This window comes from Lytechinus pictus, chromosome 5, assembly GCF_037042905.1.
Source record: "Lytechinus pictus isolate F3 Inbred chromosome 5, Lp3.0, whole genome shotgun sequence".
NCBI lineage: Eukaryota > Metazoa > Echinodermata > Echinoidea > Temnopleuroida > Toxopneustidae > Lytechinus > Lytechinus pictus.
In genome coordinates this window covers 30,617,505-30,761,683 of record NC_087249.1, presented here as the reverse complement: position 1 = coordinate 30,761,683, position 144,179 = coordinate 30,617,505, and the positions used below count along the sequence as shown (strand labels likewise).

Here is a 144,179-nt window from a genome sequence, read left to right as displayed (position 1 = left end):
GAAGACGATGACTGACCATCAGATGACCCTGCTGATGATCCTCCTGAAGACGATGACTGACCATCAGATGACCCCGCTGATGACCCTTCTGAGGACGATGACTGACCATCAGATGACCCTGCTGATGATCCTCCTGAAGACGATGACTGACCATCAGATGACCCCGCTGATGACCCTTCTGAGGACGATGACTGACCATCAGATGACCCTGCTGATGATCCTCCTGAAGACGATGACTGATCATTAGATGACCCTCCTGAAGATGATAACTGACCAGATGACCGCCTTGAGATTGAATGACCATAAGATGACCCTCCAGATGACCCTCCTGAAGATGACTGACCATTAGATGACCCTCCTGAAGATGATGACTGACCATAAGATGACGCTTCAGATGACGGATTATAATCCGATGATGATGACCCCCATCCATAATTTGCATATACTGACGAAAAGAACCAAGAGTAATCATAGTCCGAACCTTCCACCCCGCCATCAATATCGATGAGGGATTGGAACCTAGTACCTCCAATCTTCGACCGTCGCATCATGTTTTCATTACACAGGGTCACTGCAGGGAATGCCAGATTGGGCCGTCCAACGATGTCGATCTTCGTCGAGTACGGCCAGGTCAAGAAGTCCTGAAGGATGAGATTTCCCTGAATTAAGAAGATGACTGCAAAGATACAGAAAATGACAAACCAACAGAGTCGATAAATGAAGTTGGTTTTATTAACGATGTACTGAAGTCCATGGATGGTTGTTTCGTTACCGAAGTCGGTCAACGATTTTTTAAAAGTGTCTATCTCCTTGGGGTCCATCTTCTTTTCTTCAGTATTCCACATCATGAAGAGCTACCTAAGTTCAATATCCTGCAAAATTAAGGGAGTGAGAATATGAAAGTGGCAAAGGGAGAAAGAAAGAAGAAGGGCAGAGAAAGAGAGAGAGGGGGAGAGCGTGAATATGAGATAATGTTGGTTTACAGCTAACTTTTCATCGATCGAATACATAAACAATAAAAAAAACATTCGTTTTGAAGAACCATTCAAGTGAGTCCTGGAATATTCCCTATCATGATTAGGTATTAATTTAAATCGTGATCATTGTAATCAATATCCAATGAATACTTAGAGAGATATCACTAATGATGATGATAATTATTATTATTTTATTATTATGTTTTATTATTATTATCATTATCATAATCACTACAATTATCATCATCATCGCTATTATTATCATTTTAGTATTATTCAAATTGTATCTTTGATTATGATAACATTCAGAAGGGAAATTAAATACAATTACCTAAAATATCAGGTAGTATTGCAAACATTTTGTTTGGGTACATTGAATTATTTTTCTTTAAGTAGATGTCAAATAAATCAGATAAGTTATATTCATATATTTTTTTTGTAATCTAATGCAAATTTGAATAATAAACATTTTAAAAATATCCTTAAAATAGTTTTCAATATTAAAAAATGCCAGTTATAATGAGTGTTGTCTTGTCCCAAGTAGTAAATAAAAATAGAACGAAAAGTATATGTGATATACTTCTTATCCGGATTAACCTAATTTCAAATTGATACAGCTATCAACTTTGTAAAATAATCATGTCAGAAGCTTACATTATTAAAAGTTTATTTCAATATACAATTTAGTTCCGAATTACTAGTAAATGAATAAAGACTTTTAACTAAATCTTCATAACTATACATAATAATTAAATTTTGAAAGCATTAAAAAATAAACTCATATTTTGTTTATTGCTAGGGATAATAATTGCACAAGACACTGCAATACACTAGAAGTTTTATTTTTCGTTAAAATTTGATTCGTCCTCAGATGTAAAAAAAAGTATATACTCTATATATACTTTCCTATCACGTCTTATATTTTTTCAGCTACTATAACAATAGCATCAAAACGAATATACATGTAGTACAATTACGTCTATATTTTTCCAGATGGAAAAACTGTGGCAGGCCAAAACCTAAAATAAAGACAAAGTCTACGTTTATAATATTATGTTCATGGTAACTTACCCGAGTGTTCACCGGAAATAGCAACTTTCTCCAGAACAACCTATTCCGATTTTCATCAGAGTTTGGTAGAACGCCATTTTAATCGTGTGGTTCTCTTGGTAGATTTACTCGCTGTCGTCACACGAAATATACAAGAGGCGCCACTCTATTGGACGAAGACGTTATCGCTTTACATAAGATCTGTCTACCAGGCGGACGGTTCCTTTGTAAGGGGACTTAAAAAGTTTGATGCTCTTGTCACACCACTGAAACCACTTCTAGACTGATGAAAGCTATTATGTGCTGTCATGTCGCATATCACTGGTTTGTTTAGGGTCGGTGTGACTGTTGTTTAGAAATCAGGGCTATCCAGAGGACTGTATGGTAATTTCCCTCATCGATCTGTTCAGGCGAACAATAGGACTAATCCTGTAAAACCCGTATTCTCCCTTTCTAAAACTTTGAGCTTCTTTATAGATTTCATCGTCTATCCGTTTTACGGGAGTATCGGGCAAAAATCTCGTCTTTTGTTCGAAGACTTGTGTTTTTGCCCGTTTCACAAACAAAGCCTAAAAGAAAGTCTGGAGAATTCACAAACATCTATCAGAGATATCCTTTAATAGGGTATACGAATAAAACTTTAAAGGGAGAGATATTAGGTACTAAATCTCATCTTATTTGAATTCACTTTATAACTTCTTATGTGGATATGATAAAATCTGCAGTATTTCTCATCACTGTAACCTTTATCACTTAAATGATTTTTCAAGCTCAGTCAGGTAAAGTTTTCAATAGACAAGGGAGCGATCACGCGAGCGTATCAATCGAACGAAAAAAAAATATTTAAAGTGATACGCACTTCCTTATCTAGAAAAAATATACCAATGTCATACAATATGTAACATGACTACGAATATTCAGTAAATATGACAGTAATTAAAACTTCTGTAATGTATCTAACCGCCCTTTCACACGGTAAAAAAAATCGTAATTTGAATGATGATTCCAGTGAAAAATAAGGCTAATGGCGAATCTTTAGCACGTGTGAAACCAAACTAGAACATGATTAGAATCACGAACCATAATAACAGTCACGATTACAATCATAGCAATCATCATTACAATGATGATTCAAGATTCACGTGTGAATAGGCCCTAAGTAGATTAAAGTGCGACTCAAAGATGTTAATGGTTGTATTTGTTGTGAAGTTTTGTATCCCCTGAATATTAATCAAGTACTTTATGCTTTTCCCAGGATTTCGCCATTGAATGAGTGAGTGTTGGTGTTATGGTCTCGTGTTGATTGAAACTGGCTACTACTCTGGAATTCTGGAATGGAGTAGGCATGGTAGGGGGAAATTAGTATGTTCAAAAATCCAAGATGGCTTCCAAATACCTTATGGGATTACTGGACCATGTGCCCTGTGAATGCGGTACCAGTTAAACGTTTTATTATCCACAATGTCTTCTTTGAGATTTTACTTGAAACCAATGAACCATGAAAAGGAGACTTTGAAGGAAATGAAGAAATAGAATAGGGTCGCGATGTCAGCAACCATAGACCGAAAGCATTATTGCGTTACATGTAATGAGTGTTTTTATACCTCTTTCCCACTATCGTGCATCCGTTATATACGTACGATTGGTCTTTCGTAGCTGATCGGGATCTCTACATTCACGATTACCATGACTGACCTTAATATGATCTGGTAAGATCTGAAATGACACAGATGCTTGCTAAGTCTGCTACTTCTACTACTACTACTACTACTACTACTACTACTACTACTACTACTACTACTACTACTACTACTACTACTACTACTACTACTACTACTACTACTACTACTACTACTACTTCTACTACTACTACTACTACTACTACTACTACTACTACTACGACGACGACGAAGATGACGACTACTACTTTTACTACTACTACTACTTCTACTACTACTACTACTACTTCTACTACTACTACTTCTACTACTACTACTACTACTACTTCTACTACGACGAAGATGACGACTACTACTTTTACTACTACTACTTCTACTACTACTACTACTACTACTACTTCTACTACTATTTCTTCTTCTACTACTACTACTACTTCTTCTTCTTTTCCTACGAGGACTACTACTACTACTACTACTACTACTACTACTACTACTACTACTACTACTATACTACTTCTACTATTACTTCTACCACTATCATTATCGCTATCATTAATACTGAAGATGAAAGCTTACTGTTATTATTTCATAACAATAATAACATTATTAACAATACCCATATTAGTAATAATTCTGCAAGGTCCTGCGTCGGTTGTGGTAGTATAAAGCAAAATTCAAGGTGAATAAAACAACCGTAGAGAGAAAAATTAGATCAAATTTTCGCCCATAGGGCTTTATCAGGAAATTAATTATATATATATATATATATATATATATATATATATGCCGTTGTGAATGTTACAATATAGCAACTATAAGGACAACAGATGACGCTATTACAAATTTAGAGAATTGTTGATTAAGTTAGTTTTAATGCCACAATAAATTCTCGCTTCGTTGACATGGTAGAATGGAACAAACGTAGAGAGACAAAACAAAGTACGTTTTGATACGGAGGCCTATTCGTCTTTTAAAAATGCGTGTTTTGGTTTTCAAAGTACGATCACAAATAACAGAGGGACCCCACACTACTAAGAAAGTTGACTTCACGGACAATCCAATATTTGCTGACTCTGTCTAACATTAGCCCACATTCTGAACTCCCGTTGAATTCAAACTCTGGGTCCCGTAACACAAAGGTTAGTGATTAATCGTACGCTTGATTTTTACAATTGATTGTACATTGTAGCCAATGGAATCAATCGTAGAAAATTGTTCTTTGCTAAGCTTTGTGTTACGGGCCCCAGGTCTATAATTGTGGCTCAACCAGTCTATGGGTAGTCAAATATTACACACAATTCTCTATCATAAAAAATTATCAATTTGTACTTCACATTCAAACGACAGTCGGTGAATGATAAGTTAGATAAGTTTTAAATATTGAATTATGGAGAAGAGCACGATATATAGAAATATGAAATGTGAATTAAAATCTCACCTTAGGAAGGTGAGAATGTCAAAGGAATTTCTAAACTCTGTTCCCCGCCGCACAATCATGGTAAAATAGTAGGTAACATTGTTTTACAATATTCTAAATCAGTTTCATACGGAGAGAAGAATATTATTAAATTTTTCGAAGAGCGGATTCCTCAAGGTTTGGATTATTAAAAACAATCACAAGGAATAGTAGAAATAAACTCCTACATGTTTGTAGAATAAGGCAAGAAGGTAGACTTTCGTGGTATTGATCGTATACGACCCAGTGTGGCTATTAATATATATATCAATAGCCACACTTGGTTGCTAGAAATTAGAAAGACTTATTTTTTGTAGACCTATGGTCTCATAACCTGTTGATTTGGGATCGATGAGCAGGTTTAAAATGCCATCACCTAGTCCTTTGGAATAATATAACGCCATTGCGATGGTACACTGGTTCCTAACCCACAAACATTCATTACCTCTCGGGATTCACAAAGTAAATGACCGACTATTGTCAAAATTTGTATTTTCTGACAAAGATGGGCTTTCTAAGAACCGATATTGCATCGGCTCCATAGCAGTTGCTGAAATAAAAAATGTCTGCTCAGTTAGGCTTTCAGTCACGAAGACGATATGCAGAATATTTTCTCCTTACCGCTTCACATGAGTCGCAGAGTCTCTTAGTCTTCATAATCGGAAAAGGGTTGACTGCAGGCATGGAAGACATCGATTTCCACTCCCCGTACCCTGGTCGTATAAACTGGATCTCCTAAACTAAATTGTTAAATGTTGGTAAGAAGAGCAGAAACGACATATCAGATCTGTCTGGTTGCGGAACAGACGTTTGGTCGTTCCGATCTTGATCAGATGGACATGTCTTTGGAGACAACGATCTGTCAGGTTTTGAGTGGATGTACCTGATCGCGAAAGAAGAGCTTGGATAAACCGATTTTGCACATTCGAAGGAGGAGGAAGAGGACTTCAAAGACACTGATGAATGACATTCCGATGTAGAGACCCATTAGACCACCAACACTACCAAGGACACTCGGGATCTGAGAAGTAAGTAAATGTGAAATGAATGAATTTTATATTATAGCGCTTGGTACCCTAGATTTCAATCGATTTAAAGGGATCCTGGCATGCCTGCACCCATATGCACTTTCTCCACCTTTTTGGAACATTTCAGCAAGACTTCAAAGACTCAAATGCTAGGCATACTACATAGGCTTTCACATCATACCAGGTACCCATTTAACACCGGGGTGGAGAGTGGCAAAGTGTGGATTGATGCCTTGCCAAATGCTAGGCATACTACATAGGCTTTCACATCATACCGGGTACCCATTTAACACCGGGGTGGAGAGTGGCAAAGTGTGGATTGATGCCTTGCCAAAGGATGCTAGGCGGAATTCACATAATAGAAACACAATATCCGTTTTTATCAATAGGTCCTACTCCTTTTCACACCATGCCTTTATTGTCTCATGCTGGATTTATAACTGATTTTTTTTAAATTCAAAATAGGCCTAATTTGTTTCTAAATGTTTGAAAAAAAAGGTTCCAAGATTTTATAACCAAGCCACGGTCATGTAGTAAGGTAACGTGTCAATCATAAAAAAAAAAACTTGTTTGTTTCTATACTCACGGTATAAACAGGAACCATTTCAACGAACTCGTAGTTCAGGTCTTCATAGAATATCTTTATCCGTATTAGGTTCTTACTGTAAAGAAAGAGGTAAATGAAGATTTAACAGTCGTGTTATACATAGAATGGTTTCTGTTTCTGATTTATGTAAGAACTCGGAAGGACAGCTTTCTGCTGGTATAATACCAAGCTGGTATAACCAATTACATAGGAAACATTTTACGTCTAAGTTAATCAGGAAGAGATGCTTAGCATTGTAGACGACAGAAATTACTCTAGGGTCTTTTTATCAAAGTACAGACAATGGGCCTTATGCATAAAGACAAGCAATTGCTTATAAGCAAATGCTTTAAGCAAAAGCAAGAGCTGGTCAAGCAAAAGGGCAAGTTCAAGCAATTGCTTAAATTCGTATGCACAAGCTTTTGCTTGTGCTGAAACCTTTTGCTTGCACTGCCTAAGCAATTGCTTATGTGTTGGACAAAGGATCGTTACGGTTGTGCGAACATCGCACAGTAGGACAACGACGCTTCGTTCCCGACCTGGCAGAAGTATTTTTTCTTACGCAAATAGGGGGAAAACAGCGCAGAGCATCAGGGGGGTTTCTGTGTAGATCGATGGAAAAAAAATTGCCGTAAAAAGTCTAAAATAACAGGAATTTGATTAGATATGAAATCACAACATAACCTCTGGAATATGGAGCTTGAAACGGTATGAAAATTTAATCCTTAAACGAGAATGCCATGAGTAAGCAAGAGCTCAAGCTGGTCTGGAGGTGCTTGAAAAAACGCAAGCAATTGCTTATCAAGACAAGTAAAAGGTTTGTTTTATGCATACGGTTTTAAGCAATTGCTTGTGCTTGCTAGCAAAAGCATTTGCTTATGTTTATGCATACGGATTCAAGTAAAGGCTAGCACAAGCAATTGCTACTTTTTATGCATACGGCCCAATGATAGAGCGGGAACCTTGCGATTATGAGTCCAATGCTCTAACCACACGACCACACGACCCTAAATTATGGTCAAGTTAATAAAGACATCCCATTCGTAGATATTATGAGGAAGAGCTAAAAACGATTCATCTCCGCTTTGTGCTTCATATCAAATATAAAATGTTATCAATATCATGGATCGAGTAGTTGATGAGGTGAGGTAAAAATGGAGGTAAATGCGGGTTGATATTTTGGAAGGAACTGCCCTAGTATATATCACTTTGGGCTCAGCTCGTTATTACAGATTCCAGTATTTTCTAGTGATTCAGGCGTTCAGTATATTAGGATGAAGGTTGATAGTGGTAGCATATTTCGTATCCATGGATTTTTGATTAGCTAATAAAAATTTTCAAAAAATGAAAAATAAAAATATACTAGATATTATGAGTAACTAAGAGTTTCACAACCGATCACTGTTGCTAAATATTAGAATAATTATTGTATTAATTATTATCATCATTGTATTGTTCTGTGTTATTGTGTTCCTGGAAATGAAATGGTGTGAAATGAAAAAAAAAGAATAAAATGATTTTCCACGAACCTGCTTAGTACACTGCTTGATAATATTCGTACTGCGTTGCTATTTGAAGATGCGTTCAAACGACGAAGAAGATGCTCCTAAAAAGAAAGAAACAGTTGAAGTAAATTTGTGAATATAACAATAACTTCAAATAAAAATCTTTTTGAATATATCTATGAGTTAAGATAAAATCGACGAATTAAACTAGAAGTTTGTGACGTGGAAATTTTGAAAATTTGAATCACAAGTTTTTTTTATGATGTTCAGATTTTATTTTTATTTGGAACTTTAACACGTTTAAAGAGTCCATATAATGACGGAGAAAACAAAACAAATACTCTCCTCTAGCGCAGACTTAATTTTCTGATAGCATGTGTTGTATGTCTGTGACACGAATGATGATTTATAGTTTCAATTTGTGAACAGAAAATATCGTTTATAATGTTCCCCAAAAAGGGTTTATATTCGGTCAGTGACTTTATACATCTTTCTTAGATAATTATTTGAGCGCTGGATGTTGTAGTTCACCAAGTCCGGGCTCTAAATGTTTATTCTTAAACAGAAGGAAGGTGCCATAATCATCATCATGATTGGAAATAGAGTAAGAAATAATAAAGTTATGTTTTAAGACGGTGTCAAGTAAAGTTCGACTATCAAGCGTTACCCTTCAAATAGAAATGAAAGTATCTTTACCTCATATCGTTCTGAGGGCCACAGCAGAGAGGATGCACTCTTGATGTACTTGGTTTCCCTGTACACAGTAAAAAAATTATACAACGCTGTTTACTATATGAACCTTACAGTAATTGTTTAAACTGTTTAAACAACTGTTTAAATCTTATGCAACATAGTTTAATTGTCAGTATCTAATTGTCAATAAATTAAACATGATTGTTTAAACGGTTAAACAAATACTGTAAGGTTCATATAGTAAACAGCGTTGTATAAAATCTTAAACAGCATTTTACTGTGTAAGATCAATAAGGAGAGCAGAGAGGTGATGAGACAAAGGGGGATAAGGGAAGGGGGAGAGAGGGGATCGAAGAAAATAGAAAGGAAGGAAGAAAGGAAATCAAGGAAAGAAATGAGGAAAGAAAGGAGTGTAAGTGGGGTTAAGATAGAGAATGAAATTTACATGTATATAGTAAAAAAAAGAAGATGGAGCTATATCACATTTACATATACTTGAAATAATATTGATTGAAGTACAATCAGAGTCTGATCATTATGATTCTCAATATATAATCTTAAGTATAATTATATCGACATTTTTAAAGGTTTAATATGCTCTCACTGTCATTATCAATTATACATGTAAAAAGCCTTGTTTATTCACTTCACAGTGGCAACTGTATATGTTATGGGGTCGAGTTTGTAAAAGTCCTGTATATCAAATAAAGTGATTAAGACTGATATATTCTTGTTACAGTGAAATATTAATTTCCGATGCATGACATCTTTTATCATAAGGAAAACGTTCCCAATCTAAATCTTTTTTTTCTTAAAATATTTGGGATATATTCCCTATACCAATTTGGTGTGTTTGATTTTAACCCGAGCACCTTTTATTTTTAATAGATAAAGATGTTTGACTTAGATGTACCTTTAGAGGTTCTAAGGTTGAAGAGAACACCAATTTTACCAAACTCGTATTCTGTTTGCAAATTGTATGACCAGGAGGTGTACAACTTACTGACAGTCGACTGATCGAAGATTAGTGGTGATTCAATCGAAACCATTCTTCATCGTATCGATTATAACTACTACACCCAAATAGTTGAATCATTTTTCTAAGGACGCGCGATGTTTAACAATAAGATTGATTACTGCGCAATGTGACCGACATATTGATAAACCTCGCTATTGAAAGTACTCCATCTGAAATAAACACACGGCGCGTGATTTTACGTGCCAATTATCGCGTTTGTAATGTTGATTTTTTTTAATTTAATGTTTATAATGTATATTTGACGTTTTCATTTGTAAAGTATATTCACTTTTTTTTTTCAATTGGACTCTTCAGGAGACCATCCAATTGACCGAAGAGGTCCTATATCCAGACCATATACGCGGAGATACTGACTAAATGAAAATTGATTTTTCACAGTTAACCATATTCAGTATGGATATACATTCACATCTAGAAACCAACTCACGAATTATTGTTAAAAAATATATGAAATTCAAAGTTTTATTATCAAAATCAAATGTTCATATTCATTGTTCACACATGATTTATTTATTTTTTGTTTTATTCCTTTTTCAATATTTGGATACTTTAAGATGATTGAAGACTGACTTTAATTCATCATAAATAATATCTTTGAAACAAATTATATCGTATTACTGTATTAATTTCATTTTTGTGTGTGTAGTAAATTCATATTTGAGGAAAAACTTTTGCAAGTTTAGGTGTCATAAACACTTACGTGCACGGTGACGGACAGACACATGCTAAGTCATCGTCAAGGTACCTCTCTTCAACATACTGACGACACCATTCTAAAAAAAAAAATTAAGCAAAAATAGAAGGAACGATAGGAGAACAGATGAAATAGATGGAAAATGAAGAGATGGTGAAAAATGAAAATAAAAGTATTTTGAAATGTGATGAATATTATATAATACGCAGGCCTATATACATGCTTGAGAAATGAAACTTCGAAAATCGAAAAAAATGAAAATCGTCAATAATGACAAATTTGCAGGGAATTTGTTTGTTTAAATAAAAAAAAACACGTTTTAGTATACAGATTTTTCCGATAGCAAAACATAATTCGTCACGGGCATCCAGATTGAAGCACACAAAGAGGGGGGGGGGGCAGAGGCCTGCCATGCGTTGAAGTGGAAGCGTCATTTTCCTTGACGCAAGGACGGCGTATGGTATGACCAAAAATACCGATCTCAAAAGAACAGAGGAGTGTCATCAACACTTTTGTCCGACAAGTTATCAGGTCTGACAACATTCTGTGATTTTGATTGGCTGAGAATCACTGTCACTATGGTAACTGTCGGATGAAACGGGAATTGACGGATAAAACGTCCGACAAGTACTTTCATGAAACGCTCCTCAGGCAACAATACAACTATGATGTCGATGATGGTGTCAAGACAATCCTAATTGTATAATGATAAAATAAGCGAAAACTAGCGCAAGTAGCGCTAAGGGATTGACGCATCATTTTTCAAAAAAAAAATCAGGAAAAAATGATTCCATGGTCGCATTAGCTGAGTTTAGATATAATGATTACTTACGTTGCGTCGCATTGAGCACATCACATGGTATTTGATTGGTGTCGAAGAATTGGTTGTCGACGCATCCACAGAACTGATGCAGGTGACGCTGATAACACATCTTTTTACACGCTGACAATGAATAGGTGTAGTCGGAGGAGGTAAAGTTAGTTTCACCGCCGTCAAGAGTACAATTCGTGTAGTATCCACCAAGACGTTTGATGTATTCCTAAAATAGTGGGAAGATAATTTAAGTATTTATCAGAACCGTTTTAAAGTTTATCTCCTTGACTGTGAATATGGGGGCAGTGGCGGATAAAGGGGGGCACATCCGACACGTACCCCCCCCCCCACCTTGACAGCCATAATCACAATTTTTAATGGTAATATGCCGTTCTTACACAAGTGTGCCCCCCTTATTTTTATTTATATTTGAATGGGAATATGTCGTTCATACACAAGTGAAGACATTTTTTCTGTCAAATTTTACGTGGACGAAATGACCTTCATATTTTGGTGAAAACCTTTTTTTTTTCGCTTGTCAAATTTTCCTCTGGAAAATGTGACCCTTTTATAAAATCCTGCATGATCCGCTCCTGTATGGGTGTATGTGTAATCATGGTGAAGTTCACATGCAGTGTGAATCACAATTAGGGTTGCAGTTTTCAGTTTCCAATCAATTCGTCTGTTGCCTCGATCCCTATACAGTACACTCCACAGGAGTATACATTCTTGGAATAAAATAATCGGGTCAAAATACCAAGACAAGGTTTTCATGCACCAACAAAATATGGTTACAATAAATTATAAACGACAATGAGCATGGGTTTATGTCACAGTCACAACGAAACTGATTCCAGGCCGGTCAAACCTATCACATAATTTCAAATGGAATATCATTGTTCGGATTTGGAGTCGGTTTTGTTTTGTGCAACTGCAGTATAAGGATGGAGAAACGTAAAGGCCTGGTCCCACTGGCCCACTGATACAAAACGTATTCATAAAGGTCAGAACACAGCGGACGAAAAACATTTCGCAGATGGCTCCATCCGTTTTCATCCGCTCCAGAAATGGATAAAATTGGCGAAAAATGTGCTAAAACATAACGGAAAAAAAACGGACGTGGGTAGTACGTAGCGCGGATGTTAAACGATTGCTTATCGGAAACCTTGTTGATGAAAACGGATGGAAGTGGATGACAGCTCCGAATGGGGTTACCGGAGGTTTTGAATACTTTATTTACGAGATGCATACGCTTACATCTTTTCTATGTCCTTGCTACTAACGATGTACAGACGTTCCATGTACTTTATCTTTCCTCCCTCTTTCCGTTGTTCAGCTTCAGTTGATCTGAGTTACAGGGATGCCCAGAGGATGTAGAGAGGATATATACAGCGGACGTCTAACGGATGATAACGGACATGGAACGTTTGTTGCGGATTAAAGACCTGGTCCCACTGGCCGGCGGACACAAAACGTATTCATAACGGATACAGCGGACAAGTGAAATTTTGGGATGTATCCATCCATTTTCATCTGCACCAGACAATGGACAGAATGGGCGAACAATGAAATCACAGAGGACGGATGCTCTATGGATATAGAGCAGCCATTCTCAATTACTTTTTTTGAAGCGCCACATTTCTTGTTGAGAATCTGTAATGCTCCACTATCCCCCGCACTATCCATTATGCAAACCAGCAATGTATCAGCGGAGGGGGTCCAGAGGCCCCTGGTGGGGGTCGAGGGGGCAGAGCCCCCAGAAGTTTTTGAATATGAGGCTTTTAAATTGCCCAGAGGGGCTCTAATTAATATCCACAGAAGAAATACAAATGCCAACAAACTACACAATATGAATATTAAAAGAAAAATTACCAGTGACTTTTTCACAACATACCAATGATACCACTAGTTCAAACTGTTTTGCACCAGACCTATTGGCTGAAGAAAGTGGCGTAATGAGTAAAAAAAAATAAGGGGCAAGATATGGCAGCTGAAGCAAAAATATTGAATTTTTCAATACAAAAATCTATATTTTGACATAATATTAAGAAAATAATACAATATTCCACTCTTTCCCTTTCCTTTTCTCCTTTTTTTTTCTTGGCCGTGAAACACTTGGGGGGCCCCCAAATCCCCATCCCCATCTGTACGCCAGTGGCTGAAGTTACGTTCCCCGATTTTGCAAGGGCTGAAAATTAGGCGTTGCACTGCACTAACGCCCCAAACTGCCCCTCTCGATAGATCTCTCTCTCTACAACTCGTGTTAAGCAAGAGTGCATGCAGGCAATCACAGCAGGCAATACGTCTGACCATACATGTATTTCACTTTTACAACTTCGGATTTTAATCGGCTCCGGAAACAAAGTCATGGTTGTTATGTCCCAAAGTCATAATCTTTTATGATCAGGATGTACTTTGAATATCATATTATTTGATGTTTAACTCTTAACCAAAACGTATACTCTGGAAATGGAAAATTTCTCGCCGTTGAAAGAGAAATCATACAAACGGGGTTTTCAAATCACTTGTGTGGAACATTAACTTTGTACAGCATAGAATGAATAAAAAGGAGAACACCATCGACCCTCCATAATAGGGGTTATCGAGTGCTAAATTGGACAAAATTTGAGGAAATCAATTAGCAATTAAGTGTCAAGTAAAGAGTTTTTGTTTTCTCTTTGTATTAAGCACCAAATCCTTATTTCCAGGTTACTGGTAGATACATTTTTTCTCACCAATTTTTCCTTATTTTTACGTTCTTTTTTTTATACCTGCTCCCAAGCGCCACTCCGCAAGGCTCGGTGCGCCACAAGTGGCGCGCGCGCCACCATTTGAGAATCCCTGATATAGAGCATATGAAACACGTATGCAAAGAGTACACAACGGATACATAACGTTTTCCAACGGATGGCAAGATTCTTTTCCGTTTTACATTCTATCTGCATCCGTAAGTGTAGTGGGACCGGTTCTTTAAGTCACGGCTGATAAAAATTATAGCTCAGGTACTCTGGTGCCAAAGGACGGATAAGAAGGCCTTCCGCCTATAGATAAGTATTAATTTATTTATATACTTTTTGCTAACGGCTCAGTTTTTATTGGGGAAGAGGGTCATTCATTCTAGCACCTTTAGCTCCTTCCGCACGAATATTTTGGTTTAAATGAAAAACAATAAAATTTATCCAATACCTGACGAATACCGATTGATGTCTCTTGTCCAGTCGACAACTCCAGAGCGTCATCCTCCGGAAAAGGAAACACGTCAGGGTGGTGAATACTGACCTTTGCCCCCGTGTGGGGAGAAAGGATTCCCATGTACTCTGGTTGCTCGACGAAAAGCGTTAGATGTAAACCTACAGAAAGAAAGTGACATGGATATTAAATAATAGGGGAAATATTAAAGAAATAAATAACAAATACTTTGGAAAAGTAAATATGTAGAAAAAATGAAAGAATCGTGTTGAACATGTTAGATAGGCACAAATAAAAGAAAAATTGTAAATTGGAGTAAGAAGCAAAAAGGACATTAAATCAGAATATCACCATATTGCAACTCGGAAAATATTATATATGAAATACACTTGCACCCTGCAGGCAAAACAAATACAAAAAATACGACTCATGGGATTTAAATCATGATCGCACTTGTCTGTAGACCGGTGCTTAAAAGTAACTAGACTTTTCTCGAAAATCATCCATAGTGAAAATAGAGTAGTAGGTGTATTTGAGAAGAAAATGGCGGATGGATCAGACGATAAGTCACTTACCACTAAGTCCACCAGTTTTGCCCGTGGTTCTGGTCAGATTTGCAGGAGACAATGCCGAGTTGAATGTAAAACAATTACCGAAGTAACGATTCTGCCAAACGTAAAAATCCTGACTGAAATACAAAACAATCATGGACATACGATATTGATAATTTATGTATGTAAATTTGTATCACTGATAATGAAATAGGAAAAGACACATGTTATCAGCTGTCATAGTTTTCAATATGCCGGTGTTTGTGGGGTGTCATTTCTACATGATAATGTACAGTTAGACACTAACATATATACACGGCATAACAGTAATGAAATTCAAGATTTAAGAGAGATGATTTACTAGTTTTTGCACAAGCCTTTATTTTAAATGTAAGCCCAGTTGTTTGTGATATTTCTTTATTGCACTTCGTAGTGATCATTGACTGCTTTTGGAGACATGAGGTTCACTATACGACACATTTAGAATCGGAGTAAGATCGCCATCTTAATACTTATGTTCCTCAAGAAACTGGACAGTCGATGAGGGGTCATATTTACTTCATCTCTTACTCCGCCTCCTTCTTTTGTCAAGTTTGTCAAAATAGTAATTAAAATGTCGACATTATGTCGACGCATATTATCTCTAGATTCAAATGAGCTTACCTGATATTACACTGACGTCTATCGAAGGTACACTGCAGTACGAAATCTTCAAGCTGATGACCGTAATCACTTAACTCTGACTGTGACGGGTTGACAACGTCGACAAAGTCGCTATAGTCGTCTGCTCTCGATGCCCTATAAAACCCAAGCCAGTCATTCTCGTCGCTCACCGCGTCCCAGTTATCAGCGTAATACTGGAAATCGGAATCCGCGGAAGGATTATACCAAGAAAACGTATCATAGTTTATCGACTCGGGTGGACTTCGCTTCTTCCTATTCAAACTACTCTCTGATCCCTGGTAAGCGTTTACGAAGTCGGAGGAAAACCACCAGGAGTAGTCGTAGTCGGCTCCGCTGATTCCGCCATCGAGAGCGATCAGGCCTTCGAATCGCGTATCCACCAGTCTCGAACGCCTCATCATATTAGCATTGCACACGGTCACTGCCGGGAAGGTCAGGCTTGGTCTCCCGACGATGTCGATCTTCGTCGAGTACGGCCACGTAAGAAAATCGTTAATGATAGCGACGCCTTGGATGATGAACACGACGGAGAACCCGATGCAGATTAGCAACCAGCAAAGTCGGTAGGGGATGTTTTCTTTGTTGATGACGTACTGGATGCCGTGAATCGTCGTTTCGTTGCCAAAGTCAGTCAGGGATTTTCCCAGAGTGTCTTTTTCCCGGCCTTTCATCTTGTTGATCACTTGAAATTGAATCTGCAAAGTGGAGAAAGACATGATGCTAGAACTGTTTACTTGATCCAAACGTTATCAACAGCAATCTGAAAACTTTTAATATAATGATCCCACCTTGTTAGAGACTTCATGAAATTACCATCGGTTGGCATACCACAGGCCTAACATACATATAGTTTCTTTACAATGAGATATTGCAACAAATATCTTGCTGATTTGATCTTAGTATTGTACTTCACTCATAAACAACATTATACACGGTCATAAATGACTCGAATCATATTTATTAAACAAAAAATTTCGATACAGCTGTTACTTCTAGTTGTAAGTCTTCAGATAAAGAAGAATTAAAAATGCGTAATAATATACACTGTAAAAAAAATATTGGGTAAAATTTTCACCACCACGAGGGTTATTAAAACCAATTTGGGGCAGTATTTTACACGTACCCAATGCGGGAAGTTGTCCAGTAAGGTTAAAAAACAAGCAACAATTACTTTAGAATGGGCAAAATTTTCATCACACTGGATAAATAAAAATGCCCGAAAGAAATGTCTAATATTGGTTGGACACATAATTACCCTCATGGAGCACTTTTACCCAATATTTTTAGAGTGAAGAACAAAAATAGCGTCTTTTTCATAATCACAGAGTGCAATAATAAACATGACCCATTTACACATTGGTGTGAGATGAAAGTTTCTTGAACACCGATCGACACCCATTTTTGTATATAAATTTTATATTCATGATTTCATCATTTGTAGTTAACAAATTCAATGGGATGTGCGTTTTTCCCCGGATAAATCATATTTATTAAACCTTTTCCATATTAACAGAAGCAAAATAACACTGGGAAATTAAAAGTGCATACATTACCACCGAAAACAACGAAAAAAGATGCAACTTTGGATCTTCCATCTGAAAATTCTGGATGACACCGCGAAAAATGTTAATGTTGTATTGGTGATATACATGTATATTGCAATTAGTACTCGAATAATGCAAAGTAAACGTGACGTAATAGAAAAAAGAAAACGTTGTATACTCACCTTAAACTATATGAATATCCATCTTATATCCATTTTAAATCGAATAGCCCTTATGTCGATAACATCATCAAAAGAATTGGAATTATGTCCTTTTTTATACGAAAAAAAAAGAGGTTTGCTCGTCTAAACCAAGTTTCGGCCATTAAGTTTGTAATGTCCAAAAGCACTACGTCACCTATGTTTGCGGAACATATTCGGTCCAATGCCTTAACCATGTAAATAGTCCGACAGTGCTGTCATAACAGTTTCGAGAGGGGTTTTTCTAAGGTCTCAGTCCTATTGTTGGAGATTTACCGGTCCTCGACCAGCCCGTGATGTCTTTGTTACTTTTGTGTAGAAGATTGAATCCTTGAGGATGTGCAAAGCTAAGAAATCGATATTTTGTCATTCCGTCAGCATGTCTCACGTTGCAACCTGGCGTTCAATGTCATACCAGACGGTAATATCAGTGATCATGGGGATGAAGTCGTTCAACCGACGTTCAAAGTATTTGGGCACCTAAGGCGATGCCCCCAGCCCCCCCCCTCTCTCTCTCTCTCTCTCGCCCTTCACTTGTACAGTGAACAATTGCTTTCGACGACAACAGACATGACAAGCGGCAGCTACATTAACGACATCACTTCACCACCACCTTGTTCCTGTGCATGTATCTGATTCCCCCCTTTCCCTTTTTAACTAAACTCCCCATATTTCATGTTTAGATGTATAGGCCTACTTGCTTTTGGGACGAAATTTAGTCAGTTAATTAATGTTTCATTCTTTTGCACTTATGTTTTACTTGTTAGGTCATATTTTTAGTCTCCGGACCTTTTTTTATAAGGTTTGTCTTGTGAATAAAACTAAGCTGAAAACCAAACTGAAATGGATTGATTACATTACCTATTTTTTTTTTTTTTTTTTTGGGGGGGGAGTAAATATTATGAATATATTGATAAATGAATTTGCCTTGATGTAAAAAAAAATAAAATGTAACATATTATATATAATGAACTTTATAACGCATTGGTGTGGATTTCACAAAGCTTTATCGGAAAGCTTTATATGAAAAACTTAATTGCAAAATCATATTGACATGCAAAAAGCCACAACCCAATAAAATCGCGATAAGTAATACATGAAATAGAGGCTTGTATACTGATTCAAAATTAGCTATTGTGTTTCCAAAAAATGGAAATCAAATACTTCTTGTTGTATATTGCGAAACACTGGGAATATTTTAATTTGTGTCTTTGAAATGGATGTATTTTGGGTTTTGGTATTCCAACCTCTTTTCATGTGTGTGGGGGGCCCGTTTCATAAAGAGATACAACTATTCTAACTTTACCATTATGGATGACAACTACCATGGTCACAGCGCTCAATCGTCAATCACAATCAAGCTTTCCATAGTAATTAGAATAATAGCAGAGTTAACATAGTTGTATGTCTTTGTGAAACGGGCCCCTGATGTTCTGAATAATGTAGAAATGTCTGGAAGTTGATCAATTGTTGAAATGGACAGGAATATTTGCTTTACGGCTTATAATAGGGAAGAAGCGAAAAACACTAGAGAAAGTTCCAATCGTATTTTGCTTGTCTGCATAAAACAAACGTCTCTATGACAGGATACATATAAAGTGTCATGTCATTGGTGTAATCGATCATACATTGCTTTCAAAAGTTTATGATCATTGTTTTTTCAGGGTGTCATTGGGATAAAATGAAGGGTTTACAAGCATAAAATAATTAGGGAATCTATTTTTTTTCATATATACTGTATTTTTTAATTCTCCGATGTCAGTGTTACATTTCCTACGGCAACTAATAAAACAGAGCCGGTAATCATACACACATTTAGTATTTGTTTGATTTAGTTTTGTAAAAGAAATACGCAAGCAATTATTTTTTTTAAATCCTCTATCTCTTTTTTAAATGAATATATTACAAAAAACAGAAATTATGTAAGAATATATAATACAACATGTGTGTTTCAAGATACACCTATATAACTGTAACATCGTAACAAGTATTCACTGTAAAAATGATGTGCTAATTTAGCACTTACAGTGCAGTCACTATACAAGCACTGTAAGTGCTAAATTAGCACTTCATTTTTTACAGTGTTATAACGTGAATCCCCTAAAACATATTAGATTAAATTTGCTTCTTAAAAGTGTGTAAGAGTTCAGAGCATCCCAAATAGTAGATCTTGATTGGAACTTCGCATCTGTTACACATACTGAATATAAATAATACATTAAGTAAACTTGCTAAACTTTCCCTCTAATATGTTCCTCATACGGGTTGCACTATCCTCATATTGCTAGAATAACAATTAATATTAACACGTACAATTTTCCAGAAATACTTTTATAACCCAACCTCAGATATCAATCATGTTTTAATAGGCTGCACTCGATTGGGAAATAACAACTTTTCACAAGAGATCTTGGATACACGTAGCAGTAAGAAGATGACTTCGAATACACTGATGAACGACATCCCTGTAAAGAGCCCCATCAATCCTCCCCAGTTACCAAGGATGTTCGGGATCTAGAAGAAAAATGATAATAATGATAATATGGAGTTTCGCTCTGTGACGTATGAAGGACTCAATAATACAGTAAATGTATTGAAAAGGCCCGTCAAATGACAAAGAACAGCTGGGAGGTCTTTGTCGAAAATTGGTGAACCGAAACAGCAAGTTTCGTCCTACACTACACAAACACCGGTGTTGATTTAACACCAGCCCGGAATCTATATATGTCCACACCAGAGAAGTGTTAAATTACACCAGTTTGGTTTCGGTCTAACACCAGATAGGTGCTTCTACAACATCAATTAGTATTAAAAAGCATGGGTTTGATTCCAAACTGGTGTTGTTTCAATACTTCTCTGGTGTGAACATATATAGATTCCGGGCTGGTGTTAAATCAACACCGGTGTTTTTGCAGTGTAGGTTTCGGAGCTGACGAAAAATCGCAAATATGTCGTTTGTTCAGAGTCAAGGACTGATCTGCAGTTTTGATTCACCATTTTGTTTTTTCGATAAAGACTTCTTGGTTGTTCTTTGTGAAGGTAAGTGCATTTGACAATACATTTTTTTGTAATTGAATCCTCCGTACGTCGATGTGTGAAAACTCCTCAATGACGACGACGGCGACGTCGATGGTGATTACAATGATGATGATGATGATGACGAGTATGATAGTGATGGTGATGGCGGTGGTTGTGGTGATAGTATTAAAACAACATGGGTTTGATTCCAAACTGGTGTTGTTTCAATACTTCTCTGGTGTGGACATATATAGATTCCGGGCTGGTGTTAAATCAACACCGGTGTTTTTGCAGTGTAGGTTTCGGAGCTGACGAAAAATCGCAAATATGTCGTTTGTTCAGAGTCAAGGACTGATCTGCAGTTTTGATTCACCATTTTGTTTTTTTCGATAAAGACTTCTTGGTTGTTCTTTGTGAAGGTAAGTGCATTTGACAATACATTTTTTTTGTAATTGAATCCTCCGTACGTCGATGTGTGAAAACTCCTCAATGACGACGACGGCGACGGCGATGGTGATTACAAGAATGATGATGATGATGACGAGTATGATAGTGATGGTGATGGCGGTGGTTGTGGTGATCTAGACATTCCAAGACATTAGACCAGTCCAAAAGTCCTAAACTATTTTTTAATTTATTCATATTTTCTTGGGTTGCTTTGCGAGATCCTGCTGTGTATTGTGAGGTAACATGTTTGTGAAAAGAAATCTGTGAGAAAACCGGGAAGTGATCGCTTATGTCATGTATGTCTGACAATAATATTCCTGACGTGCATTGCCCTTCTAGATTAGTGAAAATGTTATCTATGAGTTAGCAGATGTGTTGGTTATTCTGGTTGGTTTATTGATTAGTGGGATGTAGGAGTGTGAGTACATGCAGTCTAAGAAATCCTGACAGAGCGAGCTTTCTTCTGCATTGAGCAGGTTTATGTTAAAATCCCCCATAATAAAACAGTCTTTATTTCTTAGAATGTTAGAGGACAAACACCTCCGCAAACATCATCATCACCATCATCATCATTATCACCATCATGCACAACCAGTGGCGTACCTAGGATTTTCCAGGATTTTCGTCAGGGGGGCAAAAAGGTCTTTCAAGCTCGTCAGGGGAGCAGGGATACATGCATGGGTGGTGGCTTTGCATGGGCGGTGGCTCGTCAGGGGGGGGGGGGGCAGACTGCCCCTCTGCCCCCCCCCCCGTAGGTACGATAGTGGCACAACCGCTATCATCGAACATCATCGCCACCAAGGACAATATGGTTTGTAAAGATGTAATAAAGTCAGCATGGGGACATCCCGGAGGGCGATAAACAGTACCAATAATAATATTTTTATTTTTCAGATGTGGTTATTTCTACAAAAAGACTTTCAAATGATGGATGCATTATATTCAGGTCATATAATGTCGTGGCATTTAAATTTATTTTAATATACATAGCTACGCCTCCACCAGTTTTATCTTTTCTATTGTTATTTAAGAATTGAAAGCCCTCCAGGTTATGAATTGGATGGGGTTCATTCCGCAACCAAGTTTCGCTCAATCCTATCACAGATAAATTTAGTTGAGTGTTTTCGATCATGTTTTGGAGTTGATCAAAATTTGTGTTGATGCTTCTGATATTGATATGAATAATGGAGAAGGTTTCATTGTTATGTGAGCAGCTTTGAAGAAATTGATTTAAAGTGAAATATTTGGATGTTGATGGTATTTTAAGAGTGTCGTTAGGGTCAATATGATAATGATATTCTGGTGTTTGTTGATTTAATCGATCAGTTGTATGTGTATCAAGTAGGTCATCATTCGCAAGAGGGCGGTCGTCAGACCTGTGCTGTAACAAGAAGGAATGGTTATTAATAGCTTCACCATGCTCTAAAGACTGGGATGAGAATGTGTTCATCCTAGCCATGGTGTAGGTTGAGAATCGAGTTGCTCCTTAGGTGTGAAAGTGGAAAAAACATGATACAAGACTCCCGTTGACCATGTTGACAGAGAAAGAAGGAAAATATTAGTCCAGGATAGAAGGGGTCGAACCTTGTTTTTTTATATATACAATGTTTTTTTATGGTTTCTTGTCAATTCGAGGGTGCTGATTCCGAATCTGAATGATGCCACTCGTGTAACCTTGAGCATTTTCTGCAAATTGGCAAAATCCAATATGGCCGCCAAAATATTCAAATTACCCATGAAAATCATAAAATTGTCCACATATTGGCTTTAAAGTACATGCAATTGTGCTGCCGGAGAGAAATAATATCTGAAAAAACGATTTTTGTCAAAATATTTATTTTCTTGATATCAAAATGGCCGCCATCATAGACCCCTGTACAATATGAATGTGGAAAATTAATTTACAAAATTGAGCACTGAAATGCAAGTAATTATGATCTTTGAGTGAAGCAATGTCTGTAAACATGATTGCTAACGATATATATCATTTGTTATGTCAGTTATGTGATAAATCCTGTATTTTGATATTCAAAATGGCCTTCAAAAGCCCTAACACTATTATGTACAATGTGAATGGTGACACAAAAAAATCACAAGAGTGAGCACTAAAATGCATTTTGTTGAGATAAACGTGTGGAATACTGACTAAAAACATTATTGTTAACGAAGTTTATTATTTAACATCCCATGTATATGATAAACCCTGTATTTTGATATTTAATATGACCGCCAAAGGCCCTAAAATTATGATCTACGATGTGAGAGAGGACAAAAACAATCACAAGGTGAGCACTAAAACGTATTTTTTTGTGGTAAATTAGTGGAATACTGTCTTCAAATATAATTTGCAACGAAATATATTATTCGGGTTTCATATTTTGTGTTAAATATTGTATTTTGACTTTCAAAATGGCCGCCAAAAGACATTGACTGTATTATGTACAATCGATCTGGGAAACCAATTTTCACATGAGTCAGCACCATAACATGCATATAATTGTGATTTAAAAGTAAAATATTGTCTGAAAACATAATTCCTAACAAGATATATCATTCATTCTGCCAGGTAGGTGATAAATAATGTATTTTGAAAGTCAAAATGGCCGCTACAGGCCCTAACGGTAGGCCTATTATGTACTTTGTGAATGGGAACATATAATTTTAACAGAATTTGGCTTTGCTTGACTAAATGGTGTTGCATGTATGAGTGAAATATCGTATGAAAATATGATTTTGTAACTAAATAGATCATTTCTTATGTTATTTAGGTGATAAATGATATATTTAAATTTCAAAATGGCTGCAATATGTTTCTTTGTGGAAATTATCTTTCCCCATTCAAATTTTACATATTAAGTTAAGGGACTATGGCGGCCATTTTTCATTTTTAAAAGGCTGCATTCATCACCTTTATGTCACAAGCTATGATATATTTCGTTAGAAATCATTGGGTTTATACAATACTTAACACTTACATCAAAATTAAGCCATTTTCATAGTAACAATTTTGTCAAAATTATCTGTCCCCAGTTACAATGTACATACTACTTTGGGCTATGGCAGCAATTTTGAATTTCAAAGTAAGGCCTTTATTACCTTCTCAACCATTATGTGATGTATTTAGTCAGAAATCATGTTCAAGACCAAATTTTACCTATACATCACACAGTTACGTGCGTTTGTGGTTCTCATTCTGGTGTTGATTAGTTTCCCTATACGCATGTTACAGAATTTGTAGGGGCTTGTGCGACCGTTATGAAAGTCAAAATACAGTATTTATCACCTATGGGAGAGGAAATGATATATTTCATTAAAAAAATCACGTTTTCAAACAATATTTTCCTTATACAACAGAATTATATGGATTTCATAGTCAGGCAAATCCTAATTCTTTCAAAAGTATTTGTCCCCATTTACATTGTAGATAATACTGTAAGGGCCCATAGGGGCCATTTTGAATTTTACAATACAGCATTTATCTCATACATGAAAAATGAAATGATATGTTTCGCCAGAACTCATGTGTTTAGACAATATTTAACTCGTATAGATTACAATTACATTCATTTTATTATTTTTACTCTTGTGAAAATTAGTTTCTTCATTCGCTTTGTTCATAATACAGATTTTGAATGTCAACATGCAGCATAATTACCGAAATTGCAAGGGAAATGATATGTTTCGTTAGAAATTCTTGTTGTCAGACAGTGTTACACCAATATTTCGCAGTTATTGGCATTTTAAAGTCAAACAAATTCAAAGGTTGTGAAAATCATTTGTCCCCTTTTATATATTGTACACAGTATAAGGGGTCTATGACAGCCATTTTGAATATCATAATACAGCATTTATCACATTAGATAGCATACAAATGACAAAGTTTTGTTAATAGTCATGTTTTCAGACAGTAGTCCACTCGCAGGTCACAATCACATGCAATAATAGTGCTCTTGTCTGAAAAAATATTTTCCCCATTCATATTCTACATAATAAAGTATACAGGGGTTATGGCGGCCATTTTGAATATCAATAAAATAAATATTTTGTCAAATGTCGCTTTTCCAATTGGTATTTCACTTCTGCACAACAACTACATGCATTTTATAGCTAAATGTATTGGCAATTTTATGATTTTCATGGGTAATTTGCATATTTTGGCGGCCATATTGGATTTTGCCCATTTGCGGAAAATGCTCAAGGTTACAAGAGTGGCATCATTCAGATTCGGAATCAGCACCCTCGAATTGACAAGAAACCATCAAAAAACATTGTATATCTAAAAAAACAAGGTTCGACCCCTTGTCTATGGGGCCTATCCTGGACTAATATGGGATGGACACATAAAGACACGATAAGGACAATACATCAAAGTAAAAAAAGAAAAGATAGTTCTTAAGGTTAAAGACAAAATCTGGTGCATATTCATGGATGAAAACAAACACATAAAAGGGGGAGGGGTGGCTGGCTAAAGGAGAAATTGCTAGGAGTGTTGCCTACTTGGAGACAGTCTGGATCACTAAAAAAAGCAATTAACTACAATTTGTTCCTGAAAGGGAACAGAAAGAAAATTATCAAGAGAGTACACGCCTGAGGATATAATGAATAAATAATGAATAAGGATGCGCACGAGAATATAATCAATAATACAATACAAAACCAAAAAGTCTGGTATTTGGTTGAGGTCGACACAGTGAGCAAGCTGTTAATGTATTGATAAATAAATAAATAAATACAGCTATTAAGAATGCAGTTACTAACGAGTTAAGTGCATGTCCTGGACGTTACTAACAACATAGACCTCCTCAATACACCAATCATTGTTTAATTTATATATGAATGCATCACATGAACTGTCATGACATCGGATCGACAGGTGTAAAACATACAGTAGAGGTAGCAACAGTCATGTTTCTGCTAGACAAATTCTTGCATGTGAATATAACAGTGGATCTAACTCACCAAATCAAGGTAAGAGTGGAATGAAACACAGAGCATAAATGAAATGCAAATCTGGACACACCTCATAAGAGAGAGGTGCACACAAAAAAAACTAGAGAAAGAGAGACGAACAAAATTTAGTCATCAAACAAAAGGAATTGTGCGAGATATCTTTCCAATCATCTATTCATCGAGTAATCTACATGTAGTTATTCTATCATTTATGAATTCCTATACTATAGGGTGGCAAAGTTTGTTTCTCCCAAACAGTGATTTCTTCGACAGAGAGGAATTTGTATTTTATATATACATGTAACATGCATATAATGTATGGTGTACGGATTACACATCAAAGAAAGGGGGGGGGGGCCTGTATAACCAACAAGTAAATCGTCCCATAGTAAATAAAAATAATTTTGTCTATTCGGTATACTTACAGAGTATCTCGGCACTTGCACCACGACCTCGTTATTAAGGGTTTCATAGTATATCTGAAGACGTATAAGATTTCGCCTGAGAAATACAAATAACCAACATTAATTTTTTTATGTTAGATATTTTGCCATACCGACCGTTTCTTCAGCATTTCCAACGTTGGGTGCATACATTTTTAAGTATACTTTACTCGACATGGTCATTGACGGTTTCTCTGAATGATGAAAACGGATATTAAAGATTGCGCCTCATGGAATAAAACACATACATACACAAATAATTTTTTCTTTGCAAGAAACAGTATAGATTTGATTGATATTCATTAAAAAGAAGTAAACCATTACATCACTCAAGTGTGGGGAGGGTGTATAGGGGGAAATTTGCCATATTTTCACTCATCTGCCTAACCGGCATGGCTTGGGGATTGCTGGTATCAGGATTGAATTTACAATATTATATCATATCGAAAAGCATAAAGCATTTAATATTGAAGGGGGGGGGGGTACATAAAGTCATAAAATCATAACGTACTTCGCTCTTCCTTCATCTTCTATCAGCGTTCGTCTTATATCAGGATGTCCGGTAAATCTGGTGGTCAGATGGTCCTTAAATGCAACGAAAGAAATTACAAAACACAATGAAATAGTGATTATACAATACATCTATTTACATAAATGATGAAGGTGTTTCCTATGAAATCCCACATTTTCTGAAATAAGATATTGATCCGTTTTGTACTGCACTCGACCCAAGTGGAATGATTGGCAGCATGCATGATTGGCAGGAATATTCATTTTTAGTACTGTTCAGAGGAATAGAGAACCGAAGTGTGACGTCAGTTGCCATAGTGTCATGGCGGGCTGGTTCTAAACAGAGTCGCAGCTGACGATCGTCTGTACACATTTGTATTTGAAACTGGCTCGTCTGAAAACTAGGTTGCAAGCGATCAAATTGCGATAGCAGCCATTTCTCCTATGAGGAACGCACGCTTTCATTCGGCGGGTTCATTTTGTCAGTAGATCCAGACCTTCATGGCACCATGGCAACTGACGTCATCGCTTCGGTACTCTATACAGGACATTGATGAAATAATATCTATTATCATCATATCATGTTTCCATTAGTTTGTTTTATCATTATTATTATTAGTAGTAGTAGTAGTAGTAGTAGTAGTAGTAGTAGTAGTAACAGTACACTGTAAAAAAATATTTGGTAAAATTTCAACCAGCACGAGGGTAATTATGTGTCCAACCAATTTGGGGCAGTATTTTACCGAATGCGTGAAGCATATTGTCCAGTAAGATTAAAAGAATAAGCAGCAATTACTTTAGAATGGGCAAACTTTTCATCACAATGGATAAATAAAAATGCTCAAAAGAAATGCCCATTGTTGGTTGGACACATAATTACCCTCAAGGAGCATTTTTACCCCATATTTTTAGAGTGTAGTAGTAGTAGTAGAAGTAGTAGTAGTCCATCGAGAGCGGTGTTGGCTTAGTCGGTAACGCGTCTGCCCGTCGAACCAAAGATCGTGGGTTCGAGTCCACCCCGGGCGGATGACTGAAGCCAGTGCGTTGTGTGTAAACGTCTCTCCCATGTTTCATAGATGCAGGCTATGTTACAATGGAAAACACTCCGTCCCTCGGATAAGACGTTAAATGGAGGCCCCGTGTAGAGGAGAGTAACCACCTTTGCACGTTAAGAACCCACATCACTATTCGTATAAGAGTAGGGGGAAACCCCGGTGTAGTGGTCCACCTGCATTCCCCCCAATCAGTTATATCGGGAGGAGAGACCTGCGGGTCATAGTGATTCAGATCGCTTTTCGCCTCCCAGGCACAGGTGACGCCAAAACAAATAATAATAATAGTAGTAGTAGTTGTTGTTGTAGTAGTAGTAATAGTAGAAGTAGTAGTACTACTAGTAGTAGCAGCAGTAGTGTCGATGATGATTTTGGTGATAATGATGATGATTATGATCATGATGGTGATGATGATGGTAATCAAAATTATCATTATTATTATTTAGCCTATTGATACATTGATTTCATTATTTTAACCTAACCACTAGTATCTTTCATAACTCATATCATTGAAATATTATTGTCCATTTTCATAATCGTTATTATCATCACAATAATAATAACTTTTGTTGTTGGAGGTTTTCAGTAATTCACACCACACAAGTATATTGAACGGTTTGCTTACCACGTATCTGTCTGACGGCCAGTCAATGGATGATATAGTTTTCTTGAAGTTTCTTTCCCTGGTCGCGATACGACAAAAAAAAATTATACTTTTGAAAATGAGGAAAGAACAAAATTAAGCATTTCTTTCTTAGGGATTATGCTCACGAGCGGTTTACTATCATTCTTAAAATCAGTACGATAATTATGCAATTTGGATGAAAAAATTAATACTTGAAAATTTATTACGCGTGAATATTTTTTTTATATCTCTATCGGGCAACTTCATTTTGGTTGAAAAGAATGCCTAGATTATACTACTAGGTGTTTTAAAGCTACAGCGGTCTGTAAAAAATACACAAATAACATCGAAGAGAAATAGTGTAAATGAAATATACAACACAACATCACACCATAAATTACAACGATCATCAAGACACCTATGATCGTTATCCTCACCATCGTATTTATGAAAATCAACATCAATAATACTGACTTTTAAAATTTACTGTCTTTAACTTAACTTTAGATTAATCATTGTCATACAATACTTTTTATTTTTCATCGATCATGACTCCCGTTATGTGCTTAGTGGTGGATCCTGGTCGGTGTGGGGGGGGGGGGGCACATCCGGCCCTTGCCCCCATCGTTTGAGAGACACATTTTTTCCCCCCCTTTTGTGGGGAGAATGTGCATACGAAAATGGGAATAAACTTTTTTTTTTTTGGGGGGGGAGGGGGGAGGTTGTCACTTTTTTATCGAAACAAAAACAAACACTCTCAAAAACAAATCAGTCAAAAATGACTAGTTAATAGGGTCAGCTGGGTGCAACTGTTATTCCAGTCATATGTGACTGTTTTCTTGTAGTATTTTACTAGAATAGAGTTATTTCTGACTAGAATATAATTCAGAAGTGCGACTAGACATATCAGTTGCACCCAGCTGACTACTGGTCTAGTCAATTTGATCGAGTTGTTTTTGCCCCTCTTTTGGAAAATCCTGGATCCGCCACTAATATGCATACAATCGTTTTGTCGCAGTCACATCTACTCCAGACCGACTGTTTCATCGGTAATAACGTAATAATTTTTGATCGGTTTCGTCGGTGTGACTGAAGCACTAAATGATGAGACTCACTGGCACGGTAGAGGGCAGTAGCAGTCCAGATTGTTGTTAATGTAGAGTTCATGTACATTGGATAGACAATTTCCTATCCGAAGAAAAAAAAAGAACCAAATATCAATCTTTATATGGTCAATGGTTCCTGATTGCTGAGAGAGCATGGATGCTAGTAATATCTCGGTCAGATCTGATCTACAGCGGCCGTACGGCGAGTCAGCCGTTTTAACATTTTCTTTTGTAATAGCTGCATATAGTCGGTTTGAATAAAAATGAATAATTATGGCTGTATTCGACTCGCCGTACGGTCGCCGTAGAGCAAATGTGACCGAGGTATTAGCAAGCAACCACAGGACCGACGCGATGGACGAGGGACCTGGTAAATTACCAAAGGGCACTAGCGCACCAAGTATATAGGAATCGAACCCGGGTCACCAGAAACCGACACCCCCGCTCTGTATACCCGACTGAGCTATTGCGCCTCCTAATGTCAAAGCATGGTGGCTTATTTTCAGGGGGTGTCTGTCGCTTAACAAGTCAAGTGCAGCTCAATTTGAGTAAAAAACGGAGAAAATTGGAAGAGCAAATACACAAAAATATCATTTACATTTTATTTTACGAAAATTACAGAGCTTCCGAGATATTTTTATGTAAATTGCAGTGATTGCAATTTTGACAGATCCGTAGATGTAATTTGTATTTTGACAGAGATGAAAAAAGGGCCTCAGTCATTGTTAGATTTCATTTCAGAGTTTAATTAAGCGATTTGTAAGATTACAAATTTATCTAAATTGTGGAAGTTTTTTTAAAACGTTTACCTTGTTATAGAATTATTTTTTTTAAACTAATGTCACAATGAATCACTTAGATTTTGTTCAACAGTAAAGGCAATGAGAAAGAGCAATCGAAGTAGACATTAACAAAAATTTTACACTGATTTTACTTTCAATTTGATTAAATTCAAGTTTAAATCCAATTTCAACTTACTCAATCATATTTAAGAATGGCATACACAAAATACAAACTATATTCCAAACGCTATCACAGCGTGGAACATAATGAATCTTAATATCCCAGGTTTATTGATAAGGGCGAACACTTTGACTAGGTTTCACCATGATTAGCATAATGATTCTTTTTTTATTGGACTATTACAGCTAGGAATGCAGGTCCTTTTGGAAATATAAAGAATTTCTTCTAAACTAACTATACTATAATTATATTTGCCTATGACAATTTAGTCTGGGCTTACGTTGAGTAGTGTTAAGGACATCGCAATGAGTATAATTTAGAAGGATTCCATCTACACAGCCACATCTGTTGATCAAGCTCTGTTGAAAACACAACTTAAGGCAGTACGCAACGGTATAACTGGAGCTGTTGTTCCTTACTGTGAAGTTTGTGCCTTCGCCATTTTCTTCTACGCAACTCGTCATCTCGTGTAAACGCTTTACGACCTCCTGGTAGATAAAACAAAAAGAAGAAAGAAAATCAAAAATATAACCAGTCTTTTCAAAATCATAAATATATATTTTTATTCAATTCTGAGTCTCTATCTTTATTTTTTCGAATCATTCCTCTGTTTTAACGTCAATTATCATATTTTTTGGTACTTTGTACCAGCTGGTGTACCACAGGGTTTGTTTACTGGACCAGACATATTCATTATGTTAAGTGAAACGTTGAACCTCCTTATTATACAAAATAATATTGATATTATGTTAATGTAAAATCCATGTTACAGTGATTGGGAAACATAATGACTGGTTCCCATTCCAAAGACCCTTCAAGAATCTACGTTTATCAGCAATTTAGCATGCCGGATTTTGAAAATAAAAGTTTATTCTTTTTACTCCTGTTTTACGTACACAGTACTGCCAATAACTATTCAAAGAACCCCAAACAAAACAGAGAAGCTGTATATGATCCCCTTCAGAATGAGATCTAGGCCCAAATGTCACGAGACAACTTTTATAGAGTGAACTAACCTCTCGAAGGCCTATAGATGTCGCCATTCCAGTCGCAACATTGATCCCCTCATCTTCAGGAAGCGGAAGTATATTTTGAGGATGAATGGTGACCTTTGCCCCCCGATACGGTGATAGAAACCCCATGTATTCATCATCTTCTACCCACAAAGTGAGATGTAAACCTGTATAAAGATAAATTGATTGGAATATTATCATTAAATACTGGTTTTAATATGTTGTTTAAATTCAGGAGCCACCGTGCAAATAGCTTGGTGACGATTTCTACATGTTTCTTTTCTTTTTTTCCTGGGGGGGGGGGGGGGGCAAGGACGGCGACTTGATATTTTGATATGAGGATATGCCGACCTAAAAGTGACAAGGGAGAGGAGGATGGTACTCGATGCGACCTAGTATGGGGGGTTAGGGCACAACAATGAAAAATCGAGATGTTATAAAAACAGAATTGCCCCCCCCCCCCCAAAAAAAAAAAAAAAAAAAAAAAAAAAAATGGATATGCTGTTGTTCCTTTCCATCACACAAAGTACACCATCACAAAAGCATATATTTCCTCGATGATCTTCCTTCGATGTCGGTATTTCAAGATGATTTCGTAATATCTGTTTCATGCTTCTCGCATGTCCCTACACTCTAAATTACAGGGATTTAAAACAAGTCCACATGGACTGTAGTTAGGGACCAATCGAATTCCGGATTTAGTTTGAATCCTTAAGATTCATTTTTAAATCTCGAAAGATTTAAATTTAAATCATTTGAGATTTAAATTTAAGTCGTTAGGATTAAAACTAAATTCAGAAATCGATTGGTCCCTAGCTACAGTCCATCTGGACTTATTTTAAATCCCTGTAATTTAGAGTGTAATTATTATAAACTTCTCTTTCAAGCAGATATCACTTTGAATTCGGTGCTCGATTCGAATTCAGACAAATTAACGTCATGTCCAGTATCATTGTTATCAATGTCTGTATGTTTGCTCTTTAAAGTATGCATTGTTAGACATTTGAACACAATAATCAACAGTCACGAAAGGTAATTCTTACCATTCAAAGCTCCCGTCTTGCTGGTTGAAATCAGATCTCCATTTGTACCAAAGTTAAAAGTGAAACAATTTCCGTAATATCGATTTTGCCACACCTCAAATTTAGAACTAAAAAGAAACAACAACATGACGTAAGCAACGTATAAGTTCATTTGAAAAGAAAAGTAAATATATATAACTTCTTGTTAAGTTTATTAAGTAATCATAAAAAGGGTGATAAAGATTGAGACAGCATGAATGTTGTATTGTACTAAAGCCAAGTGAAAATGGGTTAGATTGAATTGACTAGTCTTGAACTAAAGCATTTTGATTTATAAAGGATAAGCGAGCCCATCTTCATGTCAAATTTTCTACGCAAATGCAATTACCACTCCAACTGTTAATTCTCCGGCGAAACATTTTCTGACCATTCTTTTCAGGAAAAAACATGATTCCGAAGACAATGTTTATTCATCTATCTTTTTTTCTGGACTACACACCTAAACGCAGACGCAATCTTCCGAAATGTTCAAACACAATACTTAGACCTACGGCTACCCTTACACAAGTTTTTAAATCTCAATCATGGACGTCCTATGAAGTCCCTATTTTAGCTTAAGGTTTTTGTTGTATGTGGTTGGCAGCGACAATTTTTTGTCGCCGAGGCTATGTGTTGCTTGATAAAAAAAAATTACTTATAACTGTCCTAAGAATGACGTCGACGTATTTGGTCGACACCGTCAGTCACCCTTTGGAATGATTAGTATTTACCTTGCATTACAAGGTTGCTGATCATAAGTGCACTGAATGAGAAACCTCTCCAACTGATGTCCGTATCCCGTCAGCTCTTCTTTCGTTGGGTTCACTACATTGATAAGGTCGCTGAAGTCGTCGGCCTGAGAGGCGGTATAAAACCCCATCCAGTCGTACTGACCGTTCACCTTAGACCAGATCTCACCCTCTCTTTCTTCGACCTCACGTTCACTAAAGCGAAAGAAAATAAGAAAACAATTAAAGAGCATAATTTCATGGAATTCATCAGTTTAGGGCCTACTGCATGAAGTGTCAGCTCTAACAATTCCAGTGAATCCTTTGTTTGAATTGCTGAAAGGCACTGGTCTTTGACTGTTACAATACTCTTGCAGAAAAAGAAAACTAAATTGTAGTAACATTATTTTTCTGAGACTGTATAGGGGCATGTCGATAAACAGAAGCGAACATGATTCGGAGGGGTTGTTGGGAATCCAGCTCTTGTGTTATTTCTACCTAATATATGTGTGTGCGTATATATATATATATTTAATTATTATTATTATCATCATTATTAGTATTGTTATTATTATTATAAATATCGATTGGGGCCCACATTTTTTAATCTTTTCTTTTTATTAGAACCCTCTACTTTTTTTTCTCCATTTTATTGGTGCGTGTTAAAATCTGCATATGTCATGCACATGATGTATTTGTTCAAATTAAAATAATTTATTATGAAATGTGAAAATAATAATGAATGAATGGTTTACCAACTTTATACTCTTAATGTTTTGAGAAGGTTTAATTACTTTACTCTCTCTGTCATATTGACCGATTCCTCGTCTTCTAAATATCCAGAGATAAACATATCATCGACGTCAATCAGCCCCTCGTAGTTCGTATCGTAGAGCCTCGATCTCCGAATCCTATTCACATTGCAAACCGTCACGGCAGGGAAGGCCTTGAAGGTCGTCTGGACGATGTCTATCTTGGTCGAATACGGGGAAGCAGCGTAATCGCTATAAACGTTGGTAGCTTGCATACCAAAGAGAACGAAAGCGAGGATGACGATGGCGAGCCAGCACAGACGGAAGAGAAAATGACCTCGGGCGATCATGTACCTGACTCCGTGAACGGTGGTGTCTTTGCCGAAGTCGCACACCGCCTCACCTACAGTGTCATCATCGAATTTGTCGGAACTCATGTTGCTCTTGGCGTTTTAGTAAGATTTTATATTTTTAAAATTTATATCGATTATCTTATAGAGTAGCAGATGATATGTCTACATCTACTACTGATTCGGAATATCCGAAACTATCCAAGCGTATTCAGCTCCGTCGGCACATAGAGGAACGTTTCAATTAAAGTTCCAGATTCAAGTTACTTAAAGTTTCCTTGGGACATGCTGAATTATCATCCATAAAGCTAAAATACAGCAACAAACCAAGTTATTGATTTTGATAAACCCCACGTTGCACTGGCACGACCGGTGTTAAACGCTCAAATTGAGAAGCGACTATCCTCATTTTAGAAAGAGCGAGTTATTTCCGCAGCATCTAACGCGCGCTGTGTCGCATTCCTTCAAACCATATAGGCCTGCCTCTACATGTATACGAGCGCCTGTCACACAGCCCAACCTCCTAAATCATCGTCGATCACAATCGACAGTCGGCGTAAATGTAAATTCTAGTTTGGTAAATTATGAATCCTTTTTCTTGACCAGAGTGTAGCCGGATCCCCCTTTTGAAAGCCATACAAAATGATTGTAATGGAAAATGTCGCGCATACGCAAGTCGAAAGTAAAAAGCTTTTTTCGGGGAGGGGGGGGGGGTGTCAATTTTTTCGGGAGATACATACCCCACCCCTCCATTTAAAACTCCTGGATCTGTCCGTGGATATGTATTGTAATCCTACCTATTTTTGTAACGTATTTACACATAATTCTTTAAACACGGTATAGATCATCTTTCTGTTATTTCTATCTATATGATTAAAATTATAAAGATTCTACACATTTAATGAGTAATACATTTTGTTTCATTGTATGCAAGATATTAATCGCGAACGGAAAAGTTGGATTCAGTATGAAATACAAGCTCACTGGTTTGCAAAACACAGCCATATGAATATTTCACAGTTACAAAAATTACGAAATGCACAAAGGGCCTTCATTTTAAATATGCCGATAATATCTTGATTATTTTTTTCTTCATGTATTCACTTCAGACGTTCATTCTTAAGCATTTACACCTTGTCAGTTTTTTTCAAAACTGAACGCTGCTTTTTGTTTGATATACAATCAATCAGTAATCAATCAGTTATACCTCGGTCACATTTGTTCTACGGCGGCCGTACGGCGAGTCGAAAACAGTCGTTTTAACATTTTTTGTACCAGCTAAATATAGGTGGTTTGAATAAAAATGAATAAACGGCTGTTTTCGACTCGCCTTACGGCCGCCGTAGAGCAAATGTGACCGAGGTATTAGCAATTATGGGGATTATATTGGCTTGAATACAATTACTATTAATGTTCTTCGTATGCACTTTTACTTAGTACCATCACCCCTCGTCTTTTATATGAATAGCATGGCATTAGCCCATTATAATCAGTGAGGAGGATGATGACGAGAAGATGAAGATAGATAGAAAACAGTGTTGCTGAGAAACTGAGGGAGATAAAGAAAGAGATGAGGAACTTACATCAATCGATCAATAAAAAATTGATTGATAGTTGAAAAGATACATAGATATATAGATAGATAGGTAGATAGTTGCGAGGCAGAGATTTGTCAGATTTCCATCTATTTATGTCTGATAGTTAAATTGGTCCGCAATGATATCGACCTTCTTATGATTTTATAGTTAAGAGAGAACAGACAGAGAGAGAGAGAGAGAGAGTGGGGGAGGGATTGAGAGAGAGGGAGAGAGGAGGATATGGAATAACACAAGAGACATGGACATGACGTACGAAATTTGAGAGTATTGGAGCAATATAAAAGGCTACTGGTTATTAACTTCTGCAGAAGAAAACCACATGTGTATCTTTATGAACAATAAATGTATTAGTTTCGATAATGACATAACAAAGTTGCTAAAGGCTATCAATTAAAGTGGAGGTTGTCTTAAAACTAAACAGCTAATTGACAATAAAACAAAACACTTTTCCCGATAAGTGTGCCGAAAATTTATTTGCCAAATAGTCTGTACTCAGGTAACTGGGCAATAAAAAGAACCTATAAAGGGTACCGTATAATCATTGAGTCCTTTGAGTTTCTAAAATGGAGAATTATGCTAATTATGCTCATTACGTAAATTTCGCAAGAGTCGCGAGTTTCTGGACCGAAAATGGGGATCCAACTTTTTATTGAGATTAATTGATTTTGCATCGAGCTTAAATATATATATTTATTTCGTAAAAGTTGAAAGAAAAAAGGCATTTGAATATTACTTGAGAAGAGCAATTAAATCTAGGGGGGGGGGGGGCTTCGTTCTTTCGTTAGATATCATTCCCCTTTGATCTGCCATTATGCGCTGAGTCTTTATCAATAACCAAGAAAAGACGATTTTCTTACATTTATCGTCGATAAACATTGGATGCTCTTGATTTCCAACATTGAGTTTTACAGAATGGCAACTTAAAAGCTCTACATCATTCGTATTTTTCAATCAGAATAATACAAAATCTTCACCATATTCTCTGCCCTTTTGACTGATTTTATAAAACATAACCGTGTGTATGCCAACTTTTTACTGTTTTTATAATTCCCCATTTCAGCGAAGACGTTAAATCTAAATACAAAAGCAAACAGCCATTTCCATTAATTATTACGTAATTGCCAATATGCCTATAGATGTCCATTCTTGTCAATATTCGTTCATTTACTATTACCACCTTGATTTTATACCCCCCACACCCATCAGATAATTAAGGTTATTGGTAGACTGCAAAATCAAATCATTATTTCTCAATTATATTGTTTCACCGGCATATTACCCCATCTTCGTTGCTGGCAATATAGTTCAGTGCGACTATGTCGCATCTCTATTAATACCTACATGTAGCTTTATAGACCTGCAAAAGTGTATATATTTGGAATTTGCATAAAATGTCATAAGCAAAGGATTTAGGCTTATGCCCTCTACCCCTTAGCCCAAATTAGACTCGCTGTTCTGCTCCTTTTAAGTAACACTTTTAACCGCGTGATTTACTCTTCTAAAACATTTTTATAAAAATTTCATCCCTTTTTGGCAATGGAACCCATTTTCCCTTGCATTCTTAAAAAAAATTGACACACTTTTTGAGTGACAAACTTATGTGGGGGTGTCAGAGACGAAAAAAAAATCAAAATTATTGTTAGACACGTCTTTCATGTCTTGATTCTGGATTCCATTCCTAATCCATCTATATTTATCATGTTTATGATATTATTACAGTAGAATTAACGATATTTATTTTGCTGATTTATGTAGACCTACTATAAAGTAAATTTCTGTCATTGTCATTTCGGCACAAACAGTCACTCGTAATAAATGCGTGCATTACCTTCAAAATATCACATGAAGATTGTATTGTATTGCTTACACTTCATCAAATGTATATAATGTTATTTTCTTCCATAAAAAAATATATTACGATTACAGTCTTTACCAAATTGGATTTACATGGACACTAGTGCGAATGCATGATGTCAAGGAGGGGGTGTGTCTATAAATATAAATTACTGACAAAAAATTAATATCACATCCAACAGAAACCTTTGTTCTCTCGGCTCCTAAAATATGCAAACCAGGAAAGGTTACCCCTCATTTTTTTCCTGTCAGCCCCTCTCCCTCAGTTCATACCACTGGGAAATATTTGGAATGATTTATGTATACATTGTACCCCGCTCCCTGTGATCCGCGTCTGTCAAAAAACAAGGATCTAAAATAATCTAGTCGGCCTGATGCTATGTTGATTTTTAATTATTATTTTGCCCCCCCCCCTTAAAATTTGCAAACTTACCTTTCCGTCGAAAATTTCCATTAAGTGTTACCCATATTGTGCAAACAGACCCATTCATTTCAATTATCAAAACCACACTTTGGCAATCAGCTCGACCGCATTGCTCACTCGCTCGTATTATTATGCTTCAACATTCTAAGTAATTTAACCCCCCCCCCTATAGGAAAACGATTCCTGCCTATATGCTGCCATGGAAATCTATCCAACGATCCTGCAGGTGCTAGGCTAATCAGTATATTAGAATACAACATTGCAGTTTCGATTACATACATAGATCTATTTAAAGCTCTCTTTTTAGCTTCTCTTTGCAAAAATAAAAACCTGAGATTAAAAACGAAGTACTCTGCGCTAAATTATCGTGGGAGTATTGAACAAACATAACATGCTCGATATAAGGAAAAAGGGAAAAATGGGGAATATGAATGCAGCTTTTGTGTTTAACCTCTTGTGTATTCCTGTTAGCTAGCTCATATTAATTGAATGAATGATACACGGCATATTGTGACTTGGGTGTTGTTTGAAGGTTTGCATGGTGGTATGTACAATCGCTGATGTGGTTTACGGTACACCATGTGAAGTGTTGTAGAAACAGTGGATAGGAGAAGAGAAGAAATGGATAGGCGAGAAAGTGGAGATTTGAGAGTAGAGTATTCTTTCTTGAAAGTAGTCCTGAAAAGGACTGTAAACCAGGAAAGATTGATGAGTTGAGAACAGCTTGAGTAGTAGAGCTAGTGAGGAGATGCTGGCTTGAGTCGGCGAGTAGAGATGATGAGCTGGCTTGAGTCGGCGAGTAGAGATGATGAGTAGTACTACTCATCATCTCTACTCGCCGACTCAAGCCAGCATCTCCTCGGCGAGTAGAGATGATGAGTAGTACTACTCATCATCTCTACTCGCCGACTCAAGCCAGCATCTCCTCACTAGCTCTACTACTCAAGCTGTTCTCAACTCATCAATCTTTCCTGGTTTACAGTCCTTTTCAGGACTACTTTCAAGAAAGAATACTCTACTCTCAAATCTCCACTTTCTCGCCTATCCATTTCTTCTCTTCTCCTATCCACTGTTTCTACAACACTTCACATGGTGTACCGTAAACCACATCAGCGATATTGTGACTTGTTGAAACTGATATCTGCGAAATTATGTGGAAGTGTAATTTAACAGTAGTTCTTATTCTTGTCGTCTGCAAGGCAATCTGTGATGGAAGGAAGGATATTCAGAATGATCACAAACACTGGAAGGTATGTATCGAGCTTTTTATTTGAATGAAAACTGTCCGATAATGGAAGTGGTATGTATACTTCGCACAAACATTCATAAAATCCTCAATGGCATCAGGTTGTATATGAATGTACTTAGTATTCTCCTCTCCTTCCAAAAGTGACATGAGGATAGTGCCCAGTTCGACGGAAGAAAAGTGATATTAAATCTTTATTACCATTTCAATTGATGAAAATTTCCCTACGTACAGATGGAATAATTGTCTTTGTTTGTTTTGCTTTTATTATTGCGTTCAAAATAATACAGTACATAATATCAAATGTGTTTACGTATGCCATATACAGAATAACCCATGATAAACAACATATTCATAATACATAATTAAAACAAAATAAGGATGTGAGTATAAACTTTACTCTTTTTATAACAAAAACATTAATCTATGAACGCAGGAGTTCGCTCAACACCTCTGGGGCAACTTTTATGTATGCTCCTCTTTATATCGCTTTTATTATAATTCATAAATTTGTCTTTATTTCGCAGATGATTTTACATCCTGTAATATTTTAATTTAATTTCGTTTACCGTTTTTTTTCTCAATATTTTTAGATACTACAATTTGTGTATGTTATTAATTTGTGATTTATGTGATGATATTTAGTTTCATTGTTAATATGACGACTGTCGTATAATTGATTTATCTAAATGTATTACCTCTGTGCATGTCTATATGTAAGTGCAGAAAGTCAATCCTCGCTCCAGCGAATTCAGTGCACAAGCCACACACAGTGGTTCGCCTGCATAAAACCATTCCATTTATCATCATGGAGCTATATAGCTCCATGATCATATCCTTAACCTTGTGTTGACGTACACCACTGTTTGTTTGTATTCCACTTTTGAATACGCACTACCCTTGTTTGGGGGAATCCCCATTCCTGTATGGCATAGCCCGTGGAATAGCAGTCTCTATTGCTGAATAGAATGATGTTTATCTAAAGCCACATCGATAAAGGCTTGTATTGATCATTAAGCTGTATCATCCGTCTTGAATACAGATTATTGATTATTAGACATTGGAGTCTGAATTTTCATCTTAGTAACGTCATTTTGTTATTATTCATTTTACAACTCCAGGCAGATATCGACGGTGGGAGATTGATGGATTCAGTTGGTAAGCTTTCCATCTTTTATGAATTATGTAGGCATATTCTGTTTCACTTGATTATTTCATGAAATCATCCACTGTATTATACAGAATGAGTACGAGGGAAGCTTATCTTTCATGTCAAATGTGACCCTAGTTTAAAATACAATCGAAAACAATCACGTTTAAGCTAACAGTCTAATTCTAGATCATTGGTAATGTTTTGTAAGACATAATTAAATTGTTACGGCCTACATCATATAAGATTAAGTCCAGAAATATAGAAATTAAAAAAAATCAAACAAACCAGGTTATATAATTCCTTTGACCATTCAGCTCGTCATTCATCCCATATTAAACAATGTTAAAAGGGCTTCATCATGAGCCCCCATTTTGTATATTATACCATTCACAGTTAAGGCGTGTCCAAGGGTTGTAACCCGTGAAGAGTGGGGTGCTAGACTGGCCAAGGATAGGTCAGACATGGCAACTCCGGTTCCCTTTGTGATATTACATCACACCTATATGCCAGAATGTTTTACCTTTGACGAATGCTGTAAGATGATGCGATCCATACAGGTAAATTGCTCCTTCTTCACCCCCCCCCCCTCCGCCCTTCTTTCAACAGGGATAAATGTGAGCCAAATGTGTAATTATAAGCACAAATTGACTCACTTTTACGCTACAAGTGACTCACTGTTTATTTTGTGTGAATTCATATTGCTACAAAAAGTGTTCATCGTTTCTTTTCTTTTTTTTAACTGATTTGTACAATTCAGTTTACGCCTCGACTCGATCTGAATATGACATAGGCATAATTGTTGTTATAAATTATTACATACAAGTATCATAATTGAAGTGTTTAATGTGTTGGTGTCGGATGCACTCTTGAAATTTGTTCGACCTCGTTCAGGATTTCCACATGGACGTCAGGGGATGGGACGACATCGCATATTCCTTCCTGGTCGGCGAAGACGGTTTGGTATACAGAGGTCGAGGATGGGACACCGTGGGTAGTCATGCACCCTGGTATAACTTCAGATCATTAGGTAGGACTGGTATATGATGTGGATGATTGTTACCAGGGTGATGGTGATGGAGATCGTGTGAATATGGTGTTGTTTGTGGTGATGATGACAATGCTTATGAAGACAATAAATGATGATGGCGGTGGTAGTGGCGGTGGTGGTAGTAGTAGTAGTAGTAGTAGAAGAAGAAGAAGAAGAAGTAGTAGTAGTAGTAGTAGTAGTAGTAGTAGTAGTAGTAGTAGTAGTAGAAGTAGTAGTAGTAGTAGTGGTAGAAATAGTAGTAGTAGTAGTAGCTAATACTACAAGTAGTAGTAGTATAGTAGTAGTAGTAGTAGTAGTAGTAGTAGTAGTAGCAGCAGCAGCAGCAGCAGTAGTAGTAGTAGTAGTAGTAGTAGTAGTGTGTAAATGATGGTGGTGATGATGGCGGTGGTAGTGGTGGTGGTGGTGGTGGTGGTGGTAGTAGTAGTAGTAGTAGCTAATACTACAAGTAGTAGTAGTATAGTAGTAGTAGTAGTAGCAGCAGCAGCAGTAGTAGTAGTAGTAGTAGTAGTAGTGTGTTGTTGTATATTAGTGAAGATTTTATTTTGATAATGATGATGACGATGATGGTAGTGATGATGATGCTGATGATGGAGATGGTGGTGGTGGTGATTATGATTTTTTTATTATGTTTTTAATGGTGATGGGTGTAGGGTATATTGCAATTATTATGTGGAATACTATTATCTCATCATATTGATTTATATACCGTCCCTGTTTTCTCTTTCTTTTGAAGGCATATCTATCATGGGGAATTTTACAACGAAGCTTCCGAACCAGAAGGCAATAGAAGCTGTCGATGAAATCATTAACTGTGCCATTGTAAAGTGAGTCTCCAATATGCAAAACAAATAGATGAGTAGTAGTAATAGTAACTATATGCAATTCAGTGGCGGATCCCGTGGGGGGGGGGGGGGCACATCCGGCCCGTGCCCCCCTTTTGAGAGGCATAATCAAAATTTGTAATGTAAATGCCGTTCTAACCCAAGTGTGCCCCCCTTTTTTTAAGTGAGGACATTTTTTTTTGCTCGTCAAATTTTCCGTGGACGAAATGACCTTGAATTTTGGGTGAAAACCTTTTTTGTTTCTTTGCTTGTCAAATTTTCAGTGGACAAAAATGACTTAAAATTTGGGTGAAAAGCTTTTTTTCGCTTGTCAAATTTTCCACGGGAAAATGTGCACCCCCCTTTTGGAAAATCCTGGCTCCTCCCTAATGTAATTCAATTCAATTCAAATAAACATTTATTTTCTTCTATTTTCACAAAATATCATTTTTCATTATAATCTGTATAAAATCATTTGTCATAAAAGAGTACAAATATAAATAAGATTTGTTAAACAGAAGAAGGCGTAATTCCTCAAAAGCAAAAGCTTGTGGAGGGGTATACCTGTAACACAGAAGGCGCTTGGTCTCCTTTTTGGGTATGTGTTTTAAAGTTGAAAAGAACGGATCTTGGTCACACTAGATTTTTGAGAAATGGAAAAATAAAAATAAGCGGGGATCAACTGCGCCTGCTTCCTCCGTCCGCAGTAAGGCAATGAACGTGGGATGTTAACTGATAGCTTTCTCACGTATTTTATATATTTTCGCATATTGCATTCCACCCCTTACTTTGACACCACCCCCCCCCCCCTCCTCTACTCCCCACCCCCTCTCTGCCCCTCTTTCTCAATCACATTTTATAGCAATAAACTCAAGTCTGACTACATTCTCTATGGTCATCGCCAAGCTACTCCAAACAGGACCTGCCCAGGCCAGGCTCTTTTTGACATGATCCAAACTTGGCCTCACTGGGTAAGAAATTAAGTTGAATCACGTACTTGTCTTAATTATTCAAGCTTATCTTTATATAAAATGATAAGGAATTACTCCGCAATGATGTTTAAATGGATTACGTACAATAATATTCTTGAATTTCAGGTGATTATATAATACGCTCTAAGAGAAAAAAATCAGGTTCGTAAAAACTATGAACTTACCTACGATTTGTTGAAAAAATACACACAAATTAAAGGTAATTACTCAAACTCTTATAAATATATTCTAACAATGATCCATGTATATGATTTATGTCCAAAGCTCATCTTAAAACAACAATAAATGCCCCATATACCACATATATCCATAATATTGTGAGGATAGTTGTGGGGAGGGGAATTTTCTTTTTGATACACTCTTAATATATTTGGGCAAAAATGCCCCAATTTTAACCAACCCTGAAAAACATACTGTCCACATAACTATTGGTTAAAATCTGTCCAAATTGGGTAATAAAAACTAATAATTGGGTAATGAATTTGCTCAATTGGATAATAATTGCGCAGAATATATATTTATATCTTGCACCAACATACATTACCCAAAACAGTGGACAGTATACGTTGCCCAACATATTGAGTGTGTAAAGCTGCCCGTTAATACACATCTGACTTCCTGAAGAATATGGAACGTCAAATTTGATATGCAAAATGTTGAACAATTGCAATTTCATTTCATATTCACCTTGAATAGATGTTTTTTGGGGGGTTAATCTGATGAAATTGAGAAGTCTGTGTTGCTTATTTACCTTTTATTTTACCTAAATCACCTGGTTACATTATTTAATATGTCATTCGAACTTTTATGCAGATGAATGATCCATGATATTTTTGATAAAGTAGATGAAAAGATTTTTAGCAATTAATTTGGGATTTTTCAAATTATTTCAGCTCTAAGAAATCGATAACACTCCATTCGAAAAAAACATCAATGAATATCATCTCTAAAGAATAAAATTCTCAATTTTCTAATTTTTTTTAAACTTTCTTTTCTACCATTCTCTCATTTTCTTTCGACAGAAACCCGGAGACCATTTTCCACCAAAGCAGTGACAGACAAAAAAAAATACAACTTCTTATTAGGCTTAGGTCATCGTGTTCACTTCCGTAACGACGATCAGACTATTTAATAATCAAAGAACATAAAGAATTTCTTTCTTATGTATTTTCTCCAGAAACTTAACGCTTCTCTCCTTTAGCAAATTATGACTGATATCAATAGAAAAATTATATTTTGCAAACTGTACACTTCGTGAGAGTATGCCTGAGTATTTTTTTTACTGATATTTATTGACTTTCAATAAGAAAATTGTAAATAAAACCATCCTACGCAGACATCGGAAATCATTTGAAATTTTTAGTTATTAACACTTTAAAAATAAATCACAGAGTCATACTTAGTGCAATAGGAGTTTATAAAAAATATAATAATAATAGCTTGATTTATATAGCATTTTTATCAATTCTGTTTTATCTCCATGGTACTTGAATTCAATTTAAAGAAAATATACAAATAGGCCTTTTTATAAAGAATTATGACAAATAACAATAAGATATTACTGTTTGACTCAAAGCTGCACCAAATAAAACCAACAACTTTCGCTTTTAAATGCACTATTTAAAACAAAATTTACGGAAATATGATATAGCTATGTAATGAATAAGGTTTTATATGAAATTTTGCTATACTACATATATAATACGAGTTGATGAATATATATATTTTTTTTTACTTTTCAGTGAATACATATTCTGTCAATTTTTTAATATAGTAATTCGTAAAATTTAAAACTGATTATGTTTGCGTAATGTCAAAACTGTCAAAATAAAAAATCAAATTAAAACAATTTTATTCTCAAGTCTCTCTTCTCTCTGCTTTGTTTGGTAGAATTTTTCATCTTCTAAAAACATTAAGTCATGAGGCATGCATATTGCTATACTCACCACTGGCAAACAAATCGAATTAATACTGCAACAAAAAAATCGAATATATATATTCATGGTATATCATTGGTACAAATACTGGTTAATAACGTGTTTTTCAATAATATTATGAGTACTATTATCTTTATTATTAACAATGATCTTGCACAACCATCCATCTTAGATCGTACTATCAGGTCGCAATCGACTTCACTCGGTTGGCCATGAAGAGTTTGGTGAAAGTGATTTTTGTGACTCGTAGCAGTAGAAATGCGACTTCAAACAAACTGATGAATGACATGCCGGTGAAGAGACCCATCAGCCCACCTATATTACCCAAGATATTTGGGATCTGGGGTAGATGTTGAAAGAGAGAGAGAGAAGAGAAGAGATGGAGAGAAATGAAAGTGACAGAGCGGTGAATAGTGAGTGTGTGGGGTGTGGGTGGTTATGAGAGGGGGAGGGAGGTAGAGAGAGAGAGAGAGAGAGATAAGGTGTGTGTGTGTGACAGAGGGTGTGGGTAACGTAGGAAGAGAGAAGATGATTATGAAGGAAATCAGGGAAAAGAAAGAGGAATTTGAAGGTAAGGAAGAAGACAGAGACATGACAGAGTGAGAGAAACAGACAGACAAAAACAAGAAATGAACAAAGAAAGAGGAAGTGCGATAGAAATAAGATGAATAATACATGGTATCTGACTAAGAATTCTATCTATAGAGAAATTATTATTCATTAATTCCATTATACAGTGCGTATCAATAAAAACAGGACAGTTTAGAAAAGTCTATCAGAATTTTGTTTGAAATTATGATGTCAATTTTTTTTTATGTTAATAGATGCTCTTAAATCTTATCTTTAAATGCTTTTAGAACAACAAGTTTCGTTCATGCTTGAGCGAACACGAAAAGTTTTTGTCAGGGGTTAAAAAAAGGCTTGCACCAATTGGCAGAAAATAAGAATGTATTGATAATCAGACTTTTAGCTAATCAGCAGCCTCCTCTTAAATTTTTTCTCATCTATGCCATTATTTTTTTGTTATTATGCTTTCAAAATTCATTTACAAATCTACATGCATTTATTTACTTGATCCAGGAAAGGAATACATTTTTATTCTTAGGGGCTATTTTTGCCATATTGTGGCGATGGCTGAATATTTAAGGTACTTTTGTGTAAAAAAAAAAAGATTCCCGATCAGTGTGACGAAAATTTATTTGTCAAATAGTCTGTACTCAGCTAACTGGGCAATAAAAAGAACCTATAAAGGGTTCAAAGTTTCCTTTGGTTTCTAAAATGGTGAATTATGCTAATTATGCTAATTACGCAAATTTCGCACGAGTCGCGAGTTTCTGGACCGAAAATGGGGATCGAACTTTTTATTGAGATTAATGGATTTTGCATCGAGCTTAAATATACATGTATTTTTCGAAAAGTTTGAAAGAAAAAGGCATTTAAATATTGATCGAGAAGATCAATTAGATCCAGGAGGGGGCGCTTTGTTCTTTCCTTAGATATCATTCCCCTTGGATCTGCCATTATGCGCTCAATCTTTATCAATAATCAAGAAAATATGATTTTCTTACATTTATTGTCGATAAAAATGGATGCATATGATTGCTAATATGAGTATTACAGAATGGCAACTTAATAGCTCTTCATCATTCTTATTTTTCAACCAGAATAATAAAAAAATCTTTACCATATTCACCCCCTTTTTGACTGATTTTATAAAACATTACTGCATGAATGCCAACGTTTTACTGTTTTTAAAATTCCCCATTTCAGTGAAGACGTTAAATCTAAAAACAAAAGCAAATAGTCATTTCCATTAATTATTACGTAATTGCCAATATGCATATATATGTCCATTCTTGTCAATATTCGTTCATTTACTACCTTGATATTATATCCCCCACACCCATCAGATAATTAAGGTTATTGGTAGACTGCAAAATCATATCATTATTTCTCAATTACATTGTTTCGTCGGTATTACCCCCATCTTCGTTGCTGGCAATATAGTTCAGTGCGATTATGTCGCATCTCTATTAATACCTACATGTAGCTTTATAGACCTGCAAAAGTGTATATATTTGGAATTTGCATAAATGTCATAAGCAAAGGATTTAGGCTTATGCCCTCTACCCCTTAGCCCAAATTAGACTCGCTGTTCTGCTCCTTTTAAGTAACACTTTTAACCGCGTGATTTACTCTTCTAAAACATTTTTATAAAAATGTCATCCCTTTTTGGCAATGGAACCCATTTTCCCTTGCATTCTTAAAAAAAATTGACACACTTTTTGAGTGGCAAACTTATGTGGGGGGTGTCAGAGACGAAAAAAAAAATCAAAATTATTGTTAGACACGTCTTTCATGTCTTGATTTTGGATTCCATTCCTAATCCATCTACATTTATCATGTTTATGATATTATTACAGTAGAAATAACGATATTTATTTTGCTGATTTATGTAGGCCTACTATAAAGTAAATTTTCTGTCATTGTCATCATGTCGGCACAAACAGTCACTCGTAATAAATGCGTGCATTACTTTCAAAATATCACATGTAGATTATATTATATTGCTTTCACTTCATCAAAATAATGTATATAATGTTATTTTCTTCCATGAAAAATATAATACTACGATTAGAGTCTTTACCAAATTGGATTCACTCGGACACTAGTGCGAATGCAAGATGTCAGAAGGCGGGGGTGTGGCTATAAATATAAATTACTGACAAGAAAAATTGAATATTACATCCAACAATCACTTTTGTTCTCTCTCTCTCCTAAAATATGCAAACCAGAATCTAGTCGGCCTGATGCTATGTTGATTTTTTAATTATTATTTTGCCCCCCTTAAATTTGCAAACTTACCTTTCTGTCGAAAATGTCCATGAAGTGTAACCCATATTATGCAAACAGACCCATTCATTTTACGAAGTAAGAATGCTCGTCTGTAAATTTGTATCTGATTTATATTACTTTGTACTATGTTTTGAAAGGAAATGGAATAAAGAAATGAAAATTGAAATTCATTTCAATTATTCAAACCACATTTTGCAATCAGCTCGACCGCATTGCTCACTCGCTCGTATCATTATGCTTCAACATTCTAAGTAATTTCCCCCCCCCCCCTTATAGGAAAACGATTCCTGCCTATACACGGCCATGGAAATCTATCCAACGATCCTGCAGGTGCTAGGCTAATCAGGATATTTGGATCGAATAATACAACATTGCAGTTTCGATTACATAGATAGATCTATTTAAAGCTTTCTGTATTCTTCCCTTTTAGCTTCTCTTTGCAAAAATAGAAACCTGGGATTAAAAACGAAGTACTCTGCGCTAAATTATCGCGGGAGTATTGAACAAACATAACATGCAAAGGGAAGAATGGGGAATATGAATGCAGCTTTTGTGTTTAACCTCTTGTGTATTCCTGTTAGCTAGCTCATATGAATGATACACGGCATAATTGTGACTTGTTGAAACTGATATTGGCGAAATTATGTGGAAGTGTAATTTAACAGTAGTTCTTATTCTTGTCGTCTGCAAGGCAATCTGTGATGGAAGGAAGGATATTCAGAATGATCACAAACACATGCACTGGAAGGTATGTATCGAGCTTTTCATTTGAATGAAAACTGTCCGATAATGGAAGTGGTATGTATACTTCGCACAAACATTCATAAATTCCTCAATGGCATCAGGTTGTATATGAATGTACTTAGTATTCTCCTCTCCTTCCAAAAGTGACATGAGGATAGTGCCTAGTTTGACGGAAGGAAGGTGATATTACATCTTTATTACCACTTCAATTGATGAAAATTTCCCTACGTACAGATGAAACAATGTTTTTTATTTTGCTTTCATTATTGCGTTCAACATAACACAGTACATAATATCAAATGTGTCTACGCATGCAATATATAAAATAACCTACTAATATAAACAACATATTCATAATACATAATTAAAACAAAATAAGGATGTGAGTATAAACTTTACTCTTTTTTTAACAAAAACATTAATCTATGAACGCAGGAGTTCGCTCAACACCTCTGGGGCAACTTTTATGTATGCTCCTCTTTATATCGCTTTTATGATAATTCATAAATTTGTCTTTATTTCGCAGATGATTTTATATCCTGTGATATTTTAATTTATATTTCGTTAACCGTTTTTTTTTTCAATATTTTTAGGTACTACAATTTTTGTATGTTATTAATTTGTGATTTATATGATGATATTTAGTTTCATTGTTAATATTACGACTGTCGTATAATTGATTTATCTAAATGTATTACCTCTGTGCATGTATATATGTAAGTGCAGAAAGTCAATCCTCGCTCCAGCGAATTCAGTGCACAAGCCACACACAGTAGTTTGCCTGCATAAAACCATTCCATTTATCATCATGGAGCTATATAGCTCCGTGATCATATCCTTCACCTTGTGTTGACGTACACCACTGTTTGTTTGTATTCCACTATTGATTACGCACTACCCTTGTTTGGGGGAATCCCCATTCCTGCATGGCATAGCCCGGGGAATAGCAATCTCTATCGCTGAATAGAATGATGTTTATCTAAAGCCACATCTATAAAGGCTTGTATTAAGTACAGATCATTGATTATTAGAAACTGGAGTCTGAATTTTTATCTTCGTTACGTCATTTTGTTATTATTCATTTTACAACTCCAGGCAGATATCGACGGTGGGAGATTGATGGATTCAGTTGGTAAGTTTTCCATCTCTTATGAATTATGTAGGCATATTCTGTTTCACTTGATTATTTCATGAAATCATCCACTGTATTAGACAGTATGAGTACGAGGGAAGCTTATCTTTCATGTCAAATGTGATCCCACTTTAAAATTCAATCCAAAATAATCACGTTTAAGCTATAACAATAACAGTCTAATTTAAGATCATTGATAATATTTTGTGAGACATACATTTAAAATGTTACGGCCTACACCATATGCGATGACGTCCAGAAATTAATGAAAACAATTCCAACAAACCAGACTAGATAAGTTCTTTGACCATTCAGCTCGTTATTCATCCCATATTGAAAAAGGGCTTCATCACGAGCCCCCATTTTGTATATTATAGAATTCACAGTCAAGGCGTGTCCAAGGGTTATAACCCGCGAAGAGTGGGGTGCTCGACCTGCCAAGGATAGGTCAGACATGGAAACTCCGGTTCCCTTTGTGATATTACATCACACCGATACGCCAGAATGCTTTACCTTTGACGAATGCTGTAAGATGATGCGATCCATACAGGTAAATTGCTCCTTCTCCCCCCCCCCTCCGCCCTTCTTTCAACAGGGACAATCATTCTTAAACAAGAATGAAATTCATTAATCAAGTGTAAACAAAGTGAGTCACTCGCGCAAAAGTGGGCTAATTCGTCCGCATAGTTGCACATTTTGAGCCAAATGTATCATTATAAGGACACGCTTTTACAAGAGTGGCTCACTTTTTATTTTATGTGAATTCATATTGCTACAAAAATGTTCATCGTGTCTTTTTCTGAAATGATTTGTACAATTCAGTTTACACCTCGAATTGATCTGAAATGAAATGTAATTGTTATCATATTACATACAAGTATTATAATTGAAGTTTAATGTGTTGGTCTCGGATGTATTCTTGAATTATTTCGATCTCGTTCAGGATTTCCACATGGACGTCAGGGGATGGAACGACATCGCATATTCCTTCCTGGTCGGTGAAGACGGTTTGGTATACAGAGGTCGAGGATGGGACACCGTGGGTAGTCATGCACCCTGGTATAACTTCAGATCATTAGGTAGGTCTATGATGTGGATGATTGTTAACAGGGTGATGGTGATGGAGATCGTGTGAATATGACGTTGTTTGTGGTGATGGTGGTGATGATGACAATGATTATGAAGACAATAAATGATGATGGTGATGATGGCGGTGGTAGTGGTGGTGGCAGTAGTAGTAGTAGTAGTAGTAGTAGTAGTAGAAGAAGAAGAAGAAGAAGAACAAGAAGTAGTAGTAGTAGTAGTAGTAGAAGTAGTAGTAGTAGTAGTAGTAGTAGTAGTAGCAGTAGTAGTAGTATAGTAGTAGTAGTAGTAGTAGTAGTAGTAGCGTAGTAGTAGTAGTAGTAGTATAGTAGTAGTAGTAGCAGCAGCAGTAGTAGTAGTAGTAGTAGTAGTAGTAGTAGTAGTAGTAGTAGTAGTAGTAGTAGTAGTATTGTGTTGTTGTATATTGGTGAAGATTTTATTTTGATAATGATGATGACGATGATGGCAGTGATGATGATGATGCTGATGATGGAGATGGTGGTGGTGATGATTATGATTTTTTATGATGTTTTTTAAGTGGTGATGGGTGTAGGGTATATTGCAATTATTATGTGGAATACTATTATCTCATCATATTGATTTATATACCGTCCCTGTTTTCTCTTTCTTTTGAAGGCATATCTATCATGGGTAATTTTACAACGAAGCTTCCGAACCAGAAGGCAATAGAAGCTGTCGATGAAATCATTAACTGTGCCATTGTAAAGTGAGTCTCCAATATGCAAAACAAATAGATGAGTAGTAGTAGTACCTATATGCAATTCAGTGGCGGATCCCGTGGGGGGGGGGGGGCACATCCGGCCCGTGCCCCCCTTTTGAGAGGCATAATCAAAATTTGTAATGTAAATGCCGTTCTAACCCAAGTGTGCCCCCTTTTTTTTAAGTGAGGACGTTTTTTTTGCTCGTCAAATTTTCCGTGGACGAAATGACCTTGAATTTGGGGTGAAAACCTTTTTTGTTTGTTTGTTTTTTTGCTTGTCAAATTTTCAGTGGACAAAATGACTTAAAATTTGGGTGAAAAGCTTTTTTTCGCTTGTCAAATTTTCCTCGGGAAAATGTGCACCCCACTTTTGGAAAATCCTGGCTCCTCCCTAATGTAATTTAATTCAATTCGAATAAACATTTATTTTCTTCTATTTTCACAAAATATCATTTTTCATTATAATCTGTATAAAATCATTTGTCATAAAAGAGTAGAAATATAAATAAGATTTGTTAAACAGAAGAAGGCGTAATTCCTCAAAAGCAAGAGCTTGTGGAGGGATATGCCTGTAACACAGAAGGCGGTTGGTCTCCTTTTGGGGATGTGTTTTCAAGTTGAAAAGAACGGATCTTGGTCACACTAGATTTTTGAGAAATGTAAAAATAAAAAAAGCGGGGATCAACTGCGCCTGCCTCCTCCGTCCGCAGTAAGGCAATGAACGAAGGATTTTAACTGATAGCTTTCTCACGTATTTTACATATTTTCGCATATTGCATTCTACCTCTTACTTTGACACCACCCCAACCCCCCCCCCCCCCTCCTCTACTTCCCACCCCATCTCTGCCCCTCTTTCTCAATCACATTTTATAGCAATAAACTCAAGTCTGACTACATTCTCTATGGTCATCGCCAAGCTACTCCAAACAGGACCTGCCCAGGCCAGGCTCTTTTTGACATGATCCAAACTTGGCCTCACTGGGTAAGAAATTAAGTTGATCACGTACTTGTCTTAATTATTCAAGCTCATCTTTGTACAAAAGGATAAGGAATTACTCCACAATGATGTTTAAATGGATTACGTACAGTAATATTCTTGATTTTCAAGTGATTATATACTCTCTAAGAGAAAAAAATCAGGTTCGTAAAAACTATGAACTTACCTACGATTTGTTGAAAAAATACACACAACTTGAAGTTAATTACTCAAACTCCTATACAGTGCGTCCCACAAAAAACGAAACCGAGATTTATCGATGATTTATCATAACTTAATCGCAAATACAATAGACAAATGACCTACCATTTTAAGCTTAGAATCTCCTCTTTCATCTGAAATTACTTAGATTATTTCTCATTCACGCATGAGTGAGCAAAAACAATTTGAAAAGGGAATACCGAAAAGTCACTTGGCGGGCCGTATCTGGGTTTTAAAAAGAAAACCACATTTTTAAAAAGTTCAATATCTGCTTTTTAATTTGATACCTCAATTACAGAAAATGGTCAAGAAATAACAAAGTTCTGGTTATTTGAAATAAGGCTTGAATTTCAATAATTTCATAAAATGAAGAGGTTTTACAGGATAGCGTTCAAACTCACTCGACACTCCGTTTTGTTGACGCTTAGCCATGCATTATTCTCGGCAAACAAAAATGACAAAACAAAATAATATGCGATTATGTCGTGGCTTTATTCAATAGAGATGAACGCTTCCCGAAATTGGTGTCACAATCACATAAGTATAAAACATGGATATGAATACCTCTGATTAGAGACTTACATTCATGTATATCTGAAACCAACCGATAGCCTCGAATTAGCTCCCCGAAGGGGGGTTAAACCCCCGGCTAGAAGGCCCCCCTCCCAGAAAATTCAACGTTAAATTTCGCGGCTGCTTTCCCACTGGTTCTCTGCTAGCCGGACAGGAATACCAGCACAGCTATGAACTACATTTATGAGCTACCGGCAAATCGGTGGATTACAGATGTCATACTTATATCATATAATATACATATATATATATACCAGCCTTCCCGCATGAGAAATTGGGTGAGGCCTAAATTTCACGAAAAATATAAATGTATACAGAATACCAGCCTCCCCGCCTATGAGATCAGGTGAGGCCTAAACTGAAAGTTCGAGCGTGACACCCTTACATAAAATATAAATGTATACAGAATACCAGCCTCCCCGCCTATGAGATCAGGTGAGGCCTAAACTGAAAGTTCGAGCGTGACACCCTTACATTCAAATCTACAATTGCGTTCTTAAAGTACTATGTAAAGTTATAAATAAATCCCCTTCGTCTAGGTACCGAATGAGGACCCGATTCAATATGAAATATTAATCAACGTACATGGCATCAAAGTGGAAAATCTAATAACTAGAGGCGAAAATATAATTCACTGCTTTAAACACTTTGCAAAAGTGACCATTGTGGATTAAAGAACATATGCCATGTCAATAATAAGACAATACAATTCATGTGAATTACCAATATATAACGAACACCCAGCCACAAAAACGGGTAAGGGCGAAAACCCACCTGACCACAGTCCAAAATAGTTCAGAAGGATAAAATTCCCTTACGGCCCACATTTCTAAATGCACGACGATCTTTGTATTGTTTTGGTGTGCGACCAGGCAAACTGCCTCCGGATTTGAATTCGTGTTTCGTTATATAAATCAATATTATATTAATGTAAGTAAACTAATTCAAATGTCCATTATCGACAGCTCTACATCCCGTTATTCCATTCTGAACGAGCTGTACATTCCAATAAAACACAAATCAACTCTGAATGATACGTATAGCGTATCTTCATTCTCGACCTTCTCCAACGCATGTGTTTAAACAATATTCCAACATCGTTTGACCCAAACGTACCGTTTACATGGGTGGTTGTTGGGGAGGAGGTGGGAAAATTACAAGCGAATATTTTGGACGTTCATCTCCGTTGAAAGCCAAGACTAAAATGAAGGATTTTTCGCGCCTTCACACCTAGGCGCGCGCGCCAAAACATGCGCGCTCCTTGCGCCCAGTACAAATTATTATCATTGTGCGCATAAACCAAACAGGCTGGCGCTCCATTGTGACGTATCACCTCGTCAACCGCGCCATTCCAAATTACAAATACCTTCATGACCTGGCATTGTTCTCCGACTAATAAATCATTTTAAATCGCCGAGTCGTCTTTAAAATACATTATTCTCGGCAAACAAAAATGACAAAACAAAATAATATGCGATTATGTCGTGGCTTTATTCAATAGAGATGAACGCTTCCCGAAATTGGTGTCACAATCACATAAGTATAAAACATGGATATGAATACCTCTGATTAGAGACTTACATTCATGTATATCTGAAACCAACCGATAGCCTCGAATTAGCTCCCCGAAGGGGGGTTAAACCCCCGGCTAGAAGGCCCCCCTCCCAGAAAATTCAACGTTAAATTTCGCGGCTGCTTTCCCACTGGTTCTCTGCTAGCCGGACAGGAATACCAGCACAGCTATGAACTACATTTATGAGCTACCGGCAAATCGGTGGATTACAGATGTCATACTTATATCATATAATATACATATATATATACCAGCCTTCCCGCATGAGAAATTGGGTGAGGCCTAAATTTCACGAAAAATATAAATGTATACAGAATACCAGCCTCCCCGCCTATGAGATCAGGTGAGGCCTAAACTGAAAGTTCGAGCGTGACACCCTTACATAAAATATAAATGTATACAGAATACCAGCCTCCCCGCCTATGAGATCAGGTGAGGCCTAAACTGAAAGTTCGAGCGTGACACCCTTACATTCAAATCTACAATTGCGTTCTTAAAGTACTATGTAAAGTTATAAATAAATCCCCTTCGTCTAGGTACCGAATGAGGACCCGATTCAATATGAAATATTAATCAACGTACATGGCATCAAAGTGGAAAATCTAATAACTAGAGGCGAAAATATAATTCACTGCTTTAAACACCTTGCAAAAGTGACCATTGTGGATTAAAGAACATATGCCATGCCAATATATCTTATGACAACAGTGTTTAGGCGGCATAATTTGACAAATTACCGCCAAACGAGAATATATTTTATATATATGATCGGCCGCCAAACACTTCATTCATTTGTTAAGCCTTCGTTCATAATTTAGTCTAGTTTTGCATCAGCTGGCCAAGCTAAATCAGTTATCATGCATATGTAGTCAAGTAGGCCTCCAAGCCCTCCAATAATTTTAAATGAATTTAAAATATATCATCTTTGTATAAAATCTTTGTACAGCCTTGACGTCGCTGTCTTACATGACACAGTTACCTGAAGGCTGGCATTCTTTGCCTCTAGCTATTCTGGCTGATATAAGAGTGATCATTTTATATGCAGTATACCTGTTTTCTATTCTTGACCAACATACCAGCCCGTTTTAAACCAGCATGAAATGACAAATACTTTGCACCTGAATATTTCACTTATTGCATTCCAAAACCAGATAGAAAAATTCAATTCAAGTATATGAACAAATATCCATCTCAAGTATAATGAGAGCATGAAAAACACTTCAATGTATTCAGCTGTTGGAAAAATCTCCCAATAGAAATACATTAAAACATAACCATGTCAGAACTTCATTCACAATTAAAATCTGATTACCATGCGCAAAACTAAACAAAACATATGAAGGAAGACAAGATAATATGCCATTTGAAGTATCATGATTTTGATACAAATCTATTGCAATCTTCAAAATTGAAATTCATTGCATCACTAATTTTGATAAGTTATCAATGGTGGCTGAACGCCTTCAGCTTGACCATATAATTAACAAATACTGGCATCCCAACATTGCTAAACTAGCAATGCATGCCGCACTGAGGTACTGCCTCTGTCTTGTTGTCCCATTTGCCATACATGTATAACAGTGCATAATTTAACCCTATGCACACAAATAATTCAATTGTGGACAATCGATCGATAAAAACCAAACACGGCATTTAGCTAGTCACTTCACACTTAATTCCAACAAATACGGTACATATCATACCATTCTGAGTTGTAATTTTATTTTATTCATTTTTTCATTATTAGTATTTTTTATGGATTTTATATACTGTTCTGTTGGAAATGAGATAAGATAAAATCTGAAACTGAAAACTTGAGTAACATCCACAGAATAACCTCATATTACCAATGGAGTATAACCATGATAACTGAAGGCACTAAAACCAATTAGATGGCCGAAAGCCATCAGTTTGACCATATAGTTAACACATACTAGCATCCCAACATAGCTAAACCAACAATGCATGCCGCACTGAGGTACTGCCACTTTCTTGTTGTCCCATTTGCCATATAATTATAACAGTGCATGACTTAACTCCATGCACCCATATGATTCAATTGTGGACAATCGATCAATTAAAATCCAACCACAGCATTTAGTTAGTCACCTCACTCTTAATGCCAACAAACACACATCATACCATTCCTGAGTTATAATGGATTTTGAATACTGTTCTGTTGGAAATGAGATAAAATAAAAACTGAAACTGAAAACTAGAGTAACATCCACAGAATAACCCCATATAACCAATAGAGTATAACCATGATAATTGAAGGCACTAAAACCAATTTGAACATGAAACCTTCCCGATCAGGACTACTCCGTTAGAGCTACACTCCTCATGCAGCTAAACTAAGAACCAGTGAACATAAACTGGAATTTTACCGGGGATGTTTCATTTTTTGATTATGTATTCACATATCGACGTAAAACATGACTGACTTTTTGTCTTATCATCTTCACCACATCCATGAAATAATTGTTTATTTCAAAAATAAAATAACATCCGACGAGTAGTCCTTCAAAGGATAATGAATAAAATTTGAAGTGCCTTATACATTTATACATCCATATATATATATATATATTTGTCCTGAACAATATGTTACATTCTTGTTGGCAAAAGCACAAAGAGGCAAAGGGGTTTCTTCATATGTTCAAGTTCCAATCCCTTCCAAGTGAACAATGTGGAGGACCTAATAAAAAGTCTGAAAATGAAATCATAATGAACTCATCCTCATATCATGGACTCATTATTCAAGATAGCCCACTGTATCATGATGTTTCAAACATGAAATTGTTTTCCCTGCTGCAATACTGTTCCTTGAAGGCTAAGATGTTTGTTCACCAGTTTTTTTTACTGAAGAAAACCTCTATTCCTTGGACTACGTATTATAAATCCACACCTGTCGGTAAATTATTTAGATGAAGACGTTGACCACTGCTCCAATTACGGTAATTTCCGGCAGCATAGTTCTCAGGCTATACCCAGTTCATTTCTATTTATTACAAGAGCGTATTAACGCCAAAATTGACATCCATTACCATGGACTCTAGGCTATCTGGTCAGGAACTAGATCCAACCAAAGGGAAACTCTTTGCAGCCAGACTTGGAGCGTTCTAGGTCATACTATAGTAGGTCCAATTGTCATCAAACTTTCCTGCCAGCCTACCTTGCCTCGCAGTAGTCAGCTTGAATCCATTTTATCCAAAGAGCCGACTCTGCAAAAGAAAACAAGAAAAAAGCCTGGGCAGAACACCTAAATCTGTATCTCGTACCAAAACGGGTTTGTCCCTCTGCTTTCCCTTTCAATTTATCACTCAATTATGAGCTTAACACGAAAGGAGCAGCTTCCCGAAACGTCTGAAAACCGCCTTCACGGAATAATCAGTAGTCCTGCTCCTTATGTTTCATTTTTAACTTTAATTTTCCAATTCCCTACAGTACAACCCCAACCAGCGATGCAATATCATCTGCATACATGTGCGTGTCGCAACTTAGACAATATTTCAAAACCAGATTAAGCTTCAAATAATCTGTTCCAAATGACTATAACTGTTATTATTTTGAAATATATTATCATTATTATTTCAGTATTCAGTTTACCTCTATATCACTGCAGAAATAATCGAGCCAAATTATTGCATCCAGCCCATTGGAAACATTTTCATACTCAACGGGCCACCAACAAAATATTTCACACGCTGTACAATTCCAAAAAAGAAGATGTACTTTTGTAACCTGGTTCCTGATTGTGCAATCGGTAAATTTCGTTTGATTGGCCAGTTTACCTACATGGCTTATTGCATTAAAGGCATCCGTATTGTGTCCCCCGAAAGCAAAGGGGGAATGACAGCATGGTGCATCTACAAGATTTCAGACTTTCCCACACATGCCCATTTACACTCAATGCCTTCCAGGAATTAACTCCTCATTATTTATTATTTTATTTGCCGCCTTGATCATTTATACCAAATCTATAATAATTATCATTCTTTTTAAAATGATATTATCGATATTATCTCAGTTCAAATCATTGACCAGCCAAATAGGCCTATTTGATACATACCTTGAACCATGAGGTGTAACTAGGTTCAATTGTGAAGCGCTTTGAGCAGTTCGACTTCGAGGTTGATATAAAGCGCTATATAACAACCAGTAATTAAATTCAATTCCAATAGGGCCTAAGCATTTCTATTTCTTTTACACAAAATAAAATCCACACAAAATCATCGCACATAAACGACTCCTATTACATAAAGGTTTCTTATTAGGAGGCCTATAATATTATAACAAACTGCTCGTTGAACCCCTTGACTTCAATCTAAACTAATTTGGGGATTCCAAGCTAGTTCGAAATTACATCCGACTATTATGTGCAAGGTAAGTCTACTTTTACGTGTACCATGTTTCCTCGAAACGTGAAGCTCACATTTCCAGCAAGCATCGGCATTCAATTCATGCAAAGTGAATTCCAAAAAACCAACCCCTTTCAAGGCGTAAATGTATAAACAGAACTCCTTGTTGCAAGGTGGAGGTGTTTATATTTAATGTATAATCATTATCACACTGTATCATCAACATCAGCAATAAATAGTATTATTTTCAATACTATAAACTCTAGTTATTTTCCTTTAAAAGACTGTAAGAAATCCATACAATCACATGTCATAATGCTAAGCCACATCCGCTACTTTTCAAGTGACTGATTCAACAATAATATCATGCCCGTCGCAGTCTGTAGATGTTCATTTAAAAACTGATTAGACGTATGCATATCTAGTATAAGCTCTTCCACTACCGGTCTATCCACATAATTTTTAGACCGAGAACACAGCTCATGCTGGCCAATATCCAGAAAAAGTCACAGAGGTCAAATACTACTTTTATAGGCCTAACTGAACCAGCTGATTTATCCCCAAAACAGACATGTAAAACCGCGTCTACTGTAAGTAGATCTAACGTTGGACCTAGCCTAATTTCCTCTGTGGTGTCACCATTAAATTGTAGTCCGAGTACCTGTTCTAGTAGTAGACTACTTGTAAATTTATAACAAAGACAAAGTGACATTTCTAACTCAGTTATTTATCAGTACCGAAAAAATTCGAACTTTTTGCCAATCACTAGTAGACCCTCTGCTATTCTCACCATTTTTGCCAAAAACGGCGGCTTAAAATTAATCATGGTCTTAAATACATTTTAGCCTAGCCCATCACTAGGCCTAGAATAAGCTGTAATGCTAGAACCAATTTCATATCGGCCTCTATAGACTTCATTTTTCTTTGATTTTCCATCGTAAATATACATCGATTCTGGCCGAAGTTTTAGAACCTCAATGTAGGCATAGCCTATACTGAGGAGACTAACCCCAATTTCCAAACCACCGGCTGTGAAAATGTATTTACATCCATATTAATCACAGCCATGAACTAGGGCCTACACCTAATACGATACGGTAATTAACGTTAATAAAATTGTTGAACTCATTTTAAAAATCACCATGACACACCTAGTGACCTAGTTCAGACACTAAAACAAGTCGTCAAGTAGGAACAGGCCTAGGCCCGTGTTTGAATTATGACGATAACCCCTCCCTTTTCCATCATGATCGTATAAACCGCTTGGACCAAATTTAAAATTAATTCCAGGCCAAGTCCAAGCTAGGCTATGTCTTATTATGGCTTGACATATGACCTACATTCAAATCTAAACCCCAATTGTGTTAACAAGCCAAATAGCCCCCCCCCCCCCATCGAACCATGTTTGCCTGACTACCTTAACTAGTCTTATGCCTGGCCTATGGTTGGTAATAGGATCTTCGCGTTCTAACGTGAAAACGGGGGGGGGGGGTTGACGGGCCATGAAATTGAAATGAAAAGGACTCAGAGCCTATTAACTCCTGACCAATAAGAACATGATTTTGTTCGAAATCTAAAGCCAGGCCTAGACAGGCCTACCTGCTCGTTACAAAGCAGGCCTCTTCTACGATTCATTTAAGCCTAACTTCTACTCTAACTCTAAGACTAAGTTAGCACTACATCAATAGGCTTAGCGTTAGGCCTAGACCTACTAGGCCTATACTATTTGACACTAAACCGTAGACCTAAATCTAGACTGAGTCTAGCCTAGATCTATTCCTGCTTCGTACTCACCGGATAGGCTAGGTCTTGTAGAGACTGGAACTTGTGAATTGTCTGGTAGTGGTACCGACCACGAGTACCCCGTTCCCCGTTCCGTCTGCCAATCCAGACCGTCGCCTCACCTCCCACAAGCAGACTCGAGAGCTCGGACTCAGCCTCAGGAGTAGGACCTCTGACTTCCGACAAACATTCAATACTCATAGTCATATCATTGGGTGATCATGATGAATCATAGTCGACTGTATCATGGCGTCGCCGACAATGTCTAACTTATGCATGATTTCGTTGCCAATGTAGGCCTAGGCCTAGTCTCTAACCTTGTGCCAGGGCCCGTGCTCAAATGTTTTGTTGGCTGGGTTGGCTGTTGCCAGTCCCAAATCCTGCTCGTTAACGACAAGACTCTCAGACTCAATAAAAATTCCAGGCTTATGAAAAGCCGAATGAACTGAATTCCACCTAGCAGCTTGAGTCACATTCTCATCATTCGTTCCCATCGTTGCTGAAACCAAACAGCTCAAAGTTAGGGCCCAGCCGATCTGCTGACTGCTGTAATCGATACGGTCGCTCCCCGTCGTATTAAACTTGGTTCAAAGTCAAAGCAGACGAGTTATAATTGTTAATGTTAGGCCAGGCAAGAAATAGAGCATCATCAAGTAATTCGGACTGCATTTTCAGCTTCATAAGCGAAATTGTTGTGAGTCCCTATCGATGATGGTTTCAACAAAAAATTCTTGTAGATTTCGTTGTTCTTTGTAGATTACGACGTCTTCAAAAATGCAAGGTCGTAAGAAAAATTACAAGCGAATATTTTGGACGTTCATCTCCGTTGAAAGCCAAGACTAAAATGAAGGATTTTTCGCGCCTTCACACCTAGGCGCGCGCGCCAAAACATGCGCGCTCCTTGCGCCCAGTACAAATTATTATCATTGTGCGCATAAACCAAACAGGCTGGCGCTCCATTGTGACGTATCACCTCGTCAACCGCGCCATTCCAAATTACAAATACCTTCATGACCTGGCATTGTTCTCCGACTAATTTTAAATCGCCGAGTCGTCTTTAAAATACATTAAGTCTTTTGTTACCGTGCGATAGCTTCAGTGGGAAACCGGTGAAAACACGTTTATTTAATGAAATTATGGAAATACAAGCATTGTTTCGAGGGATCGTAACTTTTTTACTACTTGACCATTTTCTGTGATTTAGGTATCAAAGAAAAGAGAAGATATTGAACTTTTTAGTCATGTGATTTTCTTTTTGAAATTCAGATACCCCCGCCAAATGAGTTTTTGGCATCCTTTCTTCGAATTGTTTTTGCTCAATCATGCGTGAATGAGGAATAATCTAAGTAATACCAGATAAAAGAGGAGATTCTAAGCTTTACATTGGTAGGTCATTTGTCTATTTTATTTATGATTAAGTTATGATAAATCATCGCTAAATCTCGGTTTCGTTTTTTCTGGGACGCACTGTATATATATTCTAACAATGATCCATGTATATGATATATGTCCAAAGCCCATCTGAAAACAACAATAACTGCCCCAAATACCACATATATCCATAATATTGTGAGGATAGTTGTGGGGAGGGGAATTTTCTTTTTGATACACTCTTAATATATATAGTTGGGCAAAAATGCCCAAATTTTAACCAACCCTGAAAAACATACTGTCCGCATAACTATTGGTTAAAATCTGTCCAAATTGGGTAATACAAACTAATAATTGGGTAATAAATTTGCTCAATTGGATAATAATTGCCGAGAATATATATTTATATCTTGCACCAACATACATTACCCAAAACAGTGGACAGTATACGTTGCCCAACATTAATACACATCTGACGTCCTGAAGAATATGGAACGTCAAATTTGATATGCAAAATGTTGAACAAATTGCAATTTCATTTCATATTCACCTTGAATAGATGTTTTTTTTTACTAATCTGATAAAAAAAAACAATAATTGTGAAGTCTATGTAGCTTCATTACTTTTTATTTTACCTTAATCACCTGGTTACATTATTTAATCTGTCATTCGAACTTTTATGCAGATGAATGATCCATGATATTTTTGATAAAGTAGATGAAAAGATTTTTAGCAATCAATTTGGGATTTTTCAAAATTATTTCAGCTCTAAGAAATTGATAACACTCCATTCGGAAAAAAAATCATCAATGAATATTATCTCTAAAGAATAAAATTCTCAATTTTCAATTTTTTTTATAACTTTCTTTTCTATCATTTTCTCATTTTCTTTCGACAGAAACCCGGAGACCATTTTCCACCAAAGCAGTGACAGACAAAAAAATACAACTTCTTACTAGGCTTAGGTCATCGTGTTCACTTCCGTAACGACGATCAGACTATTTAATAATCAAAGAACATAAAGAATTTCTTTCTTATGTATTTTCTCCAGAAACTTAACGCTTCGCTCCTTTAGCAAATTATGACTGATATCAATAGAAAAATTATATTTTGCAAACTGTACACTTCGTGAGAGTATGCCTGAGTAATTTTTTTAATGATATTTATTTGATTTTTCAATATGAAAATTGTAAATAAAACCATCCTACGCAGACATCGGAAATCATTTGAAATGTTTAGTTATTAACACTTAAAAAATAAATCACAGAGTCATACTTAGTGCAATAGGAGTTTATAAAAAATATAATAATAATAGCTTGATTTATATAGCATTTTTATCAATTCTGTTTTATCTCCATGGTACTTAAATTCAATTCAAAGAAAATATACAAATAGGCCTTTTTATAAAGAATTATGACAAATAACAATAGGATATTACTGTTTGACTCAAAGCTTCACCAAATAAAACCAACAACTTTCGCTTTTCAATGCACTATTTAAAACAAAATTTACGGAAATATGTATATATATATAGCTATGTAATGTAATGAATAAGGTTTTATATGAAATTTTGCTATGCTACATATATAATACGAGTTGATGAATATATTTGATAATGATATTGTACAACCATCCATCTTAGATCGTACTATCAGGTCGCAATCGACTTCACTCGGTTGGCCATGAAGAGTTTGGTGAAAGTGATTTTTGTGACTCGTAGCAGTAGAAAGGCGACTTCAAACAAACTGATGAATGACATGCCGGTGAAGAGGCCCTTTCAGCCCACCTATATTACCCAAGATGTTTGGGATCTGGGTTAGATGTTGAAAGAGGGAAAGAAAAAGAGAGATGGAGAGAAATGAAAGTGACAGAGCGGTGAATCGTGAGTGTGTGGGGTGTGGGTGGTTATGAGAGGGGGAGGGAGGTAGAGAGAGAGAGATAAGGTGTGTGTGTGTGACAGAGGGTGTGGGTAACGTAGGAAAAGAGAAGATGATTATGAAGGAAATCAGGGAAAAGAAAGAGGAATTTGAAGGTAAGGAAGAAGACAGAGACATGACAGAGTGAGAGAAACAGACAGACAAAAACAAGAAATGAACAAAGAAAGAGGAAGTGAGATAGAAATAAGATGAATAATACATGGTATCTGACTAAGAATTCTATCTATAGAGAAATTATTATTCATTAATTCCATTATACAGTGCGTATCAATAAAAACAGGACAGACAGAAAAGTCTATCAAAATTTTGTTTGAAATTATGATGTCTATTTTTTATGTTAATAGATGCTCTTAAATCTTATCTTTAAATGCTTTTAGAACAACAAGTGTCGTTTGTGCTTGAGCGAACACGAACATTTTTTGTCAGGGGTTAAAAATAAGGCTTGCACCAAATGGCAGAAAATGAGAATGTTTTGATAATCAGACTTTTAGCTAATCAGCAGCCTCCTCTTAAAATTTTTCTTATCTATGCCATGATTTTTTTTAATTATGCTGTCATAATTCATTTACAAATCTACATGCATGTATTTACTTGATCCAGGAAAGGAATACATTTTTATTCTTAGGGGCTATTTTTGCCATATTGTGGCGATGGCTGAATATTTTGGGTACTTTTGGGTAAAAAAAAACATTTCCCGATCAGTGTGACGAAAATTTATTTGTCAAATAGTCTGTACTCAGGTAACTGAGCACTAAAAAGAACCCACAAAGGGTACCGTATAATCAATGATTCCTTTAAGTTTCTAAAATGGTGAATTATGCTAATTATGCTAATTACGTAAATTTCGCAAGAGTCGCGAGTTTCTGGGCCGAAAATGGGGATCGAACTTTTTATTGAGATTAATGGATTTTGCATCGAGCTTATGTATTTTTCGTAAAGGTTGAAAGAAAAATGCATTTAAATATTGGTTGAGAAGAGAAATTAAATCCAGGAGGGGGCGCTTTGTTCTTTCCTTAGATATCATTCCCCTTGGATCTGCCATTATGCGCTGAATCTTTATCAATAACCAAGAAAAGACGATTTTCTTACATTTATTGTCGATAAAAAATGGATGCATATGATTGCTAATTTGAGTATTACAGAATGGCAACTTAATAGCTCTTCATCATTCTTATTTTTCAACCAGAATAATGCAAAAATCTTTACCATATTCACCCCCCTTTTGACTGATTTTATAAAACATTACTGTATGAATGCCAACGTTTTACTGTTTTTAAAAATTCCCCATTTCAGCGAAGACGTTAAATCTAAACACAAAAGCAAACAGTCATTTCCATTAATTATTACGTAATTGCCAATATGCCTTTATCCATTATTTACAATATTGGTTCATTTACTATTACCACCTTGGTTTTATATTCCCCTCGCCCATCAGATAATTAAAGTTATTGGTAGACTACAAAATTAAATTATTATTTCTCAATTACTCCCATCTTTGTTGCCTGCAATATAGTTCAGTGCATTATGTCGTATCTCTATATATACCTTAAAAGACCTGCAAAAATAGAATATTTGGAATTTGAATACATGTCATAAGCAAAGGCTTGTGCCCCTCCCTTTATAGCCCAAATTTGGCTCGCTTCTCTACCCTTTTAAAGTGCCCCTTTAACCGTGTTATAGTTTTCTAAAACATTTTTATAAAAAAATAATCCCTTAACAATCGAACCCATTTTCCCTTGCATTCTTGAGAAATTGACACACATTTTGAGTGACAAACTTATGGGGGGGGGGGTCTCAGAGACGAAAAAAATCAAAATTATTGTTAGACACTTCTGTCATGTCTTGATTCTGGATTCCATTCCTAATCCATCTATATTTATCATGTTTATGATATTATTACAGTAGAAGTAACGATATTTATTTTGCTGATTTATGTAGGCCTACTGTATAAACTTTCCGTCATTGTCGTTTCGGCACAAACAGTCACTCGTAATAAATGCGTGCCTTACCTTCAAAATATCACACGAAGATTATATTGTATTGCTTACACTTCATCAAATGTATATAATGTTATTTTTTCCATAAAAAATATATTACGATTCCAGTCTTTACCAAATTGTATTTACATGGACACTAGTGCGAATGCATGTTGTCAAGGAGGGGGTGTGTCTATAAATATAAATTACTGACAAAAAATTAATATCACATCCAACAGTAACCTTTGTCCTCTCTCTCCTAAAATATGCAAACCAGAAAAGGTTACCCCTCATTTTTTTTCTGTCAGCCCCTCTCCCTCAGTTCATACCACTGGGAAATATTTGGAATGATTTATGTATACATTGTACCCCGCTCCCTGTGATCCGCGTCTGTCAAAACACAAGGATCTAAAATAATCTAGTCGGCCTGATGCTATGTTGATTTTTAATTATTATTTTGCCCCCCCCCCCTTAAAATTCGCAAACTTACCTTTCCGTCGAAAATTTCCATTAAGTGTTACCCATATTGTGCAAACAGACCCATTCATTTCAATTATCAAAACCACACTTTGGCAATCAGCTCGACCGCATTGCTCACTCGCTCGTATTATTATGCTTCAACATTCTAAGTAATTTAACCCCCCCCCCTATAGGAAAACGATTCCTGCCTATATGCTGCCATGGAAATCTATCCAACGATCCTGCAGGTGCTAGGCTAATCAGTATATTAGAATACAACATTGCAGTTTCGATTACATACATAGATCTATTTAAAGATCTCTTTTTAGCTTCTCTTTGCAAAAATAAAAACTTGAGATTAAAAAGGAAGTACTCTGCGATAAATTATCGTGGGAGTATTGAACAAACATAAAACATGCTCGATATAAGGGAAAAAGAGAAGAATGGGGACACGAATGCAGCTTTTGTGTTTAATCTCTTGTGTATTCCTGTTAGCTAGCTCATATTAGTTGAATGAATGATACACGGCATATTGTGACTGATATCGGCGAAATTATGTGGAAGTGTAATTTAACAGTAGTTCTTATTCTTGTCGTCTGCAAGGCAATCTGTGATGGAAGGAAGGATATTCAGAATGATCACAAACACTGGAAGGTATGTATCGAGCTTTTTAATTCAATGAAAACTGTCCGATAGTGGAAGTGGTATGTATACTTCGCACAAACATTCATAAAATCCTCAATGGCATCAGGTTGTATATGCATGTACTTAGTATTCTCCTCTCCTTCCAAAAGTGACATGAGGATAGTGCCCAGTTCGACGGAAGAAAAGTGATATTAAATCTTTATTACCATTTCAATTGATGAAAATTTCCCTACGTACAGATCAAACAATGTTTTTTATTTTGCTTTTATTATTGCGTTCAAAATATAACACAGTGCATAATATCAAATGTGTTTACGCATGCAATTATATAGAAAATAACCTACTAATATAAACACCATATTCATAATACATAATTAAAACAAAATAAGGATGTGAGTATAAACTTCACTCTTTTTTTAACAAAAACATTAATCTATGAACGCAGGAGTTCGCTCAACACCTCTGGGGCACCTTTTATGTATACTTCTCTTAATATCGCTTTTATTATAATTCATAAATTTGTCTTTATTTCGCAGATAATTTTATATCCTGTAATATTTTAATTTATATTTCGTTTACCGTTTTTTTTTCCAATATTTTTAGATACTACAATTTTTGTATGTTGTCAATTTGTGATTTATATGATGATATTTAGTTTCATTGTTAATATTACGACTGTTGTATAATTGATTTATCTAAATGTATTACCTCTGTGCATGTCTATATGTAAGTGCGGAAAGTCAATCCTCGCTCCAGCGAATTCAGTGCACAAGCCACACACAGTAGTTTGCCTGCATAAAACCATTCCATTTATCATCATGGACTATAGAGCTCCATGATCATATCCTTAACCTTGTGTTGACGTACACCACTGTTTGTTTGTATGCCACTATTGATTACGCACTACCCTTGTTTGGGGGAATCCCCATTCCTGCATGGCATAGCCCGTGGGCGCGTTTCCGTTTTACACCCTGGCGAAGGCATTTTCCGCAAAAATAGCCACAAAGCGACTAGTGAAGAGTCTACACACGTCGCTGGTTGCAGCGTGCGACACAGGCGAGTCCCACACCACCGCATGCAATCTGCACTGTTACTGATCAGAGCATTTCATGTACAGAGAGCAGTCATATGAGTGAAATCCGAACATGCTTTTGCAGTTAGGTTTTTTTTATGAAAAGTTAAGAAAAAGTTTTTTGTCTAAATATAAATTATTAACTAAATGAATAGAATGACAGACAAAATAAAAATAAACAGATTCATACAATAGAAAGAAAATTGAAGTTTGATGGATTGATACACTTAGATGTCGAAAGATAGATATAGAAGACTGATAAATAGATAGAGACATAGATAGATAGATATAAGTAGGGAGAGAGAGAGAGAAAGACAGAGAGATGGATAGATAGATAGATAGATAGACAGATAGATAGAAGGGGGGGGGGAACTTGAGAGATGGAGAGATGTTATAGATAGATAGATAGATAGATAGATAGATAGATAGATAGATAGATAGATAGATAGATAAATTGATAGATAGATAGATATATGGACGGATAAAGAGAAATAGAGAGAGAGAGAAAAAGATAGACAGATGGATAGAGAGAGAGAGAGAGAGAGAGAGAGGGAATCTGAGAGATAGATATTAGATAGATAGATAAAGAATGAGAGAGACAGAGAAGATGGGCAAATTAACAGATAGATAGATACTGTAGTTACATAGATAGATAGATAGATAGATAGATAGATAGATAGATAGATAGAGAGAAATAGAGAAAGACAGACAGATGGATAGATAGATAGAGAGAGGGGGAGAGAGAGATAGAGAATTTGAGAGATAGGTAGATGTTAGATAGATAGATAAATAATGAGAGAGACAGAGAAGATAGACAAATTAACAGATAGATAGATACTGTAGTTACATAGATATATAAATAGATAGAAGATAGATAGATAGATAGATAGATAGATGGGGGAGAGACCTTGAGAGAGGGAGAGATGTTATAGATAGATAGATATATATATGGACGGAAAAGGAGAAATAGAGAAAGAGAGAAAACAAGACAGATGGATAGATAGATAGATAAAGAATGAGAGAGACAGAGAAGAGCGACAAATTAACAGATAGTTAGATACTGCAGTTACATATAGATAGATAGAAGATAGATAGATAGATTGATAGAGAGAGAACTAGAGAAAGACAGATGGATAGATAGAGAGAGAGATAGATAGATAAAGAATGAGAGACAGAGAAGATTAACAGATAGATAGATACTGTAATTACATAGATAGATAGATAGATAGATAGATAGATAGATAGATAGATAGATAGATAGATAGATAGATCTATATATATATAATTTGAGAGATAGATATATAGACGGATAGAGAGAAAAAGACAGACAGATGGATAGATAGAGAGAATTTGAGATCAAAGACTGAAATAAGTGAATGTTTACATACAAATAGAATCATAACAAAATATAAAGTAAACATTATAAATAAATATCAAATACAATACAAATTCACTACAGATGAAAAAGAAATGTATCATAAATAAATACAAAGGGCCAAAAGTAATACAAAGTGTCACCAAAGAAGAAAAAAGCGGAATGAAAGATTAAGAAGAAAGAGGTGAGAGAAGGGAAAGAAATTGGGATAAGACAAAGAGAAGGGAAAGCAAGAGGGGGAATTTGAAAGAGAATAGGAGGCAACCTTCAGAAAAAAAAACTCATTATGCAATACAAGACGTTTAACAATGGTAACAAGTAAATAAAGTAGTAATTGAATCGAATCAGGGAAAAGTAGAGCTGAGGAAATAGACTCCCGAGGGAAGTCGAGGCAGTGTTGATATTGCACATGAGTAGATTAATAGATGGATAGAGAGAAATAAAAGAGAGACAGATGTTAGATGGATAGATAGATAGACAGATAGATAGGTAGATAGAGAATGAGAGAGACAGAGTAGATAGACAAATTAACAGATAGATATATCATGTAGTTCCATAGATTGATTTATAAGATAGATAGTCATGATAGTGGATAGACAGCTGATATGATAGATATAAGGATAGATATAATATGAAAAAAGGTATTTATGTGTTTTATTTTTCAATATTTTAGCTTTTATTTGTTTTCATTCAATCATATAAACGATCATGTGCGATAAAGTTTTAAAAAAATCGCGCTGCCAACGTATATAGTTCAGCGGAACAACCAAAATACAGAGACTGAAGCTTCTGTAAGCTGCATTTGCACGTATGTTCTGCGGATATCTTCGGTGCGGACTTTTGGATCGCGCGCCCAGCTGATTATGTAAAGAAACGTAGACGTAGACTCTTCACTAGTCGCTTTGTGGCTATTTTTCCGGAAAATGCCTTCGCCAGGGTGTAAAACGGAAACGCGCAGCCCGCGCAATAGCAGTCTCTATTGCTGAATAGAATGATGTTTATCTAAAGCCACATCGATAAAGGCTTGTATTGATCATTAAGCTGTATCATCCGTCTTGAATACAGATTATTGATTATTAGAAACTGGAGTCTGAATTTTCATCTTAGTTACGTCATTTTGTTATTATTCATTTTACAACTCCAGGCAGATATCGACGGTGGGAGATTGATGAATTCGGTTGGTAAGCTTTCCATCTCTTATGCATTCTGTTTCACTTGCTTATTTCATGAAATCATCCACTGTATTAGACAGAATGAGTACGAGGGAAGCTTATCTTTCATGTCAAATATGACCCTAGTTTAAAATACAATCGAAAACAATCACGTTTATGCTAACAGTCTCATTTTAAATCATTGATACTATTTTGTGAGACATACATTTAAAATGTTACGGCCTACATCATTATATACGATGAAGTCCAGAAATAAATGAAAAAAAATCAAATAAACCAGGTTAAATAATTCATTTAATCATTCAGCTCGTCATTCATCCCATAATAAAAAAAATTTAAAAGGGCTTCATCATTAGCCCCCATTTTGTATATATTTACACCATTCACAGTCAAGGCGTGTCCAAGGGTTGTAACCCGTGAAGAGTGGGGTGCTCGACCTGCCAAGGATAGGTCAGACATGGCAACTCCGGTTCCCTTTGTGATATTACATCACACCGATATGCCAGAATGTTTTACCTTTGACGACTGCTGTAAGATGATGCGATCCATACAGGTAAATTGCTCCTTCTTCACCCCCCCCCCCCTCCCCTCCGCCCTTCTTTCAACAGGGACAATCATTCTTAGACAAGAAAGAAATTCATTAATCAAGTCTAAACAAAGTGAGTCACTCGCGCAAAAGTGAGCTAATTCGTCCGCATAGTGGCACATTTTGAGCCAAATGTGTCGCTTTTACGCGAGTGACTCACTTTTTATTTTATGTGAATTCATATTGCTACAAAAAAGTTCATCGTGTCTTTTTCTGAAATGATTTGTACAATTCAGTTTACACCTCGAATTGATCTGAAATGAAATGTAATTGTTATTATATTACATACAAGTATTATAATTGAAGTTTAATGTGTTGGTCTCGGATGCATTCTTGAATTATTTCGATCTCGTTCAGGATTTCCACATGGACGTCAGGGGATGGAACGACATCGCATATTCCTTCCTGGTCGGCGAAGACGGTTTGGTATACAGAGGTCGAGGATGGGACACCGTGGGTAGTCATGCACCCTGGTATAACTTCAGATCATTAGGTAGGTCTATGATGTGGATGATTGTTAACAGGGTGATGGTGCTGGAGATCGTGTGAATATGACGTTGTTTGTGGTGATGGTGGTGATGATGACAATGATTATGAAGACAATAAATGATGATGGTGATGATGGCGGTGGTAGTGGTGGTGGCAGTAGTAGTAGTAGTAGTAGTAGTAGTAGTAGTAGTAGTAGTAGTAGTAGTAGTAGAAGAAGAAGAAGAAGAAGAACAAGAAGTAGTAGTAGTAGTAGTAGTAGAAGTAGTAGTAGTAGTAGTAGTAGTAGTAGTAGCAGTAGTAGTAGTATAGTAGTAGTAGTAGTAGTAGTAGTAGTAGTAGCGTAGTAGTAGTAGTAGTAGTATAGTAGTAGTAGTAGCAGCAGCAGTAGTAGTAGTAGTAGTAGTAGTAGTAGTAGTAGTAGTAGTAGTAGTAGTAGTAGTAGTAGTAGTAGTAGTATTGTGTTGTTGTATATTGGTGAAGATTTTATTTTGATAATGATGATGACGATGATGGCAGTGATGATGATGATGCTGATGATGGAGATGGTGGTGGTGATGATTATGATTTTTTATGATGTTTTTTAAGTGGTGATGGGTGTAGGGTATATTGCAATTATTATGTGGAATACTATTATCTCATCATATTGATTTATATACCGTCCCTGTTTTCTCTTTCTTTTGAAGGCATATCTATCATGGGTAATTTTACAACGAAGCTTCCGAACCAGAAGGCAATAGAAGCTGTCGATGAAATCATTAACTGTGCCATTGTAAAGTGAGTCTCCAATATGCAAAACAAATAGATGAGTAGTAGTAGTACCTATATGCAATTCAGTGGCGGATCCCGTGGGGGGGGGGCACATCCGGCCCGTGCCCCCCTTTTGAGAGGCATAATCAAAATTTGTAATGTAAATGCCGTTCTAACCCAAGTGTGCCCCCTTTTTTTTAAGTGAGGACGTTTTTTTTGCTCGTCAAATCTTCCATGGACGAAATGACCTTGAATTTGGGGTGAAAACCTTTTTTGTTTGTTTGTTTTTTTGCTTGTCAAATTTTCAGTGGACAAAATGACTTAAAATTTGGGTAAAAAGCTTTTTTTCGCTTGTCAAATTTTCCTCGGGAAAATGTGTACCCCACTTTTGGAAAATCCTGGCTCCTCCCTAATGTAATTCAATTCAATTCGAATAAACATTTATTTTCTTCTATTTTCACAAAATATCATTTTTCATTATAATCTGTATAAAATCATTTGTCATAAAAGAGTAGAAATATAAATAAGATTTGTTAAACAGAAGAAGGCGTAATTCCTCAAAAGCAAGAGCTTGTGGAGGGATATGCCTGTAACACAGAAGGCGGTTGGTCTCCTTTTGGGGATGTGTTTTCAAGTTGAAAAGAACGGATCTTGGTCACACTAGATTTTTGAGAAATGTAAAAATAAAAAAAGCGGGGATCAACTGCGCCTGCCTCCTCCGTCCGCAGTAAGGCAATGAACGAAGGATTTTAACTGATAGCTTTCTCACGTATTTTATATATTTTCGCATATTGCATTCTACCTCTTACTTTGACACCACCCCCCCCCCCCCTCCTCTACTTCCCACCCCCTCTCTGCCCCTCTTTCTCAATCACATTTTATAGCAATAAACTCAAGTCTGACTACATTCTCTATGGTCATCGTCAAGCTACTCCAAACAGGACCTGCCCAGGCCAGGCTCTGTTTGACATGATCCAAACTTGGCCTCACTGGGTAAGAAATTAAGTTGAATCGTTTGCCTTAATTATTCAAGCTCATCTTTGTACAAAATGATAAGGAATTACTCCGCAATGATGTTTAAATGGATTACGTACAATAATATTCTTGAATTTCAGGTGATTATATAATACGCTCTAAGAGAAAAAAAAATCAGGTTTTGTTTAAAAACTATGAACCTACCGACAATTTGTTGAAAAATATACACATAAATTGAAGGTAATTACTCAAACTCCTATAGATTTATTCTAACAATGATCCATGTATATGATATATGTCCAAAACCCATCTTAAAATAACAATAAATGCCCCATATACCCCATTTGTCCATGATTGTGAGGATAGTTATGGGGGAGGGGGATTTTCTTTTTGATAAAGCTGCCCGTATATACACACTTGACTTCCTGAACAATACGGAACGTCAAATTCAATGTGCATAATGTTTAACAAATTGCAATTTCATTTCATATTCACCTTGAATAGATGCTTTTTTTTTACTAATCTGATGAAATTAAAAAAACAATAATTGTGAAGTCTATGTAGCTTCATTACTTTTAAACTTACCTTAATCACCTGGTTAAATTATTTACTTTATCATTCGACCTTTTATGCAGATGAATGAATCTTGATATGTTTGATAAAGTAGATGAAAAGATGTTTAGCAATTAATTTGGGATTTTTCAAATTATTTCAGCGCTAAGAAATCGATCACACTCCATTCGAAAAAGAAATCATCAATGAATATCATCTCTCAAGAATAAGATTCTCAATTTTCTAACATTGTTTTAATCTAATTTTCTCATTTTCTTTCGACAGAAACCCGGAAACCACTTTCCACCAAAGCAGTGACAAAAAAAAAATACAACTTCTTACTAGGCTTAAGGTCATCGCGTTCACTTCCGAAACGAGGATAGGATTTTTTTATTATTTTATCTAGAAACTTAATGCTTCATGACAGTATGCCTGAATATGTTGTTTTTACTCATATATATTAATTTCATTTTCAATAAGAAAATTATAAATAAAACCATCCTACGCATACATCGGAAATCATTTGAAATGTTTAGTTTTAAACACTTTAAAAAATATATGAATGATGAGCTCCACATCATTGATGTGCTAGTATTATTATCTAGAATATTTAGTGCAAAAGGAGTTTACAAAAAAAATCGACAGTGATTTATATAGCGCTTTTTCTATTTGTTTTAGCTCCATGGTGCTTAAAATTCCATTCAAGGAAAATATATAAATAGGTCTTCTTTTTAGTAAAAAAACAAAAGCCTCTTGGAAAAATAACAATAGCTGCCCCAAATAAAACCAACAACTTTCGGTTTTCAATGCACTATTCAAAACGAAAATTACTGAAATGTCTATTTGATATTGCTATATAATGAATGAGGTTTTGTATGAAGTGTTGCTATATTACGCATATAATACGAGTTGATGAATACATTTAATTGTTTTAATCTTTCAGTAAATACATATTCTGTCATTTGTATATAGTAATTCGTAAAATGTAAAACTGATTATGTTTGCGTTATTCCAAAACTGTCAAGATGAAATACTCTCTCTTTGCTTTGTTTGGTAGACTTTCTCATCTTCTAAAAACATTAAGTCATCAGGTATGCATATTGCTACATTTACCACCGGCAAACAAATCGCATAATACTACCATATATTCATGGTATATCATTAGTACAAATACTGGTTAAATAAGTTTCTTCCAATAACATTCGGAGTAATATTATCTTTATCATTAATAATGATATTGCACAACCATTCATCTTAGATCGTACTATCAGGTCGCAATCGACTTCACTCGGTTGGCCATGAAGAGTTTGGTGAAAGTGATTTTTGTGACTCGTAGCAGTAGAAAGGCGACTTCAAACAAACTGATGAATGACATGCCGGTGAAGAGGCCCATTAGCCCACCTATATTACCCAAGATATTTGGGATCTGGGTTAGATGTTGAAAGAGAGAGAGAGAAGAGGAGAGATGGAGAGAAATGAAAGTGACAGAGCGGTGAATCGTGAGTGTGTGGGGTGTGGGTGGTTATGAAAGAGAGGGGGAGGTAGAGAGAGACAAAGTGTGTGTGACAGAGGATGTGGGGGGCGAAGGGAGAGAGAATATAATTACGAAGGGAATCAGGGAAGAGAAAGAGGAAGTTGATGGTAGGGAAGGAGACAGAGACATAACAGAGTGAGAGAAACAGACAGACAAAAAGAACAGTAATGACGAAAGAAATAGGAGGTGAGATGGAAAGAAGATGAATAATACATGTTATCTGACTAAGAATTCTATCTATAGAGCAATTATTATTCATTAATTCCATTATATAGTGTACATCTGAACGAAAGTCGGTTAGTACAACGTACGTGATAAACATATTTTTTGCCAAGTTTTTTTTTCGGCACAAGTGAAATAATTCATCGCCAGCTAGAACCCTTTGAAACAAATTGCCAGAACCAAATTGAGTATTTTTAGGCCCTCAAGACACCCACCCCTTCCATGATATTCTTGATCTGCCCCTGACAACGAGACCGGTTTGCCGATCTTTTTTTTAAATTTGGGTTACTTACTGTATATCGAGGTACTTGCTCAACTCTCTCCACGTTCAAAGTTTCGAAGTAGATCATCACACGAATCATATTTTTCCTGGATGTTGATAAAAAGTGATATGATGATAATAATGAAAATAGCAGCAGTGTAAATGATATTGGTAATAACAATGATCGAAAATTTCGTCATGATACTAACAATATATCAATGATGATAATAATAATAGTAGTAGTAGTAGTAGTAGTAGTAGTAGTAGTAGTAGTAGTAGTAGTAGTAGTATTGTAGTAGTAGTAGTAGTAGTAGTAGTAGTAGTAGTAGTAGTAGTGTAGTAGTAGTAGTGTAGTCGTATAGTAGTAGTAGTAGAAGTAGTAGTAGTAGTACTACTAGTATAATAGTAGTAGTAGTAGTAGTAGTAGTAGTAGTAGTAGTAGTAATAGTAATAGTAGTAGTAGTAGCGATAATAGTAACAATGGTAATAATAATTATTATTATAATTATAATAATTATCTTCATTATTATTTTTATAACATTTTATAATTTTAGTTTCATATCGTTAACTTACGCGGACATTTCTTCTTGTCCTAAGATAGAACGCAGTTTGGGATCGAATACAAACTTTCGCACAAGATGACTCTGCAGTAAAAAAAAAGAAATTGGAAAAAAATACAAAATCCATAGTAATATATGAAATATATATCAAAACAAGCCCAAATAAAAAGTTTTTTGTAGAATAAACAAATCTATATATTCTATACCATTATTAAGTTCATTAAATTATCTCAATCGATTTGAAATATCTACGATGAGTTACGGTATCGCAATGTGTTCACATCACACATTCGTCAGTCACTGTTCCTATTAAACAATACTCTTCTTCATGCAGCAAAACCAAATGAGTTTTATTTTACTTAAATCAAATATATATATTCATGTTCAGCCTTATAGGTTTTAGTCGCAACTGGACTGAATTCTCCACACTGCTCACGCTATTTTGCTTTTGGCTTGGTAAATTATGTTGAAGAGAAAAATATATTGACACTGCAGTATTTTCCATACTGATGAATGTTCAATGCACTTCATTTTTACTAAGATTATCAATAAAGATATTTAAATGACAAGTCCACCCCAACAAAAAATTGATTTGAATAAAAAGAGAAAAATCCAACAAGCATAACACTGAAAATTTCATCAAAATCGGATGTAAAATAAGGAATTTATGACATTTTAAAGTTTCGCTTAATTTCACAAAACAGTTATGCATATCCTGGTTGGTATGCAAATGAGGAGACTGATGACGTCAACCACTCACTATTTCTTTTGTATTTTATTATATGAAATATTCTACTTTTGGCTCAGTTGTCAAGTGAAACGGTGATCAATTCCTCCCTGAACATGTGGAATTAGCATTGTTTAATACTTTATGATTCAGTCAAGTCGGTCCCTATGGTCAAATCTCTAAAAAATGAAATATTGTATAATTCAAACAATAAAAAACAAAAGAAATAGTGAGTGATGGACATCATCGACTGACTCATTTGCATGTCACAGAATTGTGCATATCACTGTTTTGTGAAAAATAAGCGAAACTTTAAAATGCCGTAACTTTCTTATTTTACTTCCGAGTTTGAAATTTATAGTGTTATGCTAGTTTGATTTTTTCTCTATTTATTCAAATCAATATTTTACTAGTGGACTTGACCTTTAAGGCTCATTAAGGTTCCAAAAATAGTTTCATAAAACTGGTTATAATAACAAATTTACAATAACAGTTAAAAGCTACTAAAATCCTTTAATCTGATTGGCTGATGGTAAATTTGTACATGAACAAGTCTTAATGAAACTGGTCCCTGTTTTTTTTTTTTACATTACCCTGAACCGCCCTGATGGCCAGTCTGCTGATGATATCGATGCTCTGTAGTTCCTCTCTCTTGCCAAGGCAAGATGGAATGAAAGAAAATAATTCAGGCTTAGAAAGAACATGACAGGTTGCATTCCCATTTCAGGTAGATTTTCCTTCATGACAAAAATATCGGTTTATTTAACCGTCATTAATCTTGCTTATTTATCCTGTTTGACATGTTTAAGAAGACAATCGCTGATGGATTATGATTATCTTTTCATTTTCTGAGAAATTACAGCATGTACTGGTCGGAGCGCAATTAAACCCATAAAATACTCATCAAATATTAACTAAATTCATTAGATCCATAAAACTTGCGCCACAAGGTCACACTCTTCCTTACAAAGTAGGTGCAAAAAGTTAAAGAATTGCATCGCATCTTTTAAGACGGAAAAAGAAGAAAGAACCCTCAATACACAGATAAGAAACACGATTTAATCAACAAGCAAAACTTAAAAGGGCAAACTTCTCCACAAATCTATATTCTTGGCAATCGACATTAATCAAGAAATTGAATATTACTTACTGGCAAGGTAGAGGACAGTTACAGTGCAGATCATCATTGATGCAAAGGGCTTGGACTTCAGAGACACACGACACTTAAAAAAGAAAACAGATTACCTTAAAAAATGAATCTACGTCACACGTGTGTGCTTTGATTTTCAATAAGACCATCACAAATCATGTCTTTTATACTTAATTTATCAAGATAAGTCATTAAAATTATGCAACTATTTATACCCAAACTTCTCTATTGCATTTTTATTACTGACAAACCAGTAATTTTGAGAATTGATTTTGAAATCATTTCACTTTATATCGCCATCATTCAGTAACCATGGTAACTGCAAAACTTCGCTGTGAGTTGAGATGAACTCAAACCAATCAGGGACGCCATAATTCCTTAGGGGAAAAAGGACACGGGGATTATAATGGGTCATTATTTATTATTTATATTATTATTTTTTTTTTTTTGGCGTCACCTGTCACCTGTGCCTGGGAGGCGAAAAGCGAACTGAATCACTATGACCCGCAGGTCTCTCCTCCCGATATAACTGATTGGGGGAATGCAGGTGGACCACTACACCGGGGTTTCCCCCTACTCTTATACGAATAGTGCAGTGGGTCCTTAACGTGCAAAGGTGGTGACTCTCCTCTACACGGGGCCTCCATTTAACGTCCTATCCGAGGGACGGAGTGTTTTCCATTGTAACATAGCCTGCATCTATGAAACATGGGAGAGACGTTTACACACAACGCACTGGCTTCAGTCATCCGCCCGGGGTGGACTTGAACCCACGATCTTTGGTTCGACGGGCAGACGCGTTACCGACTGAGCCAACACCGCTCTCGAATTTTACGTGTGCGAGGTCGACATAATGTCCCTTTGCTTATATAGGCCTAGCTCATACATACAAGACATGGTCCATGGCCCTTCCTTACTGTATAACAAATTGAGATCAATCACATGTTTGATATTCATTTCAACTCATATCTTTAAGTACATGATTGTGCCAATGTTGAATTTGCTTGCTATTGATCAGGATCCAATGCAGTTCTCTGAGCTCACTGGACTTACTTTCCGTGTCATTGATCACACTGCATTGCTTGTAATCAAATATGATGTCGTCCACACAGCCACATCGATCCACCAGGTTCTGCTGGTAACACATAGTCAGGCAGCATCGAACAGTGTAGTCGGTACTGGAATTCGAAAAGACAGTGGCACTTTCCACATCCGAACATTGTGAAAACCTTGGCAGACGCTCTATGACCTCCTGCAATTGACCAAAGATATATGTTAGGATTATTCTTGATTTCTGCCAATAACAGGAACCTCATATTCAATTTAAGTACGTTCTGTATATGGCGAGACGAGAACTAACAACGAAGGAACCTTATGATATAAATTATGCTAGAGAACCGGAAAAGGTCCAGAAGTCACCCTACTTGACTCATCTATATCATAGATCGGCTAATCATAAGCCTCCCCCCGGGGGGGGGGGTATTTTGTGTAAATGTATGATACTTAGTAAGTATGTGCCGTGGACGAGACCCCCATTTCCAGCCTAAATTTCCGTTCCAGAGCATCACCAATTTAGAAAGCCATACAAATTCCTATTTTTCCCCGTCCCGGAGACCCTCAATTTATGGTTTCTCGTTCCAGTGCCCGCTCATACTCAGCGCAACGCAGCACAGTGGCAAATTGGCATTGACTGCGTTCAACGACAGCCAAAGCTCGATGTCGACACGTGAACAAAACTACCTTACCTAAATCACAAAGGCTGTTTTTACGTAATCGTGCAACCCTAATCACGATCCCTTGACGAGAAGAAAAACACATTTTGCAGAGGAAACATCAGATGGGCATTGTCATTTGGAAAGTCTCCGATCATGTACAACGCTCTTCAAATAACAATTGCGTTGACCTTCCTTGTTTTGATGTTACATTTCATTTTAAACGTCATATTTTCTTTATGTATTAAAGGTTTTTCAGGTCACTTGACTGCTGGATAAAGGTGATGATGAGTCCTCCTGGTACTAGTATAAAATTTGAAGAACCATTTCCTACTACTAATATACTATTACTACTGGAGCTACTGCCATTGCGTGCCGTTGCTACTGCTGCTAATGCCGCTACTACTGCTACTGCCGTTGCTACTGTTACTAGTTCTGCTACCTCTACTATCAAAACTATTATTCTACCACTACAGAACTTTCGACCATCCCGATGCTACTTCTGCAACTATTATATACCTCTCGCAGCCCGATGTAAATGGCACTTCCGGTCGCTAGATTGATGGCGTCATCTTCGGGAAAGGGCATGGTATTAGGGGCGTGGATGACAATCTTGGCACCACGGTTTGGAGCCAAGAGGCCCATGTACTCATCTTCGTCAATCATCAGTGTCATGTGTAAACCTGTAATAATCAGCAGTAAATAATTTGGGGTGATTACACATTAAAATGTAATTGTCATAGCAAATCTTAACATTGGTTATATTATTTATTTATTTCCAGGGAACCCGTAAAGTACAGTATGGCTATATATCCATAGCCAATTTGAAACTGGTTATCACTACGATATGAGTTCTATATTTTATATTACATTCATGATATGTCTATGATATGTAGTATTAAGTTATATACAATCATTTGATCATGCAATACTATATTTTTATGTATTTTAACCGTGAATAAAACCAAGCCAACCAGAACCTATCCACGTGCGGGACCAACTTTGACCAATCTTTGTTTTTAATCAAAGGGCCCTGTGTTCATATTAGGTTGATTGCTTTTGAAAACTTGCAAATAAATATATGTTATCAATATTACAAGGAAGAAGAGTAACCACCCCAGCTCTCCTCTTGATACGACTTATTTCATAAGTACGTATCAAGACTAATGTTAAAAAACATGAATCTATGGACCTCCTGTGAGGGCATCCCAGCCACTCCCCTCCTGTAAAAGGAAAATGGATAATTACCATATCTTGCCCCTGTTTTGCTCGTCATCACCGTTTGATGGTTGGCATCTCTGCCAAAGTTAAAAGTGAAGCAGTTCCCGTAATGCCGGTTCTGCAGGACTGTAAAATCCTTACTGCAAGATAAGAATGACATTCAAGACGTAAAATGTAAAACGTGTGGGATATTAGCCGGATGAGAGATAAATTCCTGGAGAACATTTGAATGCAATAGGTTAGAACGAATCAAATAAACTTTGCAGTCCTGAAACCACATTCAACATAATTTCGATTATCAAAAACGATTTAGATTAAAAATTGTTCTTTCGTGTTTGTCAATCCCCAATCGATAAATCAGCGATCACGCTAAACAAACTAAGAGCAAGACACCTTTACCACACTTAGCAGGAGTAAAGTACCGACAAAAGTACTAGCAAGAGTTATAAAGAACAATCCATAAATCGATGCAGTTAAATGCAATTTGGGAATACTTCAGTTGTTTTTAAGACGTAATTTCAAGAAATGTTATATTATAAAGTATTATATCAGTATTTCCAGTCAAATATCCATTTAAACAGGTTATTTTTCGTCGCGTAAGGCAAACCTCTAAACCATTACAGTTTAACCAAATTGGGAACATAGTTCCTACGACGAAAGTATGAAATAATATCTACCTCAGATTGCATGTTTTCTGATTGTAGGTGCATTGGATCACGAAGTCTTCAAGGGTATGTCCGTAGTCGTTGAGCTCGTCCTTAGATGGCTTGACCACGTTGATAAAGTCGCTGAAGTCGTCGGCTTGCGATGCAGTATAGAAGCCCTTCCAGTCGTATTCGTCATGGACATTGTGCCAGGCAGCACCAGTTGAGTCTTCTGATCTATCCGAGCTCTCTTCTTTTCACATTCAAGTTTTAATAAAAAATAACAAGTAATTGGTTTAGGAGAGTGCGTGTTTGTTTTGGTTTTCTTTTCATTTTAAGCGTCTTGTCAGTTTTTTTTTGCAAAAATTAGTTCTAAGCCGATCACATCATAGACCTAGTAGGTTCATGATCTGAAGCAAAGATTTCGACAACCTATTACAGGCAGAACACTTCGCCTGTGCTCCACAAAATAACCCAGCTTGTCTTGAAATAAGAGTGAGATTTCAAGACTTTAAAACATACCAGAAATTAATTGTAAATTCACAAGAAAATGCAAAATTTATAATTGTTTTGAACTTAAATTGGCTTACGATTGAATGAAGAAATTATTTTACGTGGAGCATATGTTTCATTAGGCGATGATAGTTATTGTTAATTGATTTTAATTTGCGGCATTTTAATTCATAGGATGCTAGTGGCTCATTTGAATTTCAACCATCAATGCTTACATTTAGGTGGTCGAATATTAGAGAGGATTTCATCAACATTTGTTGCCAGATCAGACATCTTGATATTAATTGGCTGAAAAGCGCATGCCAAAATAACTGCCTCACCTGTTGTTGATTCGGGTAAATCACCGTCGTCGATGTCCACAAGGCCTTCGTATTTTGTGTCATAGAGCCGTGACCTTCGCATCTTATTGTCGTTGCACACTGTGACAGCCGGGAAGGTCTTCACCACCTCAGAAACTATCTCAATCCTGGTCGAGTACGGCGAGCTTTGGAAATCATCGTAGACGATTTTCGCCTGGATGACGAGGAGGCCGAAAGCGAGAACAACGATGGCTAGCCAGCATAGACGAAACAGCAGATGACCACGGCCGATTATGTATCTTAGCCCGTGTAACGAGGTCTCGTCACCGAAAGCATTTACGGCCCCTGCCACGGTTTCGTCGTCGAGATCGTCCTTTGACATTTTGTCGCTGTTCCCCATTTTAATGATCGTCATGTTTGGCGTTAGACCGACCGTTTCCGTTTAGAAAATCCCCTGTTCGGTTTTCTGTACAGATGTTTCTTGTTGGTGATCACATGTTACCTGCGATGAATTTCAGAAGAATGTTTGTATTATTTTGAAATGATAAAAGTTATGAATTTATAACATATAAAAAGGATGACTATTGGTAATAAAAACTAAAGCGGATGCTTTATGATAAATATTTTACTTTAATTCTTAGAAAAGAAATGCATGTGAAAAAGAATGACCTACGAAGAAATTCGTTCTAAATTTATATCATTCTATTTCCGTTTATAATAGAAAGTGTTTTTGTTCAATATGATGACTATTCTTGAAGAATAAAATATGAAAAGTCTTACCCGTTATAGTACATGTCTGGCCTTGGGTGGCTGGATGGACAACAGACTTGTGAGCCAATATGAAGGCTGGGTCGTTCCGTCGCGTCGGAACCAATTAAACACAATTTGTCTGACTCTGAACACCACCTTTGAGTGCAAAATTATTTAACTGTCGCCTTTGTATAACTATAGGGGTTTTTGGTTTGTTGGCGATGACGCCTTCATATCGACTAATTGAAATTGCTAAATTACTGGTCTACCGGTAATACCATCCCATTGTTTTTATCGATTCCCATTAGACTTGATCCAATAAAAGGCGAACATTATTGACTTACACAAAATAAGATGGCATAGGTGGGGATGGAGAAGGGTGGACACTAGATTTAAAAAGGGCCAAGAGAAAGAGGAATTATTATTCATATTGTTTAAATTACGGTTGGCAATAAATACCAAGTCTATTATTGAAAGTCCTTTGAGAATTTCTAAGGTACTAAACAATCAAATATTAATGCTGAGATATCATCAACCGCTTGTTAATTAGCCAAATGTCATTAAAACAATAATGATGTTAATCACCATCATCATCATCATCTTTAATGATCATTTTTTTTTCTTATAAATAAGGGCACCGTATTTATAACTAAACTGGCTAAAAAAAATCCCTCTTATTTTTTGTTAGTAAGCCTTTTCTCTCTTGTCTGTCTGTCTGTCTCTCTTTCTCTTATTCCTTATCTCTCGCTCGCTCTTTGTCTCTCGCATTCTTAATACCAACAATGGCTTATTCCATTATGTTTTTGCGATATATATTGAAACTTAAAAATACAATATTGGTAATATCGTTCAAAAACATAATTCAAGTTATGTATGAATCATTGAATTTATTACTAAGAATGATTAAAAACTTAACTCACTTCAGACAGCATTTGTAATATCATATAGTATATACATTAATGCATGAATGATACATGCATGCATATTATCACTTTATAGATTCAACGAACGACCTTATAAAAAAGCATGCATGAACACGTGAGTATTCGTATTCTCTGGCGCGAATATAATAAAGGTAAACACATTTTAACAAAATTAAGGAATAAGTACTCTGACAATACATTAAAATAAAAAAAAAGTTGTATGCAGGAATTTGTTACATCATTCACTATTAGCCAGAATAGTTCGAACATTGGCTGAAAACAACAGCATATTCCCTGCAAAATCAATCGATCGAATCCTTATATGGCCTATGCTTTTGATAATGTTGTTTCATCGATTTAAAGTGTCAGCTGTTGAAAATAGTCCTGTAATTTTTAAAACAACCTTTGTAGCAAATCTAGTATCAGAATATTATTATGCTACAACGTATACCCGACTCCAAATCAACTGATGTTATATGTCGTCGGATTGGAAATAACGAAAACGTTTGTCAGTCCGGAGTCATCTTCACCTGTGTGGGTCTAGCATCAGGCTTTAAAAGAATGAACTCGGCTGCTGGAGAAGAGTTTCGTGAAAGTAATCTTTGCGATTCGAAGCAGTAGAAAGGCGACCTCAAACAAACTGATGAATGACATGCCGGTGAAGAGACCCATTAGCCCACCTATATTACCCAAGATGTTTGGGATCTGGAGGAGATATGGGGAAGGATGTAGGATTGGAGAAGAGGTGTGGCGGAGATGAAAGTTGGAGAGGTGTGAAAATACATTAAAAAAAATCATAAGGGATAAAAAAATAATGGAATACAAAATTTAATGAAAAATGAAATGATTTTTATTCATAATATCGTGAAAGTGTATGCACGAATTCGATTTTTTCTTCCTCGACGTCTCTTTTTCATCCCTATGAATCATTGAACACACCATTATACATCAAAATTCAGGTATTGTTAAGCAAGGCCTTTGTCATGTTCACTAATGGCTCTATATGAGTGCTTTAATTAAGAATGTGATATACATAGCCCAAAAAATGGAGTCCAAGGTATCAGAGATTCTTACTGTATATCGAGGTACTTGCTCAACTCTATCCACGTTCAGGGTTTCGAAGTAGATCATCACACGAATCAAATTACTCCTGTCAATAAAATTAACGTATGAAACAGCGAAGAAGCTTATTGCATTGTTCATGACAACAACTATCATTAAATTGCCATTCTTCATGTGTAATTTCATTTCACTCTCTCTGTAGCGTTTCAAGACACAGGTCTATCTATTTTATTTACTTTCTTCTTCTTTTATCAATACTATTCTTTAGCTCCGCCCCTTATCATACCTCTATGATACATACAGTATATTCCAATATGTAGTAGGAATCTTGTACGATTTACAAATAATAATCACGTAATAGGACTCCAATAAAAAGCCATGAAACTTTAAATACGATACCAACATTACTTAGTAATGTAACTTCCCCGATTGAAAATGCTATATATTATAATGTCATTATTGGTCATATTTTGTTCTCATTCGGATGGTCATGAAGTACACATATTATTCATATAAATATATATATATATACATATATATATATATATATATATATATATATATATATATATATATATTGAAAGAAATTGATGAAGAGAACAATGGTAGGCGTAGCTTAAATCAAGGTTCCCCAGAGCTATCTACCCTTTGGAAAAATTGGTAATGCCGAAAAAATGTCTCTGCCGGGAATCGAACCCGGGCCCCCAGCTTTGAACGCCGGTGCCTTAACCACTAGACCACAGAGACGGGTTAATGGCTAGGGCGACCCCGATCCGATTGACCGTCAGATAGACAGATATATATATATATATATATATAAAGATTTGTTTGTGAAAGTTGCATCCTTAATAGGTCATTTTTTTAAAGAGAATTTGACCATTTCGACAGGGATAAATCCATCTTTAGTAGTTCTCATTATCCCATTTTATTTCTGAGTAACAGCACAATTATAGTTTGTTTATAATTAGTATTGAAACTAAGTTTAGGGGCTTGCCTTCTTTACAAGCTTTTGCTTTTCTTGGCAAGTCCCTCCGTTCATTTCTTGTTTCTTTTCATTGATAATATTACTGCAACAAATTGTAGTTTTGTTTAATTTATATTCAACATTTGTTACGAAATTTCATTGATTTGTCTGTATTATCGATTATATTGAATATGTATTGTTACTTTGATTATATTTTGAAAACAATTGTTGAACGGAAATAAAATCTAAATCTAAATTATTAACACGCAGTATAGTGCATAAATGCTCATTCGGAATTGGTTAATCTAATGTACTTCAGGGCCATCATAACTTTACTGGTGTTCTAAAAATTGAAATATCTTTACCTTGCTATTTCCTCTTCTTCTAATATCATCCGGATTTTAGGGTTGGAATAAAATTTACTCAACAGATGAGGCTTATGAAACATCGGCAAGGCAGGAAAGAGAAACCAAGAAAGTGAATAGAGCTTTTAATCATTATAATTTTTAATATTATGAACATATCTATAGTTATCATTGTTGTAATTATTATCGCATGCACTGTTATTATCATCACCACCATCGTCATCATCATCATCATCATTATCGTAATCATTAGTATCATTATTGTTATCATTACTATTGTTATTTCTATATTGTTATCATGATCATTACATTATTTGGATCAAGTATTATCATTTTGTCATTGTGGTCATATTAGCAGTAGTAGTAGTAGTAGTAGTAGTAGTATTAGTAGTAGTAGAAGTAGTAGTAGTAGTAGTAGTAGTAGTAGTAGTAGTAGTAGTAGTAGTAGTAGTAGTAGTAGTAGTAGTAGTAGTAGTAGTATTCATTATTATCATCATGATCACTGTTCTTCTTTTTATTACTATAATAATTATCATAATCACCACTATCACTACAATCATCATCAGCCTCACGCCTGTTACCTTGAATCGTTTCGACGGCCATGCAGCAGACGATATCGATGTCCTATAGTTTTTCTCTCTAGAAAAAAAATTAAAGCAGAAACTTGATGAAATGTACCGCAACTCTTACACATCAATAAGTACAATTTCCTTATGTTTTAAAGGAAGACATTTAATAAGATTAAACACGTTTTACGCTGAAAATGGACGGTATAACTCGGCATTTACTTTCAATTTATACATAGGTTGCAAAGTACGATTTCTAATTTTTTTTTTTAGAAAAGAAAAGTATGTCATAACAAAATTAGCCTGTAATCACTAATTTATATCAATTCAATATTCATGTGTACAATTTTTTCTGATAAATTATTGTTCATTTTAGAAATATTTCTTATCTGACTAATTTATTCTATTTTTTCTGATAATAGTAAATTACAGAAAAGATAATACGATACTTATTTGATAGAATATCAAATTGGTGATATCCCAATGGGTTTAGACTACACTTTCCGTTTCAATCTACTTTGATAAAATGAAATGATAAAATATTGAGAATTTAATTTATTCAAAGTCAGGTTAGGCACCAATGATTTTCGTTGGTGGGTGGGTGCGAAACGACCTAACGCTGAAGTCAGAATTTTATCAATGAAATACGGAATTACAGTATATAATCCCACGGTTTTATGAATACTGTCCCTTCTTATTGCTTATTTTAATGATAAATTTAGACCAAAATCAATAGGTATATACATTCGTATTCAAGAGTTTAGCGATTTTTCGCAATTGCATCGGGAATGGATTCTATGGTAAATGCATTGAAAATGGCTGTCAAATCACAATAAATAGCTGAGAGGTCTTTGTCAAAAATTGGTGAACCGGTATATAGCAAATTGCGAATATGTTCTGATTCCACCGATTATCGATAAAGACTTCTCTGTTATGAAAGGCTCTAGGCAATATAGATTATAAACGTTCAGAAAGCGTCTGCTTAGTGTTGCGAAAACGCTCTATTCGTTAGACATGTTAGACGACAGTGTGCTATGGTCTTTTATTAATGCTAAACATAGAAAACAATACTAAGCAACGTTAATTACTTGCATGGCATTGGACACTCGCACCGTAGTTCATCGTTTATGTAACGAGACTGTACCTCGGATATGCAATGCACTATAAAAATGAAGATATGCAGAATTATTAGAACAGATTAGAATGAATATGACAAAATGTAACTAATTTACATTTTAAATGCTTTTAACATTTCCTCATGCTTTGAGTTTGATACACTGCAAAAATTACCTCATCTCTCAAGCGATGTGATCCGATAAAGGGACTTTACGATTAATATTACTCCACTAGTCGATTTTCCGTCAACTGATGGACGTTATAGCTGGTGGAGTCGAGCTTCGCAATTAAGCACAAAGAAAATACAAGTCAAAATTAATACCTGGGAGGTCTTTGTCGGAAATTGGTAAATCTGGGGACCGTTTCATCAACATTTTTGTCTGACAAGTTGTCAGATCTGACATCTTTCTTTGATTCTGAGTGGCTGAGAGGTAGTGTTACTATAGTAACTGTCAGATCAAATGGGACTTGTCGGATAAAACGTCCAAGTCCTTTCATGAAACGCTCCCCTGAACAGTAGTTTCGTCCTTCCTGATGACAAAACATTGCAATTATGTCGTTTGTCCAGACCCCAGAAACTGCTTTTTCGATTCCCCGCCCCTCGACAAAGACTATTTTACGATAGGCATTTGACACTACATTCTCTCCGTTCCAGAAAGCGTTCTGCGTTGTGGTTGCGAAAAACTCCCTATTATGTCAGATACCAATTAGTCCTGTTCCTGCATGTTCAGTGTCTCGCATTGCTTCATTGCAGCAACTTTGTACACGCGGTGAACTCAAAAGTAGGATATACAACACACTTACGTCTCGTTCACTAGTGGACGTGCACATCGAAAAGTCCATGCACTAGCTGTGTCAAAAACTGTTCGGAAGTTAAGAGCGACTTTAAGAACGACTGGTGAACCTTTCTTACGCGCTAAATAGTCACCAATGAACAGTTAATAGTGAATATCATTTACCACAAGAAAGGATCACCAGCCGTTCTTAAAGTCACCCTACGAATAGCTTTATGAAACGCACCCCTGGTAACATAGGTACTTCATTAAACTACATACACACAGGGCACTACCCTGGCGTCGCGAGGTATACCGATGGCTAGAGCAGTCTTAAAAATGAAAAAAAAATTATCTTGAAAAGAGGGTTAAACATCCAATTTCTTCTTTCTTCAACATTTTGCACACTCCTTAAAAGATCTTAGGGACGGACCATCGACCCATCGCCTGTCTTATCTGTTTCGTAGCAACACCCAAGCTAAAACTTACTTTCGCGTTTGCTGGTGACCCTGCACTGTCTATAGTCAAGGAGGATATCATCCACACAACCACACTCGTTGAAAAGGCTTTGCTGGTAACAAGTCTTGAAACAGCAGCGTACGGAGTAAGAACCAGAATATGAAGAATTAATAAAGTCAGTGTCTTCATCGTCAATGCAATCGGAAAACTTTGGAAGGCGTTGTATGACTTCCTATTGAGAACCAAAAAAAGGCAACATTTAAAAGTAGGAAATACTGTGTTGATTAAAGGGATGTGGTGTATAGTCGCGTTCACTCTGCGAAATATTCAGGGGCAGCTGCATGGTATTTTGATGGGGGTGGGCTGACTGAAAGGTAAATAGGCCTTCATTTTTTCTTCAATTGTGTGATTTATCTATTTATTTATTTCGTTTTGTTTTGTTTACCCAGGGTAACCCCATCAGTGGACTAAGCACTGTTTTTCTTGGGGGCCCTGCATACAAATAACAAGGTAACAAATACATATAATGAATAAATTATATGGGTATTGTAGAGTTAAACTACCAAGAACCCATTTTCATAGCTTTCTTTCTTCACTCATTATTCCACATTTGCTTATCCTTTTTTTCTCCTCACTGTTTTCAAACATCACAGGGGCAACTGCCCCTGCCCCCTGTAGCGCCACGCCTGACACTGTTATACATGAAATGGCTTATTCTGAACAATCAATAATAGTGGTTGCATTTGCAAAGGGCCTGGTTAATTTTTTAACTATTATTATTGAGTACGTCTGCTGATTTTTGACATTCGATCCAATCCTGGACCTACCATCTCCGTCAGAGGTGGTAGGTCCATGATACAATCCAAGCTTTCAAGAGAGTTTTTTTTTTTAAAGATTGGTGCAATAAACCGACTGTACTATGCAGGTACCGATCCCAGTAAGCAATATACCTTTTTAAAGGGAACGTTCACTCTGATGATAAGATAGTTTGAATAAAAGCAGTAAAAATAGAGAAAAATATCAGTGAAGGTTTAGTGAAAATCCATCCAAAATTAGACAGTTACTGATGGCAGGCATATAGCAAGCGACAACGTGGAGTGCAGTGTATCAAGGATTAGGCAATATGCCAATTCCAGTCAGTGCCAAAAGTCTGAAAATTTCGACCACTTTGCGTGTTTCGAAGAACCAAGCCGGGGGGTGGGGGGCTTACGCATGGTAACTAATTACCCAACCAACAAAAGGGTGATTTATAAACAAAAATATGACGTTAAGAAGAAATACTGCGAGGTTACAAGCCAAATGAAAGCTGAGACATTTTTTTTTCTTCTGAAAGCTACACTTAACCAGAGTACGTCGAATATACGTACCTCCCGTATGCCGATCGAAAAGGCACTCCCTGTATCGAGGCTGATACCATCATCCTCAGGAAATGGTATTGTATGAGGAGCATGGATGACTATCTTTGCTCCTCGGATAGGAGCCAATAAACCCATATACTCATCCTCTTCAACCATAAGACTAAGGTGCAAACCTGACGTGCGTATGAAAATGAAAAAAAAATGAAAATCCATATTTTATTCTATAGAAATCAGAAATAAAATACTCCGAATCTTTGCTCCTCGGATAGAGCCAATAAACCCATATACTCATCCTCTTCAACCATAAGACTAAGGTGCAAACCTGACGTGCATATGAAAATGAAAAAAAAAATGAAAATCCATATTTTATTCTATAGAAATCAGAAATAAAATACTCCGAATTTCCTTTTGCCCAATTGATCGTGGGTCCAGCAGCCACTGTGCAGCGCCAGATCGACGAGGCTCTATTCAGCAACCAACTCCCATCCTTTGGTCTGACGCCGCCGAGGTTTGAACTCCGACCTCCCGGTTGTGAGCCGGACGCTCTACCAACTGAGCCAACACACTGGTTGAAGGTAAAGATCGAAGTATTAAATATGTCATATGAAGTATCTTCAAGAGATAAAAATACTCCGAATTGTGGGCGAAAGTGATAACATGCCGAAAATGGAGGCATAACAAAATATTGACCCATAAACTTGGAGGAGACAATGCCTGCTCTGATCCTCACCCCCCCCCCCCATCCACAGACTCCTGTCAATGCAATAAAATTCCGTTGAATGCTATTTTTGTATCTAGAATGATGATAATTCAATTTCAATTCATTTATATCCACATCTTTGAAAAATACATTACTTTATGTACTCCGTGATTTTGTCTAAATCTTACAATTGTCACTGTGTATTTTCAAAGAAAATAGATGTTCACCATTACCAGTCAACGCTCCAGTCTTGGTGATCATCTTGAGAGTGCTATTTTCCTCACTCCCAAAGTTGAATGTGAAACAATTGCCGTAATGCCGATTTTGTAACACAGTGAAATCAGTGCTGAAAGTGAAATAGGAGCAAAAACAAAAGTATTGAGAGGGTATTCACATTGTTTAATATTCCATTATTGCGATTGTGACTCATTATGTGTAATCAAGTAAACTAAATTAAAGAATATGAGTTAAAATAAATATGCTTTAATAAAATTTAAATATTTGAATAATATATATTAACCATTTTTAACCGATATTTAGATAGACTAGAAGTTTCGATCATAATAGTTAGCTGACAATGGATGCAAAACTTTTTGTGGGAGTTGTGGCTTTTAAAGGTCTTAAGAAGATCGCTCTGATGAAATTACCTCAAGTTACACGTCTTCTGGTTATATGTGCACTGAATTACGAAGTCTTCAAGAGTGTGCCCGTAGTCACTGAGCTCAGCCCGAGATGGGTTGACCACGTTGATGAAGTCGCTGAAGTCATCGGCCATCGATGCAGAGTAGAAGCCATGCCAGTCGTAGTCACCGATGACTGATGCCCAGACATCGTCTGACGCTTTGCCTTTGGTACGGTCCGTTTCTTTAGGAATAACAATGGAAATGATAGCAGATTATTCTTGGTTTTGCGTTGTTTCCTCGCGTCGTGGAAAAGGGCGAGATGGGCATCTTGAGTGCCACGTGACTAGGCTAAGTAGGATTATCTCCCCATACACACATAACTTCAGTTAAATTGGCCGAACGGGAACTTCTGACAAATCATGCTTTGAAATGAGATGATTTGAATGGCATGGTTTTTTAAACCGAGGGCGTCCCTGGTTGTGAGACGTCCCCGGTTGATAGGTAAAATGTCAGAAAACATTCCCAGAAGTAGGTAATTTATTCAAACTCACATACACTCTCGCGCACATCGTTACACACTAATTTTCTATCATTGATTAAATAGCATGCATATACGTGTGTTGGCAGTGTAAATTTACAACCTATGTCAATTATGTTGGTCAGTAGAGAAAAGCTTTACATCATTCAATTTTTGTTTCTGTCTAGGTGACAAGCTAAAAATGTGAAAACTAAAGAATCATTGATGCACTTCATCAAAACTCATGTTTGTGAGCATTTCCATCAGTTGTCAGATCTAACAATTTTCCTTGATTTTGATCGGCAGAGAAGCGATATTACTATGGCAACTGTCGGATAAAGCAGAAGTTGTCGGATGAATCGTCTGGCGCGTGTTTTCATGAAACGCTCCCCTGAGCTTTGATGTTTGGACTTTTATCTACGGCTAAAACATCTTTCATCTCTTTTTAAAAGAACATAGGCCTAGTATGAAACAGGAAAGCTAGCATTACACGAGAGAATTATCTTCATTAAAGCTTTATTAAGTCTGCTTACCGTTTACCGATACTTTTCCATCATCAATATCAATCAAGCCTTGGTATTTGGTGTTGTATAGTCGCGATCTCCGCATCTTATTGTCGTTACAAACAGTGACTGCCGGGAAGGTTTTCGCCATCTCCGAGACGATGTCAATCTTTGTCGAGTACGGCGAGCTCTGGAAATCCTCATAGACGATCATCGCCTGGATGACCAGGAGAACGAAAGCAAGAATGAGAATGGCTAGCCAGCATAGACGAGACAGTAGATGACCACGACCGATGAGGTATCTTAACCCGTGCAGTGTTGTTTCATCGCCGAACTCGTGGGCAGCTCTGGTTATCGTTTCGTTGTCGTCTTCCTTACACTTCTCCTCCTCAGTCTTTCCCATCTTGACTTGCGTTTTATTCGTATCGCCTTTTCATTTCGTTTAATTTTTTAAATAAAATGTGGGTTAATTTTGCTTCGAAAGAAACACGTTAGTCTGGTGATTTCAGACTATATAGGCCTAAATGTAAATAATGTTATCAATGAGTGCTAATTTTAAGGTTGGGGTTAACCTCCAGGATGAACAAGTGAATATTTAAAGGAAAAAAAAATCACACCATCGATCGTTGGTCTAAAACCGATGTCTACAATGCTATCACTCTAAACTGAAGAATCGTTCACACACATATTGTTTAACTACTCACTGAATAATCGTTTTCTTTCTTCCCATTTATGTAATCACTCCAACCAAACTTATCACATACCAATTAAAGTAATTACAGAATTTGAACACACGGGCCTGGATCGAATTAATTCCCCTTTTTGTGAGTACGCCGTTTGTGACCTAACTTTCATTTCAACAATATGGGGAAAGAAATAGATACAGAGACAGAGAGAGAGAGAGACTTAGGATATTTGCACTTAATAATTAATGTCTCAAATCTCAACAGAAACACTTTTAAGACACAATGCAACGCGGTAATGGATACCACTAAAATGCGGAAGGAGGGGGGAGGGGGAGTTGTAAAAAGAATGGAATATTATTAGTTTATCATGTTTATGTACTCATTTTAGATAAAACCATTTGTGTGTGTTTTTGAAATTAGAATAAAACGTTCCCTTCCCCTCTCGATTAATCAAGGTTGAATACATCTCTATATACCATGTCTACGTCCGTTTACATTCACTGTGTACGACAGTAATGCACGCGTGGGAGTATTTCACAAAGCAAAACAGACTATTAATCGTTTTAGCCAATCGGATGCAAGTATTTCGGTAGCTTATAACATGTGTCAGTGACTATCATGGCTTATTTTGCTTCATGAAATACTCCCGAAATAACACAAACCACTTTGCACGAGTCTTAGCGAGGAGATAATTTATCTCCATGAGGGTTTGGCATAATTTCATCGACACTTGCCGTGATCTATATAATTAGTCACAGAATGACAATGGAAGATGTGCATACGAATTGGCGTCGTGATACGTGTAACCAAGCGTGAATATAATATTTTTGATCATGTCAATCATGGTGAAAGCAATACAGTGTAAGTGCTTTTTAAATGTTTGCATTACACAGAGTGGTGTCGGATTTATAATAAATGTTTTCGCGTCAGTAATCAACCGATATAATGGAACATTTTTTTTTAAATACATACATTGTAGAAGAAAAGACAGTATTTCATTCGCTCTCTTTTTCTGAAATCTGGTGCAAGCTAGCCATGATCGAAGTCTGAGCTACATTATTGGAAGCAAACGATTTAAGAAATTTATATATATTAGACTGTTTGTTTATTTACAGGGCTCTTATGAATAATTTGATTCAATTCAATTCTTTATTTAATTTCCTTTCAAGCATAATAAAAGTAAAATTTATCAGATACAAATTTATTAATCGCGTCGACAACAAGACAACTGTTACATGACCCGACATATTTTGATACTCTGTGTGTCATTATGTGCAGATAAAGATTTTTGAAACATTAGATTATCGATAGGTATACAACAGGTTTATTTTAATAAGCCAGATATTGAAATGATGTGCTGATAAAGATTTTTGAAACATTAGATTATCGATAGGTATACAACAGGTTTATTTAAATAAGCCAGAGATTGAAATGATGTGCTGATAAAGATTTTTGAAACATTAGATTATCGATAGGTATACAACAGGTTTATTTCAATAAGCCATAGATTGAAATGATGTGCTGATAAAGATTTTTGAAACATTAGATTATCGATAGGTATACAACAGGTTTATTTAAATAAGCCATAGATTGAAATGATGTGCTGATAAAGATTTTTGAAACATTAGATTATCGATAGGTATACAACAGGTTTATTTAAATAAGCCAGAGATTGAAATGATGTGCTGATAAATATTTTTGAAACATTAGATTATCGATAGGTATACAACAGGTTTATTTAAATAAGCCAGAGATTGAAATGATGTGCTGATAAAGATTTTTGAAACATTAGATTATCGATAGGTATACAACAGGTTTATTTAAATAAGCCAGAGATTGAAATGATGTGCTGATAAAGATTTTTGAAACATTAGATTATCGATAGGTATACAACAGGTTTATTTAAATAAGCCAGAGATTGAAATGATGTGCATTTGATTGCAACGTTGGGGAAGGATTGGGGAATATAATACATGCCTCACATTCCATTATTATCTTTTCCTGTCTCCTTCTCCACCCCCCTCTCTCTCTCTCTCTCTACCTACCTAACACACACACACACACACACACACACTCCACCAATCCTTCTTCAAGAACCAAATATTAACAAGAGTGTCGCTAGGGCGAGGACATAATGCGCCCGCCTGTAACGCGGAAAATGGAGTTATTGGTCAAGCAAGAAAATTGAAAGGTGGCGACTTGACCTTTGACCTTTTGAACTAGAAATCAATAGGTTTCCTGAGATTTATGATGCTAGTATCATACACACCAAATTATACGAGCCTAGGTTAAGTTAAACTGAAGTTATCGCGTTTACAAGGACTTCGGAAGGGTAAAATGAAAACATGTCACTGTGACCTTGACCTTTAATCTTTTGACCTCAAAATCAAAAGACTTCCTGGAATCTATGCTAGTATTATACACACCAAATTGTATGAGCCTAGGTTAAATCAAACTGAAGTTATCGCGTTTACAAGGAAAAGTTAACGGACAGACAAACAGACGGACGGACGGACATCGAGTGTGATACCATAACACGTCCCGTCTAGGACGGGCGTATAAAAAAGCATCGATGAGAAAGCGCCAAGTCCGGCACCAAGTTCAAACCTGATATGGAATTTCACATAAGTCATTACAATATCACTGAATTAATTCATGTTAATTGCAATGCGGAGTAAACTCTAGCTCCAATGAATGTGTTTTTACCTCAGATATAGGAAAACAATTTAATTTAATGATATTTTAGACCTTTTCAAAGTGTACTCCAGAAAACAACGAAACTGAGAACGTGATGTGAGAATATGATGTCATATATATTTATCCATACATTTTCCTAGTCTTTTCAGTGTGATTTCTACAATGTTACATTGTTACATAATTATGTAAGCACACACCTACGATACTATAGTTGGCCTATGTAAACCATTCATTAAGGTGACCACTTATTTATCTACATATCATTACCTTTACTTCCATCAGAATGCATTATTCTCATTCTGACTATTGTGAATTATTTTATAATGTTTACAAACAGACAAACACATTTCAACCTTTTTAATAAATAGATGTAAATGTAGCTTCTAAATCCACATAAGCTCACATACAAAATGAAACATACAATTTATTATATATAACATAAATAAATTATTTGTATCCGTATATATAGTACTGTATATAAATTCTGGAAAAAATGGTCACAATACAGTGGCAAAGTAATGGAGAAATGAGATTTCAGATTTTATCAAGTAGAAAAATTTCAGTGTTTATAAAAAAAGCATTTGAAATATAGTGATATAGTATATAATTTTGGATTTAAGATTAATAAACAAAGAAACATAACTAATAGGTGTCACAATCATTTGCTATTCGATCACATTGCTATATTACATTTACATTCGAATTTTTAAAGTGATATACAAATCAATTTTGCTCATAATTTGTCCATAATTATGTGTATTTAGAAAATTCCTAAACTAAAGTGGAGCGTAATTCTACGAATGTAATACAACATATAACTGCGACTTTACCTTTCTTCGACAAAAATGCGAGGTAGGCCTGCGTAAAGTATATGCTTAAACCTTACATTTGTTTTTAAACGGACCTAAAATTATGTTAATTTTTTTTTTACTCCGCATTTGTACAAATCAAATCAAGGCCAAGGGTCACATTAGAAGCTATGATTGCACAGATACAATGATTACAGCTCATCTGCTCATCGGCATATCGGCGTCATGATCGTATATAAATCTCATAGTATATGACTATTGTGAATTATTTTATAATGTTTACAAACAGACAAACACATTTCAACCTTTTTAAGTGGAGGTGCCGTGGCCGAGTGGTCTTAGGTGCCTGGCTATACATGGAAAGTCCGGGGTTCGATCCCCGGCCGCGGCACCTATGCCCGTGAGCCTGGAGGCATTTAATCTACAATGCTCTTTTATCCTGCTTTCAAATAAATGGAAATGCTTTATGCATTATTGGTAACTAGGTGTGCACTTGTTTGTTTTAAAAAAAAAAAGGAGGTGCCGTGGCCGAGTGGTCTAAGGCGCCTGGCTATACATGGAAAGTCCGGGATTCGATCCCCGGCTACGACACCTATGCTCTTTTATCCTGCATTCAAATAAAAGGAAATGCTTTACGCATAATTTGTAACGAGGTATGTTCTTGTTTAAAAAAATATATATATATTATCCGAGGTTTTTGTATTCGAATTTTCGCATTCCGCTTTGAGGACCGTGCTATAAGCACTTGCATTATTTTCTAAGTACGCTGTTATCCATTTAACGAAATCTCTACAGAAAAAAAAGATTATCTAGATGGATTCTCGACAGTCTGAGATGAGAAGATTCTTCTCCGTCATGATTAGTTTTCAATGTCCAGAAACCTTGGCATTATGTTTTGAGATGTTCTTCGGGCAGCACAGAGACCGAAGTAATTCCGAGATAAAAACCATTATCTCCATCAAGGATATGAAAGACATACCAACATACAGACCCATCAGCCCTCCAACACCACCAAAGAGAGCTTCAACCTGAAAAAAACCCAGTTAGAATTGGATTTTAAAACTTGAATTAAAGGGTAAATGAGAGTTTCGAAAACTTAATGAAGATAAAAAGAGGAGAAATAACACTTTAGATATAAGTGTCTACCGACACTCCTAATAATACATCATTTAGCTTTTTATGTAAAAATACATAATCAAATCATACTGTTATATAATGCGAAATTTGCTCTTAGACAATTACACCTCCCGTAATATATAAAAAATAATAAGGGTTATGGTTAGCTCAGAATCATGTAAGAATTAATTTAAAGTCAGGTAAGGTAAGGAAAATATAGGTTTACAACGAACATTTGAATATAAAGAATTTAATACTTCGACAATATTGAACTAACAAAGACAATAATAAAATAACAATAATGAAATAACAAATAAAACTCCTAAATATCTATGAGCCAAAGACAAATGAATTGAAAATACAACATAAAATATTTTTGTAAAAGTAAAAAATCACTTGAGCTTTTAAAGATAATTCCATTAAAGGGGAATCCAACCCAAATAAAAACTTGTTTTTATAAGAAAAAGAAAAATCAGACAAGTTGATAGGTGAAAGTTTGAACAATATTGGACAAACAACAAGAAAGTTATACATTTTTAAAAGTTGTAAAATTGGTAATCACTATACCCATGGAGACTTCAAATTGGCCGCATATGGGATGTCATAGTGATGTAAGGCAAGGACTACTCTTCCATGTACTCCAATACATATTATGGCTAAAATGTCATTTTCCCAAAAGTTTTATTTCAAATTACATTTTTCTTTCATGAGGACATAAAACAATATACTACCGGGGTTATATTTAGATTACTGCCCCAGGGGAATGGGTACTTAGAAGAACACCACAAATCCCTGATAATAAAGTACATGACCTATGGGAAGTTGTCCTTGCCTCTTGTCATAATTTACTTAGCCAGTTGCCAATTTGAAATCTACATACTATTAATGATCTCAATTTTAAAGCAGCTATAACTTTTTTATTGCATGTCCGATTTCTTTCAAACTTTCACCATTCTGGTTAATTGATGTTTCTCCTTCCCAACACGACATTTTATGGCCAAGGCTGGATTCCCCTTTAAATGTATAGAATATGTATTGATGTGACATACTGTGATTAATGGTGATTCTTGAACTTTCTCGAAATTGAGTTCTTCGTAGAAAACCCTCAGACGAACAAGATTATTTCTGGCAAAAGAAATAAAACCCCCAAATAACTGATAGAAATAATCATGGCGTCATTTCCTTCAGCAATAAATTTGTCCACATTTTGCTTCACTTAATCCAGGTGAGGTAAATGGGTACCTGGTGGGTATTTATTTCTTAAAAAGGCAAACAGTTACAATGCTAAACCAGGGTTCTTCGTGTCGGTGCAAGAACGCCCTTACAACACTTTTACGCATCCAATACGAGCAAAAACACTCGTAGCAGCATGCATAAGGGCATTGCGTAAGGGCGTTTCTGCACGTCGACACGACAGATTATGCTGTATTATTAGCGAGTTTTCGCTCAGTGATGGAAGGGGGTTTCAGCGACGCGGGTGTATGGAAAACCCTTTCAGGAAATAGATTTATTGATATCAATAATTGTAAATACATATATTAACAATTTAATTCTTCATATAGAAATTCAATGCTTTACATCAAGAAATCAGAAGTTGTAAATATAATCATGGACCCATTACCTGTATGTGATGGGTACATGATTTCATGAATGAATGTGTAGAAAAGGAAGGGTCTTTATATCCTTTTGGGGAACCAAATTGCTGATAAGAATATATGGAATCGTGCCTTATGAGTCAAAATGTTTTGTTTTAGAATTAAAAACGATATTATCAATCCTTCATTAAAACTGAGTTTATGACAAAGCCTCTTGTGTCACAAATGAAATAACCAAAATTATACAAATACACACAATATATTTTATATATCACTCTTTACAATAGATCATAACAATGAAAAAGGAAATAAATACCCTTGCTGTCAGCCAGATTATCATAATTGATTTTTATATGAGGATTATTGTATGAATCTTCTCTATGTATGAAATTTCATGGTTTTGCTTGTTTTGAAACATTATATCATTCATGTCAGTGAGGTCATTTAACCAGATAGACTATAATGAATGTGATTATAGCAAGTATCATAACACGGCAAAGGAATAAATGACCAAGGAAAAGTCTATCCCTCGGCTTTTTTACATACACGTTAAACTGTAATGATACGAAATTGACCTGTATGCATGTGATGGTCTATAAAACTCATTGTGATTATAATGAGTATTTACTTTTAGGCTGTTTCTAATAATCACTTTATATTGACTGAAAGTTTTAAATATAACCATGGACCTGTTACATATTGTAATGGGCCCATGATTAAATAAATGTGTAGAGGAGGGTCTTTATATCATTTTGGGGAACCACATTGCTGATAAAAATCTAAGGAATCATGCTTTATGAACCAACAACTTATTTTTCAGAATTGAAAAGGATATTATCAATCCCTCAATGAATCTTAGTTGATGACAAAACCTCTTGTATCACAAATGAAATAATCAAAATAATACAAATTCACCCAAGATGTTTTACACATCACTGTCTTTACAACAGATTAAAAACATGAAAAGAGGAAATTAATACCCTTGCTGTCAACCTGATAATGATAGTTGATACTATATGATAACTGTTTTATGAATTTTATCTTTGTATGAAACCTTCATGGTTTTGCTGGTTTTGTAACATATTAATCTCCAGGTTAGTGAGGATTATGTAACCAGATAGAGTATTAGGACTGTGGTATTTCCTTTAAGGCAATGGAATATTCAGTTTATATTGACTGAAAGTTGTAAATATAATCATGGACCCATTACCTTTGTGTGACATGATTTTATGAATGAATGTGTAGAGGAGGAAGGGTCTTTATCCTTTTGGAGGAACCACATTGCTGATAAGAATCTATGGAATTATGCCTAATGTGTCAAACTGTTTTGTTTTAGAGTTGAAAACGATATTATCAATTCCTCAATAGAACTGAGTTTATGACAAAGCCTCTTTTATCACAAAATGACATAACAAAAATAATACAAATTCACCCAAAATGTTATATCTTCACTGTCTTTATAATAGATTAAATCATGAAAAAAGAAATAAACACCCTTGCTGTCACCCTGAGTAATCACCATTGATACTACAATTTCGTGAGGATTGTTTTTATGAATCTTCTCTATGTATGAAACTATCATGGTTTTGCTGGTTTTGTTACATATTAATCTTCATGTTAGTGAGGCCATGTAACCAGATAGACTATAAGGACTGTGATTATAGCAAATATCATTAATATGAGGGGGATAAGGATGTGTTTTTAGGTCTTCTTAGATTGAAGACACTGTGTCTTTGAAACAGGCATTTGTTTTGTTTTGTTTTCTTTTTTGGATGGAATAAAGCAAGACAAATAAGAAAGAAAAACAGGACTAATGTAATTTATTATTGCTTATGCAGTAAACCATGATCTTATTACTTGCTATCTCAGTTGACAAAGCATGCCGTGAAAAGGTATCAATGAAATGAGGAAAATATATGTTAATACATTCAATTAATGGTTATTTTGTTCCTTAATCATTTTTATTGGAATCGCTTAGCTGACCAGGAACTGATTAAACATTATGTCAGTTTTACGATATGTTTGAGTTGGATAATAAATAAAGTGTATAGAAACATTTTTTATTCTTAAAAGCTCATCTGTACTGTAGGCAAAATAGTCTTAAGAATACTTGAGTTATTTTATAAATACTTGTAGCCTCCATACTCTTGTTGTATTCGAATCAATATTATTCCTAAAAGGGGGTGGTGTGCAGAAAACACCAAAAGGCCGAAAGTCATAACTTTTATGTCTGTTTTTTAAACTGATATCACTCACATAAATTTACAAAATATGAGAGAATATGACCCTACATCAGAGAAAGAGGGGTAAACACTGAATTTAACTTTTGTACGATACAATGTTACTGTATCCATTATCTTACCACTCATTTCAAACAACAAAAACCATGTAAAATTTATTTTAATGATGAGTCTGACTAAAACATGTATGATACAAATACATGTACATTCGCACAATTTTCTAACTACGGCTATAGTATTAGGGGTCCGTTTCATGAGACTTGTTACAATGGCAAATATAAAATAACAGTCATAAACTTCTGAAGTCCTTCAGTCGGATTGGCTTATAATAAATTTGTTACAGAAATCTTGTATTTGTTATTGTGTCAGATCTTTGAAAAACTGGCCGTAGGTTTACTTAATGAAATGAATCATTGGAGAATTTGCATTTAAAAGGGGATTCCCCTCTTTATCTATAAACTTCATGAATAACCTTTTTTTTTGGTATATAGTCCGAGATGGACATAGATTATATTCCTTTTTGCAACCTTCGAGAATGAAGAAGAAATATAGGCCTTTATATTCTTTCCAATCTTAGGCCCTCTTAAAGGATTGAGTCTATAGGTAGTAGTGATCTTATATTTGGGGCTTTTCTTTTTTTTTCGGATTCATTTCATAAACTGATCCGGAAATAGGAGGTGGATTGGCTGCTCGCTGCTCGTCACTCGGCTCCATGCGTTGTAGGGCGTCCACCTGTCTGTGTGTTTTGTCGTGTGTAAGTGAGTTCGTCATGTTTTTGTCGTATTGTGTTTGTGTCGTTATTGTTTGTGTACAAAAAAATAAATCTTCCACAGGTGTTTCCTCTTTATTATTCTCTTACTATGCGTATGACGCAGGGTAATGTCACTTTTATTTCCATGAACTGTCGCGGTCTAAGAGATAACCGCAAAAGGCAAGATGTTTTATGTTACTTGAAATCAAGGAAATATGATATTTGTTGTATTCAAGATACACATTTTGTTCCTGAAATAGAGAATGAAATCCGTAGGGAATGGGAAGGTAAATGTTTCTTTTCTTTTAACACATCCAACTCCAGAGGGGTAGCGATTCTTTTTAAGAAAACCCTCCCTGTTGGTATAAATAGATTTAAAGTAGATAACATCGGTAATTTTGTCGTTTTAGATATGTTACTGTATGAACATAATATTACTCTCGTATCGTTGTATGGCCCGAATTTAGATAATCCAATATTTTTTTCAGAGATCCAACAAACCATAATAGACTTTGATAATCCACATACGGTAATTTGTGGAGACTGGAATTTAGTTCAAGATTTTACCTTTGATACCTATGACTACTTGCATGTAAATAACCCACGAGCAAAACAGCAAGTGAACAATATGAAAACCGATTTGGATTTATGCGACCCTTGGAGAGTTTGTTTCCCAGACAAAAGATATTATACATGGCGACAATCCACCCCCTTTAAACAGAGTAGATTAGACTTCTTTTTAATTTCTTCGGAACTCCTTTCACTTGTTCAGAAAGTTCGCATTTTTTCAGGTTATCGCACAGATCATTCTTTAGTTTGTCTAAGTCTCAACTTGAATAAGATAAAAAGAGGTCCTGGTTTTTGGAAATTCAACAATTCTCTATTGAAAAGTGATGAATTTGTTTCTAATATTAAAAAAAAAATAAAAGATACGATTATATTTTATGCGAGAGACGAAGTAAAATTTGATGAAAATAATCGAATAATATGTGATTGTGAATTCACTATAAACGATCAGTTATTTTTCGAAACTTTAATGATGATAATACGAGGAGAAACAATATCACATGCCTCCTTTGTAAAAAAAATAATATATAAACAGAGAAAAAGACTTAGAAAGGAAAATTGAAGAGCTGGAAAGAAAACTGGTGATTACCGACGATAAAATATCTATTTTGGATCAAATTGATAAAGCAAAATCAGAACTGGAAACATTCCGTTTAAAATCTAATGAAGGAATTGCGATTCGATCTCGGATTAAGTGGATGGAGTTTGGTGAAAAGCCTTCTAAATTATTTTTAAATTTAGAAAAACAAAATTGCATTAATAAAGAAATATGTCAGTTATCCACTGAAAATGGTGATAATGTAGAAATGCAAAGTGACATAATCAATGAAATATTTAATTTTTACTCTAATCTTTATGCGGAAAAAGAAACCAACGTAAGCAACTTGGAATTATTATTAAATTTTCCTGGTATTCCTAAGTTGTCCCCTAAAATGTCGTCCTTATTGGAGGGTCCTTTAAATGTTGATGAGGTCCTTTCCGTTTTAAAGCTCATGAAAAATAGTAAATCGCCCGGACAGGATGGTTTTACCGTAGAATTTTATCGTTATTTTTGGGAAGATATTAAACTTTTTTTGGTTAGATCATTAATTTATGCGTATTTTTCAGGACATATGTCTAATTCACAAAAAAATGGGAATAATTACTTTAATTCCGAAAGAAAACAAACCCAGTTGACCAGTTGTATAGCAAACAGACTCAAAGGTGTTCTGTCTTTTTTAATTCATCAAAACCAAACTGGTTTTTTGAATGGTCGCTTCATAGGTGAAAACATTCGTTTATTGTATTACACATTACTTTACAGTGAATTACATGATATAGCTGGCATGCTTCTGGTTGTTGATTTTGAAAAAGCTTTCGATTCTGTATCACATAATTTTCTTTTCAATGTCCTGGATTGTTTTCGCTTCGGTCCATCCATTAAAAGCTGGATAAAATTGTTCTATGCAGACGCAACCTCTTGTGTGTTAGTTAACGGACATTGTACAAATAGGTTTAATATAGGAAGAGGGTGTCGTCAAGGAGATCCTTTATCTCCCTATCTTTTTTTGTTAGTCAGTGAGATTCTTGGTATTTTAATTCGACACTCAGACAAACTAGAGGGAATGCATATTAATGGGAAAACACTTAAAGTGACATTACAATATGCAGATGATACCCTTTTGACACTCAATGGTTCAGAACAAGATTTAAAATGTGCCCTTGATATGATGAATTTGAAAAAATATCCAACCTCAAAATTAACATAACTAAAACCCAGGTGATATGGATTGGGAAGAATAGAACTTTCAAAAAAGAGATTTTACACGAGTACAAACTGAACTGGATTTCGGAAGGATATTTTAGGTACCTAGGTATAGACTTTTCAGTTGAACTATCAAAAATGGTCGATTACAATTATCAAGAAAAGTTAAAAGAAATAAAACGTCAGATGGCGGTATGGCGAAAAAGATCTTTGACTCCCTTAGGGAGGGTAACCATTGTTAAATCTATATTTATACCGAAATTGAATTACCTGTTTTTATCTTTTCCAGAACCAAAATTAGAAATTATGAATGATATTCACCGATGTTTTTACGACTTTATATGGGAAGGCAAACCTGATAACATAAGTAGGAAACAAATGTGTCAACCGTATAGTGAGGGTGGTGTTAGGATGACTGATATTTTTATCCATTCCAAATCATTAAAAATTTCATGGATAAGAAGGTTAATTTCTTGTTCTGAAAATTTTACTTTTCACATGTTTCAATCATTTTTGCCTGCAGCATATACATCTTTTCAATTATTCATGGGGGCTGAGCATTATAAATCACTTGCTATATCAATGAATAACCCATTTTGGGCACAGGTATTGTTGGCCTTTTCAGATCTTTCCCGCCTTATTGTTGATGACGTTGCATGTCAAGCCCTTTGGAATAATCCAAAAATTAAAATGAATAATAATGTAATATTTTTCAGGTCTTGGTGTGCTAATGGGGTGCATTTTGTTAATGATATTTTGGGAACAGATGGAAAATTTCTCTCATATTTTGATTTTCAACGCAAATACACGTCAATTTTCTTCAATATTATGGCCTGTGCAGCGCCATTCGATATGGTTTCAATAAACATGTAATACCAAAAGCTATGGAACCTATTATTCTAGAAGCACTATTTTTGATAATTAAAGTAAAAAAAGGTTGTGCTCACATTTACAGTACACATTTGAAGTATAAGTTGAAAGATTGTAAAAGTCTCATCAAATGGAAACAGACGTTTGACTTTGACAACACGATATGGAGGTTCTACTATCAAATACCTTTTTATTCAACTGCAGATGTCAACATGAGATGGTTTCAGTTCAAAATAGTGAATAGAATTATTTATATGAAAGATGCTTTGTTACGATTTAAATTGGTTACAGATAACTTATGTACCTTTTGTTATAATTATAAAGAAACTATTATGCATATTTTTTGTTCTTGTGCCCACACAAACGAAATATGGTCTCAACTCGAAATTTGGTTTTCTCGTAACAATTTGCATATCAAAATTTCAAACCAGAATAAACTATTCGGTTTTTACGGAAACAACAATGGTGCTCTTAATTATATTTTTATAATCGTTAGAAAAGAAATTTTTGCAGCAAAATGCAAACACTGTCTTCCAGTTTTTGACCATATTTTGTCTGAAATAAAATCTTATTATGGTATGGAAAAGTATATAAAACAAATCTGAAAGAGAAGAAATTCATAAAAAGGTGGTCATCTTTTACTTTATTACATTAAGTCTCTCAGATATCATTCTAAAATACATATATATATATCTTGTATGGATTTTTTCTTTCCTTTGCACTTTGATTTTGCTTTTTTATACAAATGTTACGACAATTTCATGGAATATTGTATTGTACATATTCAACTTGTGTGTCATATACTGTGTTAATTATTCAATCATGTATTGTCAAAAAATATGTATTATAGTGATTTCAATAAAGGACCCATGTGGAAGGGTTTAAAAAAATCAGAACTCTTGATAACAAGAAAAGAGTATTTTTTTTTCAATATTAAGAAAAATTATGATATTATTTATTTGAGGCCCTCGCCCCGCTCAATGCCTTACCTAGAATGTTCAACATCAGTAAGAAGTCTTGCTGCCTTTTCACTGATGTTCGCTAGCCTGTTGTACATATGAGCCTGAAATATTCGGGTAAAACATATAAAAAGAATAATATCTACATAACAGTCAAACCTGTATTAGCGATCACCCGTATACATATAGAAGGGCCGTTATTTCAATCAAGACCACCTATTTTGGTTTCACTTTAATAATTTTTCACATTGAAACATGTATTACAGGATTGTCTTAATAAGAACCACCTGCTCACAAGGACCGCTTTTCTTGTCCCCTTTGACTGTCTTTATAGGCAGAGTCGACTGTAAAGCAAAATGCATTTCGTTGATTTGTCGAATTGAGTGCAATTCACTATGATTATGTTTAATGCAAATAACAATTCCTAATGCAACGACAATCAAATTGCAATTGTTTTACATTTATAGTTTAACTCATATCCCAAGAAACACATGTAAGTGCAGTGGTTGAGTGGGCTCACGCACCTGACTAACATGTATAATTTCGGGTTTTTTAAAATAGATTTCAACGGATTGGCAATGAATGAATTTCTCAACTTCACGTTTGTTTCGATAAGAACAAAGTCATTATTGGGAACGTAATTTTTTTTCCATTTATAATAATGAAAGTTTAGTAAAATTTGAACCCACCTCGTATCGTACACCAGGCCATCGAGATGTTGATAATGTTGGGGTAAATATGGTTTCACTGTAGGGTATTAAAAAGGAACATTGAGGGGTATGTAAGTCAAAGACACCACCTTGAATGTAGGATACTCTTCATAAACTTCACCTGCAGTCTAACCTTGATTGTGAATGGTTAGTGTGCCTGTTACCATGGTAATTGCCATCGTTGCAAATTTACAAATTTGCTATTTACCATAGTAACTCTTTGATAAACGGGGCCGAGAACCGTCTTTTTAAGTTCAAAGTGCAAAAACCCTTCGAATATTTAGGTATTCCAATCCATGGGTACAAATTTATGCGTTGGACCATGGTTTCAACCAATATTTGGTAGGATTTTTTTATGTTAGCCCACGTTGTCTTTGATAAGTCACGTGTCTTTACAACCAATTGGCCAGGAGCAGTGGCGTACCTAGGATTTTCCACAGGGGGGGCAAAACCGTCCGCCAAAAAATTTGACAAGCAAAAAAAAAAAAAAAAAAAAAAAAAAAGGTCTTCGATCACAAATAAAGGATTTCGTTCCAGAAAAAAAATTGACAAGCAAAAAAAAAAAAAAAAAAAAAAAAAAAAGGTCTTCAAGCTCGTCAGGGGGGGGGCAAAGATACGTTTTTGCATGGGTTGTGACTCGTCAGGGGGGGCAAAGTGCCCCCCCTGCCCCCCCCGTAGGTACGCTAGTGGCCAGGAGGATGAAGGGATGGGCACTGGTGCGAAACATTCTTATATGATACGATCTTAGTTAGATGTGAAACAACTTTACATGGGTTTAAACGATTTTCTAGAAATATGATAAGCTATTGTCACATAAGAGCAAATGGAAATTTATTACTTTATGTCATAAACCATGTATATTCCGAACAACTTTACGGAAGAATTGAAATTAACAAACCTATTGCTCCATTAAGAAAACAGATAATGGTATCGTTTTAAAGCCAGCCAAACTTTATTGAATTATTTTATCAGAATCTATTTGAGGTTGCTAATATGCAGGATTGGTATGAAGCAATCACACTTAAAAGGTCAGAAATGTTGCCTCCTACTGCCATTTCATATACATTTATAAAAACATGTATAAATTAAAGAAGATATTCATTGAACCTTCCCCATAAAGTCTCGAAAGTTTATTTCATGTTAATGAAAATTGAATTCATTTATATGTAATTTACACCTCTCCAATAACTTGACTAATTTGTTCGCAGTATGTTTTGAAATATTATATAAATGAGAAGAAATGTAAATAATCAATTTCTCATCACCTGCATGGATTGGAACATGAACATCCGATGTTGTTTTTTAGAAACTCTCTTAAAACGCGCGATCTGCATTTCACTGAAAAAAAAAAAGAATATGGATTATGGTTTTACGATTAAAAAAAGAACAGACACGAAAACTATTAATATCCCAGGATATTTTATTCACACTGATAGGCATCGCATAAAAAATTATTAGATTTATCGACTACATGAGCTTAGAGATAATAATGATGATAATGAAGATGATTATTATTATTGTTCTTATTATTATCATTATTATTTCTACTATTGTTATCATAATTTTTAATATCATTATTATTATTGTTATTGTAATCATTATTATTATTTTTATTATTATCATTATTATTATCATTGTTATTATTCGTAGTAGTACTAGTAGTAGTTATTGTTGTTGTTGATGTCTCATTGTCAAGAATTGTCATTATCGTAATCATTATTTCAACGGTATGATCATATTCATGCTTTCATTATCTTTACCATCATTTATATCATTATTATCAATATTGTTAAAATAACTAATATCACTGATATCATTATCCTCCATTCTATCGTTATTATCACCATCATTTCATCATAATCATGAATATCATTGATGGATGTCATCACCATAATCATCTTCATCACGGTCATCTTTATGGCCATCATCGGTTGCTATCATTATTTTGATTATCACCATATATCATCAATATCATCATCGTCTGATGTCATTATTTTCATCACCAATATGATTATTGTCATCATTTACTATAATTTTTGTTTTTTTTCCATTCATTTATTACCTTGGTCTTTGTCAATGGCCCCACACATAGAGCCATTGATGAGGATATCAGTAATACAGGAACAGTTTTTCTTCATGGTCATTTGGAGGCACATTTTCATACAGGAACGTTGGCTGAAGTCGTACTTCTCAGGTTGGTAATAGACCGAGGAGTGGCCACTCTTACATTTACCAAAAGGATCGCCTAATCGGTTGATTGTCGTCTACAGATGAAAAATAGGGGCAAGAAAGAGGGGCATGTTAAATCATAGTCCTAAATAAACTGACACCATATGGGCAAAAAGGAAGAAGGAAAGATTTGTAAGAGAGAGTAGTGGCAACCCACTCCTCATCATAGTGTATAGACCAATGAAGTAGAAGTAACTGCAAACGTTGTCATAATGTTAGAGCAGTAGTCATGTTAGTAGTAGTATAGTAGTAGCACAAGGAAAAATATAATGTGAGTGCTAGTTATTTTGATATCAACTGCAGTAGAAGACTTTGGGTATTTTTGTTGGGTAGCAAGACGACCAAAATTAAGGTGACATCATTTTTTCTCAGCTGAATGATAGGGGTTACCTCCACGGTGCAACGACATTTGCTCCTGCGACAATTGCTCCGGGCTTTATTTCGTACATAAGATGTTGGGTTAGAAATAGGGTTGCAATAGGTTTTTATATTAGGTTTATGGTAAGGTGTACGTTAGCATATAGTGTTAAACCCAGGGTTGAAATTAGTCATTCGATTGGTGTATGGAATTTATAGCAGAACAATTGTTGCTGGAGCAAATGTCATGGAACCCTTTTGATACGAAATATTTCATTTTTTCCTTCGAAGCGGCAGTAGTTCGTTGATATCGTCCTCGTTGTCATCGTCATATTTTTCTTCATCGTCGTCGTATCAGCAGTACAGGCCTAGTAGTACAAATAGTGGTATTAGTTGTAGTAGTAGATGTAGAAGTAGTAGCAGTAGTAGTAGAAGTAGCAGCATTACTAGCAGTTGGCCTAGTAGTAATAGTTGTGATAGAAGTAGTAGAAAAAGAAGTAGTATACGTACTAGCAGTAGTAGTCATACATGTTGTAGTAGTAGTAGTAGTAGTAGTAGTAGTAGAAGAAGAAGTAGTAGAAGTAGTAGTAGTAGTAGCAGCGGTAGCAGTAGTAGTAGTAGTAGTAGTAGTAGTAGTAGTAGACAGTGGCGTAAATGAGCCAACAATTTTGAGGGGCTACATACGGTGTATCATGTAAAATTTCTAAAAAGTTGCGAGCGAGCGAGCAAATATTTGTCATGTTTATTTTAAAAATCAAATTCAGTGATAGATTTTGATATAATATTTAAAAAAACGATGTATTTCACGCTTATCTCTTTTCTTTTCTTTCCTTTCCTCTTTGTTTTCTTGGTCGTGTTTTTTTTAAAGATTTATTTACTTATTTGTTTTTAGGGGGCGAGAGCCCCCAAGCCACCACTGGTAGTAGTAGTAGTAATAGTAGTAGTAGTAGTAGTAGTAGTAGTAGTAGTAGTAGTAGTAGTAGTAGTAGTAGTAGTAGTAGTAGTAGTAGAAGTAGTAGTAGTAGTAGCAGCGGTAGCAGTAGTAGTAGTAGTAGTAGTAGTAGTAGTAGTAGTAGTAGTAGTAGTAGTAGTAGTAGTAGTAGTAGTAGTAGTAGTAGTAGTAGTTGTTGTAGTAGTAGTAGCAGTGACGAATAATAAAAGTATGCCAGGTTATATACCTTCTTAAGTCCGATTGAAGTGGCAACCCCTGGTGGTGCCATGACACCATCATCTTCAGGGAAAGCGTGGATGCGAGGGTCGTTGATGGCGACCTTGACCCCAGAATCCGGGCTCAGAACACCAATATATTCAGGCTGCTCCACCATCAGCGTCAGGTGAAGGCCTTGATCAAGTTATAGAGTAAGACGGGATGAAATATTTCTAATTTAATTCTAATTAGAACGTTGCCTCAAATTCATGCAAGTTTATCGGGGTATGAAACGTCAAAGTCACACCGCGAAATCGATCCCATTTCGATCAATGCTATAATATTTGATCGAATAAAGTACAAGCGGTCGGTTCGGGGTTTGTTTCGTTGGTGTGACTGTAGTACACTGCAAAAACTCCGGTGTTGATTTAACACCAGCCCGGAATCTATATATGTCCACACCAGAGAAGTGTTAAACAATACCGGTTTGGTATTGGTCTAACACCAGATAGGTGTTTATTTAACACCAATTAGTTTTAAAACAGCATCGGTTTGATTCTAAACTGGTGTTGTTTCAATACTTCTCTGGTGTGGACATATATAGATTCCGGGCTGGTGTTAAATCAACACCGGAGTTTTTGCAGTGTATTAAACCATCATTTATGTGCATGAGAATGTTTCTCTCGAGGTGGGAAAGAAATTATTCATGACTTTCTCAAAATTACTAAACCTATTCTAAAGTTCGCCTCAATTTTGTTGAATAATTGTGCTATGAGGACGAGATCATGTCAAATTAAACGAGGGAAAAAGTAAAAAGATTAATTCATTTAATTAATTTAAGATTAATGTTCACAGATGAAATTAATCCATCCATTTCCTTTCATCAAAATATTGCTTCCCATTGGCATGTGTTCACAAATCAATTTCACTCAACTATATTCTTTAATTATAATAAAAGCATTTGTACTAGTCTATACATACCATATTGGGAGCCAGTTCTCGTTGTATTGATAGAAATGTTTCTGTTCATTTTATGGGCATTGTTGAACACAAAACAGTTCCCATAGTTGACATTTTGAATAACGGTGAAATTTCTATTGAAAATGGAGAAGGGAAATTCAAAATGGAAAATTAAATGTGTCATAAGTGCAAAAAATAACTACCACATAAAATACCGATATGAAAACTCTAAGTAACAGGGCCGCCGAACGGCCTTTTTCAAAGTGGGGGGGGGGGGGGGGCTGAGCTGGAATGGGGGACGACAGGTAAACGCTACAACCAGATGATCATGTTCATGTTTTTTTAATAAAGGTTATAATAATAATCAACAAGATACATGGATTTCTATATGAAAATACAAAAAGTATAGCATTTCATAAAAGGGTAGATCAAGTCAATAAACATCAATTCGGCTATCCAGCCATATCATTACAAAGGGACGTTTCAATTATTTTGTAAAGTGTGATAATGTTTTGTAATTAAACCAAAGATGTATGATAATTTCTGCACTATACAGATATAGACAATAGTTTTTTTTATCATTATTAATATCTCAATCTTCCTATGCGGCAAAATTATCTTGAGAGAATGATGCCTAAAGTTCATATCAGACATCGACAATTTCGCTAATTTCTTATCTTTTCATTATCACCAGAGCATTAGTTAACGTTAATTAGCATTAGCACGAGACTCTTTGTTATTGTGTAAAATCGCCTGATAAAGACCACTATTTTTATTCGGGAAAACTCACCATCTCACTTAGAATGGTCGAGATAATTACGATAGGGTTCCATATTCACTGATGCCTACACGAAATGCTCCAAATGCTTCGCTTTTTGTTAAAGGCCATACCAAATATCTTAAAAGTCAATTAACTCCTGGCGAATCACGAGTTTCTCTTTAAAAGAGACCGTGCACCGCTGTCGACTGTAAACCACCAGGAGGTCGGGGTTCGAATCCCAATGCAGAGCCACATTCAATCTTCACCAAGGTGACAATGGCTACCAATCTGAAATAATTTCTTGAAGGCGAAGTCCACCCAACCCCGACAAAAAGTGTTAAAGAGAGCAAAAATCAAACAAGAACAGGCGCGGATCCAGGGGGGGGGGGCACAAGGGGCACAATTTGTAATGTAAAAATTACATTAAAAGAGATGTGCCCCCTCTTTTGAAAGACCTTTTTTTAATTTGTTTTTGCTTGTACGAAATATGCTTAATTTGTGGTTGAAAACCTTTTTTTTTTACATTTTTTTGTCAATTTTTTTCGGGTATGAAATATCCTTAATTTGCGGTTAAGAATTTTTTTTTGCGTGTCAAAATTTTCCACCGAAAAATTTGCCCCCCCCCCCCCTTTGGAAAATCCTGGATCCGCTCCTGAACAAGAATAATCCAAATCGGATTCAAAATAACTAATGAGACTGTGTAATTTCCCTTATTTTCATTAAGCAGTTGCATAACATAATGATATGTATCTGAGTGTCGATGATATCAAAGTTTCATTATTATTTGAATATGGAATATTTCTCTTTTTTCAATTTGACGATAAGGTCTCTCCAATTGCCATAACAAACAGCAATGGTAATTCAGCATGTTCAGGGAGGAATCGATATTTATTTGACATCATAATGAGGATGGAAGGTGCTATTGTATATTTCAGCTATTATTGTTGTTATCATTATCATAATTATTACTATTACAAATAGCAATAGTACTAATAGAGTAGTAGTAATATTAGTGGTAGTAGTAGTAGTAGTAGTAGAGGTATAAGTAGTAATAGTAGTCGCAATAGTAGTAGTTGTAGTAGTAGTAGTAGTAGTAGTAGTAGTAGTAGTAGTAGTAGTAGTAATAGTATTATTATTTTTTTATTATTATCATTATTATTATTAGAAGTAGTAGTAGTAGTAGTAGTAGTAGTGGTAGTAATAGTAATAGTAGTAGTAGTAGTAGTAGTATAGTAGTTGTATAGTAGTAGTAGCTTAGTAGTAGTAGTAGTATAGTAGTAGTAGCTTAGTAGTAGTAGTAGTATAGTAGTAGTAATAGTAGCTTAGTAGTAGTATAGTAGTAGTAGTAGTAGTAGTAGCCTAGTAGTAGTAGTAGCTTAGTAGTAGTAGTAGTAGTAGTGTTAGTAGTAGTAGTAGTAGTATAGCTTAGTAGTAGTAGTAGTAATAATAGTAGTAGTAGTAGTAGTAGTAGTAGTAGTAGTAGTAGTATAGTAGTTATTGTTGTTGATATTACGGAGTTTTTGCACCGCACACAAAACGCTTTCAATGACAAAGAAAATTGTATTGTAAAATGTCCTTAATGACAAAGTGCATCCAAGAAGCGTTCGTCTAAACTTGGTGAATCAGAACTCCGATTTCATTCTTGACTCCGGACAAACGCATTGTTTCGTCATCTCCGAAACCTATATAGGACGACACTGTTGTTCCGGTTCTCGAATTTTCGACAAAGGCCTCCCGTCTGGTCATTTCACGGGCATTTTCAATACATTTACTGTGCTCTTGAATTCATTTTGCGTCGCGATGCGACAGCTTATTGTGATTTGACTTACCTATAACTGCAAGGCTGTGTATCAAAGGTACACTGCAGAATAAAGTCTTTGGCCTGGTGACCATACTCCTTGAGCTCTTCAATCGTCGGTCTAACCACGGCCTGGAAATCACTGAAATCACTTGCAGTTGAGCTGTCATAGAATCTCTCCCAATCGTTCTCGTCGTCGATCTCATCAAATGCATCGTAAGCATATTCCAAATAACCTAAGAGTAAAGGTCATGTGAGAGGAAATTGACCAATAAGGGCTATCTGCAGGTATTTTTAGTATAGTCTATAGCCCAGAGCGGAATTAGCCCTTGCCACAAAATGGCCTCTATAATAACGCAGATATTTCAAAATATGGATTCGTTAAATGCATTTTAATCAGGAACTCAGTAGAGTATTATTCAATTCTTTGAAATTGAGCTTTGGGGTTTTCGTTTAATAAAGACTTTTAATGTAACAAATGCACAATTTATCATGTTTATATAACAGATTTAATGATTTCAGTAGCTATAAACTTGTCCTGTAAGTTTTTTTTTATTACAAAAAGTTTCATTAAATGGACCAACGATGTCATTGTAATCATCTCAATAACCAAAGAAAATGCCGCGGGATAGAAAATGGACCCAAAATAATTATAATCTCATTCAGGTCATCATAATCATATTGATAAACTAGGGGTGAAAATTTTGTGGAAGAAAATGAATAAATTACATCATTCATTATCATTCACGTGACGGACTCACGGATATAATTGAATGCATAGAGAATAAATTCTGATAAAGATCACGTTAGGATAAAATTGACTAATTAGGATGAGAAGCGAACCGTTTTATTAGTCTATTCGATGCGCCACTTGGTTGATGGACACAAATTGACTCCTGATTCCTCTGTCATTTGGGCCGCTGATGCCATCAACTTTAATCATTTTGCCGCCCTTTCACACAGTAAAAAAATCGTACGATGATTCCAGTGAAAAATACGGCTAATGACGAATATTTAGCACGTGTGAAACCAAACTAGAACATGATTAGAATCACGAACGCTAATCACAGTCACGATAACAATAGCAATCATCATTACAATGATGATTTAAGATTCACGTGTGAAAAGGCCGCCCAACATCATGTCGATGATCAGTCTTTTTTAACCCTATCTAGGCCGGGGGGGGGCCTCCGAGGCCCCCCTCAACGAGTCGCGCGATATTTTCGCTGCGCAAAATTTTTTGACCGCGCTGCTCGCTGACTTTTTTCATTTCAACTCTTGCGCAACTTTTGAGACCAATTTTGCGTCACCCGGGTACGCGGTTCCGAAATTACGCAACGTTATGTAAGTGCATGTCAGACCAAAAATTGCTCAAAAACGTGATTTCGTGTACAAAGTCAATGTAAATTGTGTTTTCAACCAAAAAACATAAATGTATGATTATTTTTAGTTTTGCTGGTCTAAATGTATGTATTTTATGCTGTTTATGATCTTAGAAGAGTCCCCAACGAATTTCATTGAAAAAACAATGAAAAACAAAGGGTCCAAAAAACAAAGAAATACATAAGAAATTGCAAAAAACAATATAATACATAAGAAATTGATCTGATATCACAATTTTTTCATGTAAACTTGCTGATAACACCACAAAGAGTTTCTATGCCAAAAATTAGAACATTTCAAGCTTTATTTAGGGAGTTAGAGAAAAAAGTATGATTTCGCATACCTGGGAGGCCCCCCCCCCCCCCCCCCGGCCATATGAACTCCCAAAATACCCCGGCCTAGATAGGGTTAAACATGTTTTTAGTGTGTGAATAAAAAAAAAGGAAATATATTGCACTGATAGAAAAAGGCTCGAAGCAAAAGATGAGCTGTCGTCTATTTACAGGAATTATTCAGATTCATCTAAAGAAAATTTAGGTCAGCCAAATAAGATTTTGTAATTGTTATAACCATCATTATGTATCAGTCTATGATTTAAGATTTCAAGAAATCTGTAACAGAAAAATCATTTAATTCTCCTGGCAATATTACTGTAACACATGTAAGTATATGGAATAAATTGGGATGGTGTTTCAGGTAAGTTTATTCTTATATTTCATACTCCTTACTTGTGTTTCTGTTATTCTTTCGTTTTTATTGCGCTTTGTATCTGATGAAAAGGCGCTAAATATAAATGAAGTGTATTATTATAATTATTATTATTCACTCTCTTGAAGCACTAAATGATGATTTTCGGGTGTAATTTCTGGGCTTCATTTTTACAACATATATCAGAAACAGGTGATAAATGGGACCATGTGGATCAGGGTTTTAGAGTCAAATCAATGTAATTCACTGCCTTTAAATACGATAGCAAAGTTGAGTCTATTCAATATTCTCCTTGCTCGAAAATTATATATATATATATGTGTATATATGACTCATGTGAAAAAGACATATGTCTCACTAACAAATCAATGCGAGCGCGAAGCGCAAGCTGAAATTTCTTAGTATACTGAACTGAAAACTTGAAAGAGGTACCTGTTTAGGACTGTTTGTAGTAACTCATGAAGATGATACATATCTCACTACACAGATAATGCGAGTGCCGAGAGCGAGCTGAAATATCTTTATATTCTAACCTGAAAACTTGATATTCTAAGCATTTATGGTTACAATGATTAAGATTGGTTTCTAAAAGAACAAAAGATGAGAGCGCGAAGCACGAGCTGAAAATTTTGATATTTCGATCTGAAAAAAAATGACAGTCTAATGGACATTTTTAATGAAGAACAAGATATATATCCAACAAAAGATTATTGCAAATCGAAGCGGGAGTTCTTTTGAGGTTTAGAACTGAAAACGGGACATTCTATTCACCTATTTAATCATGAAAAGTATGGGTTTTAGCTACAGAAATGATGCGAGCGCAAAGAGCGATCTGAAAATTTGTATATTCCAATCTGAAAAGCGGACATTTTGAGCACGATTTTAAATAAAGAACGAGTTGTGTATCTCAATCTTGCTTGCTGATTTCTGTGTAACATTACAATCACATTTTATTTTTGCACATGCGGAATGACTTTTTTTTTTTTTTTTTTTTTTGGGGGGGGGGGGGGCAAAACGATATGTTGCCCCCCATATTTTCATTGGTTGGGCGATCGCCCCCCCCCCCTCCAGGTTCGACACCTCTGACTGGATGGACGTGTCAAAGACGGTTTTTTTAAACGACCTGCAATTCTACCTCGCGATGTACTTATTATTGCAGAGATTTCGCATTTACTACGGGGCCGATCTCTACAGCGCACCAATCCCTTTATGGAAAGCTGAGAGGCTTTTGTCGAAAGTTGGTGGACCGGGACAGCAGCGTCGTCTCATGACTCTGGACAACGACATATTTACAATTGTTCGCCCGGTCCAACTCTTCGGATGATCTGCTGTCCCGATCCACCAACTTTCAGAGCGGCCCCGTAGTGAATGCTAAAACTGTAATGTATTTTTGTAGGAGCATAGTGAGTTCAATGTGCCACCTCTTCCCCTCTCCAAGAGGCACAATGAGCCCCCCCCCCCACAAAAAAAAATTAGAGGGCTAAGAATTACGTATGGGGCAACTTAAAAAAACAAGTGGAATGCCTCTGGCCGTCTCACTTGCATCACGCGATTCAATATAGCAGCAGTGCTGATTTTGAAAACTACTATAACTCGCACAAGATGTTCAGTGATACTTGGTTACTCGTATTTCCACGTTTTATGAATTAGACCAATACACTTATAGAGATATGATGGCAATTCAACAAATACCCCCAACGTGGCCAAAGTTCTTTGACCTTACATGACCTTTGACCTTGTTCATGTGACCTGAAACTCGCACAGGATGTTCAGTGATACTTGATTACTCTTATGTCCAAGTTTTATGAACTAGACCAACACACTTTCAAATTTATGGCTGTAATTCAACAAATACCCCAATTTGGCCAAAGTTCATTGACCCTAAATGACCTTTGACCTTGATCATGTGACCTGAAACTTGCACAGGATGTTCAGTAATACTTGATTACTATTATGTCCAAGTTTCATGAATCAGATCCATAAACTTTCAAAGTTATGATGGTAATTCAACAGATACCCCCAATTCGGCCAAAGTTCATTGACCCTAAATGACCTTTGACCTTGGTCATGTGTCGTGAAACTCATGCAGGATGTTCAGTGATACTTGATTAACCTTATGTATAAGTTTCATGAACTAGGTCCATATATTTTCTAATTTATGATGACATTTCAAAAACTTAACCTTAGGTTAAGATTTTGATGTTGATTCCCCCAACATGGTCTAAGTTCATTGACCCTAAATGACCTTTGACCTTGGTCATGTGACATGAAACTCAAGCAGGATGTTCAGTAATACTTGATTAACCTTATGGCCAAGTTTCATGAACTAGGTCCATATACTTTCTAAGTTATGCTGTCATTTCAAAAACTTAACCTCAGGTTAAGACTTGGTGTTGACGCCGCCGCCGCCGTCGCCGCCGCCGTCGCCGTCGGAAAAGCGGCGCCTATAGTCTCACTCTGCTATGCAGGTGAGACAAAAAACTGCAATAGAGTAAATTAATATAGCATTTTATTACAAAAATCTATCTTTGTGGAAGATTTTGACATAATATTCAGAAAATAGCATATTTCAACGGTTTCCTTCCCTTTCTTGTAAAACTTGGGAGTTGTTATGGCCCCAAGCACTCATGAACACCTCTGCCCCCCCCCCCCAAAAAAAAACACTCAAATAAGGGTAGATGCGATTAATTACCCGAGGATGGGTTATCAATAACAAAAATAAAAGCCAAACGATAAAATGACGAGCACTTAACTAAAAGAATCGCTTGACTCTGGAACTGCACGGCGACGTCGATTGGATGGCGGGGTGGTCGAGGGTTCTTCCGGTGTCGAAACGGGAGGAGAATCGTCGCTGCTAAAGAACCAATCGTAGTCCGAATCGTCGACACCAATTCCGCTGACTTGGTGATCTACGTCCAAATTTGCAAGTGTTTGGAACCGGGTACCTACGCAAAAGAAAAAAAAAATCTTAGATACTATTAACAGGACATCTTTATATAAATAATTTTGCCCCTTACTTCCCCCATCACGCATTCACGAAATTGCTTCATGGATTGACTCCTATATTAGCATTACCCTGCTATAGTGATGATACCCTAGCGGACTGCTAAGTTTGTCATAAACCACAATGTTGAAAATTCCGTCAGAGAACTAATATACTATTAGTATACATTTCATCAAATTCAGTGAATAGATAGGGTCTCGATAGTTGATATGAGGAACTAGTGATTGGCCTAAAACTACCCAAAGTTCTGAAACAATTTTAAAAACTCAATTCTTTTTCTGTGAATAATAATGTACTAGCTGTGGTTGTTGAGTTGTATGATTATAGTTTTCAGTCAACTCTTTTTATAACAGAAATCCGATAAAATATGAAGTTCAATGGTCTACCATTTAATTTTGATCTCCGCATCATATTCAGGTTACAAATCGTGACTGACGGGAATTCGAGCTTCGATTCAGTGATGAGCGATATCTTGGTCGTGGTCGGCCGGCCGGTGAAGGCGATGACGAGCTTCGAACCCTGGTAAAGGAGCGCTCCTAGCAGTACCAACGTAACAACGCACCAAAATAGACGAGAAATCGACGAGCGAGATGAATTCAGGAATCGCGGAATGCCGTGGGTCGTCGCGTTGTCGACAAAATCGTCGACAATGGACCTGGTGCCACCTTTTGAGACGCCACCGTTGTTGTCATGGTTGTCGGATGGATTTCGTGATATTGTTTTAGGACCTTTGTCGAATGACTGGGTGTTCATCGCTATGTTTTCTCCCCCATACATGCCGACTGGAAGCCTATACAAGGCAAGAAAAGAAAAATCATAAAAAATGTGATTAAAGAACAAGATATTATCGTTCTTTCTTTTCATCGGGGCGATGGGTGATGATATTCTTCTTGGTGTTGAAGATGTTAGTGCACTGTAATTCCATCATGATTTATTTCCTCTTGATGAGTGGTATTTTTGGCAGTGATCCGGGGATGGGACCCCCCCCCCCCCACGATTTTCGAATTTTGTGCAGGAGCCTTTTTGATAGCCCCCCCCCCCCCCCAAAAAAAAAAAAAAAAAAAAAAAAAAATGGACCACAAATATCACCAACATCGCCACTTTGGTCATATACTACACGGACAGGAATTCCAATTCTGGGATTAACTAAAAATAAGAATTCTATTCAGTTTTATTGATACATTGGTCTTTTGATACAGAATTGTGTCACAGTATTATATGAAGTATTTGTATAATTGGGATCAATATAGAAAACAAAATTGGCAGAATCGTCTTGATTGTCAAGAGACTTGTGGTGCGGGTGTCCAGTAATCCCACCATATTTTCTTCATGTGTGAACGCCAATGGGTGATTTCAAGTCCGGTGTTCGGTGTTGGTGTTGAGAGCGTAAAAAGGCCGCTGAACCGAGCTCCAACACCGAGCTGGGTTCAGAGGAACAATAACAAATGCGTTATCGATAGCACATGACGTCACACTTCTGCGCTGCGCTGCTAAATCATCTCAACTTCACGCAAGAATATTCGACGACAAACATGAAATCGGAGAGAAATACATTAATTTCTCATCGTACACAATACCAATGCTTTAATTAATTCAAGAATTCGAAAGAGTGAACTTTCCACAAGGATCAGTTTTGGGTCCAACTTTGTTCTTGTTGTATATAAACGATCTGGCAAACTCATCATCAAATCATTTCAATTTCCGCCTTTTTGCGGATGACTCAAATTTATTTCATACTTTCAATCGTGATGAACAACATATTGATTTATCAGAAATTAGTCTCAATTCAAACAATATAATAACATGGTGCAATGCCAACAAATTGACAATTAATGTTACGAAAACTAAATACATGTTGTTTAAAAATAGACGAAAAAATATTTTAATATCAGGACAATTGTCACTGAAAGGAACTTTATTAGAGTGTGTGGAATCAACATTATTCCTTGGTATATGTATTGACAAAAGCCTTACATGGAAGAAACAGGTTGACATTGTATGCAATGTGCTAAGCAAAAAATTGGAATACTTTATAGATTGAGGAATTATGTAACAAAGAGAATTTTAGTTACAGTGGCGGATCCAGGGGGGCACAGGGGGCACACGCCCCCCCCCCTAATATTTGAGCGGCGCCAAAGGCCAAAGGCGCCGCTCAAAAAAAAAGTTAAAGAAAGAAAAGGCGCCGCTTAAAAAAATGAAAATAAAGGAAAGAAAAGAAAAGGCGCCGCTTAAAAAAAATATACACTGATATTATATTAGCAACAGTAAAGGAAAGACTATCCCCCAGCAAAGACTTTACCCCTTTTTCAACATTTTCTTTTATGGCGCCGGTGAAGTGCAAAAACATGTACGCCGCTCGGCAGTACGCCCCCCCCCCCCTTTCACCAAAAGCTGGATCCGCCTATGAGTTATGTTAAGGCCACCGCACACCTTACGACCCGACCGGTCGCCGACTGGCTTGCGACTGAGTGAGGGGAGATTAATCGCAAGGCAGTCATAAGCCTCGACACCGCACACCTTGCGATCCGATCTGCGACTCACGCATGCGCTTTTTGCTTTTTGGCATAGCAACTGAGAAAGTGCGCTTACTACTGCGTATGCGCGTTGTTTATCATATACGCGTCGTGCAACTCTACTGTCTGATTGGCTGGAAGTTGGATTGAGCTTGCGATCCAGTCATAAGGATTCGACATGTCAAATCCTTCCGATTTTCCTTGCGACTTGTCTCTGACCGGTCTGCGACGCGCAAGCTGACAAGAGCCGTGACGTCACATCTCCCCTCACTCAGTCGCAAGCCAGTCGCCGACCAGTCGGGTCGTAAAGCCCCTTTCACAATTGACGTACGACCACCTGCGACCTTTTGGTCGTGCGACAGGCTGCAACAGGCATCAATCGCCAGTCATCTCATAATATCGCACAGAGGCTTTCACAGTTGCAACAGCTGTCGTACAACAAAAACAACCAGTAAAACCCGTTGCACGAGTAAGTCGCTTATGATCCTATTGTGCTCGTGCGATCACATGCAAGTGTTGCACGAGGGATTGCGAGGGGAACGGTCGCACACAACGGTAGTGCAATGTTGTAAGCCGTTGCGATCGGTCTTGCAACAGTCTTATGGCCCATCATATTATCGCACCCAGTCGCAAGACAGGTCTCTGTACCTGTAGGTCGCTAGCACATGTGCAAGTGTTGTACGACCTCCAGTCGAGTAAATGCGACTACTTAGTTGTGCCACCTGTCGCACCAAGTCGTGCAACGTTGAACAACACTCCCACGATGATCGCCCGACCGATGGTACGACCCCGGATACGAGCTGATGCGAGTGAATCGGTCGTATTTGATCGCGTTCGGATTTTGAACATGTTCAAAGTTCAGATGTGACCAGTCACGACCACCTTGAGTTCGTGCGACCGTCTACAACGACTGCGAGTGCTCGCAAGTCACCAAGAGATCGATCGTGCAACAGCAGGAAAAAACTGTTGCAGGCGGTCGTAAACTGGTCGGATGTCAATTGTGAAAGGGGCTGTACGGTCGCATACATGCGAATGCAACGGTAGTGGAATGTTGTAAGCCGTAATTTCGATCGGTCTTGCAACAGTCTTATATTATCGCAACCAGTCGCAAGACTGGTCTCTGTAGGTATCTAGCGCATGTGCAAGTGTTGTACGACCTCCAGTCGACTAAATGCGACTATACGTAGTTGTGTCACCTCTCGCACCAAGTCGTACAACGTTGAACAACACTCACACGATGATCGCCCGACCGATGGTACGACCTGATGCGAGTAAATCAATCGTATTTGATCGCGTTTGGATTTTGAACATGTTCAAATTCAGATGCGACCAGTCACGACCACCTCCGACCACCTCAAATTCGTGCGTTCGTCTACAACCACTGCGAGTGCTCGCAAGACACCAAGAGATCGATCGTGCAACAACAAGAAAAAACTGTTGCAGGCGGTCTTAAACAGGTCGTACGTCAATTGTGAAAGGGGCTTTAGGTGTGCGGTGGCCTTTATACAACTCATTTATTTTACCACATATAACGTATGGTCTGGAAGTTTGGGGTGGGACGTGCAAAACAACCCTGAACCCTATATTATCACTTCAAAAAAGAATAGCTAGAATAATGACATTCAACCATCATACTTATCACTCTGCTCCTTTATTTTATGATCTAAATATTCTCGATATTTTCAAACAATACCAATATTTGATAGGAGTATTTCTGCACGATTTAATAATAATCGGTTGCCGCATAGTTTTATTGATTATATTTCATTTATAGACCATCCTCACAATACAAGAAATAGAGAAAAGCGAAATGTTAATCTTGATAAAAATAATACCAATTTGGGAAAACAATCAATTTCATTTTCTGGTCCTACTTTATGGATTCATCTGCCAAGTAATATTAAAAACACCCCCAGTCGCAAGATATTTAGCAAATCGTTAAAATTAATGCTACTGGAAGATTATAAATAATTTGGTATGGTAAAATACTGCCTCAAAAAAAAAATTCTATATAAAGATTTTGTGAATAATTAAGATATTTTTTTCTTGTAAATAGTGTAAATATGTTCACTAAAAATGATCGAAATTTTCTGCAACAGTAATAAGTAGAATTAGTCCTGAATTTGATGTACAATATTGTAAATCTTTGTATTGTATTTTGTGTATTGTATATATTTATATGTCCACAGGCGTATCCCGCCACAAGCATGTGCTTCTATAGGGACCTACGCCTTCTTCTGATTGATTTCATATGAATTTTTGTTAACAATAATGAAGAAATTTTGTAAAATGAAGGAAAATAATGTTTATTTGAAATGAAATGAAAAAAAGATTTAGCAAAAATTATTGTTTAAACTATGATAATGACATTATTTGGGGCTAACCTCGATTAGCATCTTGCTATTATGTGAGCTCCAATTACCAAATGTTTTGTTTATATGTGATGTACTGTTCCTTGTAATTGTACCTGACAGTGATATTTGGTAATATATAAATTCAATTCAATTCAACTCAATTATTCTTCATCAAAATATATAAAGCTCAAATGATTTTTACTCATCTTAACTGTAAAAGCTAATTTTACGGGGGTGTTTCATCGTGTTCACTGCCTGTTAACTAGCTTGAGATTGCCAATACCAATACCAACACCGAACTTGAAATAATGATTTTCCCAATCCCTAGGGGTTGGTGTTGGTGAATGGGGAAATTGCACTTAGATCGTCAACACCAGCCGCAGTGCTGGGTTCAGCAGACGACATTCAACACCAGCCTTCGACACGAACTGCCGGAAATACGTCATATTTTCCGAGGTCAATCCCAACACCAACCTGATTTCAAGTACGGTGTTGTGGCTGGTGTTGGTGTTTTCACAACACCAACACCAGATTTCAACACCGTACTTGAAATCACCCAATGTCACTTGAATCACCAGCTTTGACAAGAACAGTAGTAAATTTAAGAGAGAGAGAGAGAGAGAGAGAGAGGGAGGGGGAGGGAGAGAGGGGAAGTGGGAGAGAGAGAGTGTATGTTGGAAAAAGAGAGTGGAAGAGAAAGAGGGATAGGAGAGAGAGGGAGAGAGAGATCAACTTTGCGTGTGTTCATTCTTATAAAATCAAGGGAAAGGGTTGATAAATAATGCATTTATTATATCATATTGTCTGGTGACATTATCGGAAATAGGCCAGCAATCAATATTTGGACATAGAAACTAATGTTAAAACCTTTTAGCTTTTAAGCGATCACACCGTCAAATCCATTTGATGATTGATCATAGATCCATTAATTAATCATGATTCTCAAGTTGACATGGTGACATTTTATTACTATATTTCCTTGACTAAAAGTTTCTTTGAGGCAACTGAGGTAAGATACATATATTGCACTGTGAATTGAATTAGTTATCATAATGTATGTATGTGACAGGGTTTCGTGCAAAATAGATAATGAATTTTCTCCCATGAATTAGACAAAAGGTCCAGGTATATAGTTGACATGATAGTGGTACATAGTATAGATCACAATATTGCTATACAGTGTACTGGTTGATCATGTGACTCAGCGCCTCATGGTGACTATATCGATATTCTTGATTGATAATTTTCCAACTCTAGCCCAATGTTTAACAAGGAATATCGCATACCACGTAAAAGCTCCATGACCAAGAGGGGGAAATAGGATGGAGAAAAACTATGTTTGATTTTCTTTATTTCATTTCCCAATTTTGTTTTTCAAGAGATCAACGTTTCTGAGTTCCATGGAGATTTAATAGACATTTTTACTTAATTTGTAAAGGAAAACAATATTAATCGCAGGATCATTCTGTAAATGAAAAAAAGTTTGAAGAATCCTGCTGATAAACTTTTAGTAAAAATTTTGAAAAAGCGCAATTCTCACCTAATTCTCTAGCGTTAAAAATATAATACTTGTTAAGGTTTTTTTTATGATGCTGTGTTTTAATTTTTATTTTCTTCTCTATCTGTTTGACCCGCAGAAACTTTTATTTTAGATAAGATTCAACACAATAAACAATGTAGTTGAGTATATACACAAGAAGGGTTTAATACACCAGCATAATATAAAAATACGAAAAAGACTTCTGAATCCTGATATATTGTCTACAATGCTCATATAAATGATAATGCTAAATTCCTAAAATGCCTTGGGAAATAAATACAAATGTACTAAAGGAGCTCGGGCTTCTTCGAAAAGATATATGTGAAAGTGAAACCTATTCAAAAGCACTTGCGATTTGACCGGTTGACTTAACTTTATATGATAGGAAAGCAGGAAATTGCCTTCCCTGTTTTCTATACTGTAAAATGCACAGTTGATTAGATGGGGCAAGCTCATTATCGGATAAAATGATACAAAGTAAATTTCAAGAGAGCGGTCGAAAGATTTTATCAATTTCAGGGATATGAATATGATAACGAGATCAAACCAATTGGTCCATTAGCAAATCGGTTAATGGAGTCTCTACTCTCTTCGATATTTCTAACCGGGTGTAATGCACATTTTTTTATATCATGGGAGTGGATAAGAGCAAAATTTTGTTAGTAATAATGTCAACATTAATTTGTGTAATCGATGAAATTGAACTTGACATTATAATATACACGTGAATATATCGAACGACTTCCCAGTTCATATTTAAGCATGCACAGCATTCGTGTAATGGATCAATGTTAATTATCCTATACATACGCGAAGGAGGGGGGGTGCCCTTTTGTAAAACTTGATCTTAAAAAAATGTATTTTTTAGTCATCGGAAACTATGTGCTTCTGAATGTGGTGGCCTATTTAAAAAACTTTTTATTTATTCATATCTATATTTATTTACTTGACAAAATTATCCCCCGCCAACTTTTGTTTAAATCCTACATCTGGTCCTGCCCAGGTGTATAGAGATAATTGATATCAGATACTGGTGGTATATAACAGCATTTGCAGAACCAGCAGCAGTGTGTCTTGAACCTCGCATGAACCCCGTTGGGACTCAGGCGTTGGACTCAGGTCACCCTTTCGCGCATCACTTGTCTTAAATTTCGTGCGACCAAGAATTCTATTGATAGGAGTAAGTTTTGATATTTTACTTTGTTTTACATATTTCACATAATTATGAACATAATACCAAAACAATATAACAACTAAAGAATTAACATGGTATTATAATCAAACATGGCATTATTCATCTACATTATTTATTTTATTTTTATTTATTTATTTCACATCTTTAAACAGGGTAACCAATTCAGCAATACACGATAAAAACATTAACAAAGATAAAAAGCTGGTTTGCAATTGGGCCCTGTTAATCAAAATACTTAAAATTATAATGGTAAATATAAACAGTACATAATATGCAAAATAGACAAGAAATAAATCTTTAAAAATCCCAACCCTCTGTGCCGTCATCAGATTCATCAGAAACACACAAACACACGGAAGCACCCAAACCCACATACCCACACACACACTCCCTCGCATACTATGGCACATTCTGCAGACTCGTTACTTACTTGTAACATATAATAATTAGTTTAACATGATGATTACATATTGACATGAGCGAAATTAAATAACACAGCGATTTGAAATCAAAGACATTTTAAATATGGTGAAAAATGAGGGAACCTGCACATTTTTTTCTGATTTCTTTAGACAGGGTGGTCTCCTAAGTACATAAAAACTTATTTTCGAGAGAGTCCTGTAATGACGGGTAAATCATACAATAACAAAAATAACGCAGTCTGTCTACCAAAACAAAATAAAAACAAATAAACATTCAAAGACTACCATTAAAGGGATGGTCCGGGCTGAAAGTATTTATAGCTTAATGAATATAGTAGAATTCACTAAGCAAAATGCCGAAAATTTCATCAAAATCGGATAATATATGAAATTAGGTTTAGTCAAATTTGTTTCTTCAAGAACTAGAAAAAATGGATTGACAACTGATTTAGTGCATTGGATATTTATTGCTGCAACTTAAATCATTATAAGACAGACATATTACTTACACAAGTATAAAATAATGAAAAAAATATGATTTTATGTAATAACATAAGAAAACGAAAAGTGGAGATGTGACATCATCAGCCCACCTAATGAATATTCATGACGACTGTTTTCACAAAATATTGCTAAACTTTAAACTTCAATAACTTTATTATTTGTTATCTGATTTTGATGAAATTTTCGGCATTTTGCTCTTTCGGCATTCTCTTCTATGTATTAAGCTATAAATATTCACAGCCCGGACCATCCCTTTAATGAATTGCAAAGAGCAAATGAATGCACCAAGGAAGCGTAATTAATATTATTGTTAAAAGGTCCATTACGTTTCGAACTGGTTACAGGCATAATAATGAAAGGTAATCATCAGGCCAATGCACAATATGAATGCCTTCTAAATAAGCCTCATCATTTTAGTCTTTTGGGAAAACAGGTAAAGAAATACAGAGGGCACTTTATTATCAAAAGAATCGAGATCTGTGACATCGTCAGTCTGGCCACTTATTCTTTTGGGGGACAGAAGAAAAAAATAGCTTTTATGTACAGGTCAAGTTCATCATCTATAGATGATGGATTAAAACTTAATTAACCACTCTGCCAATACCTCTTCCCCAAGGTAATTACGAGTTGTCAATTAAGAGCTACGTAACGGATCAACGATGCCTAAAATTCCGTCTAACAAAAGGGAAATTAGGGTAAAACGTTTGACTAAAATGTTGGATCAAGGCTAAAATTATTGATATGCGATTAGGAGTCTGTGTGCAATTCTCCTACGCTTCCTCTCCGACATTATTATGTTTTTATTAATCCTCTTTTTAAAACATGGTGTGAACAAATAAACTAAAAACACATTCCTCTCTTTTTCATGTCCTTGGGATTCAATGGAATTTCTTTTTCTTTAAGAGATATAAGAATAGAAATTAACCTAACTAACATCCTTTCGCAAAATTCGCTCGAAGAAATAAAGTAATTCAGCTTTGCGCCTTGAAAACCTGCAACCCGATGCCACACTATATAGGGGCACCTTTAAAACGTGCAACTCTGTACCCATTTTAAGGTCCTGGAGCACATTTATGACATCATCATGATTATAGACGTAACCTTTCGCCTTTCTCACCAAAATTGCGAACGGTTCTCCAATTATACCAGATATTGCTTTGTTACAGTCCTATGTGCCAAGTTGAAACTGCTTTTGAGAGAGTTGAAATTGGAAAGAACACAACTTGCCTATTTAGGTGGACGGGGGTGGGGTGGGGTGGGGGGGGGGTAAATGCACTCATTTAGGTAGTAAAACAGTAAAGCAACAAAAATAAAAAGACAATAATAATGATATTGCCATAATTTGCTCTGTAGCTCTGATTCGAAGAGTGAAATCAGTTCCATTTAATTATTATGTTGTATGTGTTCGTGAAGAGAATATTCCATTTTTAGATTATAAAGGAGATACGTCAATCTAACTGATGTCCATAGAGCTTGTTTTACGTTTTTTATTTATAACAGTAATTCTGAAAAAAAATAACTGAAGATTTCACACCCAACCTGTGTTGGCGGGAAAAATATTCAATGTGTCTTCGACGAGAGGTCGTGAAAACTTAAACGTGTTTAAATGCAGGCCTTTGCGTACTTCGGCGTCCCCCGGTGTAGTGCAGTTACATGGTTTGGCGTAGGCACGGTGTAAAGCCGTGTCGGTAAGCTGCCAATTCGTCTATTGCCAAACTCGTCCACCCATCACATGGTCTACCTTCATTTCGTATAATGCCATTCCGTCCATCAACATTTCGTCTAACGACCATTTGGTCCAATAATCACTTCATCTAATCACCAGTTCTTCTATGACCATTACGTTTAATATACCAGTTGGTTTAATACCCATTTTCTTTTAATTCATTTCGCCCAATAAACACTTATCCACGTAGACCAAATGGGTTATGGACTACATGGGAATTGGACCAACTGGTTATTAGACGAAATGGTGAGTGTATAGACGAGTTGGTAATTAGACGAATTGGCATTAGACCAATTTGAAAATGTTTCGACGCCGCTCTGCAAGCTACTCTACCCAAGACACGATGCGATCCCGCCCCCTCCTTTCGAATAAGAAAGAGAGGGCCCTGAATTTAATTAATGACATTTTAAAATATATAATGCAGAATCAATCACTAAAAATGCTGAAATCGCCACCCTTTTGCAGGCATGGTAACATTGAATGTTAGAATGTCAATCCAATATAAACGACATTTTGCTACGTCATTGAGTATACACCGACATTCTGCATCCAGTTTAATCATGAATAATCTAGTTTCAATATTTACGTTGGTTGTCATGGTGAAATTATCCTTCATTTGAGAGCTAAATCGCGAAGTATAATTCCTTCATTTACTGGATTTACAAATTATGGAAATGTATATGTTATATCCACAGATAAATTCGAACCAAAGATTGAAATGAAACAAAATGGCCTTATATTTGATGAAGATAATGCGAGTGGGAAATATTGGAAGCGGAACTATATTGTACTTTCTATTAAGATAATCTGGACGGAATGGAAAAAGCATTTTGTTTGGTCGATCTTTTTTCGATGGTATACAGTGCGTATCAAAAAAAAAGTTTACACTTAGAAAAAAATCCTGTAAAATTATATATTTGTAATATCCTGAAGATTTTTCCACATTTTAACATTGGTACAGATCCATTTAAGCAAATGACGATATACTGTTGAAAAATGTTTCCGCTTCAGTGAGCACCACTTACTTTTGAAAAGTTAGTGAAAAATGATTTGCGCAGAACTTTGAAATAGCTTTGCGAATAAAAGTAGACCTTAATCATGAAGAACACGTGGAATTTAGCTAGTAAAATTGATTTTTTTACCTTTTTTAACTTGTTTCCTTGCCCAAAAACACTTCGAAGAGTGCATTGCGCCCCACCACTCTCCCCCACACACCGAGGCAATCGTGACGATATTTGATTTACACTGAGCTGTGATTTACATGACATGGCTTAGGCTTGATTTTCATTTTGTTAATCATTGTCAAACTTGGGAAAAGTGTGGAGAAACAATCATTTAATGAAAAATGAAATGTAAACCCACTTTAAATTATAAAAACTTAGTGGAAAAATGCTAGAAATGTCTGATAAACTTTTGGTCAAATTCAGTTATGTCCTCAGATCCAGCTGGCACAAAAAGGGTAAAGTTTGTGCTTACTAAGTGTTGAAATTTCAATTTGGGTGGCAAAATTGTTGGAAATGCTGAAATATATCCATTTTATTTCAATCGACTAAGAGTGCAAGGGAAATGTATGAGAAATGTTTCGCAGGGTAAGTTTGATTTCGCCCTTTCCCCTTGACAAATCGTGAAAACGAGCATTTCTGCGAGCTTTACCAAAATGGACAGTGCTCACTCCAGTGTAATATTCTGTCAAAACTTTTACTTTCATTGATTAGATGAGACCCAAACCCAGGATTATATGTGAAAAAATTATCCACATGTTGTATATTTTTAAATTCCCAGGGCTTTTTCAAAGTGTAAACTTTTTTTTGCAAAGGCGCCTATTGACATTTATGACAATTAATCTACACACTAAGGAATAGGGGTGCAAGAAAGGTGCAACTTTGCGGGAAAAGGTGCAGAGCGAGTATTCGAGCATAGTTGCACCTTTCACTCGCCACCGCGCCTGCGCAGACCCGCAGCCAGCGGCGTAACAGGAGTCGGTGGCCAGGGGGGGGGGGGGGGGCAAGAGTAAAAAATTTCCGGTCATATCATGGTATGAACAGGCGTAATGGTGTAATGAGGCGACTATTTTGAGAAGGCCAGATATTGGGTATCGGGCAAAATTTATTTTTATAGACAAGGCAAAAGCGATTTTGTGTCTCGCCCACTTATGAAAATAACCAGAAATATCGTGATTTGCGAGGGCACGCAACAGAATTGTATCAAAACTTCATTGTGAAATGACTGGGATGGAATAACACTTGTCATAAGAGCCTTGCACGTAAACTTTAATGTTGACCTGAAAATGACCTTTGACATTACCATGTGACCTCTTACTGCAGCATAACATGCAGGTCGCCTAAGTACATCTACCATCCAAGTTTTGTTGAAAAGTGACTTACGGTTGCGGAGTTAGGTGTCTTAAGAGAGTCTTGCATGTAAACTTTAAAGTTGACTTGAAAATGACCCTTGACCTAACCATGTGACCTTCGACTGCAGCATAACATACAGGTCCCCCAAGTCGATCTACCATCCAAGTTTGGTTGAAAAGTGACTCACGGTTGCGGAGTTAGGTGTCATAAGAGAGTCTTGAATGTAAACTTTAACGTTGACCTGAAAATGACATTTGACCTTACCATGTGACCTCCGACTGCAGCATAACATGCAGGTCCCCCAAGTCGATCTACCATCCAAGTTTGGTTGAAAAGTGATTTAAGGTTGCGAAGTTAGGTGTCATAAAAGAGTCTTGCATGTAAACTTTAACGTTGACCTGAAAATGACATTTGACTATACAATGTGACCTCCGACTGCAGCATAACATGCAGGTCCCCCAAGTCCATCTACTATCCAAGTTTAATTGAAAAGTGACTTACGGTTGCGGAGTTAGGTGTCATAAGAGAGTCTTGCCTGTAAACTTTAACGTTGACCTGAAAATGACCTTTGACCTTACCATGTGACCACTGACAGCATCATAACATGCAGGTCCCCCACGTCGATCTACCATCCAAGTTTGGTTGAAAAGTGACTTACGATTGTGGAGTTATGTGTCATTAGGTTTGTGACGGACGGATGACATTTGGATCCCAAAGTCTCGCCTTCACCTCTGGTGGGCGAGACAAAAAGTTGTGAGCGAGCGAAGCGAGCGAGCAAAAATGTTGACATTTTTAATACAAAAATCCAATTTTGTGATAGATTTTGACATGATATCCAGATAATAACATATTCACTCTTCTCTCTTTAGATTCCCTTTTTTGTGGTCTGTACGCCACTGTGAACAGGATTCTTTGCGGCAGTAGCGTGAATAGTAAAAAAAAAAACGAGGGGTGCAGTATAGCACATGTGCTAAAAAGCTGCTTTATATAAGTCCCAAGCGAGCGGGGCGAGCGAGAAAAAAAAATCATCTTTTCATAAGAATCTAATTTTGAGCTATTTTTTGACATTATATTCAGGAAATAAAATGATATCCTACACTTTTCCTTTGCTTTTCTTTCCTCCTTTTTTTTGGTTCTTGTTTGTAGAACTTTTTGGAGCCATGGCCCAACCCTTCCATACGCAGTGCTGTGCGGTTGGGGTCCGGGGCGGAGCTCCCGGAACTTCCTGATATCAAAGCCATTTAAACCTCGCAGATTGCCGCTATTTTAGTCAAATCGCTGGTATATACAGAATATAGCTTTTACACAACACATTCATTCAACCAAGTTGCGTAATGAACCAAAGGGGGCAAAACATAGCAATGTGGGAAGAATTTGTAAAAAGTCGCCAGCGTGCAAAGCGAGCTGGAAAAAAGAAATTGCCTATAGAAATTAAATTCTTATTATGTGATAGATTTTTCCATTATATTCAGCAAATAACACATTTCACTGTTTCCATTCATTTCATTATACATTGTCTCCTATAATTTCTTTTATTTCCTCTTGGGTGTGGAACCAAGACCACCCCCGCGCCTGCATAGGCTTATAGCACAATGTTGTATGCAGTCCATCTTTCTTCCCGCTCTTTAATTTCAATCATCGGCAGCCCGGTCGTGTTATTATTTTTTTTCTTGTCCCTTTTCTTTGTTTTTCCAATTTAACTTTTGATTAATTACATTCTACCTTCGTTTCCCGCTATTGCATTTTGTCATCTATTTCCCACCGTGCTATTGCATTACATAGGCCTACTTCGGAATGATTTGTTCTTTCTCAAATGTTCTTCTTTCGTAAATTTTCCTGCTTTCCTTCCTTTTCCATTTAAAAAATGTTTTTTCTTCGTTTTCTTTTCACTTTTCCCTTTCCCTTTCCTTTTCCTCCTTTCCTTTTCCCCTTTCCTTCCCCTTTCCCCCTCATTTTTTTCTCCCCCCCCCACCTATTACGCCACTGCCCGTGTACCGGCGGATCCTGGGCCTGGCAGATACGGTTCGAGGCACCAAATCCGCCGGCGGATCGTGTTCTACTCCGGCGAATTTAGTACCAAAAAGAGGACACTCTCTTCGGAAGATATCGTTCTTGCGCTATCGCGATATCCTTCATTCACATACGTCACGTGGTACGAGACCGCGCGGTGATTGATACAGAGTTTTAAATAAAGGCAAACAATGGCAGTTTCGATAATTAAAATCAGGATTTTGTAATAAGCTTTCTATAGGGAAAAAAGATCACTGCAAAGGAAATTCTTGATTTGCGAAATTCCAATGTATTACTATTATTTCCTCCATGTTTTCTCGTATATTTTTTTTTCTATTTTCCCTCCCTCCCCTTCCTCTTTCTATTTCTCCTTCTTTGGTGCTATATCACCCACGCGTATACGCCCCAGATATATTCATAATGTGCCAGAAAGGTTAGGAAACTGCAGAAGTGGCAAAAGGGGCGAAATGAGCAGGGACAGAAAGAAAGGCAAAAAATAAAGAGATGAAAACCAGGAGGGGGTATAGTAAGAGAAAGGAGTAATTACATTTCACTAAAGATCCCATATTGATCTTAAAATTAGATGCCTGAGAGGTAAATAATATTACGGAGCACCAAACAGTACGTGGCGTATCTAACTTTTGTCAGGGTGAACTTCCGGTCCCCTTTAATTAATTCAGATTCCTTAACAAAAATATTGAAAAAAGAATAAAAAACAAATTTAAAAAAATACATGAGAAATTAAAAATAGGCCTACAATAAACTACATAAAAAAATTAATCATGTTTTGACATTCTTTTTTTTAATGTTTGTTAGAAATGTCAAATTTATGTTTTCACCAAAAATTAGCATTCTACAAGCAATAATATGAGTTAACAGCAAAACATATTTTCATACACTAATTTGCATCATTTATTTTAAAATATGAAGTTCTAACTTGAAATTTTTCTAAACATTTGTAGTTTCAAAAACCTATAGGCCTATATAAAGTGCAAATTTTCGCCAAACAGTCTGGCAAACTGACACTAAACATGGTGTAAAAAAGCACAGTCAAAAGGTGGTTTCAAACCGCCTCGATCACAAGAATCCCCGTTAAATTACGAAAACTTTTTTAGGCTGAAAAATACCCATTAATTATTCCTGCATTCTCACCGCCCTGAAACATACCCTTCGGGATAAGTTCCTGAAGTTACGAGCATGCGCAGTATGGTCTGATAAGCAGCAAGGCGCGAAATTCAAAATCACTAGCCCAGCAGCAACCCATGCACGGCGCCGCACCCAACGACACGCTGGGCTAAAAGTTCCCGTAATTTGCTTTCAGACCGCCAAAATACCCACGACCTTGGAAAAATCCCCGCGAAAGTTCTCGTAATTTCGCCAAGTACCTACTATTTATCGGGTATTTTCTTTCGGGGATATTACGCGTAGTTTGCTTTCACACCGCCAAAATACCTGGTATTTTCTGATCGGGGTAAATTTCCCGATCAGAGAATACCTGGAACTGGCGAACTTCGAGGCGGTCTGAAACCACCTTTAAAGAGATCGATGCATACTGCGGACTGAAAATAGTATACAAAGTCCACAAAACAAAAATTAATGATGAAAATTTCATCAAAATCTGATAATAATAAATAGCAGAAGTTTGGCGTATGTGCCAGGTCTATGTAATACATGAAATATCGAGACATTATTTCTCCTTTTAATCCTCACCCCCATCGAGCCCTTTGTCAAAAGCTGTATGGATCCGCCGATCCGCCCCTGAATAAAAATTCACTAAAGGCGGACGAAAATCCCCCCCCCCCCCATTGCGATCGACATTGCCAGATAGAGCCGCGCATGCGCGCACTGCCGAGGTTGTCTGTCCAAATCAATATTAATAGAACCAAATCCGTCGAGGAACCAAATCTGCAAACATCAAGCCGCGTCAAATCCGGCGGATATGGTTCCGATTAAAACGATATTTTTTTGTTAAAACAAGTTCACACCTAGTTACCAATAATGCATATAGCATTTCAATTTATTTGAAAGCAAGATAAAAGAGCATTGTAGATTAAAAGCCTTGCTCACGGGCATAGCTGCCGCGGCCGGGGATCGAACCCCGGACTTTTTCATGTATAGCCAGGCGCCTTAGACCACTCGGCCAAGGCACCTTAACGGCCATTTAGAACGATATCTGCCTGCGGATACGGTATCCGCCGATTACCCAAATCCGCCGCTACACCCGCAGCAGGTGGTTGAACGGTTCATTTCCGATTCGGCTAATGCCAATTCGTCCAATTACCAACTCGTGGTCTACCATAAGTTCGTCCACTTATAGTCTAATTGCCAATTCGTCCACTCATCATTTCGTATAATAATTAGTTTGTCCAATAGCCATTTAGTCCATATACCACTTGGTCTAATTGGGCTAAGTGTTCATTGTGCAAAATGAATGAAAATAAAATAGATATTAGACCAACTGGTTATGAGACGAAATGGTCATAGACGAACTGGTGATTAGACGAAGTGATGATTGGACCAAATGGTTATTAGACCAAATGGTTGTTAGACGAAATGTTGATGGACGAAATGGCATTAGACTAAATGAAAGTAGACCATGAGTGGAAGTTTACAGTAGACGAATAGGAAATTTACCATTTGAACCTCGCATATATTTAGTTTAGGTTCCTGTCATACTTCATCCTTATCAAAATGCTTGAACCTGCTCGGCAATGAAAAGATATTTTGTATTGTTTGTGTGTGGGTGTGTGTGTGTAAGAGTGTGCGTCTTGTATGCGTGTAATGACAATAAAATTATATTTTTACTTGTGAAATTGTTCCTAAATAATATCGTATAGAGTTTAAAGGGCCTTGGAACAATCTACGTAGAAATCATACGTATTAAGGGGTCTTTGAATTAACAAAATGATTGCATAATTCAAATATTATGAACATGTTACGCTTTTCGCGACTGTTTTGGGAGAAGCAATTGTATGAAAAGTGGTTTAAGCATTCTTTTTAAAGTTTTATTTGGGGAATCGGGTCATTTGGCAAAGATACCATTTTAGTAACTGTTTCAATAAGCTTTTCGTAAATCCTTATATATACGGGGAACCAGACGTTGCAATTACAGGTGTGTTACCCCATACACATGATCCACCATTTCTTTCCTGTTTGTGCCGAATAATTCTTTTGGAAATCCAGAGTTTCCACAGCTCCAAAATAAACTTTCCGAAACTAAATCCCCAATTTCCTGAAATTCATAGATATTTCCTGGAATTTTCTAGTTTGATTTAAAAAAAATCGGGCAATAATACAGCGAGCGTAAATTTGGTCCAGGTGGCTAAAATCAGGGAATTTAGCATTTTTTTGTTCACGCCCACTTTAAATAAAGGAACAAAATTGCGAGCGGAAAATTTAGAGCTACGTATGGAGGTAAAAAAATATGTGAATATAACATCATTGTCATCATGAACATGAATATTCATAGTTTCTACGTATAGATCTAAATTCTAATTGTAATTTTTCGAATTTGCCGAAATTTCCTGGAATTTTTTCATTTCCCGAACCTTTCCTGGAAAAAGTCAAAATTTCCTGAAATTTCCCGAATTTCACAAGAGTGGAAATGGAATTAAAGGTTGAGTTAGAAATCACTGACTCTGATCGCAGAAGAATTCCGTAACTTTGGCAAAACAGATGAAGTGGACAGCCAGGCACGGTGGCAAAATGGTGGAAAACCGAGGTATAAGTTGGATGTCAGATGTCACACTGGGAGCACCTTTACGGTACAACTTTGTATCTTTATGGAAAGGTACAACTTTGTACTTCTCTTGAAGGTGCAAATAAGCACCTTTTGGGTGCAATTCTGCACCTTATAGTGCAAAGTTGAACCTATTTTCCTAATGTGTATAGACGTAAATTTCATCCTTATGTCCGTAAGTGGCGTAATGAGCCAAAACTTTTGAGAGGGCTACATATGGCGTATCGGGCAAAATATATTAAAAAGTTGCTAGTGAGCGAGTGATAAAACCCCCTTTTATAAGAAATATCCAATTTTGAGATAGATTTTGACATAATATTTAGAAAATGATATATTTTACCCCTCTCTGTTTCATTTTCTTTCCTTTTTCTTGGTCGTGATTTTTTTCTCTCTTTTTTTTTTTTGGGGGGGGGGGGCAAGCGTCCCCAAGCCCCTTCATCTGTACGCCACTGTCCGTATGTGACCTTGTTCACTTTACAGGTAATTTTAAAATTATTCGAAAATAATAACAGAGTATACACTTATCCAAACAGCTAATATTTTTAACCAATATCGAATAGATATTCCTCAGTTCACTGTTCTACTTTTACTTCTAAGGTAGCTTGGTATCTCGCATCTGTTATAAGGGACCTTCAGCTAATCACATTATCTTCATGAATATTTTCTAAAAAGGAATGTTTCCTCCACTTAAATAAATAACTTGTCATTACCTAAAGACATTACTTTCTCTAATAAATTATAAGTTATGGTATATTATATTTTATTAAACCTTCATAAATTACCTATCACCTCATCATTATCTTCATTGATATCATCAAAACAGTGTACTTTTCTTCAACGTTCATGATACACCATCTTCATTGATCATTATTGAACCTGGTACTTCTCTTCAACCTTCATAAAATGATTACTACTTCCTAATATTTATGAGCCTTGAAAAGGGAAACTTAACAAATGAGAGCGTGCACATTCGTGCACGATACTTATAAAAATAATACGCCATCTGCAATTAAGGCCTGGGGAAAATTGGATACAACTATCAAAATCTATTATTAGGCATTTAAGAGAGCTATATGGCGATTGTTATTAGTGCATAGGAAATCATATGAAAATGTAATTGAGGCCATGAGCAAATCTACTTGAATTAAATCAATTTGTTTTATTACTGATTTGGGCGACAAAGATGGCTAGCATTGCCAAAGTGATTAGTGTGGGTGAATACGTGCGTAGTCTGTACTTGGAGTTTTACAACGATCCCCAACAACTGGATTAATTAGTTATCAATATCGGAAATATTGCAGTATCATTTCTATGTAATCAAGCTGCATTCGGAAATGATTCATTTCAATTTCCAGACATGCAAGCGAGCAGGTTCAATTAACACTTTCTTCAAGCTATTTTGCATTCTGCCCGGGTATTCTGTTATAAATTATTACAGGTAGTCAGAAACAAATATTTAAATGGTCTACATAAAATAATATATGTCATCATTATTATTGCAAGTTCTGTATTACTTTTATTCATATAATTTCAATATAAATATTAACTATCTTTCTAAAAATGAAATATTTTGAAAGCTAAACACAAAATATTGTTCAGCTTAAGTGCAAATGAGGAACCTTTCACGACATAGCAGCCAGGAGAAATGACTATATTAAACAATTTGAATAAACGGTCTGTTTTATAGTGTCAAAATGATTGTTGAATTTACCTGATATCATTAATTTTGTGTTATAAGATTCCTTACTTTTAAGGTATTCGTAAGATTCATTTGTTTCTTTAACTCCATTTTCAATCATTGAATTGTGTTTCACCAACTTCATTCAGTTGAGTAAAATTGTTTTAAATGAAAGAGGCTGCTATTATGCAGGAAAATCCACATACTCGACCGATATTCACTGACTTCATCTATATATATATATATATATATGTATATATATATATTGTTGTGAAAAGTTCCCATTATACACCTTAACAGTATGTGTAAAAACGTTAGGTTCTCTCGGTCTCGGCCCATAAGTTAAACTGTCCATTGGCCATAGAATGGGATGGGCCAGTTACTATTGTGACGATATCAATGAAAGAATATTAATATAGGCCTACTGTATTATATACATAAATCTAACTTGCCGGCTAACCCAATGGGGTGCCGGGCCTGGTTTTTATCTTATTCGATGTTCTTCATGATCTTCAATAAAGACACTCCCTTCTTCGGTATACGTCTTTCAATATCTTGCACTTTATATTGTAGAACTAAAGGATGTTCTTTGCACGAACATTATGCCAAATAGTTATATGATACTACCAGTAATTATCTGGAGAGACACTTCATTAAATTACGATGAATATCATAGATGTCGACTATTAAAAAGGGAAATATATGGGAAATGATCCTAAATATTTAGATATTTCTATTTTGGATGTCATTCATGACAAAATTAAGAAAATTCGATCAATTTCTTTTCAGACAATAAAAACAAACAACAATTAACCGCCTAAAAGACATCCAGTCTACCATAAGAAATTGAAACTAGCAAAATAAAAAAAACGAAAGAAATAAATAACTAGTTTTCGTAATAATAATCGCCCATAGGTTTGGGTGGTATCTGAAATGTATGTTAATGATAATAATAACAAAAGATAATAACGATGATGATGATAATGGTGATAAAAATAATAATATTGATAAAAATAATATATTTTTCCCCAAAGTAGCCACTTCCCCTCTTAATGTACTATTATCCCAGCGGGCCCTATATAACGTAATATTATTATTACCCATCTCCATTATAATAATTCTTCATTCTTGTAAACGGCATAAAAATTTAACAATTTTCGCTTATTTTGAAACTTGAGCTTTTCAGGTTAGTGGCCACACTAGTATTGTGAATCCGATGAATGTAGACCGGCGTGGTAATAAAAAATGTCAATTCAAGAAAGCGGTATAGTTGGTGGACATCGAAGCTTCAAACTGCTGGCCCTTATTCCGCCACGTATTCCTCAAGGAATATCAAATTTGCATAACTTATTATTAAGAGGGATATTGCAAGTTTTTTTAATCATCTAAGTAATCAAATTTTATGACTTTGAGGCCAATTCGACCTACAGATATAAAATGACTTCGTATACGAATTAATGGCCAGTGATGAGCTATACTCCATCTCAAATAAATTGGAAAGGAAAATAAGACTAAAAAATTACGGTAATAAAATCATAAGGAGTAAAGATACACAGGAGCTGGTTCTTATATATATATATATATAACTTGACAAAGTTACATATATATATATATATATATATATATAGTATATTCTCCGCTCTTTTCGCTCGGCAATGAAAATCCTGAATAATTATAATATTTTTGTGTAGCAAAACACATGCTTTTAAATCTGTCAACCAAGGCACTTTGGAAAAAAGGTATTATCACTGTTTGAACCAGTCGCTATGAACTTTTAAACTATTGTTTGAAGCTTTTAAAAACAAGTTGTTTGAGATTTTAAACAATATTTTTTTACAGGCTTGAATCACGTGCTTAAAACTTTTAGTATACATTATGGTATACAAGGATCCCCACCCTCTTCCTGGCTTGACCTGCGTAATTCTATATTCAACATGGGCGGAAATCCCAGGGGGGGGGGCAGGTCCCCCTACCCAAAATAGTAGGGGGACACAATATCAAATGCCCCCTACTATTTTTGGTCTGTTATGATGGAGAAAAATACATCATTCGCAATCGAAATAATACATGTATTTTGGACTAAATTAAAACCTTTTTTTTTGGCTTGTCAAATTGTTTATGGTTAAAATGAACTTCAATTTTTGGTGATAACCTTTTTTTTGTGCTTGTAAAAGTTTCCAGCCCCTGTGGACAGATTTCCGCCCATGGTATTCAAGGCCATTCTTATTTTAACCCCATCGATGCTTATTGGATTAGAAATTCGCCACTCTATTTTCAAATGGGTTTCTAACCGAAATCTTACAGAACGATTTCAAATATAAGAAGTTGAGAGAGCTTGGCGTATGTTTCCATTTTCAGTTTACTCCGCCATT

The 144,179-nt window shown here is 36.0% G+C and overlaps 9 protein-coding genes across 10 annotated transcripts in view; 3 read left to right on the top strand and 6 right to left on the bottom strand.

Annotated features, from left to right (window-relative positions):
- Positions 1-2,370, bottom strand: part of LOC129262117 (degenerin unc-8-like) — a 14,512-nt gene extending 12,142 nt beyond the window's left edge. Inside the window, exons 1-2 of the mRNA XM_054900163.2 lie at positions 2,049-2,370; positions 1-872 (exon numbers count right to left, since the gene is read on the bottom strand). The exon at positions 1-872 is cut by the window's left edge and continues 357 nt beyond it. Coding sequence (XP_054756138.2) covers positions 1-848 — 848 coding nt within the window. The 5' untranslated portion in view covers positions 849-872; positions 2,049-2,370. The remainder of the gene's footprint in view (positions 873-2,048) is intronic.
- Positions 2,371-4,558: 2,188 nt separating this feature from the next.
- Positions 4,559-18,280, bottom strand: LOC129262116 (amiloride-sensitive sodium channel subunit alpha-like). The gene is made up of 10 exons (XM_064100235.1): positions 17,672-18,280; positions 15,925-16,640; positions 15,286-15,398; positions 14,708-14,871; positions 11,540-11,747; positions 10,714-10,786; positions 8,978-9,035; positions 8,306-8,382; positions 6,777-6,852; positions 4,559-6,183 (listed from the first exon to the last, which is right to left on the bottom strand). Exons 2-10 carry the CDS (start codon positions 16,614-16,616, stop codon positions 6,025-6,027), a joined length of 1,620 nt encoding a protein of 539 aa, XP_063956305.1. The 5' UTR covers positions 16,617-16,640; positions 17,672-18,280; the 3' UTR covers positions 4,559-6,024.
- Positions 18,281-19,416: 1,136 nt separating this feature from the next.
- LOC129261564 (amiloride-sensitive sodium channel subunit alpha-like) lies at positions 19,417-35,747 on the bottom strand. Its single transcript, XM_064100234.1, has 10 exons — positions 34,400-35,747; positions 33,609-33,821; positions 32,860-32,966; positions 31,820-31,983; positions 31,084-31,291; positions 29,850-29,922; positions 28,735-28,792; positions 27,059-27,132; positions 26,530-26,605; positions 19,417-20,203 (listed from the first exon to the last, which is right to left on the bottom strand). Exons 1-10 carry the CDS (start codon positions 34,792-34,794, stop codon positions 20,045-20,047), a joined length of 1,527 nt encoding a protein of 508 aa, XP_063956304.1. The 5' UTR covers positions 34,795-35,747; the 3' UTR covers positions 19,417-20,044.
- Positions 35,748-39,676: 3,929 nt separating this feature from the next.
- LOC129260297 (peptidoglycan-recognition protein SC2-like) lies at positions 39,677-45,702 on the top strand. Its single transcript, XM_064100233.1, has 7 exons — positions 39,677-39,833; positions 40,951-40,987; positions 41,376-41,539; positions 41,874-42,009; positions 42,764-42,854; positions 43,714-43,822; positions 44,866-45,702. Exons 1-7 carry the CDS (start codon positions 39,735-39,737, stop codon positions 44,896-44,898), a joined length of 669 nt encoding a protein of 222 aa, XP_063956303.1. The 5' UTR covers positions 39,677-39,734; the 3' UTR covers positions 44,899-45,702.
- A 3,398-nt stretch (positions 45,703-49,100) lies between these two features.
- LOC129260295 (peptidoglycan-recognition protein SB1-like) lies at positions 49,101-59,164 on the top strand. The gene is made up of 7 exons (XM_064099464.1): positions 49,101-49,384; positions 50,476-50,512; positions 50,890-51,062; positions 51,456-51,591; positions 52,232-52,322; positions 53,190-53,298; positions 59,108-59,164. Exons 1-7 carry the CDS (start codon positions 49,280-49,282, stop codon positions 59,162-59,164), a joined length of 708 nt encoding a protein of 235 aa, XP_063955534.1. The 5' UTR covers positions 49,101-49,279.
- An 8,763-nt stretch (positions 59,165-67,927) lies between these two features.
- On the top strand, positions 67,928-76,106 carry LOC129260296 (peptidoglycan-recognition protein SC2-like). Its single transcript, XM_064100232.1, has 7 exons — positions 67,928-68,200; positions 71,783-71,819; positions 72,200-72,363; positions 72,754-72,889; positions 73,569-73,659; positions 74,517-74,625; positions 75,445-76,106. Exons 1-7 carry the CDS (start codon positions 68,060-68,062, stop codon positions 75,475-75,477), a joined length of 711 nt encoding a protein of 236 aa, XP_063956302.1. The 5' UTR covers positions 67,928-68,059; the 3' UTR covers positions 75,478-76,106.
- Positions 74,855-84,946, bottom strand: LOC129260300 (degenerin-like protein unc-105). Of its 2 annotated transcripts, none has more exons than XM_064100230.1 (11): positions 84,784-84,946; positions 84,025-84,505; positions 83,225-83,444; positions 82,575-82,687; positions 81,846-82,009; positions 80,668-80,866; positions 79,615-79,687; positions 79,058-79,115; positions 77,751-77,821; positions 77,209-77,284; positions 74,855-76,585 (listed from the first exon to the last, which is right to left on the bottom strand). In XM_064100230.1, the coding sequence occupies exons 2-11, from the start codon at positions 84,416-84,418 to the stop codon at positions 76,427-76,429; spliced, it is 1,527 nt and encodes a 508-aa protein (XP_063956300.1). In that variant the 5' UTR covers positions 84,419-84,505; positions 84,784-84,946; the 3' UTR covers positions 74,855-76,426. The 2 variants fall into 2 exon arrangements, with proteins under 2 accessions (XP_063956300.1, XP_063956301.1); XM_064100231.1 differs by lacking the exon at positions 84,784-84,946 and adding an exon at positions 84,677-84,757 and having other exon boundaries at positions 75,509-76,585.
- Positions 84,947-85,558: 612 nt separating this feature from the next.
- Positions 85,559-95,523, bottom strand: LOC129261568 (degenerin unc-8-like). The gene is made up of 10 exons (XM_064099410.1): positions 94,713-95,523; positions 93,687-93,903; positions 93,273-93,385; positions 92,349-92,512; positions 91,012-91,213; positions 89,722-89,794; positions 88,649-88,706; positions 88,068-88,138; positions 86,751-86,826; positions 85,559-86,381 (listed from the first exon to the last, which is right to left on the bottom strand). The coding sequence occupies exons 1-10, from the start codon at positions 95,083-95,085 to the stop codon at positions 86,223-86,225; spliced, it is 1,506 nt and encodes a 501-aa protein (XP_063955480.1). The 5' UTR covers positions 95,086-95,523; the 3' UTR covers positions 85,559-86,222.
- A 2,639-nt stretch (positions 95,524-98,162) lies between these two features.
- LOC129262122 (degenerin deg-1-like) lies at positions 98,163-122,558 on the bottom strand. Its single transcript, XM_054900170.2, has 11 exons — positions 122,159-122,558; positions 121,522-121,713; positions 116,709-116,913; positions 114,141-114,253; positions 113,191-113,354; positions 111,489-111,690; positions 110,692-110,764; positions 109,406-109,463; positions 108,747-108,820; positions 101,040-101,115; positions 98,163-99,902 (listed from the first exon to the last, which is right to left on the bottom strand). The coding sequence occupies exons 1-11, from the start codon at positions 122,547-122,549 to the stop codon at positions 99,741-99,743; spliced, it is 1,710 nt and encodes a 569-aa protein (XP_054756145.2). The 5' UTR covers positions 122,550-122,558; the 3' UTR covers positions 98,163-99,740.
- Between the last annotated feature and the right edge of the window lie 21,621 nt (positions 122,559-144,179).

What these genes read in the sequence shown, in the direction of transcription:
- LOC129262116 (XM_064100235.1), bottom strand. Translation starts at nt 16,616, where the DNA reads ATGAAAGGCCGGGAAAAAGACACTCTGGGAAAATCCCTGACTGACTTT. An exon ending in GGCCCTCAGAACGATATGAG is followed by an intron (nt 8,383 to 8,977) that starts GTAAAGATACTT and finishes CTTTCTTTTTAG; the next exon opens with GAGCATCTTCTTCGTCGTTT. An exon ending in TCAAGCAGTGTACTAAGCAG is followed by an intron (nt 6,853 to 8,305) that starts GTTCGTGGAAAA and finishes CTTTCTTTACAG; the next exon opens with TAAGAACCTAATACGGATAA.
- LOC129261564 (XM_064100234.1), bottom strand. Translation starts at nt 34,794, where the DNA reads ATGAGTTCCGACAAATTCGATGATGACACTGTAGGTGAGGCGGTGTGC. An exon ending in CATCTATAGGCCTTCGAGAG is followed by an intron (nt 31,292 to 31,819) that starts GTTAGTTCACTC and finishes TTTATCTACCAG; the next exon opens with GAGGTCGTAAAGCGTTTACA. An exon ending in TACTGCCCTCTACCGTGCCA is followed by an intron (nt 28,793 to 29,849) that starts GTGAGTCTCATC and finishes TATCGCGACCAG; the next exon opens with GGAAAGAAACTTCAAGAAAA.
- LOC129260297 (XM_064100233.1), top strand. Translation starts at nt 39,735, where the DNA reads ATGTGGAAGTGTAATTTAACAGTAGTTCTTATTCTTGTCGTCTGCAAG. An exon ending in GAGATTGATGGATTCAGTTG is followed by an intron (nt 40,988 to 41,375) that starts GTAAGCTTTCCA and finishes TACCATTCACAG; the next exon opens with TTAAGGCGTGTCCAAGGGTT. An exon ending in ATTAACTGTGCCATTGTAAA is followed by an intron (nt 42,855 to 43,713) that starts GTGAGTCTCCAA and finishes CACATTTTATAG; the next exon opens with CAATAAACTCAAGTCTGACT.
- LOC129260295 (XM_064099464.1), top strand. Translation starts at nt 49,280, where the DNA reads ATGTGGAAGTGTAATTTAACAGTAGTTCTTATTCTTGTCGTCTGCAAG. An exon ending in ACAAACACATGCACTGGAAG is followed by an intron (nt 49,385 to 50,475) that starts GTATGTATCGAG and finishes TTACAACTCCAG; the next exon opens with GCAGATATCGACGGTGGGAG. An exon ending in AGATGATGCGATCCATACAG is followed by an intron (nt 51,063 to 51,455) that starts GTAAATTGCTCC and finishes GATCTCGTTCAG; the next exon opens with GATTTCCACATGGACGTCAG.
- LOC129260296 (XM_064100232.1), top strand. Translation starts at nt 68,060, where the DNA reads ATGAATGATACACGGCATATTGTGACTGATATCGGCGAAATTATGTGG. An exon ending in GTATAACTTCAGATCATTAG is followed by an intron (nt 72,890 to 73,568) that starts GTAGGTCTATGA and finishes TTTCTTTTGAAG; the next exon opens with GCATATCTATCATGGGTAAT. An exon ending in ATTAACTGTGCCATTGTAAA is followed by an intron (nt 73,660 to 74,516) that starts GTGAGTCTCCAA and finishes CACATTTTATAG; the next exon opens with CAATAAACTCAAGTCTGACT.
- LOC129260300 (XM_064100230.1), bottom strand. Translation starts at nt 84,418, where the DNA reads ATGACGATCATTAAAATGGGGAACAGCGACAAAATGTCAAAGGACGAT. An exon ending in TTTACATCGGGCTGCGAGAG is followed by an intron (nt 80,867 to 81,845) that starts GTATATAATAGT and finishes GGTCAATTGCAG; the next exon opens with GAGGTCATAGAGCGTCTGCC. An exon ending in AACTGTCCTCTACCTTGCCA is followed by an intron (nt 79,116 to 79,614) that starts GTAAGTAATATT and finishes TGCCTTGGCAAG; the next exon opens with AGAGAGGAACTACAGAGCAT.
- LOC129261568 (XM_064099410.1), bottom strand. Translation starts at nt 95,085, where the DNA reads ATGGGAAAGACTGAGGAGGAGAAGTGTAAGGAAGACGACAACGAAACG. An exon ending in CAAGACTGGAGCGTTGACTG is followed by an intron (nt 92,513 to 93,272) that starts GTAATGGTGAAC and finishes TACGCACGTCAG; the next exon opens with GTTTGCACCTTAGTCTTATG. An exon ending in GGTCACCAGCAAACGCGAAA is followed by an intron (nt 89,795 to 91,011) that starts GTAAGTTTTAGC and finishes TCATTTTTATAG; the next exon opens with TGCATTGCATATCCGAGGTA.
- LOC129262122 (XM_054900170.2), bottom strand. Translation starts at nt 122,549, where the DNA reads ATGTATGGGGGAGAAAACATAGCGATGAACACCCAGTCATTCGACAAA. An exon ending in TCATGTTCCAATCCATGCAG is followed by an intron (nt 109,464 to 110,691) that starts GTGATGAGAAAT and finishes AATACCCTACAG; the next exon opens with TGAAACCATATTTACCCCAA. An exon ending in AAGAATCACCATTAATCACA is followed by an intron (nt 99,903 to 101,039) that starts GTATGTCACATC and finishes GGTTTTTTTCAG; the next exon opens with GTTGAAGCTCTCTTTGGTGG.